Raw genomic sequence first — 140,994 nt, 5'->3', positions numbered from 1 at the left:
AGTTGCACCAATCACATCGGTGTATCTGATATAGGTGGGCCAGAGGCGAGCTAAACAGATGACGACAGCGCTGCAACGTCAAAGTCATTAGTAAACATTGTAAGATGGCTATGGATGAACACAGGGGCGCCTTATAGGGGGGAAAAGTTAGGACAATTCCAAGGGCCCATGACTGACAGGGGCCCCAAAAATAGGTAAAAACTAATATAAAATTATTAAACCATCATCATTCAGTATATATATTTCAAATATAATAATAAAATGAATGATCGCTTTGTTTTTACTTGTTTTTGGCAGTAAAAGTTAAATATCCCCATTGACCAAAAAGTAAACATCCATATTGACCGACCACCCCCCTGTATCTGCATGAAATGGTTTGGTCCTGCCGTAGCGCACTCAGACTCTCCATAAGACTCAGTGACGGTGTTTAGTTGCAGTCAGTAGATGCTCCAGAACTACAGTGATCACAATGTTGCCAAGTAAAGTTAAATCAAAATCTGGTTTTCAAAAAAGGAAAGAGAGAAAAGAGAGAGAGGAAAGACAAAGTAAAGGGTGTCAAACTGTAACCCAGTTTTTCTCCAAGAAAGGTGGGTAGCCTATAGACTGTGCCCCTCCCTGTCCCAGTGAAGAAGGTGAGCAACATTGTGTTCAATGACAGTTAGCATCATTGCAGGGAGTCTGTGGGGATTTCTCTGTCTCTCTTGCTCTTTTTACCATTACAAAAAAGAAAATGAAATATTTATTAATGACAGAAATTCAAACACATTAATAACAATTATTTTCTCACATAATGATCATTATGAAATAAAATAAAACAAAAACAACCTACTGTCTGTACTGGATCCTGGACAGTTGGAAACAGTGAGTAGCTTACCTGAGCCTGCATAAGATACAGACAATATTAACTGTATTGAACTACAAGAAGCAAGACAGTTGCAAGCCTTTAATTAGAGTTATGTAAAGCTTTAGATGGGACAGTTAGGTCCTAGAGATGTGGTGACAACACCTGCGCAGAGGGGGCCCAATTTGATTTTTTGTCATGGGGCCCAAAATTCCTGGCGGCGCCCCTGGATAAACACCAGCTGTTTGAAATGGCTTTGGCCAGTACAATGAACGACTTAGACTTGGCTTTTTATCTAAAAGAGGATCAAAAGACAACGCTCAAATTGTTCCTTTGCAAGAAGGACGTTTTTGCTGTTTTGCCGACCGGCAAGAGTTTAATCTACTAGTTAGCTACGCTGGTAGCTAAGTGTATGGGGCTTAGCGAAAACCCACTGGTGGTTGTTGTGATTGGTCGTAGTGTTATCCAATTGCGCGCAGTGACATTTTCAAATGCATACTTGGTGCCGCCCCTCTTCTTTCAAATCTTTCGGATTTGTGTCTGGATTTCCAGGCTAAGTAAATGCTGTCTTCTTGGCCAAACCTCTACTAAAAAGGTGCTTATTATAACCTCACTGAGACTTTTATTTTTTTAAATGAAGGAAAAGAGGAGGAAGTGCAATGAGCCCATAATTCCTGGATACGCCCCTGGAACAATTTTGTGGTTCTGCAGTCAAAAACAATTGTAGGCTAATTCATCTAACACATCAATCATTCGAAAATCTCATTTAACATAAAAAATTTTAATGGCGTAAAACACCCCTTCGTTATCATTTTCAGTGATCGCCCATCTCCCATCCATCCATCACTCAACGTGCGGTCCCAGGTGTGGTGACGATAACAACGCGGAAGTGTGTTGTCAACAGCGCAGGGAGCCGCTGGAGTGAACTGTCCTCAGTCAGGCACGATGTCCAACAACGACGATATCCGATACTGTCAGCGATTCTCCTACATTTTCCTCAAATTAATCCTGTTCAGTTATGCCATCATCTGGTGGGTGAGTAACGGCATGATTATCGTTTGTTAAAGAGGAGCGCGTAGCTGTGTTTGCACAGATATTACGGCTTGAAGAGACGGACAGACCGAGAGACTGGGTGTGTGTGTGTGTGTGTGTGTGTGTGTGTGTGTGTGTGTGTGTGTGTGTGTGTGTGTGTGTGTGTGTGTGTGTGTGTGTGTGTGTGTGTGTGTGTGTGTGTGTTTCAGTTTCAGTTGGGGTGCCATGTGTTCTGCTCCATAGAAAGAAATATGACTATTGCGAGAAAATGATCAACATTGGATTCCCTTTTCAAATTGCAGCGTTCAGTTTTGTGATCTACAGTTCTGAAGCGACAGGTGCCTGTGGAGTAATGTTCTACTTTGATAAGCGTCTGTCTGCTATAATGTGGCCACACCCTCCTCCGTCCACCTTTACCTTGCCCTTACCTGCCTGATCCGTACTGAGTAAACACAACGAGAGAGCAGATAAAGAGAATAAAGAAAGAGGAACAATACATTCAGGCTTTGTTTCTGGGATATCACAGGCTATTTGTGAACAGTCTGTCGTGTCCTACTGTGGTCAGACATGAGTCATCTGTGGGCCACCAGATGACAGATCAGCAACAAATGTTTCAGTGAATGTAAGAAAGCTAAATGACAGCATTACATTGCTCTAAATGACAGAGGTCCAGTAATTGTAGCCTATTGTTCAGATATCTTACCAACAACATAATCTGCACGGAGGCATCAAGTTAGTATTTCAGGCATATTCAGCAAAGTTTTCATATATTTATGACGGAACATAAACACATGAGTCTTGAATATTTTGTTAACATTTGAAGCGGTTTTAAACAAGGAAGTCAACACAACAAGAATAACAATACAATAACTATGATTGAATCTAAGTGCAGTTACACTCGCATGAGGTGTATATGTGTGTTTTAATCTGCCAGCCAGTGTCAGGCTTTTTCCGAGTAAAGCGAATGAATAAATACATAAAATAAGTTGGGTAATGGGGAAAAGGGAGGAAAGAAAATAGAAAGGGGATGGCATAGCAAGTGAATGGCTCCTTGCTCCTGGTAATATTCTTCTTAAATCATTTGATAGTTCTGCACTGTAATCTCAGAACATGGTGGGAGTATACTGTAGGCCTATATGCAAACATATTATTATTTTCTATATGATTTCATGTGACAAATAAATTGATTGAGTACTCCAGAATAGTGTAATAGTTTAATGGTGTTTGATAAATTTATGAAAACAATTTTTTTTTTTAATGGAAAATAAAAACTGCTGTTGAAAGACACCCATCAACTGATTTAGGTTGATCACTGTCTTTTAGTCTATATCGACAACGTTTCATTTACGGGATTGTTCTGGTGCTGCTCCCTTCATGCACGTGTTCCACCAAAACAAGTTTCTTCCCGAGTTTGCAGAGGCACCGTACCTGCGTCCAGCGCTTAGCGTTGCCCAAGACAATTGTGATTGGTTTAAAGCAATGCAAGAGTAGATATTGCCTAAATGAAGGTTAAGTGACCGAAAGCCTGGCTATATCTTTATTTGCATCTGAAGTAGTGTTGGGTAGATTTACGGTTTCGCAAGTCCAGCCCATTGTACGAGGCTAAACCGGTTTAAATACATGCCAACCGGTTGAACAGGCATTTGTCACTATGACACCTTCTGGCAAGTTAAAAAGTATCCAACATTAGCAACCTGTGCCGACACCATCACGGCGCTAAATCCAACTTGTATTGCAAGAAGTGTTGAGAAGTTGTGTTGCTAGTTTAACTATTTTTCAATAGTGTAGCTGTTTTCTGAATTAAACAGCTTATTAGTAGCAAAAATAAAACAATTCATTCATTCATTGAGTAGCTTAGCTCTTTTATTGATCAAGTAGTGCGGTAGTGTTCACACAAGCTACATTTCCCCGAGAATTCTGAAGTGCAGCGGAGCTTTTGTGCTGCGGTCTGAAATAAAACTGAGGATCACTGATGCCACCACCAAACACAGACGTGTATGTCATGTACATCCATTATATAAAAAATAGCTTCAATAGGCCTACTGTTGTCATGTTGCTGTAGCCTAGCTTGCTACATTTATTTGGGGGCTAACATTTGCTTCAGTGTAGTGAAGCTTTATTTAATGTAGAATAACTGGTAGCTTAGCTCTCTACACTTTCCAAGTAGCCTGCTTAAAGGTACAATATGCAACTTTTCTGCATTAAAATGTCTAAAAACGACCATACCTATGTTATATATGTTTTTGAGTTGTGTAGTTACACTATCCAAAATGTTTCCATCAAATGGCAAACCCTGAGAAATCTGTTATTTTATTTTCAGACACGTCACGTTTCAATTAGTCTCCCGTCAGTGGTGTCATAACCTTTCACCATCTAGTTACTCGTAACTTCCGTCAAAACACGGGCACCCAGATGCTACGTTCGAGAGTAATTGTAAATCATACAATGTCACAGAAAAAAATACTGGTAACACTGCTTTTTCTGGCAAAATGCATCATTTTTTGATTAATTACATGCCACTTTGCAACACAGTAATACAGCAGAAACCTTATTTATTGATACATATCAATATTAATCCAGCTTAATGTTACTACAATGTATGTGCCGGTTGACAAGTAGCTAACATTAATGCTAGCTAATGCTTGGTGGATAACATCATAGGGTTACAACATCGTTCAACACGCTCATTAAGTTATTAGTAGTATGATTGTTTTGACCATGGATAAAAGCAGCACTGCGCTAACCCACGAATAAGTTCACTAGTAACGTTAACGTTAGCTGTATAGATTGACGATTAATCTAATGCTAATTTAGCCAGCTAGCACACTCCGGTCTGCCTGCCTCACTCCCCCAGCACAAAGAGACATAATTCGGGATGATAGCTGACAACACAGCCGGGACATGTAGCAATAGCTAGTTACCGTTAGCCCCAGCCGGTGCCGGGCGCTAACGGCAGTTTAATGAAGCGTCGGGAAAACAGAGAATAGCAGACCCAGGCATCCTAGTCACAACATCGGCCATCCATAATGTTAGCTATCGGTGTCTGTACCGAAATTCTCCCCCCTTCGTGTTTAGCTGTCTTTACAGTTAGCTAGCTAGCTACGTCTCCGGTGTTTGTACCGAAAATCTCCTCCCTGCCGAATTTCTCCCCCCTTCGCGTTTAGCTGTCTTTACAGTTAGCTAGCTAAATTAACCCGACAACAGGTGGGTTAAGCACCAAAACGAATAGTTAAGATAACAGAAGGGAAGAGATCTGGCAGCTGGGACATGTTCTCATGCTGCTGACAACAGCAATCGAACATGCTCGCCATCGCAGAGATTCCCCCTGCAATCCCCTCCCACACCCGTCTCTCAGCCTCGTTGAGTAGCTAGCTAGCGTTACAACAAACCCCGTCCGCCCGGTAAAATCCAAAAGGTGACATTGGCATGTGAAATATACTGTGATAGTGTGGTAAAACCTGCTAACGTTAGCCACTAATGTTAGCTTGCCGGCTCACTAGCTAACTGGTCAGCCAGCTACCAATATAGATTGAATCAAGAAAAACGTAATTATGTTGGGGAAACTGCAGCTATTTTATTAGCATGACATGAATAAACGTTACTAAACGTAACGTGAATAAACTTGAATGGGTAAACTCGTCCGTGAACAGATGCATTATAATCAACAATAGTGTTTAGCAATAAAAACTCCCATAATTCCACGCAACTTCCCTAAGTCATCAAACGTCTGTGTTTACAATCCATTGTTTTGGTTGAGAGACCCCTAGTGGCAGAAAGTTACATATTGTACGTTTAACACTGGTAATAAGCAACATGACAACGTGATTAACGTAGCCTATTATGTTTGTTTATAAATGCACAAACTAAGGGAGTCGCTAGTGTCTGATAGGCTAAGTGGCTTTAATTGATATTTTGTATAATGTATCAAATGACAATGTGAAAGGGGTCGCTCATAGGGATGAACCTACAAAGAATTATCACGCTCCCCTTTGCTTTATAGAGCTTTATAGTGAGTTTTGGCTTCATTGTTTAGCTGTATAACCTGCATCTTTACTGTTTTGGTTCACTCTCACTGCTCTCATAGTTTCATTACAGTCGCAGCAGGCAGCTGTTTTCAGCAAAAAAACTAAAAATCCACTGTACACTTCCTGGTCAGCATTAAACAGCAGGCAGTTGCAGTTAGAGACTAGCTAGTGAACATAGTGGAGCATTTAGCAGCTCAAGAGCCAGATATTTCCCTCAGGAGATGGTAGACCAAAAAGAGAGTGACTATAGGACTTGCATTCATCAGGCAGACATAAGCATAACTCACAAATAAATGATAATGTTGCTCGTGTAATTGCTGGAAGTGTAAAGAAGCAAATGTCTGTTGTCATATCAACTTAAAAATGACAATATTGCATTGTTGTGTTCACAACTTAAGTAAATCGTGTTGGTAATGGAGACCCTTTGCAGCCTAACAGTCACACATCATAGAAAGAAATAATTTTAAGTGGTTTAGGGCTTATATATGTTTTAAGATGCCACGATTTGTCCAAACAAGGGTGAAATGCCTTAAAATTTATAATTTACTTGCATCAGTTTATTTTTTGAAGGCAGTAACTTAAAGCCATATACTTTGTGGTGATGACACTTGTTTCAACAAATGTCTTGAAAGTACTTTATAACTGAAACAAGATACTCCAATGGCTTACACTATGTCAGTTTTATTTAAAAAATAAAGGTTTTTGTGTGACATAGCCCAACTCTGCAGCTGCTCCCTCTCATAGACAATATGACAGATTGTATATTTATGCAGACAGATGGCTGACTGACATAACACTTGATGTACAAAGAAAATCACTTCTTTCTTTCTTCTGTGAGACATTTCTGAAACATTTATTCATGGAGAGAGAAAGTGGGATGGTGAGGCAGAGGGAGTCAGTAATGGGTTTATTATGAAGAATGAATGCTGCCTTGATAGTAGGCCTGCACGATTCGGGGAAAAATATGAATCACGATTTTTTAGCTTAGAATTGATATCACGATTCTCTGCCACGATTTTGTTTCTCACGAAGTGTAATGTTTATTGCACACATGAACCATGACAAAACAAAACAAATTGGTAGTACCAAACATAGATTTTTTTTGGCACCTATAGCACATTGCGCATCACCACAAGCCTGTAAACATAGAGGCTTCAATGAATAAAGAAAATAAAGCATATACTGGCCATTTAAGTACAGTAAGCTACCAAAAATAGTGACATGTAGCACATTGAACTAAATATGGCCCTGATACAGGCTCTATCTGAACTCCTTGAACATGTCTTTACATAATTAAAACATGTCAATCAACATGCTGCAACTACAGCTTCAGTCGCTAGGGAAATGGACAATGCCAATTTAAATACAGTATCAAAAACAGAATGATTTCTTAGCACACTCTTTAACTGCTTGCGTAACGATTAATCGTGCAGGCCTAAAACAGTCATATTTAATTTGCTCCTATAGCTTGGTGATTCAGTCATGTTAAAGTGACCACATGCTGTCTCTGAGGAATGTGGTTTATCTCCGCGTGCTACAGTCAAGAATAAAGAGCCGCTTGGTTCATATTGTCGCATCCTGCAGTAAAACGTTGACAGTAGCAGATGTTCACACACACAGTGTTTTTATTAAAATTAGCCCCAACTGTTTTGTGCCATAATATTTCATAAATCAGGTGTGTGGGAGTAATTTAAACATATTTTTTATTGACTGCATGCTGTTCCCAGTCTTGTAATTAAGTGATGGAAACAACTAAAGCTGATACAACAGGCAGCTTTATTGACAGCAGTGGCCATGTTCTCTGGTAGTGATTTATTGGTACCTTTGTGTCGCCCATACACGTTCCAGTGGCATGTTTCCAACCTTAGACCTTTGCTTTCTCATAAATTAACTAATCTTTCAAACTACTTTAAAAAGGAAGCTGTAAGAGTATAATTGTCTCTCACTGTGTTGCTTTCAGATTTTTATTAAATCCTCTTTTTTATTGAAAATGACCTGTTGTTCACACTGATTCAGTGTCCCGCAGGACAGGATGTCCATGTGCTAGAAACTAGCTGCTGAGGCTGCAAACAGCCACGTAAAATAGTTATGTTGGAGGAACAATGTACAGATATTTCCTGCTCAATGTGGAAAATAAGTTGTACAAGGAAAATGACTTAAAGTGCCCATATTATGAAAAAATCACTTTTTCTGGGATTTGGGGTGTTATGTTGTGTCTCTGGTGCTTCCACACACATACAAACTTTGAAAAAAATCCATCCATGCTGTTTAGAGTGAGATACGGTTCCTGAATGTGTCCTGCCTTCAGGCTCTGGGTGAGCTCTTCAAAATCGGCATGGCTTGTGACGTCACAAGCCGAAACGAGCAGGCTAACCGCAACCATTAGCTCGTAGCGTTAGCGTTAGCATGCTAATGCTAATGCTAACGCTAATGCTAACGCTAGCATGCTACCTTGTTCTCAATAGCAAAGCACTGCTACAACACACACAAGTTCACCATAATCTACAAAAGAACTACTTACATGTGCGCCCTCATTTAGAAGTCTCCCAGCTAATCCTGCCTTGTAACTGATCGAAGTTGTAGAAACAGCCTTTCTTTTACTGTCTATGGAGCTAGCTAGCTGACATGATCTACATCTGAGCTACTGCGCATGTGCAAGTGCAATCAAAGATAGTACAGAAGAAGAAGAAGAAAAGAGGTCTCACTCTGTAGCTAAAACAGAGACCAGCTGAAAAGAGGATCTGCAGCAGTGAGAGAGAGCGGTGCAGTACAACAAAAATATGGTGTTTTTTGAAAATTAGACCATGTAAACCTATTCTGGTACAACCTTAAAATACAATTATGAACCTGAAAATGAGCATAATATGGGTGCTTTAATCTAATCCAGCGTTACTGTATACTGTATGTAGACTAAAACAAAAACTAACCCAAACCAAAAAGCAATAACCAAAGCATGTAAGGTGATTATTCCAAAGGTCTACTGCCTCTGAAAGGTATTCTGAGATGTTGTTATAACAATGTGTGTAGTGACATAATGCAGTGCATTTAGTAGGCATGCAGAGCAGAGTTAGTAAGCAATGTATCATAGGTTTTAATCAGTCACATTTAAAGATGAAGCTATTATTTTTGATTACTAGAACATAATTGGAGTGCTGTAAAACCATTTTGTCAGCAGTTATGATTACCATCTGTAATTTGTCATAAATTGCTTTCATGTCAGTTGATTTTTAAACCTAATTAATGTAGAATTTGAATACACAACTGTTATCCCAAGTTGTTGTTCCTGTAGGTTTATTTCACCGCAGTCTGCTATATGAAGTTATGTGCTTTTCTTAAATTGTATCTACCCAGTAAGGGTTGACGGAGCACACTTTATGGCTCATACTGATACACACTAAAACACGTGCACATATTGGGACTTCGTAGTTTAACCCAGGACTTTTGACCACTTGTATATGCACTGTAAATTCTGACTTTGTGCCTTACTGACTGAACAACAACTGTTTACTGGTGTTATATGTCTATCAAGTAAAAATATCCCTGTGTGCTTCATGTAAAAATCACAAGGTTTAATTGTCATCAGAATAGTCTAAAGTCCAAGACACATTGGTGTCCTACGAATCAGAATCAGAAAAGGATTTATTGCCAAGTAACACAAGGAATTTGCCTTGGTGGATGGTGCATACATAAACATATTAAAAAGAAATAAACAATAAATGTAAAATGTTAAAGAAACAATTACATAAATAAAAGCTGCAAGCAGTGATCGCACTCTGTGCACGTCGGGGGTGCCGGCAGCTCCCAGTCGACGTGGTCGTGTATTTCCATGACCGTCGGACACTGCACGCATGACTTAAAATTAATTCCCTCCATTCCCTCTTAAGGCTTTCCTGAACACTTTTAAGGTGGATCTGGTAAACCCATTAGGTAGAGGACATCAAAGTGTAACGACTGTAACTTCCTGTTGCCAGTAGGTGGAGCTATAATTATACCTCAATATTGACATGTAGATGTCTTCAAGCCAGGACCCTTATACAGCCTGAGCAATTTAGAACAGACTGGACAATGTACAGTTTAGTTACTAACCCCTTGCTGTTTCATGGCGAAGCATGAAAACCAATGCTATGTCCCACCCACAACTTTTGGCGTGCACTAAAAAGCTTCGCAATGTAGCTTCGCCATGGTCTTTAGATCATACTCACCAATTTTGAAGTCAATCGGATAAAATCGGATTGAAGCGGGCCTCCTGTTGGGTTTATGGGGTGGGTCCAATAGGCTTTTTTGTATGTCTGGATAAGCTACATATGCCTACCAAATTTCCTGCCTCTACATGAGAGTTAAAGGAGGGGGCTTTAACTTTGAAAACTGATAGGGGGTGCTATCGAGCCAATTTGCCATGCCCAAACCAGAGACCTGCAGCCAGAGATTGCAATTTTCACAGTGCTGGGGTGACCCAGGGCTGTGTCCTTTCCATATTATTTTCTGTGTAAACTCACACCAGTGTTGTGTGTCTTATTAGGCTGTATGGTGTCAGTAGCAGACGTTTCATACTCTCAAGCTCTACAGTCTCACAGACAGGCCAATGCTTAGGGAGGTCAGTTTTTGTTGAGATATTTCAGTCTGGACCAAAGTAAAGCAATGACCAACAGACAGATCGACATTGCATCCATGGAGCCATGCCAATAGTGTGGCTAAAAATGATGGCTTTCTAATGTTCCTTTACAGTTTGAATATCTGGTAAATCTGTTAAACAAGGTATCTTCAAATTGAAGTTGATTCTTCTTCAGATTAGTTTGTGTGAAATTGTAAAGCAGCAGACAACTGATGCCCTGAGGTCACAGTCCTGCAGTGAGTCATTGTATAAGTGCATTTTTTGTCCCATGTCTGCAGCTTGTAGCTTGCATGGTTTCAGAGTTTCATCTGAGTTTCAGCACTGCACTGTATGGCCTGACATGAGTTAGTCAAGCACACTTATAGCACTGTGAAATTGTTTTAGCAGAGTGAAATAGGTTATACAACTTAACCTAAGACTAATGCCCTGATATTGTCACTAAGTGATCTTTGGCTAAGTGCATGCTGATAAACAGAGAACTGCCCATGTTATTATATTACCTCAGCTATTTAAAGTAAGATTTGTTTACTCTGTAAAGATGATTACTCATGATCATCTTTACAAAGAAATTTTGAGTTGCTCTAAGGCTCTCTCTATGGCTCTAAGTGCCCCCCTCTCTCCTCTTGACTGAAGAAGTTAGTACAGGGTGGGCGTGCGACCAGCCAGCAGCGAGATACCATAACAGACAGCAAGCAGAGACATGTAAGGAAAAGCCATATTGGTGGATTCTAAACAGTGCTTCAACCTTCAGAACTCACAGATGACTACTAATGTAAAAACACTCCTTTTCTTTCCTTCCTCCTCCTCTTTTTCACTGACATGTCTATCTTAATTTGGAAAGGCTGAAGATAAATCATGGGGAGGCAGACAGCAATTAGCAACAATCCTGTCAAAGAGTGAGATGTTTGCAGTCGCAATGCTGTAATCTAAACTGTGTGTGTGTGTGTGTGTGTGTGTGTGTGTGTGTGTGTGTGTGTGTGTCTGTGTCTCTGTCTGTCTGTGGAGCAAAGTCTTCTTTGCTTCAGAGACTGAATTAAAAAGGTTAACTCCACCTTTTAACTGTTTTCCGTTGAATGACTGCTGGTGTGTAGTATGAAGACAACTCGGATGTATGTTACTGTATAGTTCCTTCTGTTTTTGTAATTTGCAAATGTTAGCATGCTAAGATGGTAAACATTACACCTGCTCAACATATTAGCATTGTCTTTGTGATGTTAACATTTGGCTAAAAAACGGTTAGTCTTGTTAAAAACCTCATTATGGTTGTGCTCAGGTTTACCTTTGAATAAAGTGGTTTAGATAATCAGACGCCTGCAAAACTGTCAGCTTGTTTACAGCCAATCTGACTACTCATGCCTGAACTGCCCGTGTCTAGCCATTTCCACATATTCACTCTGGACAATGTCTTGAGTTTCCCTTATACACATGCAGCACACAACAGGATATTCTCCATGTCAGACGCATTCTCACTTACTGGAAATATTCTGTTTGGTTGAGGCGAGGGGTGGTGCCTGGGTAGAGCTTGCAGAAGGCAAGTCTCTCCAGTTCAGGCGCGCGGGAACCTATTTTTGACCAGGGTTGCTGAATAACAAAATAAAGGATGTCTGACGATTTCTCTCCCCCAGGAAATGTTTCGGATTTTGACAGCTAAATACGTCATTTTAGCGCAGTGTGTGGGTGAGAGTGAGAAGTTTTAGAAAAGTCCTGGGCAGCCACAAATTCCACTGTTCCACAATTATGCGACAGCACTCGCCACTCCGACTCTACTGCGCGCACCCTAACATCACAGAAGCGCAATTGACATCATTAGCCTGTTTCAGTATATAGCTAAGGTATACTTTTCTGATCGTCAAAACCACACCAGAGATGTTTGGCTTGAAAATATATGCTAATAATCAGGCTGCAATGACCTCGCCAACAATTTCCTAACTTGTGCCTTCTCCACAGCAAATGTGTCCTAACCACGTCACAGCGGTTTTTGTTACATAAAACATATGCAATGAAAACAGTCGTACTTACAGGCATTGCTCTCACAGGGAACGGAATTATCTTTAAAGCAACTTATTCTTTTTGCAGAATAACCAGAGTTTCAGGAGACACTAAACCAGCGTGTAAACCATAGTTCTTTTCCACACATGAACAGGAAGTAAGCTGAATATATTCCCGTATTTCAGGATAATTACCAATCATGCCCAGTAGATGGCACTCTAACACAACAAATGACACAAGAAACGGTTTATCATTCATTCTCATCTCAGGTGAAAAGACCGTTGAAAAGTTTCTGTCCCGAACCTCCTTCCAGGATAACTGAAGTTGCTTGGCTGACAGGGCTTTTCGAATCCTTCTGTAAAGTTGTCGTTAGATGCTTTGATGGTGCTGCTAACGTTAGCCGAGTTGCTTGCTAACGTTATTTCAGACTCGGGCTCTTCAGCTGCCCCAACAGAGTTTGCCTCGGCAGTGGACGAGGAAACATCAACTGTAACATCTACAGATGAAATCTTGCTAATTTTAGCCGCATTACTATGCCGGAAGAAAAAATCTTGTATCCTTTTCTGCGACATATTCTTCTCTACAACTAACGTTCCAGTCAACTAGCCTCAGCCTGCTCTCTCTCAGCGAGTCACGTCACTTGACTCACTTTCACTTTGACCTCTATAGCAGCTATAACAGTTAATTTTTAGTAGGCTATATTCAAACCTAGCCATAACCCTTTTTTGCTATTTGCCTCATTATTTGATATACAAAAATATAAATAATGTCAGACAGCAAATTAGTAATTATTTAAAAAATATAAAATCCAGCTCCTGCCAGCAGGGGTGCTGCAGCACCCACAGCACCCCCCTTCCCGCACGCTTGCTCCAGTTAGACATTTTCATTGCCGTCTTTATCTAAATCACACTTCTTCACCCTCTGATGTTTATTTTCTTCGTCATTAGAAACGTCATTAATAAGCCCACTCTCTCACCGTGAATACTCCGCACAATAAGTGGCTCTATTCACACAAATGTGTGAATAGAGCTGTTGCCCCTTTGGTCCTATTTGATCTCAGCAATTACTTGCATAAAATGTTATCATAACTGTTAGAAATAGTGGCCTGAACAAAACTAAAACCCAAGGTGTAATAAACCACAGTTTTCGTTTATAGAAAGTGTATTTTCCTCATGTCATGTGTGTTAGTGTATTGTGTTTAGCAGCTTCCATGAATATATAGATTTGTCATTGTACAGTGCTTGAAAGGCGAATGTTGTTAGTTTTAGACTCTCTTGACCCTCCCTGGATACATGAATAAAAAAAAAATTTAAGTCATTATATGCCATTGGTTTGTGGCCAGTTACTGCTTCAGCTGCCTGATCACATTACAGTCCTACATTTACTCATGTGCCATTTGGCTGAAATTGAATCTGTGTAAATGGCCTTTTTAATTTTAGATTTACCCGGAGCTCATTTTAGGGACAGGCTTGGTCATTTAAATTTGTTGTCGTGTATTGAGTGTGTTCATTTTCTACTTCAATTTACAGTATACATTAACAGGGAGAAGAAAAAGCTGCTGCAATCTGCTTCACCAGAATTTTTCTTTTTGCCTTCACGCCTCCTTTTAAGATTATGAATGAGAATAGTAACACAGTCATCTTTAGGAGACTTGAGTGTGAGTGCAAGGCCTGTTTATAGTTCACAAACGATTTGTCCTTGCATTTCAGCAGACTGCCTGTCACTGTTAACTGCTATGATGCTGATGGATGTACTGTTTTATCAGTTATCAGTCAGTTATTGAAATTAATCAACAAAGCTCATCCAAAATATTCATTCTGTCTTTAGTAAAAGTAATTCTACTTAAAACTGTTCACTGCGAGGTGTTTTGATTATCCTGACTAACTGGGGCATTGTTTACAGTGCTGAGAGCACCACAAATTAAAAACACCTCTATTGTTTTGGGTTGGCAGCCAAATTATCATACACGGATATTTCATACAACCAAAACTATCTCCATGCTAGATAATATTAGAGCCTAGGGGGAAAATATTTTTTTGTTTTCTTTGTAATTTGGGTGAACTGACCCTTTTAAGTTTTGCTTCACCCTCATAATATACTGTAGTAGTGACAGTTGCTGTCGCAGATTGCATAATTAGTTGCTTCCAGGTGTTAATTTAATGCAGAGTGTAGATGCAGCTTTGATGTATGTTAATGTGACAATAAGATGGGGAAAGGAAGGCACAAAACACTGGACTGGATAGTTGCAAATTATTTTGAATGAAGAATCACGCTTCTGTTTCAATCAGCTGTTTCTCTGTCGTGCGGTGAGCTCTGGTCTGTATGAACTCGTCAGTGTGAAACAATTATTACATTTGCCAGATGGTGGTCCTTAAATTAAATGAAATTATTTACTATAATGTAATTAAACTGACCTTTTGAGGAAGGATCAAATTAACCATTTTAATTTCTATGTAAATGCGCGCTGATGTGATATATCCTTCAGTTAGTAGAGTGGTATGTTGCTGCTCTGTTGTGGTTTAGAAGTTTTCAGTTTTTGTAAGTTTTTAGTTGTGGGCTCAAACTGAATATCTCACCATGCAGCCAAGGCTTATTAAAGCATACCAGCACTCTTATCAAAGTTAGACCTTAATGGTCAGTCACTTGTGGCTGACCTGTTTACATATGCTTGAGAGTAAAGCCTGCAATTAGCATCCATTAGCAGCTATACAGTACTTGTCGAGACTACTTTTATGTCTGTAGCATAATACCAAATTAGGCAGTTGATCGAGGTGCACTGCTATTTAAACACCAGAAGCCATGCCACCATCATTATACTGTTGGGATCATTTTACTGTATAGTTAGGTTGTGAAAGATCTCAGTTTTCAAAACATTCATCTACGTTTTTCTAATTATATGTATCCCCATTTAATTGGAGGTTTGTTGACCTTTTCTCAAAACCTCTAAATTGTTCTTTCTAGTTTTGTTGAAAAAAGAAATTGTGATTCCATTTGAGCACAGAAGAAGAGGCAGTTCCTACCTGTGATGATATTGTTAAAGTGATTATTGACTACTGATAGTGTTTTGATGATGGTGATGTTCCATCCTGTTCATTCAGTGACCCTGACGTTTCTGAAATATTGATGATAGGAAACCATGATCACCATAATTCTCTTTTTTATAAATGGATGGATGCAATGAAAGCCTTAAACAGAAGGATTAAAATCACAAAGACTGCTGAAGAGTAATGTACCCGTACCCAGACAAATGGATAGAGCTGAAGATCTTTGCCCGACAGGACCCGACAGGACCCGACGGGACACGACGGGTTCGGTCTTAATTTCTATCATGTTACACAGGCTCGGGCCGGGCTCGGGTTTGTGCTCCGGGTTGCGCAGTAAATGAGCGGTCAGGTGAAGCGTTTCGAATAGCGTGAAAATGGATGCTGAGGAGGTGAAACGGAGACTGGCTTCTGGAGGACTTATTTTATTTCTTTGCTCCAACTTCCAAGTGGCCTATAGCCTACGTTAGTCATGAATAAATGATGTTAAAAAATGTATAAATGACTCATTCTTGACAGAAGACAAAAGAGTTGTGTGCGTGCGGCGCAGTCTCTTTTTTCTTTCTCTCCCTTTTCCGCCGAGTGGTGCGTGTGCCCGCTCACGGTGTAAAGCGAGTGTCCGCGCTATTTTCCGACATGCACTCTAATCACTGCTGATAGACGGCCTTTTGTACAGTCGGGCTGTAAACGGGTTCAGGCTTTTAAAAACCTGTCAATCAAAATGTACTTGTCGGGCTCGGGCCTTGTCGGGCCGAACTTTTAAGGCCCGATTACAGCTCTACGCACTGATTGTTCCCAGTACATTCACTGTATCGCAAACTAAAGTGCTTTAAAGAACCTAATTTAAGAAAGCGGAATTACAATTCCAACACTGAATCATCTGTTACTGCAGTCCACTCCATTCTGGTGAAAATGCAGATTATAATTAGAATCTTATCAGGCTGTATGGTGTCATAAGCAGACGTGTTATACTCTCGAGACTAGAGAGTCCTACGGACAGGCCGGTGTTTTTATATTTATTTATCCAGGTAAGTCAATTGATTGAGAACAAATTCTTATTTGCAACGACGACCTGTCACATTCACATTACACATTCGTACCTGGAAGCTGCCCATTACAACCACAGTCTGATCTGCTGGCCACTGGAGCAGTTGGGGTTAAGGACCTTGCTCAAGGGCACCTCAGTGGTGGTAACTTTTCCCCTTGGCCTACCCAGATTGTAACCTGCCGGTCTGGGGATTGAACCAGCGACCTCCGGGTCCCAAGCTCGCTTCTTTGACCTTTTAGGCCACCACTGCCAATGCTTAGGGAGGTCACTTTTTGAGTTTAGTAGTAGTAGTAGATTTTGTCCACTGATATTAAACAAGAGTCATGCTAGCTGCTCTGTGAGGCTGCATTTGGGCACAGAAGCTACAGTAAATGCTAAAGTCAGCACACTTACAATGCTTACAATGACAAAGCTAACATGCTGATGCTAAGCAGATGTAATGCTTACCATTCTCACCATATTAGTTTAGTGTGTTAGCTAACATTTGCTTATTAGCGCAAAACTCAAAGTACCGCTGATGCTGATGGGAATGTTATTAGTTTATGTACTTTGAATGTCTGTATAAAATTTCATGGCAATCCATCTAATAATGTTTGAGATATTTCAGTCTGAAGTAAAGACTGAAATGTCTCAAACATTGGCAATGACAGTCAGTTGATCCATCACCTCGGTTCAGACTCTGAACCGAGGTGATGCCAGTCGGCATCATTGCCAATCTTACAGCCACATGGCTAGCATGGCTAAAAACATGAGTAGTTTGAATGGGAATCTACAAGCAAAATAAAAAGTATAAACTGCAGTGTTAACATCTTTTTGATCACATTTGTACATATGATATATGTTAAAACCTGATGAACCCATTACGCTCCCTTGCCGATGATTCCTTTACACTGAGGGGTGGCTGTGAACGTGACATCTAATTGAGGAAATCATGAAGCTTTGGCTTTTCTTTTTTTAGTCATATTTTAAAGTGCCCATATTATGAAAAAATCACTTTTTCTGGGATTTGGGGTGTTATGTTGTGTCTCTGGTGCTTCCACACACATACAAACTTTGAAAAAAATCCATCCATGCTGTTTAGAGTGAGATACGGTTTCTGAATGTGTCCTGCCTTCAGTCTCTGGGTGAGCTGTTCAAAATCGGCACGGCTTGTGACGTCACAAGCCGAAACGAGCAGGCTAACCGCAACCATTAGCTCGCAGCGTTAGCATGCTAACGCTAATGCTAACGCTAGCATGCTAACGCTAGCATGCTACCTCGTTCTCAGTAGCAAAGCAGTGCTACAACACACACAAGTTCACCATAATCTACAAAAGAACTACTTACATGTGCGCCCTCATTTAGAAATCTCCCAGCTAATCCTGCCTTGTAACTGACCGAAGTTGTAGAAACAGCCTTTCTTTTACTGTCTATGGAGCTAGCTAGCTGACATGATCTACATCTGAGCTACTGGGCATGTGCAAGTGCAATCAAAGATAGTACAGAAGAAGAAGAAAAGAGGTCTCACTCTGTAGCTAAAACAGAGACCAGGTGAAAAGAGGATCTGCAGCAGTGAGAGAGAGCACTGCAGTACAACAAAAATATGGTGTTTTTTGAAAATTAAACCATGTAAACCTATTCTGGTACAACCTTAAAATACAATTATGAACCTGAAAATGAGCATAATATGGCTGCTTTAAAGCTGCTGAAATTTAGGGCTGAACGATTAATTGCATTTGCGATAATATCGCAATATGTTAAAACGCGATTTCCTAATCGCAAAGGCTGCGATTTGGTCACATGACTCGCGAGAGCAAATCAGTCTGCACTCCGCAGAGAAAGCATCAACTTAGCACGCTAACGCTACACTGTACCTTGAACTGATTTCTGTCATTCAAACAACTCTGAGTTGTAGTTTAAAACTTTTACAGCCATTTTAATAAAATGAAGGGTTTTATTCTGGTTCGAGTCCATACGTGCAGTTAATGGATACAGACACGCAGAACTGAAGGCTCGGTTGGCAACTAGCTCTGATTAGCGGTTAGCTCCGGTTAGCGGTTAGCTCCGTTATAAAGATATGGAGTGGAGGAGCTGCCACTGAGAGGGGTAACAACCAGACTCTGATAAATGACGTTCGGGGAGCTTTCACAGCAGCGTGGCCGCGGTGTTTCAACGGTTTTATTAGTATAGTTAATCCCACGGCAAGAACACCAGCAACTAGCTAACGCAACGATAGCCTCTCTGAACAAGTGCACACGGCAGCACGCAACTTCCCGAGGGGGAGGGGCTGGAGGCAGCTCCTCTGTGCACTGTAAAAAAAAAAATACACGTGTGTGTGTGTGTGTGTGTGTGTGTGTGTGTGTGTGTGTGTGTGTGTGTGTGTGTGTATATACTATAATTTTACTTTTTTAACTGTCTAGTGTGTAATTGTGTGTTGTTCATACTATAAAATGATTTATTGTTTGTCTTTGTTGAATAATAGAGAAGACAAAGCTAAGGGAGTTTTTCCTTGCCACTGTCGCAATAGCTACTGCTAATGCTTGCTCTTGAGGCAACCACTGTAATAGTTGGGGCTTCGTAAAGTACAGAGTTTGGTCTAGACCTACTCTATCTGTAAAGTGTCTCGAGATAACTCTTGTTATGATTTGATACTATAAATAAAATTGAAATTGAAAGCTTAAAAAAATAATCGAATCGAAATCGCAATATTTGGGAAAAATTGGGGTTATTTTCAAAAATCGTTCAGCCCTACTGAAATTATATGAATTCAGACACCTGCTTGTTTCCCATCAAGATCAAGCTGATGACTTACCCGTCCTTACTTCTTCTCATTGTGTTTCCAGTTGATAGGCGGCTTTATCCTGGCCATTGGTATCTATGCTGAGGTGGAGAGACAACGCTTCAAGACACTGGAGGGAGTGTTTTTGGCCCCAGCTATAATCCTGATCGTTCTGGGAATCCTTATGTTTATTGTTTCGCTCATTGGAGTCTTGGGATCACTGAGGGATAATCTAACCCTACTGAAAGTGGTGAGTGGTAATGTATCTTTTTTAAACAACAAAGTGGCTGCTGGGATGCTTAGAATACAGTATGTCTGTAAATGTTGTATTTCTTCTTTGTTTTTGTTTTTAAAATGACACACTTTAAGAACAATGCATGCTTTCACTGTTCATTTTCTTATTCATAAAGCAGCATTAGTTATGAACCAGTGTGTTAATATTTAACTTCATGTGTACCAATAAATACCTTTTGAAAAAACACCTGTGGAAAAAAATAAACACACATACAGTATAACACAGGGCTTGTCTGTTGTGTCTCACAATGAATTGGTATTAACGTCACATGGACCTCTCAGAAGTCTCATGCTAATGCATGTTCCTGCAATGTATATGAAGGTTGTGTGTGAGGGGGTTCTGTGTGTTCTGTCATGTTCCCGTAGTTTCTCATGCATTTCTAACCAGCAGAGATGTTAGACCATAAGTCTGACTATCAGTGACATTCCATACTCTGGGCATTGAAGCATTTGCTTTTCTTTTACGCTACAACAGGGAAGCAAAAAAAGGTGGGTGAAGAAATCAAGACGGACTGTAAGAGCCAATTAGTGCTCTTGGTATAAATAGGAACCAATCTTTGGTTCCTCAGGTGCAACCGGGAAGCACATATAGTTTTTGACCACACGAATATCTCATGGAAATAAATTGAACCAATGGTGTTAACTGCAAATATGACTTGGACTTTCATTGATCAAAAAGGTAAAAAGTGCGTCAGTTACTCTACCCGTAGAAGAGCACCTCAGGGGCTTAAAGCTTGGGTTTAGCCTCTACACGGACAGTACTGCAAATACAGGAACTTAATGACTCCAGTTGTTGCGGGATGCAGAAAAACAAGCGACCTCTTATGACCTCAAAATGAAGTACATCGCAGGATTAGGAATGTTTGAAAGTGTGATATGCCTGTGACACAAGTAGTCTTATAGAATGCAGTATATTTAGAAAAGTAGACTGCAGACATTTGTGCCTGAGGTGTTGACTTGTCGCTGTCCTAATGAGAAAAGCCAGCAGTGGAAGGACTTAATGCACACCATAACTGCGCTTCTATGTAAAAACATCGTATGCATCCCAATTGTTAAGAGATATAGTTTTGAGGCAGTGGTAGAAACCCTACATTTTTATATTTATTTTTTTTATAATAATATGTTTTAAAGATAAATATTGAAATTTGAAGTGAATAATGTGTAAGTGTATAATGGCTCTTCCTCTCTGTTGTGTGTTTGGTCACAGTTCATGTACACCCTGTCTCTGTGTCTGATCCTGGAGCTGCTGGGAGGAATAATGGCGCTAATGTTTCGCAACCAGGTGAGCTGTCCAAGGTGTTGATCAATAACTTGACCGTTAGAAACACACACATAACAACCAAAGCTTTATGTAGCAGTAAACTGATGTTGACATACTGTTTATCGTGAGGAAATATTACAAACCAAGAAAAATGAATCTGATTAATAATGTATAGTTTGGTTCTTGGTTGGTCTCAGCTCTGCTCTCGCAACACTGCATGTCTTTTTTAACTGCACAAGGTAGTGTGAATGAATAAACCATGACCACCTACATTACACTTAGTGGAAAATACCATGATTTAATGGGATGGAGTAAATTAAAGTAAATGTATGTCATAATTCTCTTTTTTCAAAGCTGACCGTCACCAAATGGCATATTTTAGACAAATGATGAACCAAACCATGCATGTTAATAAGTTGATTTACTTCAGTGACACAGTGAAATCTTATTCTCTCATATTTCTAGTCAGGAAATGCACAGAGACAGTATAATCAGAACTGATCTGTTCAAAGAGTAGATAGAATTATCATTTGAATGATATCAGTATGCAGATGAAACGTTCTGCTTTCCTGACCTGTATTTGTGTTTCTGTATCTTTCTTCCCTCTCACGTCAAATATCTCTCTCCTAAACCTTTTCTTGCATCCTTTTTGTTTCTCCCATTGTCTTACTTATTATCTCTGTCTTCAGTTTTTGATCTAATTTCCCTCCCTGCAATAAAACACAATAATGTTCCCGTGCATACTAACGCAGCATGATCGGGTTTTGTTATGCAGTGGTGACTGTACGAGCAGCTTTGTCGCGTTGCGACTATGAACATTGCTTTGTGGGGAAAAAAAAGACTAACGTGACCTAGAGAGACCCGAAATAATTACCTTTTTTGTAATGGAGTAAGGGTTGTAGTAATTTTATTTTTCATGCAAAGCAAACAGTGTTATAGACTCAAACTTACTGTCCATATACTTTAAATGTGTTGACCAAAATTCTCAAATCATCATTTCAGTATTATATGTTAATCATCAGCTACTATAAATATTAATCAGAGTTGGTAAGCACATGACAAATACTAACTGTGCCTACAATATGCTGACCTTTAGTAGATTCTCTATAGGAGTGAGATCAGGTATTTATATCTTGTCATGATCCTCTAACAAAGATAACTGCTTTAAATTTGCATCCAAACAAATAGGAGAGCCACTGTACCCTTCATCATCATGGTTGCTGCTAAACTTTCTTATCAGATATGTGCCTGCTGTAGCAGGAATTAGTGCATTGTGGAATAACAACTCATCGTGCACTTTGTCTTGTTTTGCCTTTGCATTTGTGTGATTCTATAGAAACATAAATAAAAATTAGTCAAATTTGTCTTTTTAAAAAAAAAAAAAAAAGTTTTGTCTTCATCTTATTTACATGAAGATCATGGTACAGCTGACGATGCATTAAAGTGCCTCATACTATTTTTGTATTATTATATATTATATAATATATATTATATAATATTTTTATGTGTATATACATATATAAGGGTTTCATCATTAGATGGTCATTAGATTTTACACAGAAAAATCACACCTTGATAAGTGAGATAGTGCTAATGTAGTAATGTGACCATGAGCCATGATTAAAGCACCTAATGGGTATGATTATAACAGTCTTCTGAGATGTCATTTATGAAAACTGTCATTTATGAATATCTTAATTTGGCTCTTTGGGGAAAAGCTTGAGTATCAGTCTGTCTCTTCTCCTCTTATATGCTTTCATCTCATTTACATGACTTTTACATTAAACATAATAATGGCCTGCCTTAGAATAACTTTTTTCAATAATATTGTGTGGTGCTTTTCAATGTTTATGCCTGTTATTCAAAAGAGAATCTCAATTATCAAAATAATGATTTCAGTGTGTTAATGGAAAATACAATAAAACTGAGCTTCTAATACAGTGTCACATCTTTTTCTGTCGTCTCATTTACATTGAGATGAAAAAGATATGGCAGTGCATTTTATAAGAATAAGTGAGCCTATAGTGGGTTCTTTAATAATGGTCCAGTGTTTTCTGTCTCAAAGGAAAACGCTTCAGTAGACTAACTCCAAGTCTATAAATCTGCTCATTGTAATGTGGTTTAAATGTGACGGTCCTCCCCCTATAGATTCACTGTGAAGACCTGATATGTTCAGGGGAGGAAGAAAAGAAATTAAATGAAAGGCTCAGTCCCTTTTAATCTCTGTGACTCTCATGAGAGGAGCCAATTCAAGTCTTTATTAACTGTGGTTAAAAGAGAGAAATGACGGAGCATCGACAGGCCTGAATGGGGTAAAAAGCCCAATTATTTGTTGCCCCCACCTCTAATGAAGTATAATTAAGACTAATATATCCTGAACAAATAGTAAAGTGAAGTGAAATTAGTGGAAAAAAATGATTAGTTCTAGTTTCCGGACAGACTAAAGCATTAACCTAGTGAGACCCTGTTACACCAGATTGTGACTGACAGATGTGAGCTGTCAAAGGGTCATATTTTAATATTCCAGTTCAGTGGACCAGTCACCTTGACGAATCAGAGCATTTCCTCCACAGAGCTGCATGTCTAACACACTGATTGTAGATCAGCTGTGTCGTGGAAACAACATAAACGTGGTAACATGACATCCTTTATCCCATTAACACACACAAAGTGTTTCAACTCTGTCTGTTTTCTCTCCCCCTTACAGACATTGGATTTACTGAACAAGAACATCCGAAAAGGCATAGTGAACTACTATGATGACCTGGACTTCAAAAACATCATGGACTTTGTACAGAAGAAGGTAAGCTCACAGTATGTCACTCCTTGTTTTCTGTCATTTGAACCTTCCAGTTGAACACGTGACAGGATTAAAAGGTCCCTATGAGCTTTTCAAAGAATTCATACTGCAATGCACTTGCTCAGCTTTACGAGGCTCAAGTCAGGATTTTAAGTGACTTTGGATAATCACAGCAAGTTGTGTCCAGAATAATCAGAGAACTGTGCAGAGCCATCACGCTGCACCTGCTCTCAGAATGCATAATGCTGCCGTACACACAGCCTGAAGCTTAAGATCTCATTACCAACTTTTTATCGAGCGCAAGGGAATGCAGTGTCTGGGGGCAGCAGACTGATCACACAATAAAATGAAGAAGCAGACTGCACCAAACCACTGATTAACAGAAGAGAAAAGACAAACGATCTCTCAGTCTGCAGGCTACATGCCACATGCTATTAGGGATTGTGCCGAGTGACCAGCACCAGTGCTAGTCGGGCAGGATTGTGTCTTGATGTTGTGTTGAAGGGTAATTTGGTGGTTTAGCAAGCACCTTCCTCAGTTCAAATCCCTTCACAGTGGAACTGGTCAGCTTTTAATAAATGACTTGAATTCAAAAGTCTAAACTTCCAGGCATTTGTAGACTAGCAGCTTTAACAGGCGAGTTTCCCCTGATGTTCACTATGCCAAGGCAGTCCAATTCTACCATTTATATCAATTTCTTAGTATGATCAATGGGGTCATGCATGAACACACTATCTGTCAAAGTTATAACAGTTCTCAATTGTTTCACATGAAAGATTTCTGTATTTGTGTTTTTGTCTCTTCCCATTGGTTTGAAGGACGGAACTCAGTTGGAAAAAGGGGATGTCACGTACTCCTCTGCACCAATCAGGATGTAGCAATATTTAAATCTAAATGTGATAATAGGTTGTTGGCTTTTTCCCAGGCTACTGTCAATCAAATCTGATCAAAGTGACACAGTCCTTCACAGTTTTTTGGCGTTAATCTCTTAAAGCGGCTGTAATCGTTATTTTTATAACAATGTATTGAATGGCAATATGAAAACAATGTGACAATGTGAGAAGGGTCCCTTATAGTGATGAACCTACAAGTTTTATAGTTTCAGCTCATTGTTTTGCTGGCCGAACTGTTTTGGTTTACTCTTGCCGCACTCATAGCATAATTTTTTTTTGCAGCAGGCAGCTGTTATCAGCAAAAAAACTCCTAAAACCCACTGTACACTACCTGCTTATAACCTACTAGCAGACAGTCAAAGTTAGAGACTAGCTTGCCTTCTGGCTCAGCTCTCTTTTCGTCATAACGGTGCGAAAAAGTGAATGTAATACTGCCCCCGCTGCACCGATTCTCCCACGAATCTCCTGCTCCATTGTCCCCTCACTCGTGAACAAGACCCCAAGGTACTTGGACAAGGACTCCTTCCCTACCTGGAGTAGGCACTCTATCAGTTTCCTGCTGAGAACCATGGCCTCAGATATAGAGGTGCTGATCCTCATCCCAGCCGCTTCACACTCGGCTGCGAAACCGATCCAGTGAGTGCTGAAGGTCACAGGCCAATGATGCCATCAGGACCAGATCATCTGCAAAAAGCAGCGATGAGATCCCCAGCCCACCGAACTGCAACCCCTCTCCACCCTGACTACGCCTCGTTGTCCTGTCCATTAATATCACAAAAAGGATTGGTGACAAAGCACAGCCCTGGCAGAGGCCAACCCTCACCTGAAACAAGTCCGACTTACTGCCGAGAACCCAGACACAGCTCTCACTTTGGTCATACAGAGATTGGACCCCCTCACCCCATACTCCCGCAGCACCTCCCACAGTATCTCCCAGAGGACCCGGTTATACGCCTTCTCCAGATCTACAAAACACATGTAGACCAGATGGGCATACTCCCAGGTTCCCTCCAGTATCCTTGCAAGAGTGAAGAGCTGGTCCGTTGTTCCACGACCAGGACGGAATCTACATTGTTACATTCAATCTGAGGTTCGACTATCGGCCGAACCCTCCTTTCCAGCACCTTGACGTAGACTTTACCAGGGAGGCTGAGAAGTGTGATAACCCTGTAATTGGAACACACCCTCTGGTCCCCCTTTTTGAACAGGGGAATCACCACCCCGGTCTGCCACTCCTTAGGCACTGTCCCAGACTTCCACGCAGTGTTGAAGAGGCGTGCCATCCAAGACAACCCCTCCACACCCAGAGCTTTTAGCATTTCTGGACGGATCTCATCAATCCCCGGGGCTTTGCCACTGTGGAGTTAACTACCTCAGCGACATCCAACAAGGAAATTGACGACAATGACCCATCATCCTCCAGCTCTGCCTCTAACATAGAGGATGTGTTAGTTGGATTTAGGAGTTCCTCAAAAGAGCTCCTTACACCACCCTATGTCCTCCTCAGTTGAGGTCAACAGCGTCCCATCCTTACTGTACACAGCTTGGATGGTTTCCCGCTTCCCCCCTCCTTAGGTGGTGGAAAGGAAATTTATTTTGAATAGGGCAAATAAGAACTTACAACGAAAAGTTGGGCCGATGGGTGCTGTGGAAATCAAAAACAGAATATAACAAAAGGAGATCCTCAAAAGGAAGACTATTAATACAACTATATTAAACAAATGGAGAAACAAAAATCCTCTCTAACTAAGGTACTTGGTAAAACAAAAACACAATACTCACAGCTAGGGCTGAACGATGAATTGCATTTGCGATAATATCGCGATATGTTAAAATGTGATTTCCTAATCGCAAAGGCTGCGATTTGGTCACATGACTCGCGAGAGCAAATCAGTCTGCACTCCGCAGAGAAAGCATCAACTTAGCACGCTAACGCTACGTCGTACCTTGAGCAGATTTCTGTCATTCAAACAACTCTGAGTTGTAGTTTAAAACTTTTACAGCCATTTTAATAAAATGAAGGGTTTTATTCGGGCTCGAGTCCATACATGCAGTTAATGAATACAGGCACACAGAACTGAAGGCTCGGTTAGCAACGATTAGCTCTGATTAGCGGTTAGCTCCGGTTAGCAGTTAGCTAGCTCCGTTATAAAGATATGAGTGGAGGAGCTGCCACTGAGAGGGGTAACAAGCAGACTGATAAATGACGTTCGGGGAGCTTTCACAGCAGCGTGGCCGCGGAATTTCAACAGTTTTATTAGTACAGTTAATCCCACGGCAAGAACACCAGCAACTAGCTAACGCAACGATAGCCTCTCTGAACAAGTGCACACGGCAGCACGCAACTTCCCGAGGGGGAGGGGCTGGAGGCAGCTCCTCTCTGTGCACTGTAAAAAAAAATACACTGGTGTGTGTGTGTGTGTGTGTGTGTGTGTATACATATACTATATTTTTACTTATTTAACTGTCTAGTGTGTAATTGTGTGTTGTTCATACTATAAAATGATTTATTGTTTGTCTTTCTTGAATAATACAGAAGACAAAGAGCTTAAAAAAATAATCGAATCGCAATATTTGGGAAAAAAATCGCAATTAGATTATTTTCAAAAATCGTTCAGCCCTACTCACAGCACCCCTGAACCTAATGAGACTATACAAGACAAACCTGTTAAATAGTCAAAAGTCAAAAGCTGCAATCAATCGGGCTATTTAAGCTGGAGGCAGACTTCATTGACACCCCTCGATTGGCCGGTCAGTGGTGGCATGCCGCACCAATCAGCTTCCTCCTCCAGGAACTGGGCGGGACTTCCCTTGTCCATCCAATCCAGAGCAAGGGATGGCACAGCCTGCTTTGCATCTCACAAATAAAACACTCAGTTAAACACACACCAGCCTTAACAGTTTAGAGAGACTTTGTGCCATCTGTGTCAATCGTTTCAGTGCTGCCAAGAATAGTGGTTGCTGGAGAGATATAAAAAAAATTGCACTTGAGCAGTTAATGTTTAAGTCAAAAAATCACTTTGCCATATTTATTTTGGCATGCGTTCCAGTCAACATTCTCATCAGCTTTGGCAAACTTGTAGTAGTTTATTACAAAAAACATCATTTTTTGGCATTCATCAAATCTGTGGACAAGTTATGTGTTGAAACTACCTAGACTGGTAAGCTGGGCATGCACTGTATAGTTTGAGCCTGTCTCTGACCCGATTTTTGGTGGTTTACTGGTAGAAAAAGGTCAGGATTGTGTAAAATCTACTTTTTCCGGTTCAGATAGATTAGATAACTTCAGTAAAGCTTTTTGCTTTGGGTTTTTTTTCCGGCCTGAGTGGGTTTTAAAGGAAAAAAGACAGCTCCCCACATAACTGCAGAAAGATTCAGCTACAGAAATCAGCAACTCAGAAAGACGGAGTCGAGGTTCTGGTATGCAGCTCTCCAGTGTTTCTTACCAATATAAAATAGTTTGATGTAGAATAATACATAAACAATAAATGATAAGTTTGCCAAAACTGTTTTGAAAAGCTTTTTTATGGTAACCTTGAATCATGCATGGAAGATCTATCTCAACATCACTGCATGGATGCCATGTAATAATGAAGGCAGGGAGCACATGATGGGCGGACTTCTGTCTTACGACCCACACTTTAAGCAGTCAGCTGGCCAATTAGCCACTAAGTTAGTCACTCAGTCAGCCACTCTGCCAGTGAACAGCCGGTCATCAGTCAGTTAGGCAGTTGGCAACAAAATCAGTCACTCCATACTCAGAGACATGACTGACTCTCCCAGTCCCTCTGAAGAAATCATCCAACAGATGAAAAGACCACAGGAAAAAAATGGAAAAAAATAAGAGAAAATTGTAAAGAAAGTCTGTGTGTCACCAGCAGAGCCAGACAGACATAGATGAAGATGAAGGAAAAAGCATGACATTTGATTAGTGTTGTATTGTACTATAACTTTAGTAAACAAAATGTTGTGTAATCCAGTCATAAATCTGAAAGGACAGTCTCTGTAGTCTCTTCCCTCGTCTCCTGCCGTCTCATTGGTGTTGACGTGTTTTGAGAGATTGGTCCTTCAGGTTTCTCCCGTGAGGTTACAAAGCCCGCTGAATTGAACTCAACATCAATCTTCCCAAAGATAGGATTTACTGCAGGACTGTGGGATTGAATTATGCTGTACAGTGGCTCCTACTGCACTAAAACCATAACTCTGTGAATTGTAATATTGCTGGACTTATACACAACACTTGCTGACATTATAATCACATCATAATTGCTTTGCCTTCCTGTGACCCTCGTTCCGGACCTGACCCAGTGCTTGATAAACGGCGCTCTGTGGAGTCATGCCAACGAGAAAAGGGAGTAACTTCCTGGCCCACTGGCATCATGTCAGCATACTGATCACAGGGCCTGGCAAAGAGCAGCTTCATACTTATTCATTTATTCGTCCTCTCTCTTTATCTCGTGTCTCGTCCTCTCTTTCTGTCTGGCTCTTTGTCCTATTTGCTCTCTCTCTCTTACGGTCTTCCTGACTCGCCTTCTGCCTCCCAATCAAATATCTGTCTCTGTAAATGACTACAAAGCAGAGCTAATAGTGCGGCTTTGGGGTTTTTCTGCCAGTGTTTACTCTCCAAGGCAGTTGTGGAGCCCTTGTCTCTGCAGTGGAAGTATAAATCTAATAGAAACTGAATGGGGAGCATAACAGGATTGTTGTACTGTTTTGTGAGTGCCATCAATTGGAGCAGTGAATCTTTTAAATTAAAATATAGAAAAGCATTTGGTCTGTGATGGTTGTCATATCTATCTTATGAATAGTCTTTTCACACATATTTTGACCTGTCAAACACAAGTGTAACTAATAACCTTAATAACAGCTGCATCCTATTAATGCTATTTGGGAGTGGTGGCCTAGAGGTTAAAGACCAGGAGGTCGCGGTTCAATCCCCAGACCGACAGGATAAAATCTGGGTGGGGGAAAGTGAAAGAGCAGCACTTGTCCCTCCCTCATTACCACCACTGAGGTGCCCTTGAGCAAGGCCCTTAACCCCAACCGCTTCAGTGGAGCTGCTCAGTGGCCAGCAGATCAGACTGTGGTTGTACTGGGCAGCTTCCAGGTATGAATGTGTAACTGTGTGACAGGTCGTCGTTGCAAATGAGAATTTGTTCTCAATCGACTTACCTGAATAAATAAAATAAAATACACCTGTGCTTCGGCTGCTATGATAAGGTTATTAGGTTATATTTTGATGGTAATTAAATGAACATTTACTGCAGGGTGGTCACCTAAACAGCATTCAAACCATGCAACACTCAGTTAAACTCTGACAATGAAGTTGTTTGAAGCAGCGTTTAGTCAATGTGACCCAAAAGCTCTCTGCCAAAACCAATAATACTCAACGTCCTTTAGATAGCTTATCAAAGCTTGTTTATTTTTCCTGTGAAGTAATAATATTTCCTTTTCTCCAGGGTTTGTCAGTAATGGCTGAAATAGAGGGCAATACAAAAACAATTGGTTGGTGTCACATTATTTTGTGCAAGTATGAATTTGTTAATTTCATCTGCAAGTGTTATTGTATCAGGAGCAAACGCTTCAGTCTGTGAGGCTGCTGCTTTCAGACGTTGGCTGAGAGTGTAGGATAGGTAGCAGAGGCCTTTCAGTAGAAAAATGTACGCAAGTATGAATTCTTTTTTTTTTTTTTTATAATAATAATTCATTTCTGATGTGAGTGAAAGGACAAATGGGGCTTTAGGTTCCTTGAATTGCAATGATCTTGATTTGTTGTTTGCATGTAATCTGGAAAACTGTACTTTGGATGTATTTTTGTTTCTGTTGTCCAAATTAGGTTTTTAATTGCTTGTTTGTCATGTACGTTTGTGATTGATTTGCCACATGTATTTGTTTCAGAGATTATTTAATTAATTAATATTGTACTATATTATAGTATCATAATATTGATTTTAACCATATCGCCCAGCCCTACCACCTCTTGTACACTAGACACCGACATAAAACAGACTCATAATTACAAGCAAAGTGTTGTTAATTATGGCTCATTTCATCCCAAAATGTTACTGCCATTATACCAGCACAGCATAAACATGTTGTTTATCAAGTTGTTTATTTCTTTTTATCTTTCCCTCATCCCTGCGTCCCTTCTCTCTATCTCCTATTGTCTTTAAATATCCTCTTCCATCTCTCTGTGTCTTTTTGACTTTTCTCCTCCTTCCAATTTCTGCACTTGTCTCTACTCCGCCATCTTTCACGTCTCTGGCAGTTTAAGTGTTGTGGAGGTCAAGAGTATTCAGACTGGTCGGTCAACATGTACCACAACTGCTCTGCCCCTGGTCCATTGGCCTGTGGTGTCCCTTATACCTGCTGCATTACTACTAAGGTAGGTATAACTATTACCCTTTATAAGTATTATCACTACTACAACACCGCATTACATTACAGCAACTAGGACTGTCACCTGTTGCATTACAGCTTTTTCATCGTTCCTGGCTCTTTTTCTTTTCTAATGGGTCTGTGAAGCCATGAACACTCGGCTCAGTTTGTATGTCATTATAGGAATAGCTGTAATAGTGTGGAGTTGCATTTAAAATAAATCTCATCATCCTTATGATGGTGATTACGCCTTTGCCATGCCAGACACACTCACAGGCAATTTCCTCCCACACAAAACAATGTGCTCCCTTTAATTAATACACCTACACTCTCCAGAGTTTACAGGGAAAGGGAACAAACAAAACTCACCCAGCTCACTACTGTTAACTGTAGATAAAGTCTGCCAATGTGATATTGTTACTGTAGTATTTTCAGTGTACGAGTTATAGAATAATGAACTAATAATTGATTGATTCTCAGTTAAAAGATGTTCTGCTATAACAGGAGCCACTGCCACTTTGGTTTATCATCTCATCATGTAATTATATTGTTCTCATAATAGAGATATTGTGGTTCACAGATGGATTATAAATGAGTAAATTAAATTTGACGTACGTTAAGTGAAGGATGAGAAAGACTGACGAAACACACCACCATGTGTGCCAGAGACGACACATGGTACTATTGCCCTTGAAACAGGCTCGTCTTGGCTAGCAAACAAGAAATCCACAGATTTAGAGATTTATTTATAATACTCCTTTCTTGGAAGTATGTAGTACCAGGTTCCCATAACAGCCAGAGACAGCACGTCTTTCTTGAAAATCTATAGGAATACATTATAATATATAACAAAGTACATTATTAAGTTGGAAATTATGGTCATGTTGCCATTTCCCTGCACTCCATTCTTTAAAATGTTCTCCATTGGTGAAAATGTACGATGGATAGAAGCGTCTTTCTTGTCCATCAATTGTGTAATCAATCTTAACGGCTCATATCATTTCATCCATATTTAGATAATATATGATGTCCATATTTAGGTTCACATCAATGCTGTTTTCTACTTTATAATATTTGTAATTATTTTTGTAATTGCAGGCCTGTAAGTTCAAATTAACACAAAGCAGCAATTAACTCCACTTGATCAAACATTGTGTTACTTCTCAGGTGTAAGAGTTGAAAGTTTTTCCCACCTTGAAATGTATGGAGCAGAGACAACAGCGCCTGCAGTCAAACTCACAACTGGACACTGATTCCAGATTTTGCCATTTTAGTTACATTATGATATATCATAGAACACAGTATTACATTCAGTCACTTTGCATTATCATGGGCAAAAAATGGTGACAGTGTGGAATTGTGAGTTACCCTCCCATTCCTACTACTGTCATCATAATACTGTAGTAATGTATTAAAAATTCTAAAATAAATTTGATTAATAAAGCCAATACAATGTGTATAATGACTTAAATAGGGTGATCATTCCTCCCTTCTCTTCTTTATCTGCGAGACGGCCACAGGAGGTTGGCAGTTTGTGTCGTCTCATTTGAATATATGAATAAATTTAAATATTTTGAATATGGGAAAACCACAAGTCATAAGGCACACACACACACACACACACACACACATTACAGCTGAGCTTTCAACGGTCAACAGTATTGTGGTCAGTGTCAAGCTCAATGTCACACACACATTTCTTTGGTGTCTTCAGCAGTCTTGTGGTTCAGGACTGTCATATGTGTGTGCATGGGAGAGGCAGTTATAATGTGTGTCATTGTGTGCATTTCCCTGGCAGTCTATTTGACGTTTTCACCACATTAACCCTGCTTTCTTCTGTCTGCTGTTGATTCCCTTTTGAGGCTGAAAGCTGTTCACAGGCTTCTGTCAGTCTCCCACATACTATTCTACCTCTTAACATGATCTGTTCTCTCTGCTTTCTCCCCTCCAGCCTAATGAAGTGGCCAACACTATGTGTGGGTACAAGGTGTTGGAAAAAACGGTAAGGCCTCAAAGTCTGACATTACTGAATTAAGAAAAGACTGATTTCTCATTAGATTTCAGCTCCCCTCCTTTAATGTCAGTTTGAAATATTAAGTGCATTTTAATTGCCAGACAATTATAATTTTAAAGTGGCATTTTCAGACAGTTGTTCCAAACTATTAGACGGTTGCTGTGTATTTAGTCTATATCCTTCCACGTTCCACTTCCGGGATTGCTCCAGTGCCGCAGGAAATTCCGCCAGATGCATTTATTTTCGCCGATGTCCGTTTCCTTCCACTTTCTTTGTGTTGGAATTTTAAACTCCGGCTGTGGTTGACTGCTCCTCAGATCTCTGCAGGGTAAATTGAGACAGCATGGGATCATGCAAATCGAGACTACTGTGCATTAAACACAGTGAGTGAAGAGAGATCAGGCCCAACAGGTCCAGGATGTTGCTGGGACTTGATCATTTTTAGTTATTTTATAAATTAAAACATGAATAATAAATATTTATTTGTTGAATGATGTGCTGCTGGTATTACATATTTCACTAAACTAGTAAAACAACTAAGTAACCAATTCCTTGACTGTAACTGAAACTAATGCTACAGTAACAAGCAATTTCTGTCTTGCAGCGTTTGGACTTGATTGAAGCGATCCATATCAGAGGCTGCACTGATGCTTTCTTCATCTGGCTGATGGACAACTATAAGATTATGGCTGGACTGCTATTAGGGATCCTTCTGCCTCAGGTACACACACACACACACACACACACACACACACACACACACACACACACCCCTTATGTATGAGGAAGGGTGGTCTGTTGCAGTGGTGTAGTCTAATGTATTGTAGTGGGTATACTGTACTGTATGTATGATATATGGCCAGAATCTGCCTCTGGGGGAGGGGGGATATCATAGTGGAGGGTCTGGGTGTCCTCCCCCAGGGAAGTTTTGAGCATCAAAAACTATTTGGATACACTTTTATGCACCAATTTACGGTGGAAATATCTTTATTGTGAAAAAGAAAAACACAGATGACAAATATAATGGAAAGTATGTTGTTGCATGTCATTGGGCATTTTTAAATGGGTATATGGAAATCCTGGAGCTTTCTTAGTGGGTATACTGCGTATACTTGCGTATCACATAGACTACACCACTGGTCTGTTGGTGTTTGATTCAAACCTAAATTAGATTCAACTCAGGTTCAACATCACCAACACGTTTAGATTTTACTTGAGTTCCGATTCACCGTTTAGTTCAAAGTATTCTGGTGGATCTGTCGTACCGGTAGGTCTGATTAATGAAGGAAGCGTAAAACAACTTTCATAAATCATCAAAGATTTTTCTTTCCATTTTTGGTCTTTCATTAATGGACAGTATTATAGTCAGGGAGAACAGAAGTCTTTTGTCCTTCAGCAGTAAAACACCTGCTGACAGACAGGTGATTAACTCTGCCTTCGTCATCAGTAACTGACATCGCTTCAGATGAAGCTTCAGAGAAAAGACATCTCATTTTTCTAAAAGCAATTCCTCTCCTTGCATCTTTTTCTCGTGTCTAACGTGGGAGGGATTAAAAAGACAAGGAAAAGATGCAAGTGAGGAAAACGAGGAGACTTGTGTGAAGCGCCCATGGTGACCTCCCTTCCTATACTTAGCTTCTCTCTCTCTTTTTGTCTCCAGTTCTTTGGTGTGATAGTCAGCTGGCTATACATCACTCGTGTTGAAGATGCCATCAGTGAGTACGGTAACTACATGGACCTACTGGACTCAAGCGCAGATGAAAGAGAAACCAAGAAGCAGGGCCGCATGGGCAAATGGTTTAGGTGTATGCCAGAGATCGACTGAAAAACAAAAAGCAGCAAAAGGACTGCAGCCACCGTGGGAGCCTTTGAACTGCAGGTTTACTACATGCTCACTCTGCTGTGGAGAAAAAAATGTGTTGATGTTTTTTCATGTTTGTTTTTGGGAAGAAGGCATTATTCAGCAACCAGATTATTGAGAGTTTGATATTCAAGTGTCAGTTCCTTTTTCAGTTTAACTGTAAACTTACTGCATGTATATAACACAAAAAATGTTTGCAGGGCTCACTGTGGTGTTAACTATTAATTACCGCGTTAACATACAGTTACTAATGCATGAGTGGGAAAAAAGAGCTCATTTAGATATAGCTGGTGCTTTTAGCTGCATTGTGCCCAAAAGAGTCTCAGGGATAAACTCAAAAACCAATTGAACCACTTTTGCTTCTGATTTTATAATATGACATTTATTTCATAATACACAACCACAATTTACAGCACTGACCTTTTTCTTACTTTTTATACCTGTGTTTGTGCTACAAATTAAAGCATTGCTCGGCTCTTTTATACAACCACTGGTGAAGCAGGTCCTTTCATCCAACCACTACCATTTCCAATATCTCCAATGCAAGCTATTGTAGGCTAAGACACCATTTCTGTCATCTGAAAGCAGGACGTGTTCGCCTTATTTGTATAAAGACTTGAGGTTTGAGACTGTAGAATAAGTCTTTATACAGTACCCTGCACATCTACTTATGACCACAAGTGCTCACTGAACTTGTATGATGTGTCCAGCACAACAAGGGATGTTTGTATTGCTCACATTTTCTTCATCAAAGCCTTAACTTTGACTCTTCAAAAAACATGTCCTGGTCATCTTCAGTCAACTTACTGGTATAATGAGAAAAAATAAAAGCTGACCTGACACAGAGTTTGCTTCAGATGATCAGTTTTATGTTGATTTAAAGCAACACCAAAGATTCTTTTGTACCTTAAAATAATGTTTCCAAAATCATTTCAGTGGTTCATCAACTCGTAACAGGGTGAACGGAACTTCTGCATTTGCTTTGCGGCTATAACCGCACTATGCAAGCGAGCAATCCCGGAAGTGTAACGTCAAGGATATAGACTACCACTGCCATAACAAAAGGATATCTCAGGATTATTAAGTACAGCAACCCTGTCTCCTATAGCTTTACATACTTCTAAATTGCAATCTGTGAGACACACAATTTATTTTTTGTCAACATGACATAAAAAAAGGATAAAGTGGCAAAATGTTCACACAGAACGTACCTCTAGTTACAAAACCTTGTGACTTGAAGCACAAGCTATGACGTGTGTCAAAGTCCTATGTTTTGTGTGCGCTCTATCCACCCATACCACCTCCCTGCAACTTATACATGTCATACCACACTTGAAACAATGTTGCCATTGAACATAATCCAGGTAGCAATTAAAGGAGAATTCCAGTCAACTTCAACACGTAGCTCTGTTGTTTGGAAATTTGGAGTGCTGGCAGTAGCAAAAAAAACCCGAAAACAATCGGTGCTGCCTACACCGTGTTATCCCCCTGCTAGCGTTAGCACCCAACAGGCTTAAACAGGGCAAGTTTTAAACATGTTTTAAGCCTCTAAACATGCTCGAAATGTCATAACAAGTGCCTACCCATGTGTAGTGATTCCTTCCGAGGGAACACAGCGAATCTGACTGCAGTAGATGTGACAGAAAGGCATAAAAATTGTGTTAATGCAGACAGTGCACATACCTCTGTTTATTTCCTGTTTTCGGGTCAAGTCCACACTAGTCGATTGTCGAACTCATACAATCCAATATTCCAGTCAAATTTGCTGTGTTCCCTCGGAAGGAATCACTGCACATGGGTAGGCACTTGTAATGACATTTCGAGCATGTTTAGAGGCTAAAAACACGTTTAAAACTTGCCGTGTTTAAGCCTGTTGGGTGCTAACGCTAGCAGGGGGATAACACAGTGTAGGCAGCACCGATTGTTTTAGTTTTTCTTGCTACTGACAGCACTCCAAATTTCCAAACAACAGAGCTACGTGTTGAAATCGACCGAAATTCTCCTTTAAGTTTCTAAACAGATTTGGCTAAATTAATTCGAAGTATAATTTATAGGAGACAGGGTTGCGTATACAAATATTAATGCATATTCAAATTGGTTAGCTAGAGCATCCTAAAACATATAATCCAGTGTGTGTTTTTTTGTTTTATTCATATGCGCTTGTTATGACGTGCATGAAAAATGTGAATTTAATGTGCTACTGAACTTCGTTTGGTTTGATGTGAAGTTGGAAACTGAGACCAAATAGGTAATCTTTAATAATTAAGTAATTTAAATCTCCCTTCTTTGTGTCTTTTTGTGACTTCACTAATGATATTCGTATATACTGTACTGTACTTACATCACTGCTAAAACATGTTTGCAAGCATTTCAAATTGGTTCTTTTCGGTCTCATTACTTCTATTCAACAGGACTTACCAAAGGTTTCCACGTTGGCCTTGTTTGCACTGGAGGGTCAGATAAAGATTGCCAGGACTTTATCCTCATTAGTATGGTCACAAATCAGTGCCAAATATCTAATAATGCAGAATAAGTTAATTCAGCTCATGTTCATTTTGCTGCAGAAAATAATTTGATTTGATTTTTACCTTACTAACATGTTGTGTTGTTCTTAACCTGGATTTGTTTTGTTAAGCCTCGATTAGAAAAGAGTCTTTTCTTGTTTCAGCTCGGTCACTACTTGACTGTAACTTGTGAAGCTATTGGCTGGTGGGTTGAAGGTAAAGGTGTATATAATCAGTTAGCTGATTGTTTATTTAACATGTGCTGCCTACTGCTGCATCCATAAATCAAATTTGCAGGATTTTTGAGGCATCTCTATTAATGTTACAGTTTTTTTTAGTCGCTATGGTACCATAATCTATAGCATGGTGCAGTTTTCAAAACTCTAATCACAAGACTCCTAACTGATCATACTTGTAAATCATTAAATCTTGCATTCAAAGCAACTCATTTGGCTTGTAAACATCTTTCACTACAAGACCAATGTTTCAACCACTAAGTTTCTGGTGAAATCCAACAAGTACATTTGTTAAGTGAAGTCACCTAAACATATCATAGTGCAATTCTTTCAGTTAAGTTATTGTAACAATCACTTAGTCCAAGGCCAAATAAGGTAAGATACATGTTTCAAAATTACCCTTTAAAGTGCTAAAGATGATCTGTTTGCTTCACTGTTTTCACATTACAGTAGGCAAAAATGTAACTGTACTTTACCCATCATATTCAACAACAAGCTATTTGTATTTCCTATCCCATAATCGCAAGTGTGATCAATGAAGACATCTTCCCCAATCAGCGATGCAACAAACTTTTACTGTATTGCAACATCACTGTAGGGTTTGTCTAATCAAATACTGTAAAAACACTAACGGAACTGAAAGAAAATTGTTAACTGTAAATACTGCCTCAGGTTTTCTGTAGTACACACTACATTACGCTAATCTGCATCAATTCGGTCTTCTGGATTTGGCCATAAGTACTCGTCCACATCACAATGTATGTTTTCATAGTTCACACACCTTGGGAAAAATCTTCTTGAATGTCGACTCCAAGTCTGAAATTGGTCAGCAGTAGTGTCATCACAAGCCTCATCCACACTATTGTATTGTAAACACTGTAATCATTGCAGTGGTCCTTTGTGGCCCTGATGGTTTGAGCACTATAAGTTATCAACACTAGGTTGTGGGTTGAAATCCCACCAAGGTCACATAAAAATCTCACGCCTAAGGGTGGTGATTCTCAAGTTTTGCATCATACTATAATAGGCAAAAAACAACCATACATACAGTATGTTAGGCAAATGTTTCATTGACTATCAGTTATGAACAATGAGCATAGTGTTAGTAAAACGTATTTTAGTGAGAAGAAAATCCTATCCAAAGTTTTGCATGTACTTTGTATGACCGTAGTGTATTTCAGTGTGAAACTGGTCTTTCTAGATGTTTTTTGTACACAGTCAATGTCAGATGTACTTAGAGTTGTGAAAAGAGGTACTTTTTGATGATCTGTTGGTTTATTTGTACTTAAGGTAGTGAGATATTACCCCGTACTTGTGAGAATAGTACCATAGCGTCAGAAAAAACTGTAATAAACAGGTAACAGGTCAGGTTCAACATACAGTAACATACAACAGCTTTATGCTGGTCAAACAGCACTGAGAAGAAAATATCTGAGTTTTATGACATAATGGATTTGGAAGTAAAGACTTATTTTTTGGTTTCCACCCAGGTCACTTCATTTGTCTGACTCATTACATCAGACATATCGAATGGTTAAAAGTACCATCTTGACTAATAAACGTGCTGGTCAGTCCAGATTATCAAGGGAAATGGCAGTATAAAACTATCAGCAATTCTTCTTTCTTACTAAAATGTATTGACCCGACTCTGAAAGAAAATATAACTGTTCTTTACATTTTATTGCCTTTTTTTGTCATTAACGTTTGTGAAGTCTGATCATACTGTATAATACTTGTAACCAAAGAAAGTCCATACAGTAATGTGTACAGCATGGAAGATGTTTTTTAAACATGTCAGATATGACAAAGAATATTGCAGAGTGTGATGACCTTTCTGTAACTATCACTACAGTCTACAATCACAGGACTTACACAACACAGTTAAAGTGCCAATGTTGTCGCTTTAAAGGAATAAGCCAGATGTATATCCAAAGTTGTATTATTAGTTTCACATTTGCGAGGACATTCACCACCTTTATGTATGCCATCTACTGTATGCATATAGTTCGTCATGTGCTATATAGAGGTGCATACATTCAATATGTCTGTGGCCTTACTGGGAATTGCATCACCGGTTTTTAATTGTTTAATGCATTGTCAGTTCACTGATTTGCACAAACCACATTTATTGAAAGAAGTATGTTGTCAAGTTGTTTTGCCTGGTTTGGGGTGGAAAATAAAATTATTTAATACTGTTCTGTTGTTTACCTTTTGAGTTGACTAGCACTGAACAGATCTTCTGTAAACGGATATTTGGGGATTGGGGGGCTGTTAAATAAATGATGGCCTATACAGTATCACACTGTGTATTTTCCAGGGCAGGCTTCACCCTGAGTCACAAGCACTGTCTAAATCTTTTATGTAAAAGTACGAAAATTTGTATGTGAAAGGTCAACGTATAAATATAATATAGATGTAAAAAAGTGCAGACCCTGTTAGAGGACATCTTAGAATTATTTCTACTAATATCTTTTAAACTCAGCATATTAGTTTAATCAAAAGTAGTGACATTCAAATTCCGGTGTTACAAACGGTCACTATTGCTTGGATCTGAAACTTTAAATGTCAAAGAACTGCATACTACATAAGCAGTAATAAGTATTATATAATATTTAGCACATTTAACTTGGTTGACAGTTCAGCATAACAATTCAGAAAATGCTAATAATATCTCAGAAATATGCACAGGATAAATATACTGTGCTTTTAGATTATTATTTTTTTTTTTTACCTTTTATAGTTTACAGATGTTAAATGTAACCAGTGTACTCCTCCTGCAGAACAAACACACATTGCATTATGAATAAAACAAAATATGCAAATAAACAATGTACTCTAGACACTATAAATTAGAACAAAATGTCATTCTTACTTCACATTGAAAACATAAATGAATAGATGTTTAACCAGCATGTTCAATTATCAATCCACTATGCGAATGATAATTTGACCATTCAGGGTTTTAAAAATGTGAAATGAATGAAGTTGCTGATTTAAACTTTCACTTGAATTAAGGAAGGATTATGCTTCAATAGGATTCCTTTAGAAAAATTGCCATACAAAACATTTTCTTCTCATACACAGGCATTATCTGAGACAGAGTGGTTTAGTGTTTATCTGTTGAATTTTCTTTCTTCCCGTTACTCCTGCTGCTTTGAAGACTTCCTGCTGGATGGCACCTATTAATATTTTACTCCTACCATCACCACGGAGGAGGAAATCATTTTCCTACATCACCAACAAGGACGGAAGTTGTGAATGGTCTGGGAGGAGTGGTCATGTTGCTCTGCTCCACCAACGCACATCTTAAAATAACTTGTTTGGTTTCTTTCCATTGCTCTCATTCTCTCTACAACCAGAGAAAATTCATTTTTATTATTAATACCCCCAGTCTCAGACTCAGAAAAGTGAGATTTCCATGTCCATTTCCATTTTTTTCTTATAAAGCAGGTCGAGGGGCCAGATAAATACTGTAAAAGTATCAAAACGCCCAAACCACAGAGAAATGCACACAACCCGTATTCAGAAACTGTGCCTTTAAACAAGCGGTCAGGCCAGCATGGTTGTGATGTCACAACTATACTATATATAGGGCACTGTGCTCATGTTGTGGTTTTGATGTACCATGTGTCTAAGTGAAAAGTTGATCACATCATAAGCTACATCTTGTATCAGATATCCTAATAAACTGCTATATGACATATACAGTGTGTCATGTGCAGGCATTGTTGTCACGGAAGTCACAAGATTCACCTGTGAATAGTGTGATCATGTAGCTGAACATGTGAGAGCAATGTTTGCATGAGATGTACAGAACCAGAACCGTAAATACATTTGACACCATTCTGAAATCTTACAATATTTATTATTTTTAATTTAATTTAATTATTTTTATTATTAATATTTATCCAACATTGCCACATTACACCATCACCCAAGTTACATATTTCTAGTGTGTTGCATCTCATAAATCAACATCCAAAACCTCCTATTTCACGTGTGCGTGCGTGCGTGCGTGTCCGTGTGTGCGTGCGTGTCCGTGCGTGCATGTGTGAGATTACACACACCTCTGCATTCACTGCAGTATGGACAGTCACTGACCTTGCTGATAGGTTTGTGTCCCTTTCACGCTCTCCTGTGAGAGACTTTGAGTTGATCTGTGTGTCCGTCGGTCATCTCTGCCAGACTCACTCTCAATCTGTCTATCCTTTGACTTTCACTTCCCCTCTTCAGCTGTTCACTCTGAACCACATGAGCAGACGGATGTACAGACAGCAGAGGAGAGTCAGGGGTGTGCTATGTCCTATGACTGTGTGGTTCACAAGAGGACAGATGGAACTGCTTTAATTCAGGTTTGTCCTGGTATCTGTTCCATTGTCTATTTTGATATAATGTTTATAATCCTATAGTTTTCAATGTCAGTGGAGATTGTTTATAGTGAAGACAACATCAGAGGCTCTGTAACTCTGTATCTATTTTGTGACTGAAAGGATATCCATCCACTGTGGTTTAGCTAGGACCAACAGGTTAAATCCTACAGTGACCAACAGGATAAATACTACGGTGAAATTTAAATCAAAGGTCCGTCCAGCCATAACACACTGACACAGAGGCATAAATCCACCTTAAGTTTGCTGACTTGTCAGGGACAGTTTACTAGATTCCAATCCACCGGCTTTAAGCTACAAAGCAGTTCTTCTCTGTAGGCTGTTGTCTTTTATCTTGTGCGCCTTCCTGAGCCAAAAGTAGTTTTTTAGTGTAAGTTGCAGCCAGAGCTTGCATTGTCCTATTAGTCCACAGTTGAGTAACTGATTTTATTTAATTCTCTTAAACTGAACACTTATCTCATAGAAAAGTGCTGAAAGCAAAGAGTACATCAGCAGAAATCATTCAAATAAACAAACTAATGTCCCATTAGAGGCAACTTCAAAATCTTAGCTTTTTCTCAGATCAGCAGCAACTTTGAGTCTGGAGAGGGCATCGAGGGCTGCTCTTACCAATGTCATCTGCGCAGCTCCTGCAGTGTTATTTATCATCACTGTCAAACTTTAACCCAACATACAGAAACCAGAACTGTCACACAAGCTATGTTTTCTACTTTTCTGGGAACAATTGAATCCACCAAGCTCTCTCACACACACACACACACACACACACACACACACACACACACACACACACACACACACACACACACACACACACATACATTCAACCTCTACTAATGGACTGCTTGCATAAAGTTAATGGTCCTAGCATAACTACAAAATTGTTAAAACATGCTGTGGTTGACAATGCCAATAAAGTCAATTGAAATCAGAGCCAGTGGAGTGGAAGTGAAGCACTATGCACAATATTTGACACATATTTGACGAAATCGAGCATAAGCTCAGTAGTTTCAGGACACGGTGAAATGAGCAAAAACACTCAGTAATTTCACATTTCAGTAACTGCAATATGATGTAAAGCTGCAAAATGATGACGGTTACAGCTTTGATTAAATGTTTGATGTTTTTTCAGTGTGTAAATGTGTTTAGAATCATCATTTAATGCAATAATATAAACACAATTTGGCAACCATTTATTGTCATAAGTAAACATAGCAAAATCTATTAAAATGCATGATGTGCAATATTACTCACTGAAAAAATGACATGAATATAGTTTTACTCTTCACAAATGTAAATTAAACTTTTCCCAAAGACACTGCATGTCACGGTTTCAGCAGGAGGACCCAAATGCAAGACTCTTTCAGGCAGATGTGCAGAACAAACACGCTTTATTTTGACTCTACAACTTACAAACTCACAACTACAATCCTACAAATGAACAGGGGCCTGTTTCACAAAACCAAGATAAGAGATTAAGCCGGGATTTATCAGTTATCCTGGATGAATTTAGCCTTGACTCGGTTTCACGAAAGTGGAGGCACATAAATCACCATGGAGATTTATTCTGTGCAGCTAGCCTGCTCCCGACCAGGCTAACAGCCAGGATTTATTAATCCTGGAGCCTTTTCTGATCACCCAGCAGTGGTTTTACCCTATTGTTATCAGCCTGGATTAAAATACAACAGGTGCATATTGCTGTTCATTTAAGTACTGTTATTATTTAAAGTTGTGACAATTTTTGTTTTTTATAATTATTCATGTGACAGTCATTGTTACTGTTATATTGCTGTATGAAGACTGCTGTTCATATTGTTGTTAGAAGTATGATTAATATATTATGACAGTTGTTGAGATAATTAGAAAAGCCTGATAAAATTTCAAATGTGTTTTAAAGAAGCCTGTAACTAAGTGCAATACATACAACGCTGTACATTTCTATAGTTGACTAATGCACCTTGAATTATTTTAGTTGATTAATTTTTTTTAAATTCTTTAACAATAAAGGATCATGTTTGTTCCACTTCCATGTGCATTGTATTTGGCATTCTTAGCACACAAAGTGTGTTGTCCAGTAAACTGGGACTATAATTTGGGAGGATTGTACAATTTAAAGAACATATCCTAATTGTACAATCCTCCCAAATTATAGTCTTAGTTCACTGGACCAGTAACTATCTAGTGATGGCTACTGTACATTCATGTAACAACAGGGGGAGGACACCCCAATGGTTTTTGACCTTATATTTTGCTGGGGGGGGGAATAACTGATGAATATACTCTGTTCTATTCATGTTTACAGTGTGCATGGAATTTATCACTTAATTATCTTTATAGTTTCTAGATTTTAGAGTCACATTTCTTCAGTGTCTTTATTTTCTATGTCCATATATACAAGGGAGCAAGGCATATAATATGTAGAGAAGGAAACTCGTCCTCTATAAAAAATAAAAAATAACAAACACGAGAAAAAGCATGGCAGATAATAGCGGACCGACTGAATGATAGTCTAAAAATATACATTGATGAACTACTGCTCTTAACTGAAACCATTCAATGAGTCACTTGTCAGCTGCAAAAATGAACAGTTGTACACTTTGCATTAAAAGCGAGCAGTGGAAGTTAATATGACTTAGGAAATGTATATTTTAGCCCATGAGGGAGAGGGAGGAACAGAGTGAAAGAGATATTTACGCATCATACTCTAGCGTTGTAGAAAATTGATCTTCATGGTAAATTTCCTGAGTAACATTATCTTCTGCTTACTTTTAAGGAAAAGAGTACAACTGTTAATTTGTGCAAATGATTAGTAGACTAATCCTTGAATGGTATGATTATGACGGTTTCAGTTCAGAGCAGTGGTCAGTTAATGTATATTTTTAGGCTACTTACACATTCAGTCGGTCCGTGATCGTCTGCCACTCTTTCTCTCGCTGTTTCATTACAGCAGCCGTGTTTCTTTTCTTTTTATACAAATAATGTGTTTCACGTCATCATACTTCCACAAGAAGCTGCTGCTCACTCTGTATAAAGTATGAACAATGCGTATTCTCCATTTTGGCATCAGTAAATCTGTGATCGACCTCGCGGTCTTTTGAGGAAAGCCGTGGACGCGCATCTATCTGAATTACTTCAGCCTGGCTCAACCTAGTCGCTCCTCCTCAGCCTGGCTTGGCCTTCGTGAAACGCACCAAGCCAGGCTGCACAGATTAGACTAGGTCAAGCCTCGCTTTATCAGTTATCCTGGATGTATATATTCTGCTTTTGTGAAACAGGCCCCTGGACTCTCACAGGAACAAACAGAGAGATGAACCGACAAGAGACAAAGGCACAGAGGGGTGTAGAAATACACAGACCAATCAACAGAAAGACAGAGGATTGGACAAGACAGTAACGAGGAACAGGTGAGAGCAGAAACGGAGGGAAACTAACAAGACAGGAAGTGCAGACCATATAAGGGGATGGGCGGCGACAAAGACACATGACAGACAGGTAACCACAGAGCACAGGGAAAACAGCAACAAGCACAAATCACAACACAATACACAAAATGGCCACAAGAGTGGCACAAAGGCAGTCAGTCACAGCAGGATCCTGACACTGCATTTGGTTGCCTGCCTACCAACAAAACCAACCCCTTCTTAAATCTGAGCCAAGTCACTCATGTGCATTAAAATTCCATTTAACTGCTTTAAAATATATAACATAGATAATGGGTTGTTTGCTATTAGCTTGTGCCTGATAAGTTTAATCAGAGAGCTAATGAGGACATAGAAGAACACTAGATATTTTTCTAATTAATTTAATCAAGGACAAAATTGAACTGGTAAGAGAAAACCTGTTCAAGACTAGTGGATCTATCACACTGCAATTCACCATTCACAACTAGAGTTTTGTGCACTCTATAATATTGTTCTTGTAGGAAATCAGAAATCATGGATAATTTAATCAATTAATCCATTTTTGTCTAAACATGTTTTCTCTAAATATATATTCTCTTTACCAACTTTGTAGACACAAACACACACACACTCACTCACTCACACACACACACACACACACACACACACACACACACACACTGACAATGTGTCACTGTGTCCAATAATGCGTAGGAGGGTGCTGGTCATTTATTAGTCTGATAGATAGCCCAGTGTATGCGCTGGTGCTAACATTTAATTCAATTCAATTTTATTTAACAAGAGTTATCTCGAGACACTTTACAGATAGAGTAGGTATAGACCACACTGTAGTTTACGAAGCCCCAACTATTACAGTGGTTGCCTCAAGAGCAAGCATTAGCAGTAGCTATTGCGACAGTGGCAAGGAAAAACTCCCTTTTTTGTTAGGAAGAAACCTCGGACAGACCCAGACTCTTGGTAGGCGGTGTCTGACGGCACCAGTTGGGGGAGTGGTGAATGGTGGCAATAATAGTCATAATAAAGATAGTGGAACAGTGACCACAATGGTAGTCGTAGTAGTTCATGTCATAGTAGGGCACAGCAGGGCGTTATGGGGTGTAGTGTGGCACAGCAGCCTGGGTGGACGCGGTTGGACGCAGCAGGACGCAGTCGGACACTGCGGGGAATCGCAGAGCGTAGCAGGGTGTAGTAGGTCCATAGCGACAGCTGCACCCAAGACCCCGGTCTAGGTGCCACCCTATTCCAAGGCGATATTCTGGGTGAAGAAGAAACGTAGGGACTCCGGGGAGAAATCTCCCCAGAGCTAGGTTAGTAACAAGCATTTCTGGGACTAAGATGCACACAAAAGGAGACAAGTGAAAAGAGAGATTAGAGAGCAGCTCATTGTGTCCTTGGAAGGAAGGAAGTTCCTCAGCAGCAGTCAGGAGTTATAATAGCATAACTAAGAGAGGCAGGCTAAAGAGAGGGGCCAGACCGGGCTCGTACTCTCCCCTGCCGGAACGGGCTGTACTTCCTGCCTCCCTCTACTCTACTACGCTGCAAATCCTCACTCCCTTACTATAAGCTTTATCAAAAATGATGGTTTTCAGTTTATTCTTAAATGTGGCGACGGTGTCAGCCCCCCGAACCCAAATTGGGAGCTGGTTCCACAGGAGAGGAGCCTGGTAGCTGAAGGCTCTGGCTCCCATCCTACTTTTAGAGACTCTAGGAACCACAAGTAACTCTGCATTCTGGGAGCGCAGTGCTCTAGTGGGACAATAAGGTACTATGAGCTTTTCTAGATATGATGGTGCTTGACCATTTAGTGCTTTGTAGGTCAGGAGAAGGATTTTAAATTCAATCCTGGATTTTTTTTTTTTTATTTAGCTGTGCACAACATGACAATATAAGCTAATCAGTTAGTGTGGACAGCAGCAGGAATGTCGATGGAGAGGTGTGTCTTTAGAGCCACGTGGCTTTTCACAGACCTACAGAGTGGAACTATAATTGGCTCATGATGCTACTTGTTTCTCAAAGATCAGCTCACCACATGCATGTATTCATACCACATTAGAACCATGTCTATAGTGGCCATACTCCACATCCATATACTCCTCTCATTGTGACTGCATAGAAATTAGATTTTTATTAATTGGAGCAGACCAAGCAGATACATTGTTTTGAATGTATCAACCAAATGACCACACCATGACAACCAACATTATGTGAGACTCATTTTTTTGTCTGGTAATCTGATCTGATCTGACGCTGGCATTAACACTGATGACAACACTCAATAAACTAACAACAGAAATAGAATGAGTCTGAAAAGCAGCAACGAACACAACATCCTCTGTGTGAACCACAAAAGCACAAGAAAGATGTAATCAAAGATGCAATCATCCAGATGACATGAAACAAATTTTCCCACAGTAGCAAATAGCTGCTTTTACTTACTGTAATATGTAATTATGAAGTCGACACTTATCTAGTCTCCAATCTGTAATGTCTGTACATCATCTCTGTTTCTCCTGTGAACACAGTAATTAAAGATCATGCAGTTAGGAAACTGAAATTTAGTTTTATAGGTCTGGATTCAGGCAGTTTTCTGGTCAGTCCCCAAAGAGTGTATTTTTTTGTAATGAAATTGGGCCCTAGGTGACAAACTGTATTTACTCTGTTTGGGTTCCAAGTTGGAAAAGAACAAGGCCAATGAGCTTGAAAATGAAAAGGTAAGCTAGAGAAACCATGGACAGAATCTAAAAGATTGATTATACACAATTGCACCAAACTTCATGACAATCCATATCCTAGTTCTGGAGGCATTTAACTTAAAAGCTAAAAATGTGAACCTCATGGTAGCACTAGAGGAAAAAGCCATATGGCATCATCCTCTGGGCACCATTCGCCTGTACAAAATAGCATGGTAATCCATCCAATATTTGTTGAGATATTTCAGTCTGGACCAAAGTGGTGGACCAAGCAACAGACTTCCGTTAGCGTGGCTAAAAGAAAACCACATTTCACATAACAGAATGCACGTTTACATTTCACACCACAAATTTACATACGAAATAAATACTGATCACTGTGAGCTGAAAGAGTATTTATAGGTATTACCATCAGATATTTTTAGCTTGCTTTGTCTTGTTTTGAGACCTAAAAGTGCACTTTTAGCCTACATTCTCCACCAGCAGAGTTATACTAGAAAGGAGGAGTTCTGATGGCAGGAGGATGTAGAATAATTGTGCCTATAGTTCTGTAGATATACGAAACCAAAAAGAGAAACAGTTGAACAGGGTCAGGGTAGTGAAATGTGGGATTTATTACACCATGTATGTTCATTTTACACAAATGTTTGACAGTCAATCAAACTCTTTAACACAGGCAGTACTGTTCATCTAACTTGTTATAGTTTTTTGTTTTATCCATTTGTTTTATGAAATGTTACTGTGCTTTGAACTTCTGGGCCACGATAGTTAATGCCTCCTATGCCTGCTCGAGTACTGCAGTTGCCTCTTTGACTTCTGCTACTTTTTAATTTACAAGTTGATCTAAAAATCTCTCACACACCATCTCACTGGTGTAATATACTTGAGGAGAAATATTGCGTTGATATGACTGCAAAGGCAAAATTGTTGTCTCTGAGGTCATAGCAAAACAGTACATAACTAATGTCCTCAAAAGAAAAATAGAATAATTACCAGTGTATTTCCTCTTTTAGCCTTTTGTCTGCAATACAAAGTAGCAACAAAGGTTACTACTAGTTAGCGAGCAAGCAGAGAATTGGAAATAGCTCAAAGTAATGGATGAGTGGTAGAAACATACAGCTTTTGATCTATGTTTTGCAAATCTACATAGTGTGGAGTGACTTAAGTTCATGCAATTTATGCACCAAAGTGTTATAATAATAATATAATTATTAATAATAATTCCATAATAGAAAATAAACTTGAACGTGTAAAGGTGGAACTGCAGTGTGAGAATCTGACATGTTGCCAGCCCAAACCAACAGAGTCCAGTCTTTTATTTATTTTTTTATTTAACCTTTATTTAACCAGGTAAGCCGTTGAGAACAGGTTCTCATTTTCAACAGCGACCTTTCCAAGAAAACCATACGCGTGCAAGACAACATACAGTTTCACATACAATACAATACAAGAATACAGAATACAATAGGCTACATAAGGTACAGAAAAAGTACAGAATAAGTAGGCATTACAAAGCCCGGCGCAAAGTGAGGTGTAACTAAGTCGATGGATATGCGAAACGCGATAAACATAAATAGACAGTCTGTATCACTGCTGAGATGTAGTAAAGAGTCAAAAATACAGTAAGTGCAAATTGTGGTCTATATAGTGATAGAGATCAGTTTTAACACAATATATGTGAATAGACAGTCTATATAAATGCTGAAATGTAGTGAAGAGTCAGTATATAGTTAGTACAAGTTGTGGTATAGTAAGTGATGTAAATCAGTAATAACACAGTAAAACATGAATAGACAGTTATGAAGATGCTCAGTGTAGTAAAGAGTCAATATACAGTTAGTGCAAATAGACAGTCTATATAAATGCTGAGATGTATTAGAGAGTCAATTAGTGCAGAGTGTGGTCTAGATAGTGATGTAGATCAGATATACATGAATAGGCAGACTATATAAATGCTGAAATGTATTAAACAGTCAGTATACAGTTGGTGCAGGTTGTGGTCTAGATGGTGAAGTAGATCAGTAGATGTACAAAAAATGTATGACAACAAAGGCATGGAGAATGGTTGAGCATGCCAGGGCAGATGAATAGTGCGAAAGAGCGTAAACAGATATGAACGTGGATATGAAAGCAGTGCAGATGAAGATGTACATCTGTGCAACACGATATCTGACTGTAGGCAGTACACTGTTGAGCATGGAAGTGTGTGCTGTGGTGTCTGAATATTCCTGTGGGTGTGTTGTCATGCTGTATGTGTGCACTGAGTTGTGTGTTTCAAATGTGCATGGGCTCCTTTTGTAATATAGGCTTGTGGGATGACATTCTAATCAACTCATTATTCATAATTAATTCCTACCCTCTGCCTTACATACCAACGTGTGCTCACACACACAAACACACACACACACACACACACACACACACAGCTGAATAGGTGTCACTGCGCAGGAGGGCCCCCTGACTCTGCTCTGCACTGAGCCTGTTTTCATTCCATCATTGCGTTTCTGGCTGATCACACTTAAATCTGCATATGTGAGGTGCTTTCACCTGTGTTTAAATGTAAGGTTAATTAAACTTGGTCTTATCCTGAGGTGAAATGAAGTCCACTTCCTCATATATATATATATATATATATATATATATATATATATATATATATATATATATATATATATATATATATATATATATATATATATATATATAGACTTTATATATTGGACATTTTACATGCACCTTCTAGTACATCATAGACCTGTTTCACATACCACATTTGACATGTAACAGTAGTAAAAGCACAGGTGTAAATAATAACAAAAAATGATGGTTGAATTCCATGTAGCTGCTTCAGTTTCAGGGTCCTGGTACTGTGCATGCTGGCTCACTGTCACACTGGCATGACTTACTGGGACACTTGAATAGAACAGAGCCATCATTAATGTTATTAAGCTGCAAGCTGACTATGAAGAGAGACGTGCAATCTAGTCGTTGAAAGACTTGACTGAGTGCTTAATGAGCGACACATGACTGTGTGAATTAAATAGCTTGATCATTAATATGTAGGAAGAGATGGAAAGGTCAATAGAGTCAGCCATTCGGGTGCTTTGTTAAATGTATGTTACTAATGACTCTACCAAAGACTAATCTGTCCTCTGTCCCTTTCTCACTTTTCTTTCTTTAATTCTCTAAATTTGGCTTTGACCTTTGTAAGAAGGGGTGGTGAGGCAGGGAAACATCCAGGGCTTGTAACAAAGATATATACAGTATATATGTATATAAATATTTCTTATATTTTATATCATACTTGTTGTCCATGTCTTTATTGGACCGTGGGTCGGAGAGAAATGTATTTACAATTGCTCTGTATGTCTGGCACATATTGCAGAATTGACAATAAAGTTGACTTGACTTGATGAAACAGTTCAAACAAGGGAAACGAGTGAATGACTCAGCCAAGTGACGTAAATATGCAGAAGACACCAGAGTTTACTGATTGTCATTTCTTCACCCCTCACAGGGCTGCAGCTTTTGGATAAATGCATCATGGAGGATCACAGCCAGCTCGTGGCAGAGACTCATCCTGCTGCTCCCACTATTTGACGAGATAACAATGACAAGATAGATAGAGTTTAAGCAGCAGTGAACTGACAGCTCAGCAAATGTATATCAATAGATTCCCAATGCACAACAGGGGTCAAGTCAAACTCAGATGTGGGCACTGGATGAAGAGTGGAGTCAAACTCTACATTAGCACTGTGACTTTTGCAAGCTACATGTTAGAATCAAAGTTAGAATTTGATTGTGTCAAACTATGATCTTGTTTTTCATTCTCTTTGTATTACACTCCAAAAGGCAAATAGATATGACTACAGTGTGGGTGTTTTTATTAAAGCCATGGAAAAGACAATGAGCATTTCTTTTAAATCTTCATTAAATAATTGGGCTAATTTGGATCATTTGAGACAAAGTATTACATCATACACTATGTACTATAAACTAATCTCTATTGCATACTGTTTTGCAGTTAGAAATGAATAATAAGGGTAGCTGGTAGCTCACCTGGTAGAGAAGTGCCCATATGCAGAGGCTCAGTCCTCAATGTAGCGGCTCAGGGTTCAAGTCCGACCTGCGGCCATTTGCTGCATGTCTTCCCCCTCTCTCTCTCCCCCCTTTCCTGTCAACAGCTGTCCTGTCTATTAAAGGCTAAAATGGCCAAAAAATTATCTAAAAAAAAAAAAAGAATAATTAAACAAAAAATTAAAAAAGATTATTTAAAAAAAGGAGCTTTTTAGTTTTACTTGTACAAAACTTGGTAAATTGACTAGACCTGTGTCTTTTTTGGAGTAACACTACTCTTTTACAGTTTTGTAATAGCATGAACTGATACTAGATGTGGTACAGTCATATTTGTACTAAGTTTTGGAGAACTGATACACTGTGGTACAACGAGAGAACAATTACAGCTCTTTGACAAACATCTAATATACTGTAGCTGTCCAGAAGAAAATGACCACGGCTGAATCACGTTTTAGGAGGGTGCCAGCTGCTATCAGGGGCAGAATAATTGAGGAAGCTCTGATATGTAATCAAACTCCTGAACAGAACTGAAAGAAATCTGATAAACCAGTCCTTAGTATGTGGTATCCCTGAATATCGCCCATGATTCTCTAAAGTGCAGAGTGAGGATGATTAAAAACTTGAATGGCTATAAATGACACTAGAATGTGTTCTTATTGTGTTAACAACAATACAATCAACTTAAGATTAAGAAGCATGGAAGTAAATAAAATCCTTATGTCAATGCTCTGCATGTATGATTGACATCTGGACCTACAGGGGGACAGAGAGGCAATGTAAATACTAAAATTGCTCTGTAACAGCAGTTTACATGTTATGTCGCAGTGTATTGGTCGTGGTGGTATTGCAGAGAGTTATTGTTTTAGTAGACCTACTTTATTTTTGTTTGAAACAGGGTCTCTGTCCCAAAATCATACAGACAACACTATTAATTTTATATTACGTATTCATTTCTATTTCCCAAAAGTTTACATACATTAGCTAAAAGACGATGGAACACTGAAGTACTATCTTCTTCATTTTTAGTCTGTCTGAAAACTCTTTTGTACGTGTTTATACCAGTTCACAGTAAAGTGTAAACACAAGGCCACAGTGTCAGGATGTGCACATACCAAGAGTGCCACCTGTGAGCATAGCCACTTTAAAAGCTTCATTTTACTCTTCTATTTTTTCCATTTGACTAGCAGCTGAAGACACAGACCAGATGCCAAAAGTCTATATTGCTGTGGATGGACGCACATGTAAAGTTTACATGATATCTGTTCTGGTGTGTGTGTGTGTGTGTGTGTGTGTGTGTGTGTGTGTGTGTGTGTGTGTGTGTGTGTGTGTGTGTGTGTGTGTGTGTGTGTGTGGGCCCCCCACTGGTATGTTATTGTCTGACCACACACTGAAACAGAGGACTTTAATCCTCACGTCTAAACTAACAATACCATGAATGGTATCTCTTGTATTTTTCAAATGCCTGGCTGGGACCCAAAGTAACAAGCTAACAGAGAAGAAAATGGTAAACAAAGTTCTATAAATAGAATAAAATAAAATATGATATGTAATAATGATAAAGTAAGGAAGGATAAAATGCCTGTTACAAAGTGTCAGTTAACCTATCCTACCTTGGTTTACATCTCATGGAGTTATTCATAATGATAACAATGTTGGCATTTTAAAGTGTCAAATTGTCTAGTGTCTCAGAAAGTTGACCCTAAACTTTTCTCACACGGTAGACTATGTTTTGTGAGTTTCACTGACAGACTGCAGGTGGATATCTGCTGCCATCTGCTGGTCAGCAACTGCAAATCTGGTTTATTCTAGCCAAGGCAGGCCATGAGGCAGGCAGGTAGGCATTTTACTGTAGGTGTAGGTAGGTGGTTTTACATAATAAAACAGTCAATCCAAACAGTAAATTTGTTCCTGTTTTAGTCTTTTAAGCTTTTTACATTAAACTGCAACATGAAATTCAACATAACATATTAACTGGCTGATACCACTGCTAAAATAAATGGACTACAAATGTTACATCAGATAATTGGTTGAAATTGTTCAATCCTCTGGTGTTGTTTTGTTTCATGGCCAGTTGGTGGAAGCAAAGCTCTATCATGGACTGGGTCCATTGTGCAAGTGTGTGCCTTAGTTTGTCAGCCACCTGTGTTGCCATGTCCGTTAATTATGTTTGTGTGTATGGATTGTTTGAATTGTTATCTTTACAGGCAGTTTCCTTGGGCATGTTTAGCACATTTTTGTGTAAAAAACAATGTCCACTTCACTGTCTGCTACTTTCCTACTGCATAAAACACATCGATTGGCCCACTCTATTAGTTACAAATGTAGGTGTTAATAGAAATAGCCTAATTGTCAGCCTATGTACCAATACATGTGAAGTCCATCTTCATCAAGTGCTTCATCAGCTTTATTTTAAACCCGTATTATTCCAAAGACAGAAGATGGGGAGTGAGTCTGGCTAACACAAATAATTGTTTAAGGAATCATCTGAGATTGCTTGTTTCTCTCGCGATATGTGGCAACCCAAGTGAGCAGCCAGTCTTCTGTCAGCCCGTGAGGAGGATCCAGGGAACAGTCAGACAGACTGGTGGTCTTCTGTCATCAGCGGAAATGTTCAAAACAGAGAAACTAAAAGCTTTGGTCAATGAGCGACTGAAAGCCGCCGCTGAGGACATATTCAGCATCTTTGAAACAACTATTAAAGACTATGAGGAGATAGTTTTTCGTTCAAAACAGGAGGTCGACCAACAACGAAGAAGGCTGGCCGGGTGGAAAGGTAAGTTACGTTGACGGCAGGTTAACTTTAGCCTCTGAGCAGCGCTGACACTGGGAGGTCTTTACTCCTGTTAAATCAGAAAGAATTGCGTTTGTTAAGATGTACTGGAACCAGCTGGGCCACTCTAAATACTTGTTAGGAGACAGCAAGTAGCGCCATTTTGCATCCCTGAAGGGAGGAGGGGGATGCAAAATGGCTGTCACTGGCAAAATGTGCCAAACGATGGTTTTGTTGGTACCTTGGTAGGGACTATAGGCAACAGGACATGGCTCCCAAAGCCTTTTCACCTCTTACCGTCCTCTCATACCTCACTTCCACCTCTCTCCTGTCAAACAGTTTGGAGAAGAAAGAGGGATGAGTGGAGTTGAAAAGGCAAACAAAAGCCATTGGGAACAGTTTATTTGCTATCTATTATCAAATAGAGATCTTTTTTTATTACGACTATATGATTATATGTGATTCTGTCCTAAATCCATAATATCCCTCATAAGTGCCTAAATGAGATTAGTAGTACACAATATTTTGCCTGTGATGCTATCTTGTTTATTTATAATTAATGGTGGCTATATGGTAATGTCACATTAATAGTCATTTCAGATTGTGTTAAAGGCCCCATGGCATGAACATTTCACTTTATGAGTTTTTTTTAACATTAATATGAGTCCCCCCAGCCTGCCTATGGTCCCCCAGTGGCTAGAAATGGTGATAGGTGTAAACCGAGCCCTGGGTATCCTGCTCTGCCTTTGAGAAAAGGAAAGCTCAGATGGGCCGATCTGGAATCTCCTCCTTATGAGGTCATAAGGAGGAAGGTTACCTCCCCTTTCTCTGCTTTGCCCACTCAGAGAATTTGGCATGGCAGTTGGTCAAGGCCACACCCCCACCCTCCACCTTTCTCCTCCACAAAGCTACAGACACAGAAATGGCACATCCTAAGGAAAGCTCATTGTGGCTGTAATTCTGCACCAAGGCTTAATTTCGGGAAAGAGACTTCAGATACAGTATTAGGCCTATATAAAAGCACCTACTAGCCACGAACCAACACAGAGGCGATTTTATTACCTTTATCATCTCCCCCACAGCATTAAAAACATGATGAAGCGTGACCCCAAAACTTGTACTTAAATTGTGCATATCGTAATACAAACTGTTGTAACAAAATGAGTGCTGTAATGAAGCTGACTTGTTTGATATGCATTGCATTTGTAAGTCGATCTACATTGTTTATTTTTGTTTTTATAAACTTTTGTTTGCAAGGAGATCATCACAAAGCATACCCTTTCATTTCGTAAACAGGAAGCCATTAAAATATAAGCACCATTGCATGTGTTGTCTTGTGGAAAGAAAGACTGTAGTTATACTGCTGTTGTTTACATCTATTCATGAGCAGACTACCCATCATAACATACCCATGCAAAATTCTGAGATTTGTATATGCTGGGACACATTTTAATGCCTGCCTTCTCTCGCTCTCTGCTAAATATTTGCAAATCGAAATATTTGATGAAACTAAGGCTTACATTTCTTTTCTCATGTGTGATACTGTGCAGCCCCCCTGCAGCTCTCTGTCCAGGAAGAGGAGGCTCCCTCTGAGCAGTATCACTGTGAGAAGAAGACTGACCTGTGTGAGGATGACCAGGAGCCCCCGCAGATTAAAGAAGAGCAGGAGGAGGAACTGTGGACCACTCAGGCAGGGGAAAAGCAGCAAGAAGAGGTTGATACCAAAGACGCAATGTTCAATATAATTTATGTGCAAAGGAATGATGGCGATAGAAGACAGTTCCCACATCGAAACCAAGAAGCTGAAAATAAAGAAGACAATTTGCCCAGCAGATCATGTGAACAGTTGAAATCAGAACCTGATGAAGAAGGCTGTGGTGCATCAGAGCCAACCAGTGACTGTCAGATGAGTGAAGTTAGTGACTGTGAATGGAGAGACAGTGGAGGATTTCACTCAGGTGTAAACAGGAAGAAACCACAGCAAGCTGGTGAGACAGCAGACAGGCCGTACACCTGCAGCATATGCAACAAGAATTTCAGAATTAAATCCATTCTGACTCGCCACATGAAGACACACACAGGAGAGAAACCTTACAGTTGCGGTGTTTGCGGTAAAAGTTTCATCCAGCGCTCATATCTGCAGACTCACATGAACTCTCACTCCGGACAGAAACCGTACACGTGTAGTTTCTGTGGCAGAGGGTTCACACAAGTTGGAAACATGAACGCCCACATTCGAATCCACACGGGAGAGAAGCCTCACATCTGTACTGACTGTGGAAAAAGTTTTAGAGAGAAAGCGGATCTCATTAAGCACACAATAATTCACACTGGTGAGAAACCTTACATTTGCATTGTATGTAATATGAAATTCAGTGCTCAGTCTAATTTAACACGCCACATTAAGACTCATTCAGGGGAGAGGCCATATAGTTGCACTGCTTGTGGAAAAAGATTCATTCGGCGCTCCCATTTAATTATTCATATGAAGACTCACGCAGAGAATCTCTAGACTGGTGAAATTATTATATTCGCTCCGTTATTTATTTGATAAATTCCTAGGTAGAATGGACAAAGCAAATGTATAAAATAAAACCCCATTTTTTCTATGAGTTGTTGCTATATAGTTTTGCTGTATTATACTCAGCAAGTTGTAATAGTGTATGTTTCTCCTGGTGACATTAAATAAAGCAAGGGGGCATTATTATGTCCTCAAAAATCATCACGAGTCATTCTTCTTGTATTTTTTTCTCCAGCGATGACCTTTCTAGTATTCAAGAATGAAATATTTTCGTTATTGTCAACAAATCCTATAAAAAGAGCACAACAAAACTGTTTTTGTTTCTCAATACTTGCCCACCCTGTCTGTAGCTTTCCAATGATAAAAGCACCGGAGGGTGTGATAGCTGTTCAACTGCAAATCATATGACTCACACATTAGTTAGTTATCGTCGTATCAAAGTCCACATTAAAGACAGATAGTGAGCTTGAACTTCCTACCAGAACTCTGGAATCTGAGCGGGACACTTGAAACTTCCCCTTTGTGGCAATAAATAAATATTTCATGGGAGCATAACTTGAATGCAAACTCTATTTCTCAGCCTGATAAATGTTCTTCTGTTCTGCACCTAGTTTTATCAGATGGATGTGAGTGCTTTAGTAACTTTTCCAGGAAAAGGCTGACCTACCTACAGCATGTGAGATACAAGTTTTCTTTTCTTTTTTAACATAAAACAAAGACCCCAGACGTGTTCACATAAATGGCAACCTGCCTGAGAAAATAGGGTAAGTAAACACTGCATTTTAATCCTTAATGGCACAACACGTACTGATATGAAGAAGCAATAACTACCTAAAGCTTATCATGCTGTAGTAGCATTACTCCTCTGCTGCAATACTAATTTCTCTGGGTGTGGCTGTTTAAGTATGTTTGGTTTATTCTCTTTTCTGTATACTCTGCTCATTTCTGGATATATTAACTGATGTGATAGCAAATAGTTGCTATTTGGTAAAACCTAAAGAAAAAAATAACTGTTGGTGAGCCTCACTTTAGGTTTTATATACTGTGTAATCACTGGCCAAACTGATTGTGCAATATTTTACAGGCTGTAGATGAAAGTATGCACTTGAAAAAAGGCAAATGAGGTCTTAGTTGAGGGAAGACTGTATAAAATAGGTTGAGTCTTAGAAATTAAAAAAACTAGGTAGACTCAGCTGCAAATTATTTTGGATATCATGCCTCAAAGATGAGATGTTGACATGACGACTGTAGGAGAGAGCTGATCGGTGTGGCAAATTTGAGGTCAGTGAGAAATATTTCACTGTCAGTAGCGCTATTATGGTGCAGAATGCATTTCCTGACATAGTTAAGGGCCACCGGACCCCTGAGAGTTCAGCTGTGCTGCTAACAAACACAAAGCCGCCGTAGTGGTTCACCCCTCCAGGATGATACCGCCTCTTTTTGGTTTTGGGTGGTACCTGAGTTTCATCAGTATTAAAACAATAGCTCTTTAAATATGTAGTATATCATCTTCATCAGATGTAGCATCTAATTTTAGATACGTAGAGGCCACATCAAGGTGCACTGATGTATCGGCACAGAAAAACAAAAAGGTATCAAAGGCATTACTGCATCATTACATTTTCTGACTAATACAAAAACATATTTAGTGGCTTTGATGGAATAATATTTAATAACTGCTTTTCCCAATTGACAAATAGGGATACAAACTATCCCTTAAACATTATTTCTTGGAAAACGTTGATAGATCTTTCTCCAACAAGAGGTAGAGAGGAATTCTTTTTTAAATTATTCTTATCCACTTACTTGTTTTTTTCTGTAGCTATTAGCAACACCTACCATTCCCACCTTCATCAGCATGCTCAATATCACTGATACGACTTTGTTGTCCTTAAAAAAGAAATTAATATTGTTCCACATAGAATATAGGAACTATTAAGTACCACGGCTAAGTGTACAACTTATTTTTTCAGTTAACGTTTATTCCTGCTGAGTTTTTATTTTATTTTGTCACTGTTGGAGAGAAAAAAAAAAAAAGTTTTAGCGGAAATGCACTTGATGTCATTTCCGTTGCGCGAAGCTGAAACTTTGGCGCCCCAGACTTTTAAACATCCTGAAAACACTGGAGAGACATCGGGAACATCAAGAAGACAAACATTGAACCAGTCCGGTAGTTTTCACGGCAAAGTAACGTTAGTTAATAACCTCCTGGTTGTGAAGATGCAAAGTCGTTCAAAGCAAAATAAGCTCTCTTTGGATGGCTGGTGTCGGTGAGGTTAGCCTTCCGTTGACAACGCCGTTGGTCTGTTAGCTAAAAAGATATCCAGCTCATTTACCTCTAGTAGACAAGCTGGCTGTCGGGAAGAAACGCACATAAATACATACACCTGCCTGTGGTTTAATCAGAGTCGCCATGATCCGAAGCAAACTGAAGAAAACCAAGGTAAGTTCAGAAGGGTTAGCTGGCGGTTTTTCTATGACGAGAACATTTGGAGGATTAGTACCGAACCAGCCTCTAGTGCGGCGGTTACATGTGTAACTTGTCTTCGTTTATTATGTTTGCAGTCTCTTATTAGCTCAGCTGTGTCTCTGTCTGGTTTGATTGATTTCTATTGATCCCTCTAGTGCAGCCATCTTTTTTTTCTTTTTCTGGTCAACAGACACACACACACTTTATTCATCTCGAGGGGAATTTTAGGCATCCAGTAGCTTAGACAACCATAACACAACAAACACACATATATCTCTCATACATAAAATCACTCACAGAAATGTAAAGACTTATACAAATCACTCACAGAAATAAGCTCAGCTGTGTCTCTGTCTGGTTTGATTGATTTCTATTGATCCCTCTAGTGCAGCCATCTTTTTTTCTGGTCAACAATGTAGGTTATCTGAAACAAAAACACCTTATTCATACACAGACAACGATACGTTTTACATAAGTGACTTTTTAAATGGCATATCAGATAAATATGTAACTTTTTGGGCCTGTGTTGCCAATCTGTATTGTCTAAATGAACATTGAGTTATTGCTGTTACCAGGAGTTTATTACTGACGCATGCTTGGTTGTTGATGACTTGATGTGAAGTGTTTGTGGGTGATGATACTTTCTACATTCGGAAAAAAGATGCTCTGCTTTGCTGGAAGGCAAACAAAACAGTAAAATGCTGGTAATTGTTTGCTTTGTGCTTTGTGTCAGGCACCCGGGGGCCAGAAGAACATCTCATCCTTCTTTTCCTCTCAAAATCACCACAAGGTATATTGTATTTATTTTCTTTTAGTTAGTTGTTTCTCTCTTTGCTGCCTTCTCTTTTTGTCTTTTTTTTCTTCAAGTCTTGACAGGACTTTCAAAACCTTATCTTGATATTATTACTTAATAAGGTTGTCATGATACCATAATTTTAAACTTTGGTAGCTAGATAGGTAGGTACTTTATTGATCCCCAAGGGGAAATTCGAGGTCCCAGTAGCTTCAGACATCACACACAACATTCACATACATCACAAACAAGATGATAAAAAAGGAAATCCACATGAATAGCATGGACAATACAATAAAAAATACTAAATAAAATTAAAAATCTACATGAATGTACTAAGGGATGTATAAGCATGAGATGCTTGCAGTGACAGGGCAGGAACTGACCCTGTGATTCAGTATGAGAGTGTGTGTCATGGTGGTAGTGCAAATAGGTCCAATAGTGCAAGGATAAAGTCTAGGACCAGCATTAAATATGGACAATATAAGAGAATAATGTAAACATATTTATATAAAAAATGATATTAAAAACATATAATATAAAAACTATAGTAGTGCAAGGATAAAGTTAAAAAAAGACAGCATTAAATATGGGCATTAAGCATTTAGCATTAAATATGGTCATTTTAAGGGAATAAAGTAGACAGTAGGATAAAACACAAATAAACAGTCAATATTAGAGGTTTGAAGTAGTAGTGTTACAGCCATTGTTCAAGTATTAAGATACAATACTAGTATAAAACAAGATACTTGAAACCACGGCTAAAAGGGAGAAAAAAGTCCTAGGCACACAAAATAGGATAATTCTTTTATTAACGACCTGCACACATTGCTGGTACAGAAAAAGTTTGGTTAAGGATCAGTTGATTTTCTTCCCTGTTTCATCTGTGGAGCCTGCCTTTCATTGAAATCTGATTTTTGTATAGCCTCTGTACTTTTCATACTATCAAAATGTTTAACTAACGGAGATTTTATATTGTTTTAAACTTAGCCTTATTACTTAATGCCATTATGAGAATTTGGAGAGGTAATTATTAGTAATGTGCATATAGTAGTCAAATATATAGAGGCATATACATTCAAAGAATGCTAGCACTTAACTGCAAATTGCTATAATACAGCCTTTAAGAGCAGGAAAAGACAACATCTATAACCACATTAGGTTTAAAAAAATCACAGACAATTAATAGAATATAAATATGGTATCTACTACATCTACTTTCTGTGTGTTTTGTTGTTTGTTTTTCCAGCACATTCTTCTTTACTCTTGAACTCATTACACGCCTCTTGAAGTTGCTTTTGTCAAGGATGTTACTTTCTTGCTCATTTTATTATTAAACACATTTATTTGTATAAATGTATTTTATCTTATGTATATTGTTTTCTATTATTTCCCTGCTTGTCTCTCTGTTTAACGTTTTCAGTTTTTATGTACTTTTAATTTTGCTTCTTTTTCTAATCTCTTGTAATGCACTATTGCATTTCTCACTGATTTTCATAAGCAATGAACCACTAATAATTTTAAGGTTATATATTAAAATACTCATGTGACTGTGTTGCTCTTAGGACTTGTCATCTTCCACAAAATTGCCTGTCACTGGCACTGCACTAGCCAGGACTGAACCTAAGATCATAGATGGTGAAACCTCGACATTCGGACCCTATTCCCCCTTAAAGAGGAGTATCCTTGGGGACCTTGAAAACCTCCTGCCCTCCTCACCAGATCTTCTCCTCTCTGTGCCTGAGACCCCCATCAGTCAGATCAGGCTTGCTTCATCTTCTTCCTCCAGAAATGCAGATCGACGGAGCCCCCAGCCCAGCAGAGAGGTGGTGAGCCTGGAGAAGCTTTGCCAATTGTCTCCCATCTGTCGTAGTCCCCGCTCCAAAGGGCAGAGTGCACGGAGGCTTATGACTGAGGAGGGAGGGAAAACCAAGAGGGAAGAAGGATGTTCTGGCTCCGTAAAAAGACTCATCAGCCCTCCTCAAGAGTCTCACAAGGCCAAGAGACCAAGAAATGCCAATCCACCGGCCCAAAGAACTGCGCTCAGCCCTACAGGTAGCAATCTGAAAGTAACAAGGCCTTTGATTGGCCCTTTAAAGACACCTCATTTCTCCAGTGACCAGTCTGAGAAGTCAGAGGGTCACACCAGAGGTACTGAAGTAGTCTTTAATGAAAACAACTCTTTTGGGGAACAGAGAAGACATAAGAGAGATGAAGAGGAGGAAGATTCTGGTTTTACTGTGATAACAGAGCAGAAAGCAACAGGGGACAAAGCCAATGGAAACCCACACACTTGTCTGGATAAGGATACCCACACTCTTACTGCTCACATGCACAAACCTAGTGTTCAAGCTATCACACCTACAACACAGAGAAGTGCAAAGGAGGGAGAGATTGACCTTATCAAGTTAGGAGCTACAAGCACAACAGTGACATCGAATGGAGATGGAGACAATTTGACATCATCGGATCAGGGGCGAGCTGGAGGTACACAGAGTTGGAGTTTTGATTGCCACCTACTACATGTTTTGTATATAAAACTGCATGTTGTTGATCAAATAGTACACTATTTTTGTCTACGATGAAAAAGAAGGGGTGTTGCAGAATTCTCTGAACCCCGCTTAAACACATCTGCAACAGTTCAAAAGGGTTTCTCTTTAGTATCTGTGTGATGATATTTGGTTAAAAACATGGAATGCAGCATTCAAGACTAGGAAAAGATACATTTTAAAGTGCCCATATTGTGAAAAAATCACTTTTTCTGGGATTTGGGGTGTTATTTTGTGTCTCTGGTGCTTCCACACACATACAAACTTTGAAAAAAATCCACCCATGCTGTTTAGAGTGAGATACGGTTTCTGAATGTGTCCTGCCTTCAGTCTCTGGGTGAGCTGTTCAAAATCAGCACGGCTTGTGACGTCACAAGCCGAAACGAGCAGGCTAACCGCAACCATTAGCTCGTAGCGTTAGCGTTAGCATGCTAACGCTAGCATGCCACCTCGTTCTCAATAGCAAAGCACTGCTACAACACACACAAGTTCACCATAATCTACAAAAGAACTACTTACATGTGCGCCCTCATTTAGAAGTCTCCCAGCTAATCCTGCCTTGTAACTGACTGAAGTTGTAGAAACAGCCTTTCTTTTACTGTCTATGGAGCTAGCTAGCTGACATGATCTACATCTGAGCTACTGCACATGTGCAGTGCAATCAAAGATAGTACAGAAGAAGAAGAAGAAAAAGAAAAGAGGTCTCACTCTGTAGCTAAAACAGAGACCAGGTGAAAAGAGGATCTGCAGCAGTGAGAGAGAGCGGTGCAGTACAACAAAAATATGGTGTTTTTTGAAAATTAAACCATGTAAACCTATTCTGGTACAACCTTAAAATACAATTATGAACCTGAAAATGAGCATAATATGGCTGCTTTAAGCTATTTCACAATAATAATAAAAAATCCAGATGATTGAGTATTATAATATAAAATATATAAAATATATATTATATCATAATATCAATCTATTAATACAGTATACATGCAGCTGTAATTCACAACCATTTCTTTGAATGTAGTTTTTTTCCCCCTGCTAACTTGTTTACTTATTGTGCTACTTTTTCGCACAAAAGAAAATACAGGAATGGCATCAGTGGATGACACGTTGGACGAGAGCTGGTTTGCGGAGCAGATGGATCATAATGAGGGTCTTGTCACAGAGGACAAATCCAAAAAACCCCGGTGAGAAACCCATGAACACACACTGGCTTGGATAACGTTGCTGTGGTTAGGTGACGATAAATTTGCTCATGTCAATAATAAAGGCATAAAAATGAAGCAGAAGTAAGAGCACATGACACATGGGGAGTATATGGGAGTTCAAGCAATTGACTTGGTGACCAGTAAGCTGCTGAAAGGGTTCCATCTCACTGTGTCAGTTCATCCCTTTGTGGGCTGATAGTAGCCTCATGTTGAAGTAAGTTTGTGACTGGAAAGTTGCCAATGACACAAAGATCTATATGTTTATTCTTCCAGGTTTTTAAATTCATTAAGATGTTTAGAAATGATGCATGGCGGAAAGGCAGATGATTGGAAAAAAAAAGAAGTGTATACACTATATGTAGTATACATGATATATGTACTCTCTGTTCGTACAGTAAGGTGCCAGACCATGTGATCCTTTCTGGAGGCCTAAACAACCGCTACTGGGTTTTAGATGTGGGGGAGAGGCCTGGCCATAAAACACTCACCATCTCGTGCTCCAAATCTCTACATCCAACTGAGACGTGTCTGCTGAAAGATGGATGGTAACTCCTTGTATTAAGGTCTTCTGTAATTCAGTTCCTCAATTTCATCATAATGTTCAGCGCCTTTTTCCCTACAATGCCCAGATCCAGCCCGCAGTAGCACTGACTTTTCAACTTCAATATGTACAGTCTTCATTATGTGTATGTCTCAGTTTTTATGTGTCTAAAATGATCATTCCTTGGGTATTTCCAGGGAGATGACGCCTGTTTGTCATGGTGATGTGGTGCATCTAGAGGGCCGCTCTGATGCTGGATCCTGGGTAGTGGACAGGGAGCAGGGCTTCCTGGTTTTACTACCTGATAGCCTTATCTCAGGTACCAGCATCTCTAGCTCCATTCGTTGCATGAGGCGTGCAGTACTCGGAGACATGTTCAAGGTAAAAGGCTTTTCTAATACAATTCATTGTTCAGTTCAGTTTTTTATGTTGATTGATTATTGTGTCTGTTTCCTAAACTTCCTAGTGTATCTGGAAGTGGACAGTACACTTACATACACAATAACACAATGCTATACGCTTAACAATTTCCTGTTCTTTCTGTGCGTCGTGATGCAGAGTTTTGACGGTGGCTCCAAGCAAATGCTAAACGGCACCATGGTCCATGAGGTCTTCCAGAGAGCAGCTACAGCCAAAGATTTTTCTCTGGAAACACTGTCTAAGTTGGCTAACCAAGCCCTGTGCAGTCCTCAGTACCTGGGAGACATGTAAGTGGTTAGATTATACCCTACGGGGTGCTGCAGGCCTTTTCATGTTTGTAATGATACTATTCGCAGTTGTTCCTAACTGAGCACTTGAATCACGCAAATAAACGGCAGAGATGCACTGAACATTTATCTGTGAATGTGTCCTGTAGATTTAATTTAATGTGTTGCATGTGATGTATCACGTTTTTCACACCTGGCTTCTTTCGTTACATTTGTGTTTTGCCCATTTGTCTTTAGGTACAGTTTGGGTGTAAGCCAGGAAGAGATGAAGCAGGAACTGCATGACTATCTGCCCTCACTGGAACATTGGGCAAAGGAATACCTCAGCTCCCCAACACCAAAAGCCATCAGCCTCAAAATGTACACACACACACACACACACACAGAGCAACAGATTTGCTAACAGAACTTCATTAGCGCTGCCAGAGTCAACTTGTTTTGTATCCATATCTTGCATAAATCAGTGTAATGAATATCAAAAGCATAATTAACTAAAACCAGTGTGAATAAGGTTTTGTCACTTTAAAAAGTTCTTTATATGTCTGTCTCTGTCTCAATGACCTCACCCCCAGCAACAGCAAAGCTCGGACCAGATGTCAGGACTTGGCAACTGTTGTCACGGTAGCAGAGCTGGCAGATATAGAAGAGAATGTGTGGTCACCGAGATTTGGTCTAAAGGGGAAAATCGATGTGACGGCGCGGGTTCGAATCCAAAGACCACGAAGCGGTAGTCACAATACCCCGGAAGAGAGGACTGTCCCCCTGGAGCTGAAAACTGGGAAGGAGTCAAACTCGATAGAGCATCGCAGTCAGGTTGGTGGGCGGACAGACACTTGTAGACTGGTGTGGTTAGGTTAAAAGGCAGCTTTACACTGATATGCGCACATTTAAGCAGGTCGACTGACTCACTCAACTATGGTTTCAAGATGTCCATATACCATTGTTTTTCTGTGTGTAGGTGATTCTTTACACTCTGATGAGCTTGGAGAGATACAATTCTGAAGCTGGCTTCCTGCTTTACCTCAAGACTGGCAACCTGCATCCTGTAGTGGCCAGCCACATGGACAGCAGAGGTACAGTATACCCACATTAGAGTCCGGATCGGGCCGAATTTTTCTGTCCGAGCCCGGCCCACGTCCGACAGAGCCGTGACCGAACCCAGCCCGAGCCCGACGGGCATTAACAAATTTGTGTTCGCGCCCGACCCGAGCCCGACACAGTTAAATTCTCTTTTTTTTTTCTCATACTAATGACACATGTACGTTTGTTTGTGTGGAAAGCTTTTATTAAGCAACTGTAGGAAGGCATTCGGAAATGTCAACAGATGAGCGCATCAGCGCACACGGGGCAACAAGCGCACGTTAATAAGCTGTTTAATTTAAAATGTTCAATGTGTTAACCTTTCCTGATTGCTTTGTTTCCGACCGTGGTCAGAAAATCAGGGGGGAGTCGTTACCTCCATGGCCGAAGTTATAAAATGAATAACGTTTAGGTTAAAATCCCGTTTCTGGTGAGCAAATGAATGAACTTGGCTTTCAGTCTGGGGTTCATCTCGGACACCGCACACGCTGTGTACAACAAACTTATTCCACCAACTCTGCTCGGTCGCATCTACACGCCTGCTTCCTCTTTCTCTATCTCTCTTCTGCCCACTTTACACACACACTGAGCTCTCTTAAAGGAGCCACTGCACCATTTTACAACGAATGCCATATCGCGCTGATGTGACCGAGCCCGACCCGAACCCGTCCATAATTTCTAAATATCTGTCCAAACCCAGCCCGGCCCGTCGGGTACTGTCGGTCTCGGTTTGGGTATCCATGCCTTAACCCACATGGGCTTAACCAACATGCTCAACACCAGTTTTGAACAATTGTATCAAAACGTTATTTTATATAGATAGATAGGTGGACTTTATTAATCCCAAACTGGGAAATTACTCAAATAATTGTAAAATCTTATATAAATGTAATATTCTTTTTTTTTTTTTTTTTACACACACACACACACACACACACACACACACACACACACACAGTCAGAGTCCAGAGAGACAGAGTCCCCTTTTAACTAAATTGTGTGTGCTTGAACCACAACACCATGGTACAGTAAACACTCTTTTACAGCAGCATGTCCTGCATCAGCTTAATTGCTAAACTCTGTTTTATCTCAGAGCTGCTGAAGCTGAGGAACACCTTGGTTCATCACATTCACAACTGTGTGGAGAAAGAGGCGAAGCGGAGCCGTTTGTCTAGACTTCCTGAAATCGTGACAGACAGACAAACCTGCCAGTATTGTCCTCAGAAGAGAAACTGTGCTTTATATGAGAGGTAGACTTTATAAACTTATTTATCAGCCATGGAAATGTCAAGCATTATACATTTTATTAAACTTATCTTAAAGTCAGCCTATGCCAGTTTATACAATCCACTATTATTGTAGAGTATTGAGATGGTGAGTTTAATTAGTAGTTAAATGGTCTCATTAAGCTCTCCGTCTTTTTTTTTTCACCACTTCCTCGCTTACCGCCCCTCTTTCTCTTTCTCAACACCTGTCCTCATCCTTCCTCCAGGGTGGTCGATGGTAGCGCTGCAGACGTCCGCGAGGATGTTGTGCGTGACTTCCTAGAGCAGGAGACAGGTCACCTGATCCCACCACATCTAAGCTATTTTTCCCATTGGCTGCTGCTCTGCTGCCTAGAGGCTGCCAGCATGGAGGCCAAGAATGGCCGAAAGCGTGTGTGGCTTCAGACTGCTGAGGAGAGGTAAAAAGCTGGTCTCTCAAATTTACACTCCCAGCAAAGTCAAATCCAATATTGTATACAAACACTTGTTTATAAAACTGTTTATACTGTACAAAACGCTTAATGCACAGTATTTGCTTACTCTGAACTGTGATTCTAGTGAGAAGAATGGGAGCTGCGTGGGGAATGTGCAGCTCAGTGGCCCAGTGACCGTGCAGTCTGAAGGGGTTTTTCTCCATCGTTTCCAGCGAAGCAGTGTGGTGCCACAGAAGGGTTTGGCCAGCAGTGGTTTGGCCAGCGGGGATCGCATTGTTGTTAGTGACCAGGAAGGTCGCCTGGTTGGTTTGGCAACAGGGTACCTGTCTGAGGTCAGCATGACATCGATCAGCTGCACTCTGGACAGGTGAGAAGGAACCCGCATATACCTACCTGCCGGCTGAAGTATTTCAACCAAAGGACGACTACAGGACTGTGAATTGTTTTGGACTTCTCTTTCATCAGCTGCTCAGTTGAATTTACACCTGTTTTGTCGTTTAATATGTTTTATAGAGACCTGTCTAAGTTCAGTGGTGTATTGTTTCGATTGGACGGTGATGAAGGTGTGATTGGCCTCAGCACTCACCTCACCAATCTCTCCAGGCTGATGGAAAACTGCCAGGACAGGTAGGTACAGTAAAATGAAATGCAATAATGCAAAGTTATGACGGCTGTGTGTGTGTGTGTGTGTGTGTGTGTGTGTGTGTGTGTGTGTGTGTGTGTGTGTGTGTGTGTGTGTGTGTGTGTGTGTGTGTGTGTGTAAAGGCAAAACCAACATATCCCTAAGAATTAACTAGGTTACAGTTAAAACAATAGTCTCACAGATTTCATTTTTTCCGCAGTGATCGCCTGAGGGAGCTGGTTGTTGATCTTCGTCCTCCAGAGTTTATTTCCAACCTCAGTTCTGTTCTGCCAAGAGAGGCCAAGGACACGGTGGCCAACATCCTCAAAGGTGACGAAGCTACTCTGCTCTGTTCTTCTACTCTGCCTGTCTCATTTACTTTCTTTTGTCCTTTCCATTATTCAATTGTGTTCTACTTCCCATTACTGTGGGGGACAATGCTATGCTATAGATAAGCAACTTAAAATTGGAAGACATGATATGCACTTCCCTAGAAATGTTGCTCAGTTGCTGGAGTTAAAGTTTTGTTTCAAGTGTGCGTGTGTTGTGTGCGTGTGTTGTGTGCGTGTAGGTCTCAACAAACCACAGAAGCAGGCCATGAAGAAGGTGTTGTTATCTAAAGACTACACACTGATTGTTGGGATGCCAGGCACAGGCAAAACCACAACCATCTGCACCCTGGTAAACTCCCAACCATAATCTATAAACTTCACCTTGCCTGAACCAGAAATCAACATGATCTACTCCCTAGTGAGACCACAACGTTAACCCTTCTTGCTCTTGGTCTTATCCTCACTTTTTCTTTCAGGTTCGCATCCTTCACGCATGTGGGTTCAGTGTGTTGCTGACCAGCTACACCCACTCTGCTGTTGACAACATCCTGCTGAAGCTAAAGCGCTTCAGGGTTGGGTTTCTGCGTCTTGGGCAGGGGCAGAAGGTGCGCTATATTTTGACGTCTGTTATTCAGTGTGAACTACAGTACAGAAAATAAGTCTACACTTCCCACATTTGTTTTATAACAGTTAATATAAACATTTTGTAGATAAACGGTATCTGCTGTTTACAAAAAACTATTCCATTCTTTCATATGGTAATTTGCATTAAATCATAAATCATCATTAAATATAATTAAAGTTGTACAGTAATATGTCAAAATAGTCATATTTGGGGGATGCATTAATCTGTATTTTTTATTTTTTTTAATCAGCCGTTCAACCAAAAAATTTACATTTTAAAAACTCAAGTCTTGTTGTGTCCTCTCCGGCTTGCTCTGATTTCTTTCTTGTTTTCTGCCTCCCTCTCCAGGTTCATCCAGACATCCTGCCTTACACAGAGGAAAGTGCGAGGAAGAAGGGAGTTCATAGTCTGTCAGAGTTGGAGCAGCTTTATAACAAGGAGGTGAAGAGTTACTTTGTCATAATTGCAACAACGTTGACTGATTTATCTCAATGTTTGTCCTGCATCAAGACATGTCACGTGTTGATATTGTACCTTACAACAACATTACATTTAAATAAAACAAGTAAATGTATTACCATTCGATACCGATCCTCTCTCTGTCTAGCTGGTAGTGGCAACCACCTGTATGGGCATCAAGCATCCCATTTTCACACGTCGCCGGTTTGATTTCTGCATCGTAGATGAAGCTTCACAGATCAGCCAGCCTATCTGTCTGGGACCCCTGTTCTATGCCAAGAGGTTTGTCCTGGTTGGAGATCACCAACAGCTGCCACCAATAGTACAAAATCAGGAGGCAAGGTAAAAATGGCCTTAACGTGTGTGTGTGTGTGTGTGTGTGTGTGTGTGTGTGAAAAGAGAAGAAAAAAACTATTGCCTTAGGTACATTTATTGTAGTTATTTGTCTTCATATGGGTGAAATGGGACCGTTTTCACATTAAGTTATGGTGAAGGTCAAGTTTCAGTATGTAGGGAATGTGACGGGGTAATTAATGCAAAGTTAAGATAATGTCAACAGAAATATCTCTTTCTTTCTCCAGGTCACTTGGGATGGACGAAAGTCTATTTAAGCGACTAGAGCTCCATAGTGGAGCAGTGGTCCAACTCAATGTACAGTACCGGATGAATAGGTACACCTACATACACAGACAACACTGTATGCTTCAGTAATTTTGTCTCGTTTATTATGAGCTCAAATGGCATTTTCACTCTTAACTGCTAACAATACGATGGCACAAACTTGTGCACAAACATTATTATCTGTAATGAATAAAATCTGAATTTGCTTTGATCTTAAAGAGAAACTGTTATTTCCGCGCTGTCTGGCTTTAGCATTGCAGAGAAAACTTATTCTATTCACATGGCAACTACAAAACAGTATGGCAAAAGTCATTAGGACAAACAGATGATTCCCACTCTATCATAAACAGTGTGTGCTCTGTGTTTTTAGGCAGATAATGTCTCTCAGTAACTCCCTGATGTATGAGGGCCGGCTGGAGTGTGGATCAGAGAGGACAGCCACAGCCCTGCTCACTCTGCCCTTTGTGCTCTCTGTCCAGTCGGAGCTTAGTTCCTACTCTAAGACTCATCCACAGCACGACCTGGCTTGGATACAGCCCACGTTGTTGCCCAGCAACCCTGTTTGCTTCCTAGATTGCTCCACGGTTGGTAAAATATTCAGTGCACGTCAAGCAGTAGTTTTTGATGTTGTGTTGAGGTAGAACTGAGTCAAGAGAGAAGATGTTGATATTTGACTGGAAAATGTATATTCTCAATGAAGGGGGCTGGTTAACTTCAGTTTAGTTCTGTTAGTTGTTTGTGAGTTTGGATGTCCTTTAAAAATGTTTTACTAGCCACATTTTTAGCGTAGATGATTGATACAGGCTTTATTAGGTCTGCTTTCTGGTAAAAGATCAAGGAATTAAGTCAGCTGCTTCCACTGTTGAAGAAAGTGATTTATGTGAAATACGATTGTTTTTCATATGGCTGTTGTTGTGAGTAAGACAATGGAGATGTGCTGGTCAACATCTTGTTTCTCTCCACTGCTTCCTTTAGGTGCCAGCACTAGAGTCTGTGGAGCAGGGGGGCGTAAGCAATCCCACCGAGGCTGCTCTCATACACAAGATCCTTTCACTGCTGATAAAGGTACATCAGTTGCCCAAATGATCCTCAAGTAAATATGGCAAAATGCAGTGGGGTTTTTAAAGTCCTTGCTTAATTCTTAGGTAATGACACGGTTTTTTTTTTAAAGTGAATAAAAGTGGAAAAAAATAGAGAAATAATCAGCATAGCTAGTTGTTGTACTAACACTGGCTTATTTTATTTTCTTCAGGCAGGGTGTAAGCCCAGTGATATAGGTGTTATCGCCCCCTACAGACAGCAGTTAAAGAGTATCTCTGCTCTGCTGCAGTCCTCTGCTTTCACCGGTGTGGAGGTGAATACAGTGGACAGATACCAAGGACGGGACAAAAGTCTGATCATTTTTTCTTTTGTGAGGAGCACTACAGACGAAGGAAACGTAAGTGTTTCTCTATTACAATCTCCCTTTCATTTTCTCTACTGTGCCTCAATCTCTGCATTGGTGAACATGCAAATCAACAGGTGAGTGGGAACCTGACCTGATTCTCTGCTCTTTCTCCTTTCGTAGTTGGGAGAGCTGTTGAAGGACTGGCGTCGCCTGAACGTAGCCATTACCAGGGCTAAACACAAGCTGCTGATGGTGGGCTCTACCAAAACGCTACGACGCTACGCTCCTGTGGAGAAACTACTCAACCATCTCCAGGAAGAGAACATGATATCCTTTAATTACATCATACATTACTGTTTGATGGGAGTACCGTTAGCATTAATGCTAGTCATTTGTTGCAAAATCTGGTGTTAGTAAACAGTTCTGTACAGCAGAATTAAGCTTTACATGTTATGGAAATTTGAAGTGTGTTGAACAGCAAGTCGTTGAGGCTACAAGACTGCTTCTATGCAGTTTTTGTTGTTTCTTTTCTATGTATTTCTATGTGTTTCTAAAGTTTTTTTTCCTGAACTCTTACATCACATTATCCAGCTCCCGCCAGCTGCCCACGAGGCCTTACCAAGCATGTCCCTTTGAAAGAAGTCTTTGAAGCCATGGTGGTGTTTCCAGTGTCAGAGTGGAGCAGCCAGTGGCTCTGGATCACCTCAATAGGGCACAGATTGAATGCCAATCTGCAAACACACTGAATGATCTGGAGGCTGTGATCAGTTGACAACAATTTAAAACCTAGCCGTTGCTGTCCTGTCCATCTTTGGAAAAGAAAATCAACTAAAAGTATCCCAGGGGTTAAAGTACGACTTGGAACAGCGTTCCAGTAAACTAATTTAATTGGCAGTGTTTCCCGTTGTAACTGGAAATACAGATTACAATAATCAACACACTAGGAATGACACCTGAGGAACGTGTAGCATTTTGAGCGGACACTGTCTCTGATCTGCACCACACTAGTTAAACAAGTTTTATATTAGAATGACTTTAAATTAGTCTTTATTATACAAAGCTCTTGGAAACAGACGTTGCGTTGTTGTAAAAAAATTAAATATTAAATGAACCATTCAGCATCTTTTCGTATTGCCACATCTTTTGCGTTTTTGGGCTTTTCATACTGAAACAAGTGGAGTAGAGCGGCCTCAAAAACGTAATCACCAGACTGAACCTCAACAAGCTTAGCTGCTGGATTATGGTACCATGTGTCAAACCTCAACTAGGACTCTACTGATACACTGACAATATTTTAGACTTGACTGTTGGTACTTTCTCTAAGCATTTACACACACACAACACACAAAGTCATTCCTATGTGAATATGGAGACCATACCGAGTTATTTAAAGTTTGTTTTTGTCTCAGCTGCAACAGTCAGATAAGCTCAGAAATGTCTGTCAACTGAACTGCAGTTGAACTGTAGGATGAAAAATCTTGAACTATAAACAGAAAAGTGATGCTACAACACAGTTAAAACAACAGAATTATTTGTAGTCCTAAATTACTAAATCAATATTTTTCCATATCAAACCTCAAGTACATGTTGTATAAAGGATGAGGTGATGGCTGTAGTGTGTACTGTAATCTCTTATTTTGTGGATCAACTATACATCACTGAACTTCATACGTACTTGATGAGTAATATGGCATCGACAGTACTTGGTTTTAATCTGTGAATGGACTACACCGGCCTACAACAGTAAAGAAATGGAAACAACATACTGGTATATACATAAAGTTATAGTGTCTGTAACACAAAAAGCTCAAACAAAACCAAGTATTTGAGTCAATTCCTTTGCATACAACAGAATACAAGCAAACCTAAAGCTGTACGGAGACAGAATGATTACAAAGGAAACTACTTGGTATCATGAGAACCAGTTAAAACTCTAGGAATTTGTAGGAAACCACAATTATTGAACTGTGATAATTTAACTAATGATTTAGTTTTTCATTACTGTGATTAGAGCAGGTTGTATAACGTCACAAAGCTAACGGTGATTCCACCTTTGATCTGTTTGACCTCCAACACAACCTCTAATTATTCATGTATTGTCTCTGTATTTAGTTTTTAATTTTTTATGTGATTTTTGCGTCAGTTTTGTGAATAAATAATACAAATGCTATCAAAGCTTGAGATGTTCTTTCCATCCTGTAGTATGTTAGCATGCTGAGTGATGTTTCAATATTAGATTGACCAGTCTGGACAATAATCCGTTTGTCTTTTTATTTAAACCATCTCTAACCATCCGTAATGACTGTCCTATCATCCCCAACCCTTTAGGTTACATGTGGCTATAGTGTGATTGTTCCCTGCAGGACAGTGACAGCCTGTCCAGATATGTAGATTCTTCCGTCGTCTCTCACTTCTAGTTCCAGCTCCCCGCCTCGACTGGAGCACTGGTAAGCTACACACGGGATAATATGAGTGTCAGTATGGTTCAGCTCAGTAGTAATGAACTGTTTATAGTCAGAAAATGACACCTGTTATCAAGTTAATGACACATTGGTTGTAAAAGACTGTAAAAATTGCACTGGGACAAGTTGCTGATCAAATGTTAATGTGGAGTTAGTTCAATTAATTACCCAGCATTTTCTTCTTTCCTAGTTTCTTAGACCAGTAGCTACCCAGGACAGTGTGGGCAGAACCTGCAGGGACACAAAAGGCATAAGAAATATGCCTTTACCAACTATACTGCGTGGGTGCTAGACATCTGACATTGTACATTGCACGATTTTGTATTTTTGCCAGTACTTGCTGCTTGTATAGAAATGTGTAGGATTACTTAATTATCAGAAAGTACTTTTTTGCAACATAATATTACACACACTATAACCCAACAAAGACTGTCTGTCTGTGTTAGTAGGGCTAGTAGAAGTAGTCTACCAGTGACGGGATCCTCAGGGATGCCATTCCATGGAGCAAAGAATCTGGAGTAGAAGTCGTATCCTGGCTGGCAGTCTGGGGATCCTATTGGCAGAAAAAGGACAATTTGATTAACATGTCATTTGTTGGCTAATAGGCAAAAACCTCCGATGGGCATTTAAATGCAACATATAGACACACAAATAAAGTCTAACTAATAAAGGTTTTAGCATTGCAATGTATTACTTAAAAGACTCTGCATGTCTTAACTTTGGTACCACTGTAAATTTGAAATTACTGCATGTGGTCCGGCCCAACAAGTCATAAAACTGTCCAACAATATCCCCCTGGTCTAACCAAAGGAAATCATTGTTTAGCTCCTGTTACCTTTCATGGTGATGATTACTCCTTTGACTCTTCCACTCGTCTCACTGCTCTGAAGAGCAACAGGGTCAACTTTCAGACTGGTTAGCACTGACCTGCAGAAAAGACGCATGCAGCACATAAGCAGGGTCACAAACAAACATGGTGAGACACAAGTGAGAGATTTAGGAGACACTGCCCGTTTGTGAAGATGAATGACTATTATACTGTGTACGTGCGTGTGCATATGTGCGTTTTGATTGTAACCTGTCACAGCTGTCAGCCAGTCGAACCAGCAGTTTCTTCGTGTTGGAGCTCAGATATACATCCTGGATCGGGTGGTTTCCAACCGCAGCCTGTATCCCACATGCAGAAGCAGAGACACAGTTAATCATCCACACACAAACACAGGAATGCAATCGCACTGACATACTACTACACATATAGACAGTGAAGCAGGAGTGTACTGTAAAACATGGTGTCTTGCTGACAGGTGTCTTACTAACCTTGATGATGTCTCTGAACTCATTGGCATCCTGAAAAAACAAATTTTAGAAAACAAACCGTTAGAATAGCATTGTGTTGTCTTTTCAAATACTTTGCAAAGTTACTAAACAACTTTCTTTTGGAAAACCTTGCAATGCTAATGCAGAATGTTTGAGTTCTGCTAATCCAGCTACAGCTGAATCTTAACATTATTTCATGTTTTTTGAGACATAATTGAACCTGTAATTGTATTATCCTTGTATTTATCTGACCACATACTGTACCTCCTGGGTTGGTGGGTTGAGAGGAAAGTCCATGATGTACCCTTCCCCCTGCTGGGTGACAGCCAGATCTCCACTCCTGGTCTCAAACACCAGTTTGGGATTCTCATTCTCTAACGTGAATATATATACACATAGCACATTATGCTCACAGGCTAGCTGATGAACTTGGTTTACTGACAGATGTGGGTTCGTTGGCTAACAATACTTTGCTCTTTCTTGTATTTAGCTGCACTGTGTATTTACATGGAACAGCGTTACAATATGGACAGCTTTGTTATTGTCAGGTAAATCATTACAAAAGTATTTCAAAATGCCTCCCAGTTAAACTTTATGGATTTCTGTGTTTGTCTTTTCTTTAGTTCCAAAGCAAGCCAATGCATTAACTGGATTTTAACTGGAAATAACCTTGATATGCTGTTCATGTCTGTGTGTTTGTTTTGTAACTTACGCTTATACTTGAACAGCACTGCTGCAGAAGCCAGAGTGGCATGACCACACAGATTCACTTCATTGGTTGGTGTAAACCATCGAAGTCGGAACCTTGATCCTTTTAATCACATTGTCAGAAAGGTGCTTTAACACACATAGAACTTTAACATGAAGCCTACACATAATCATCCACAGAGTCTACCATTTAACACAACAAATTATCTAAAACATTGAGGGAATAAATTATTTGCTTAAAATTTAGCACAATTTCACCCTATAAAGGGAAGTTTGTACATATCCACCAATGAATTTAATGTATTGAATCAAGGAATGTATACATGAAGATGTGTATAGTGATGTGTATATCTATATGTTTCTGTGTGCTGGCTGTGAAAACAAATATCCCTCTGGGAAAATTAATCTAAAAACAAATCTACTTGAGGTGCATATACAGTATGACGTTAATTAAAGTCTGAGACCTATTGGAGTTCTACTATGGTTACGTATGGTTACTTTAGTGGAAATATTTACCTTCATTCAAGAGATTTTTAAGCTGTGCGTAAATGAAACTGGCATTCCTTTCTGTGCAGTTGTAGGCTACCAGTTGTGAAACTGAGTAACTACATGCTGCATTTTTAACTGACCGCTCATTGCATTGTTCTTCCCATTTCCAACAATGCAAGTCTTAGCTGTGTTGTTGCCTGTCAGACTGCTGAGGACAGGTGTTTTGAACACAAAGAAGAAAAGTGAGCTCAGTAACATGCACAGAGGTTCACAGTTGTGTCTTTTTATCTGCAACCAAAATGTCTTAAACAATGTCTGACTTGTCATTCTACCTTTGTTCCTTATAGCCACTTAGTTTTCTGCAATGATTAACATGTATATTATGACTTTATCAAAACAACTGCTTAAGTTAGTGGTATATCAATGTAATCCATTAATCTGTTTGTTTCTCATCAGTGTGCCTGGATTTTCCAAACAGATCCTAAACAGTGAAGGCATAATTGTTAAGTGAGAGTTGTCCATACTTGCAATTAAAATCTGCACTTTCCTCTGAAGGTAAAATTGTTTGTGCTTTTATTATTCCATGAGTTCTTTATTGCTTGCAACAGCCTCAATAACGAGGTTGTACATTGGGCAAGGATTGTTTGAAACACTGGGGTAATTATTGTAATGAAATGCTAACCTGTCCCAGACTGGTGCATTTCTGTTGAATGCATCTGACAAGAAACTGATAGGTATGATCAATAATAAATTATGTAATGGTAATATATGATTTGATATTACCTGTGGTAAAATTGTCAGAGGGATTGATCCTGGTGATGAAAGCTGTTTCTGACAGGTTCATCTCTGCTGCTATCCTCTGGTACAAATAATCACTCAGTTCCTTTTAAAACACAAATATTTTTTTGTGACACTGAGAAATGCACATACATGGATAGATTTAAAAAAAAAAAAAAAACATTAACTATATTTTACAACAAATTGTGTAATTATGTAACCTATTATGAACAACTAAAACTTGTGAACTTTGCTGACTGAAAATGTCCAATTGATCAATAAATGTTACAAGGAGCAGTCGTGATCCTTGAACAAACCAAATACACAATTTTAAGTGTCTTTTACTCACATGCATAAGTGGACAAATAGCCGCAGGGTTTCCCTTGAACGGTAAATTTGTGAAGGCGTCTAGAGTAAATACTGGAATCTCCATTATGATTAGACGAAATATGAAAATGGCTTGAAACTAAAACAGTCACAGTTAGGACGGTGAAGTTTTACACAGTCGACCCGCTGCTGTTGATGGACTTTATACCCCGTCTGTTTGGTTTCAGCAGACGCCCCTCAGTGTCACCTCTGGTTGCCAGATTTTCAACCTATGTTTCCAGAGGCATGACTATAGTGTTTAGACACTTTGTCTAGTGTCGGAACTCAGAAACGAGTTCGTTATTGTCATGTAGGCTAATAGACCTATAATCTCTGCTCACTCATAGGCTACAAACATTTAATGAATTAACTGCGGTCATAACAGTTCAAATGTGCCTTTCGATGGAAAAAAAATCTAGCCTACTTTTTGGGGGATACGTTTTCCTTACAATGTATGATTTATGCTTTTGTAGATTATCATACCTAAATAATCAGCATGCTGATCTTAGTTTTTTTCACAGTGCAGGCACTATACTGTTTAGCATCCACAGTGTGCATGCCTGCCTGAGTGCAACAAGAGGTATCAATAAATGAATTGCTGAACAGGCATAAAAAATGTAAATACATTCCATTACTCCCTCGGGGTTTATAAACGCACACAGCCTGTTAACAAGCAATCTTGATAGAACTTTAAGAAATAACATAACCCCTCTTCCTATAACACTTTTATTTTGTATTAATAATAATATCAATACTATTAATAGCAATGTATATATATATATATATATTATATATACACACACACACACACACACACACACACACACACACGCACACACACACACGCACACACACACACACACACACACACACGCACACACACACACACACACACACACACACACACACACACACACACACACACACTTTTAACTTGTCAAAGTCTCGCGACAACATACCTGATCGGGTTTGCTGATAAGGTTAGTGACACCTGAGAGGCTCGGGACAGGAGCAGGAGACCGGGGACGGGAGGCAACTGTGAGATAATTTCATCGTTTTCAGACGTTTGTCACTGACGTCTGACATATTTTGGTCTGGGGATATATTTTGATGACCACTGACATCGTACGCCCTCTGCCCTGTACGTTTGACCGCTGTCGGTGTCCTACAGTTAACGTTAGCCTTAGCTGTTAACGTTAGCCCTTAGCTGTTAGCCTTAACGTTAGCTGTAAAGGAAATTTCACCGCCGCACGGTAACTCGCCGCCTCCAGTCATTTGAATGAGGGCAAGGCGGCAGAGGGAAAGCGGTTTTGATCACGGCTGTAGGGGTATGAAGCGGTTGCCGCCCACGTTAACGCGCACATATTTTGCTATACTTGCCATACCCAGAGCTTACCGTGCAGAACTTTTGACGGTAACCGACGGGCGGCAGGAACCACTTTAAAAAAAAAAAACGCTTTCTTTTTGGGGAACGATCTTGCAGGTAGGCGATTGCTCCGCTGTGGTGTGAAACCAGCTTGCTAACGTTAATGTTATCAAGCTAACATTAGCCAGTCAGCCTGACAGCAGAGGAACATTTGCATCATTAGAGAACCCAGAATCCAGGCTGTCAAATATTATCCTGTGGCGACCTTCAAAGAAGTAACTTTACTACAGAATAAATAACGTCATGTTAGGATATGTTTGGAAAGGTCTTAGTAAGTTGAACCGTGGTTAGCGTTACGTTAGCTAGCAAGGCTCTTGGTTTTACACTTTGAGACAGTTGGAAGGAGGAAGTAATAAAGGTTAGTTTAACTGTTGTGACAGCCACAGTTACGAGTTTTAATGGTGCTAAATGAATAGATTTCCTACCGGGTATTTGTTATTGCATACTGTTTATAATTCCGGGTACACCGTTTTTGTCTCTGGTAATTGTTTAGTTTTATACAGATTACAAACTTGTTTAATACACCAGTTTCCTACAGAAAGGGTGTTGTGCAATGCATTATTACACTGAGGATATCTGTAAATTATATGCACATATTTCACAGGTGAATACTTCTGTTCTGGTTATAATGTACTGTACGCATAGAAGTAGAAGCAACATGTGGCTGTAATAATCTATAAAGACATTTTAAAGTAGTTTGTTTAAAGTATTTATTTATTAAAGCAATCTGCGCAGATAATACTCAGAATTGTACTGTCCTTAATTTAGACCTTGCGCCCAGGGACTCCACACACTGAGGATTGTTAGGAGGTCAGCGGATACTGGAAGCACAGCGTTATTTAATGATGACTGTGTGACCTGGTCTTTTCCAAGTGTCTGTATTTAATAAAAGTATTATTGACACAGTAATGTAATGTGTTGCTGCTATGTTGTGTTCTCTTTGGCAGTGAGGATGTCTTTGAATGAAGAGGGTTATGTGGTTCGGATCAGAGGACTACCCTGGTCCTGCACGCAGGAAGAGGTTGCCAGTTTTTTCTCTGGTGAGAAAACACACACACACACACACACACACACACACACACACACACACACGTCTTTACAGCTTGAGGCATGAACAGTGTGATTGAATGACAATTGAGTGACAATAAACACAACTATTTTCCTTTGTGACTTAAGGGCTGCACTGCAAAACCAGTCTGCTCAGCTATGCAATTGAAATCTGCTACAAAACTTTTTTTTCATTGTTTGCATAAGTGGAATCTAACTCGCCTCATAGACATTTTATATGTGACTGTCCAAGAGTCTTCTGTCTCTCCTACAACCTGTCTTGTTACTACGCACAGAAACGACATGGGTTTCCCAACCTCATCTTAATGTTTCAAATTTCACACGACTCCAGCCGTTAGAAAGCAGTCAAGATCTCAAGTGGATCAGATAATGGCATATTGTTAGATTCTATTTGCTTGAGCTCCAAATGGCTCAATTTAGATTGGATCTAGTTGTACCCTTTATTCTGATTTTTTTTTCTTTATGACAGGAAATGTTTGTGTAGGCAGCCTTTTAAGGAAATCTCAATCGATGTTACTTATTTACAGACTGTGACATCGTTGGGAAAGTAAACGGAGTGTGCTTTACCTACTCCAAAGAAGGACGTCCTAGTGGAGAGGCTTTTATTGAGCTGAAAATGTCTGAGGATTTCAAGAATGCCCTTGCCAAGGACCGTAAATACATGGGACACCGATACATAGAGGGTAAGCAATATAACAAATCACGACAGACTAATGGACCAGTGGGTGTTTACCTGTGTCGACTTTGTCTTTGAATAATTGCTGCATTATATGACATTACTGATAAAACACAGTCAAAACGCAACATACTCTTTTGTTTACTCTGTCTGTCACCTATATTGAATTCCCCATACAAATATACATTTCCGTGTGCATGTGTGTGTGCGTGTGTGCGTGTGCGTGTGCGTGTGTGTGTGTGTGTGTGTGTGTGTGTGTGTGTGTGTGTGTGTGTGTGTGTGTGTGTGTGTGTGTGTGTGTGTGTGTGTGTGTGTGTGTGTGTGTGTGTGTGTGTGTGTGTGCGTGCGTGCGTGCGTGCGTGCGCGCGTGTGTGTGTGTGTGTGAAGCTTTAAACCAAACTAATGAAACAATTGTAATTTTCTAAGTTTAATTGTCCTTTCAGATCTTGACATTGACATGTTTGTGTGCGTGTGTATGTCTGAATCAGTGTTCAAGTCGAACCGTAGTGAGATGGACTGGGTACTTAAACGTAGCGGCCCTGCTGACTATGACAGCTGCAGCGGCTCCATGTTGCGACTTAGAGGCCTTCCCTTTGGCTGCAGCAAGGAGGAGATTGTTCAGTTTTTCTCAGGTACATAAACTTTTGTAACTATTATTGAATTGTACTGCTATTACACCATTTATGTTAATCTGAGGAATAGTTTTTACAGACACGCTGTAGTTTTGTAATTTTCTTGACTGTAAAACACCACAGTGTAAGGGTGCTGACAGAACTGCAGCTAGCTTTTAAATTGTGCGAAAGAGCATCTTAGCATGCAGTGCAAGACAATCAAATGAGACAAAACCACTAAAAGCTCTGCATACATTTCACTTATCTCTTGGGTAATATTTATGCGTTCAGAGAGGGGGCGGAAGCGCCGCGAAACGCTGCCTGACAGACAGCTCTATGTGTGATTAGAAAAGATTAGAGGAGTAGAATCGCTTCTTGACTGCCGCAGAGAAATGCACTTTGCGGTGCTCTGTGGCGTTTCGCGGTGCTTCCGCCTCCGGTCTATTGCCCGGCTCGATCTGCTCTGTGCAACGTGCTAGGGCTCCATCAAAAATAGACACGGCATGTATTTTTAGCGGAGCAGAGCGGATAGCCCCTTCTGGGACGCTTCTAAAACGCTGGTGGAATCACAAGCATTGTCTAGAGTGGCTGCAATCAGCTGCGCCCGGTGAAATCCAATAAGTCTAGTTTAAGCAAGTATAAAACGTGCAACAAATTGAAATAGCTATTATTCAGATATTAATAATATGATATGATTCAATCAGGATTTATAGTGCCTTAACTATGGAATCTGTGTTATTTAGCCTATTATTTCTGTTTTATTTTTTCATCATCATTTTCTGTTTTAAAGCCATATTTTCTTGTGGATGTTTACATTAAAACTGTTAAAGTGGCTTAAAGAGATCATCACTATCTCTCTGGTAGCATTATGCACATATATAACAATCAAAAATATGGTAATAACATTTTAGATATAATCTAATGATGCTTAAAATGTATTACTGCAGCGCCAAAAGGCGCTGTGAAATCTTTTGGGTGCACCTAAATGAAAAAGTTAGGCGCACCAGTGCAACCAATGTAGAAAGTTAGTCTGGAGCCCTGCTTCATTAAATAAGGCCAAGAAATAGTTGTAATTAAAAGTCTAAGAACATGTCTACTATCACTTTCTTACATTGTTCCAAGTCTAAAGGCCCAGGTAGAATATAAAGCCACAATATGTAGAATTTCTATCTGACTATAGCGTCTTTAACATTATTCTGGTGGCTAGTTCATATTTGTACAAAAGTGGAACAACGGCCAACTTTACATTTACAAGCTCTTTTTTTAAAGAGTACCATGGAATTAGGAAATGTGACTTTGATTGTATCACGACAAATTCAAATTACGGCTAACTGCACTTTGAACAGTGCTTTCCACTTTACTGATCAAACCAGAACTACACACCACGACATAAGGATACGAAAAAACACTAACATTCAAAGTACATTTTCAGATTTGCCAACACTTTTTTCACATTTTGCATTTCTCTCATATTATAAAGTGGTATTAATTTGACTTATATTGACTTATAGTCAGTCAACATGTCTGTGTGTCATGGCCCAAAGGCCTAATGTACTATATGTATGTATGTATGTTTGTTCTTGTAGTATAGTCATACTGTGTTTACCAATTTGTCCTTGCTATGAAATGTTAGTATGCCTCATATCATGTTAGTGTAAAACTAACAATTTATTTAGCATGCATATTCTATATGACGTTACTATCATGCCTCCTAAAGGGGGTTCAAAGATAGACTGGGCTAGTTTGGCTGAGAGGAGACAGTCCCATGACGCTGATCTGGGGTCAGTATTGTGATTATGCTCACTGGTAGCCTTTATCTAAGATAATCAACACTTGAGAATTATTATGGGACAGTGTGGATCAACACTAATAATTAATGATGTTGAACTAAATTCAGTTAAGTGTAAGAACCTTTTTGGTATGCGTCCACTTTAATTTTATAGCTGCTGACTCCAGGCCAGTATTTGTTTAATCGCCTTGCTGGGCCCCTTGTGTAAATACATTTCACACATTCATTCAGAGGTCCCTTTTTTAATGCAGTCTTATCAGATACTACAGCTGATATTTATTAATCCTGAAAGCTCCAGTGATGCAGTGGGTGTTGTTCTTTCTATTCTACACATCTATCAGTCTACCTACCGACCTATGTATTTATGTGTGCTTGGGTTGAAGGGTTGAGAATCGTGCCAAATGGGATTACTCTGCCAGTGGACTACCAGGGGAGGAGCACAGGGGAAGCCTTCGTGCAGTTTGCCTCAAAGGAGATAGCAGAAAAGGCTCTGGGGAAACACAAGGAAAGAATAGGGCACAGGTGGGACAGAGGGGAAAGGGATGGGCTGGACTGGGTTGGGCTTCTATTGCAGTATTAATGGTATGGGTTCTGTTATGGTTGAATGATAAGCATGGGTTGGTGTGCTAGAATAATTATGGTAAACAATAATAACATGGGTAAATTAATTGGGTGGATCATGTTTATTAAAATGATAAGGGGATGGGTTTGAATGGGTTTATGTATTGTAACAATGGTGACATGTTGAATAATGAGATGAAAGCTCTAATCTGTAAATTTAAGGTGGTGTGAGTATTTTATGCCATAGACAGTTTTGCTGTTGGTCGTCTAAGACCTGGGAGATCTATTTATTTGTATTAGAGCAACATTTTGGTACATTGGATCATTTTATTGACACTTCATTCATATCGTTTTATACATGTATTTTACAGATAATTTACTGTAGATGAGGGGATTAGGGTTAGTCAAGGCAGCCTCTACCATTAAAGCATCTCTTTTGGCATTTCTTGATCATTAAAATGATCAATACAACACATAAAAGCCCTGTAAGGATTTTCTTTACTGTAAGTAACAAGTGGAGGTTGGCATAGAACATCCTTTACTACAGCCCTTATCCCAGCTAATAATGAGATTTTGTTGAGGTTGTTCAGTCTTTCAGACACTCAGCTCCAGGTTAAAACTACTTAGACCACTATTTAGAATATTTGTTTTTTGTGTGTTTATCTTTTCTCTCTGTATATCATATGTATGTATGTGGCTTGAGCTAAGCCATTTCTATGCCTTAACCCTCTCCTCTGCCCCGATCCACCCCAATGGCCTCTTATATTGCAGGTATATAGAGATTTTTAAGAGCAGTCGCAATGAGATCAAAGCCTACTACGAGCTGCCCCGGCGGGGGATGGGAGGCCAGAGACCGGGGCCCTACGATAGACCCATGATGGGGGCACCCAGGGGAGGGTTTTTTGGGCCCGGGCCTGGCCGCGGTGGGGCTCTGATGGACACCATGAGGGGTGGAGGAGGCTATGGAGGAGGTAAGCAGAGTTCTGTATTTCTGTATAAAGGAATATTTGTGGCTGCAAAAGTGTAATTGGTCTGTGTAGATTAGGCTTGTTGTTAGGTTTTGTCATCTGTCTTGTGGAGCCGTTGGTGATGTGGATGAATGAGCCCTGCTTCAATTGTGTTATGTTTGTGTCCAGGTTACGGTGACTTTGACAGCTACAATGGCTTCAACAACTACTGTTTTGGCAACGGCATGTTTGATGAGCGAGTGAGAGGCGAAAGGGTAGCAAGAGGTAAAGTCCAAAAATGTTTTACCATCTAGAGTCTGCCATTCAGAAATACATGTTTGTAAGCCTCAATTTATAAAAAGTTTGGCATCCCTGCCAAAAGGCTAAAATGGCTTCCAGTAATTTTTTTTTTTTTTTACATTTTTTCTCTTTCAAATGAATGACAGTTTGGCACAAATCTAAAACAAAAAACATTTTAAGTTTTATATTGATTATGTGAATAAATAGAATTAGGATTGTTGTAAATTAAATTAAAGCAGCATATTTTGATCTTCTTGGCTTGTAGTCTCTCATAGGAGGCTATATAAATACTTCACACATTTAACAAGACACATTAATAACCTAAACACACATACAGTATGTTTTTCTTCTAATATGTTGTTTTTCTTATTATCATTAAAGATGCACTATGAGTTCCTGCATGGTTTCAGCGCAATTTAATTTTTTTCTCAAATCGTAGGCATCTCTCCTTGATCCGCTAGCTGCCTGCCCCACTGGAGGCACAGGCTGTGCACCAAAATACAAGAAACACGTTCCAGGCAATCACCGACAAGATGGTTGGGGGAGGGTGTGGGGGTTAGTGACAGTTAGTCAGTTAGTCATGACCGTTACAGAAACATGGGGGGAGGAGCGAGCTTGAATTTACTTGGAACGTCAACACAAGTAACGTCATGCGGGAACGCATAGTGCACCTTTAAGTAAATGAAAAGTTTGCATGTATCAGATTACTTCTCTTTTCTACATCAATAAAGGTTGGATTGGTAATCTGTGGATGCATTTGTGTTTTGGCTCAGGGATAGGAGGCCACAGTTACGGTGGTCAAAATGATGTTTGTTCAGGCCTCCACGGCGGTCATTTTGTCCATATGAGGGGTTTACCTTTCCGTGCCACAGAGGGAGACATCGCTAAAGTAAGAACACAAACACACACACACACACACACTGAGGCCAGTTCATTTTATTATTTTTCTTGAAGATTTTTTCAAACAATATGCAGAGCATCTTCAGGTCTTGAAAAGTCTTTAAAAGCACTGAATTCAGTTTCCTCAAAGCCATTCCAAAAGCCTTACATTTAACTAACAGAAGTCATAGATTTTTTTTTCCGTTTACTGCTTTACGCAGTGATGTTAGTTATAAAATGTTTTTGTATCAGATTGCGGGCTGTCAGGAGAGGTTGTACACTTACAGTGGCATTATTGTGACAGTGGATTGTGCTGCTGGAGGCTGTTCAATCCTTTTTTGTGAAGTTTCAGTTAGCTCCATCAGATCCGTAGCAAACACTGTCACTACTGCTAGCTGCAGCAGCTACGAAGCTTATCCAAGTGTTGATTTTAGCAAAATCTTTCATCAAAACATTCAATCATTTTGAATTGGTGAATCCACCCATACATTTTCTGCCGCGTATCTGTAAGGCTGTTAATGTTGTGTTCATACTGTATAATGGTGTTGGTTAGGAAGCCCAATAAGCTACTACATTTAAATAAATGCTGAATGTTGATAGTCATGAAAAAAGCTTGTTGGCATTATCTGTATCTGCCTGCTCATGTATGTATGTATCTGTGTTAATGTCTTTCTTTGTTGGTGTAGTTCTTCTCTCCTTTGAATCCCCTGAGGGTCCACGTTGATGTGGCTCCCAACGGGAAGTCGACTGGAGAAGCAGATGTGGAGTTTCGCTCCCATGAAGACGCTGTGGCAGCCATGTCTAAAGACAAGAACCACATGCGTATGTCCTCCTGTTTTCTTCTTCGGCTTGTCTTTGTCTTTTGTTGGTTCGTGTTAACACCTTTCTTCACGCTACATAAGAGAATCAGCTATAGCTATAGCAGAACCAGAATAATAGCATAAATCAACAAGCTCAACAGATAAGCTGCCAGGGTTTTAGATGGTTTACTGAGTGGGGCAGGATTTAATGTTGGAATTTCTTTTTAAAGAGCATTATGAAAATATAATCCTGGTATTTCTCATGACATTATTTGAGATATTTCAGATTGTACTTAAACTTGGACATAAAGCAGGTGAATTTAATTTACATTAAAGAGTAGAAGAAACACAAGTTCTTCAATATGAATGACGGAATGATGTTTTCTCCACAGAGCATCGCTATATTGAGCTGTTTCTTAACTCAACAGCTAGTGGAGCAGCTGAAATGAGTGAGTTTTCCTTATCTTTTATGATAAATAAAGTATGAATAAAAGTTGGGTGTTAGTTCTTTTATTTTAATTGTTTAACTCACACTAACCATGTTTCCATCCACACGTTTTGATGCGAATTAAGTAATAGCGAATGAAAAATGCCTTATGGAAACAGTAAAATTTGAAAGGTTTGTACGTTCGATCTCATTGGATTTTCTCTTAATCGGTAAACGGCTTATGCGATAAACACTGATGCAAACGTTATTTGCAGAATAAATAATGAATTGCGATTTACGTTTTTAGGTCATTTTATGGTTGTAACCCGCCATAAAACGAAGAAGTTGTTTTAGGTCATTTCTGCCACGGATTTCCGCTTTCTTTGCAGACATGGCGGGTGTCAACAAAGACCGATAAGTGGACGAATGAGGACACGAGAGACTTTAATTTAATTTAATTAACGGGCGAACTTTAACAGCTATATGTCGCTATCAGCTGGCACATAAGCACTATTACAACTTGTGCAATATTAATCATTTGTAGGTAGACGGTGTGATCCATTTTGGCGAGCAAAACTTTGTTCGCAAATGTTAGTTTGAATGTTGTGTGATTTAGTGTGAAAATGAATGGAAACAACTTAAAATGTCACAAATATATTCAATATACCAATTTGACCACAAAACGGCATGTGACGTCATTACGCACAGGTTTGTATTTGCTTTAAAGCCCTTGGATGGAAACACACTTTCACCGACTTTATTCGCGTGAATGTTTTTAGCGAACTTCAGATAATTCGATTGACAAGTGGATGGAAACAGCTGTAGTCATTATGGTCATAAGAAATGACTTCATCCTTTTTACACTGATCTATCTTTTCAAAACCATCTCAGGTCGTGGCGGCGGCGGTTACTATGGTAACTCAGGAGGGGGCGGAGGCTCACGGAGCAGCGGGCTGCGAGGTTCATACTGATGATGTCATCCCACGCTTCCAATCCATCCTGGCGTTTGTCTGGCGTCTCTTCAGGCCACATTCACTCGATTACTTTTTCTAAGCAGAAGAGCTGATCTGAAGTCGTTTGTTTCGTAACAGCCGTTCTTTTTATGGTGGTTGTACTAAAATCTTATTTCAGATACTAGAACAGATCAGATATGACCTCAACAAGCACTATTATTATACCATTCCTAAACGCATATGAAGACGCATATGTTTCTTACATTTTTAAAACAATTGGTTATAGTAATAGTTTTTCATGATTTACATGAAAAGTAAGCTTTTTTTTAAAAAAAATCAAACACCATTTATTTTGCCAGAGTTTTGAATGGCATTGAAAGGGATGCACTTTAATTTGTCTTGTTTCACATCCCACTGTTGGCAGGAGATGTTAGTCAGTGCAGAGGAGACAGAATTTCATAGAACACAGATGAACAGCTGAGGGATTTAATAAGTAGAAAAGGATAATTTTGAGCATGGTTACTTTGAATCTGATCAGTTGATGTAAACTTTGCTTTGGATTGGTTGACGGGCTGGGGTGAATGATGCTCTTTAGTAGGTGGAGCAGTGAGAAGCAACGTCAAAACATTCCAAGAATCTCTAAGTAAGAAATTCTGATTTGAAAAAAAAAAAGTTTATAAAATCTTTGTTTATTCTGGTTTAAACTTATTTTCAGCAGTACATTTGACCAAGCTGTAATATACTAATTCAAACTGGATTTCAGATCAGCTTTTCTGGTTTGAAAAGTTTGACAAATGTGAGCCATTGTGTTTTTTATGAATGTTTTCACAGTTCATTACAGAATTTAAAACTAAGTTGAATATATATTCCACTCTCAAAGAGTGAGAGTGAAATAAAGTCTCTATATTTGAGCTGTACATTTTGCCTAATAAATTTTATATTTAATTATTTCTTTCTCCCTGACTCTAGCATCACTTTTGAAGAGGTATTTGTGTTAAGGTTGTGAATACATCTGAATTAAAAAATATAATAAACGAATCCTCTGCTTATGAGGTGTGTAATGAAGAAACAAGTTAGTGGATTTCAGTGGAACACAGGAAAAAGGCCGAACAGTGCAACAGGAGTAAATGTTCACAGAAGACATTTCAATCATGTACATTAAAATGACAGTAAACAACATGTACAAACGATTGTATCGTGATTTAATCAGAAACTGCTACACAGTCAAGGCAACACACTGTTGGCAATAGAGTTAATATTAAACTGGCAGGATTTAGTAAGCTAAAGGGCCACAGTGATTATCAACAATATGTACATACAGTGGTATCAACACTGTACAAGTCCCATTGAAAGCTGGGATTTATAAGAGTGAAACTGTACAAAAGGTTTAGGCCTGGGTGCAATTCAGAAACATTTGCCTATAGTACTTAATGATGTTATGATAAATTGGTGAGTTTGTTTTAAATATTTGAAAACCATACTGAAATGAACCCAGGCCTGTTTTGTCTCTTCATGGGAATGAATACTTCCAGTTCTTAAAAAGTCACAGGTTGTAAACGTGTTTAGGTACAAAACCAGAGTGTGCAGCAGAACCCATGACTAAAGACTACTTTACAGTCATCAGCATTAGTTTAACAACACAAATACAAAAATGGTTTAGAGTTTCAAACTTTCCCTCTCAGGAATGGAGCAGCAGTAAAGTGTGGTCCTTCTATAACGTCTCCATCTGCACAGATTACAACTAACTTCAAGTGAACAGGGAAAAGCTCAAATTAGTTCCCTGGACTTTTGAAAATAAAAATGAATGCGCAAAAAACAAATCAAATATAAATACTCTGAAATTCATCTATATTACACGTAATATAGGATTGGCAAGTGTTCAAACATACTTTGTGGCTATGGTGTCAGAAGTGTGTAACACTCACACTCTGTTCACTAAGTAGTCAGTGAAGTGGTCGTGTTGTGAGCTAGCTGTCAGTGGTTCATCAACTAAAGAGCCAGTTGGTCTGATTTCAATCTGTCGCCAGAGATCACAATGTCATCTGTTGCTCTTCTTGGTCCTTAAAGCAGCATCCACTGCATTAGTGTCTCAAACAAACAGTGAAATGTGTCTTTAATCTAAACTGCTTGCTTGGCTAGTATAGGCTAGTGTTGCTACTTTTAAATATTTTAGATTTTCTCTACAGAAACCCGCTCTAGAAATCTAGGGCTCATTTTGGCAACATGAGAAGCACAAGTAAGTAATATTCACTGCATTTACACAGGCACAAACAGGGCCAATGTTGTTAAAAAAAACCAACTTTCAGTTCCTTTGAAAGCCACAGCCCCATGAGGAACTAGTCTGGTCATAATGTCAGCAGAGAAAACCTGCTTGAAGCTGGGAACGTTCCTGGAATTAGTTTGTAGAAAGGTCTTTATCACAAAATATATTCCCATGTTGCTCCTGTGAAACGACTGCAATTAAAACGGTTCTGATCTTTTCACAGCAAACTAAACAAATGTATCCAGTTTATATTTCAGTTTAGTGTGTAGTAAAGTTGGACTTACCCTGCCACGTTGACCTAGTCTTTTGTGCCTGTGTAAATAGTGCTTTATGTTTGTGTTAATGTCACTCCACCTCAAAAGAGGGTGTTTTGCAGTCTGACTCACTTACAAGGCCACGATACTGTGTGAATAAATTATATAAAATTTCATCTGTTTGGCTATACACTTAATGTATACAGTTTGATGCTTGATACATACATTATAATGATGCATTACTGCATAAGACTGAAGGTTGGTTGAGGATCTGCATTTAGCTGCAGCAGTGCTCATCACAGTCAGTGCCGTTTCACTTTCAGTTCATAGTAAAGTGGTTCCTCCTTTCATGGCAGAGCTCTGTCCTCAGACAGTTCTGTTTTGCATGACTCTCTGTCAAAGGTCATTAATATCTAAATGTACTGTAGATGATTTAATCTGTATAACTGATGTATTTTTAGGATAGATAATGATTGTTTATGATATTAAAGCACACCAAAGATTCTCACTCCTTCGATTTCAATGTAAGACATGTCAGCCTATGTTGTAGTGGGCGATTGCCTCCTGATTACATGAGATGTTTTAATGTATACTGCGAAGCATCTGCAAAGAACGTAGTGACGTCAAACAAAGACGGGTTACAATGATGCAGGAGCCCCTCATTTTATCTATGAGGGACCTATTCAACCTGTAAATGAAGACAAATGTCTTTGCTTATGCACACGGTCCATTTCTAGCAGCAAACTGTGTGTTGAGAGAAGTTGGGAGATGGTTCTTACAGAGGACCGGAGGGTGCTGATTCGGATCTCTGATTGTTTGAAGCAGTCACGACAGCAGTGTGGGGCTCCTTCACGTTGGATTGGAGGAGCATCGCTGGAGGAGGAGGGCGTGGCAGGTGTCACAGACTCGGACTGGTTTCGGTGAGGCGGGCAGAGGGAGCTCATTGTCAGAGCAGCTGTTACAGAAAATCTCCCCACAGTTCCTACAGTGGTGCTGAAGACACAGAGAGAACCACAATAACTATTCATTGTTGTGTTGGGCTTATGGGTGCAAATTAGCTTTTAAGAGGACCAAATGTCTTGTTGAGTTTCTGCAAGTTGTCTCTTCAGCCATGGTGGTGGTCAATGCTGACACTAACTATAAGTTATCTTCTGATTTTTTTTTTCATATAAAATGGAAAAAAAAGGAATTCCCACATGTGAGATGATAATGGAAATTTGTATGTTTTATATTTTTATTATATATATATATATATTATATTTATATTTTTCTGTATGTATTGTTTATTTTATATTCATGTTTAATATGTTTGTTTTGTGTGTTTATGCATGCACATTTCGCCAAGGCGAATTCCACATAAGTGTACTTATAACCTTTTCTGATTCTGATTGATGGAATGGAAGTTTTTTGTGTGAATGTTGATTCCGCAGAATTCACTGTATTGTTACTGTTATTTTTGACAGTTATCTTTGACTTTTTTATAACTGTTTTCGACATACTATATTATGACTTTTTCAACATACTATACTATGATTATTTTTTGACATACTATACTTTGGCATTTTTATCACTTTTTCAAAATACTATACTATGACTTTCACTTTTTTTTGACATACTATACTATGACTTTTTTTTTTTTTTTTCTTGATACTATGACTTTTTGATGGCTTTTTTCAACATTTTCTATTTGGTATCAGAGTGGCTCAGTGGTTAACACCACTCCAAATAGCATCAGCAAGTAGAAACTGCAGGCTCAGACCCAGGTTCGATTCACAGTATGACTTTTTTCAACAAACTATACTTTGACTTTTTTCGACATACTATACTATGACTTTTTTATCACTTTTTTCAATTTACTATACAATGACTTTTTTCGACATACTATGTCTTTTTCATGAATTTTTCCTACAAACTATACTATTACTTTTTTCGACATACCTATACTATGACTTTTCTTTTAAAAAAAAACTCAAAATATTCCAATTTTGTATATATATATATACAAAATTGTATATACATTATTATTCAACATTTCAATGAACTTCATACTAATTAAAACCATTCCCACTATTCCAACTATTATCACTACTTCACCTTCTTCTTACGCAATTATGCCAGCAATCCAGTTTAGCTTTGACAATTTAGCTTTTCAGCATTTACATTTCAAGTATTTTCTGCAGGAAAAGCATTTTCTAGTCATATAACTTGACATTTATTTATGCAAAAAGGATGTGGATTACCAAATTCCTCACCAACATATCAGAGGCATAGACTCAAAGGTATTTCAATCATCATGATTATTATGTGCGCCACAAGTGACTGTTTCTGGATCAAATAAAATGATCCCAGTGCTATTTCTGACCATGTCTAGATTGGATGTGGGAACACACAGGATTGGAAAATCTCCATTTCCTATTTGTGGTCATTTGTGGTTGACTGACCTTTCGTCTTGAGATGGAGAACTCTTTCTCACACAGCTTGCAGTGGCTGGCTTCTTTGTCCTTCAACCAAACCTGACCCCCCTGCAACAACACAACACAGTAAATCTCTCTTTTACTCTAACTTTACATTATATACAGTATATTACAGAACAGCACAACACACCTTACAACTCCAAATCAGCAGAACAAGATTTTTTTCTGATTTCTCTCTGCTCTTTTACTAATATCTTATCTAACTTACCATCTTATGGCATTTTTCCATTACATGGTTCCTGCTCGACTCGCCTCGACTCTACTCGCCCCGACGCACTGTGCGTCCGTTTTCCATTGCCGATTTTAGTACCGCCTCAGCGTGGCTGGTCGTCATAGCGGCGCCGGAGTAAACTGCCGTGACCTAACGCGACACACACACAGAACGTCGAAGGTGTGTTGTTGCCACAGCCAGAAGACACATTTTGTTTCAAATGAAGCTGGATGCAACAAAAAAAACCCAGCTGGTTAAACTATTTAAAAATGGCGGGTTTGTTCAGGACACCCCCCTCTGTTGTTTTCACGTCACCTTTTGGTATCGGCTCAGCTCGCTTGGAACCTCGACTGAGGTGGTACTAAAAAAAGTACCTGTTAGCAGGTACCAGGTACTTTTTTTCGTAATGGAAAACCAAAAAAGGCGAGTAGAGTCGAGGCGAGTCGAGCAGGTACCATGTAATGGAAAAACGCCATTAGTGATGGAGAGGGTTTAGATTAAATACATTTTTTCCTATTTTATTTTACCTGAAGAGCTTTGTTGGCTTCTTTGATGTCCGCAATCTTCAGTTTGGATCTGATAACAAGAAATACAGAAAAACGGAAATAAATTATTTAAAAAACCAGTAAACAATATTAGCAAGAGGTTCTCTTTTTTGTTTCATTCAGGAAAGCTTGTTTGGCTTCCTAAAGAACTGTAAACTTTACTTCTTTGCAAGAATGTAAATTACATGGGATTTGTTGTAAATTAGCTAAAACCTGCAAAGCTCTGGTATGGTCCTCTATGATCTGAAGAATTACATTTTTTTTTTTTTACCTGAAATTTATATGATGATGAACACAACAACTTAACTCCTATTAGAACACATGTTTTTTTTAAAGGCTATTTTTTCCTCTAAAAGACACAACATAACATACGATCTTAAAATCTTACTGAGGACATTACATTTGGGGTTAGAACATTTAACTATCTGTAAAGACAGCTTGATTATGGTGCAGACATGATTAATTAAAGCATACATACTCGCTCAGTTTGGAGCCTAGTTCCTCGAGAGCTTGTTCTTGGTCCTCACAGACGGTCTTCAGCTGAATGTTTTCATCCTGGAGACGATGGAACTCCTGGGGAAAATAAACGCACAAAACAACAGAGGACATACATCAGATCAAATTAGATCATATTCTGCAAATGCTGAGTCACACAAAGTTATGCGCGTGTAATAAATCCTACTATACAATATCACATAAATGGTACATTACTTTATCTCCTTTTTACCTTCTTTAGTCCGTTGATCTGCAGCGCCTCTGTGCTGAGCTGAGCCACCGTATCCCTCTCTCTGCCTAGATCATTTTGTAACGTCTGCCTCCACTCCCTCTCTATCTTCAGGTCCGTCTCCAGCTGCTGGCTACAGGAGCACCACGAACATGCATATACAACACCAATAACAAGAATAAAGATAACGAGACAGAGATAGGGATATAATGAGTAACAAATTATATTAGGGCACGCTGGTTTGTATAATGTTTGTTTTAATTGTGATCTATTGGTCCTAGGTACATGAATTAGGGCTATGACAGTTCCAGTTCAAGGAAGAAAAGCTTTATCACCAACAGCTGGCTTACCATGCTACACAGTTTATGGTGTATTTACTATGTTGTGTCTCTCTCTGAGCACCACAGATTCTGTAGATTAAGTGTTCATGAACGTGTGCGCATGAGTCAAACAATCAGTCCATCTTTGGAGGCGTTTTGCTTACAGTTGCTTTTCTCTGTGTTCGATCTGCCGCTGCAGGCTGTCGGCCTTGTTGGCAAAGTCCAACTTGAAGCGTCTGGTTCCCTCCTCGGCTGAGGTGCGGTGCTTCTCTGCCTCCTGTAATCTGCACCATTATAACCAGGGACACACTCAGGACCATGGAGAGAAAAAACTGGGGGGGGGGTGTATGGAGGGAGAAGGAGTAAATAAACGAGGAAGACGGGAAGGAGGATGAGGGTAAGGAGGGAGATTAGGGTCTGAGGTTTCTGGATGGAACCAAGAAGGAGAGATGGCTGAGGATAAATGAAGAAGGTTGGGGTGAAGGATGGCGTTGTAATTTTCTCTGTTACAGCACCAGAGAGGTAACTCAGACAGAGTGCAACCAGGGATGCAGAGTCGTAATGAGGGGTACAGAACAGTAAGGAATACAAAGGGGTGATGAGTCCAAATAAAGACGCTTGATGAAACAATGGGGGGGAAAGGCCTTAAAGCAACTAAATGAAAAAAAAAAAGAAGAGGATAGCTAACTAAATGCATTATCTTAATGCTCTCTCACAGAGTGTTCTTTTTCAATGCTACTTTATATATTCACAGCATTTGGAGTCTAAAAAATATGCCAATTTTATTATTTTTCACTTCACTCACTTCATTGCATAGGGAGGAACCTTTCGTGGCGTGTTTTCGGGTTTGGGATTTTGGTTTCAGGATTTTAATAATTTGTATGTCTCAGACACTTGGACAATGAGGAGGACATTCCCACAACACCCTGACTCACAGCAACTGTTGATTTAGAGCTGGATTACGCCTTAAAAGCACATGTTCCTATGTCTACATGTTATTAACAGCACTCTGAAGGTAGCCAAAAACTCAAACCACAACCAACACTTTCAAAACATCCAACTTTATTGGTCATGGTGGTAAAAGACAGTAGTTTTGAGTTTGAATCAGTTGTACTGAGTATTTATTCATCTACAAATTGAGAGGAGTTACAGTACTATGAACATGGAGTTAGAATAGGTAGAATGATTACTTCCTGATCTATCACAAAAGTCAATAAATATGCCAAGACGAGACACAACAACACATTCATGTTCCCTTGAGAGAGGCTCCAGAGGTTTACAGCTGTGTATCTACAATACTTTACACTTGGCTCAATTCTGTCTGTTCTGCAGAAACAAAGCACAGGAATTGAGCTAAAGCTGCTGGTCCCACTGAGCAGTATACATCTGCAAAACTTGACTCAACCTTACAATTTTCAGTTTAGGTAAATCTATGCAGGAAGGAGACGGGCTGCGTCTGAAATAACTCCCTTTTTACTGCAGAGTACACTTTATTTACCCTCTGCTATTTTAAATTGTGTCTGAAGTCTGAGTGTGAAATACACTGTCCTTTATATAGCGGCCTCAAAAAATCCAACAATGGAAGGAAAAAAGTAGCATCCATGACATACAGACTACTTTCTACTAACAATCCCACAATGCAAGTTGTTACATTTTATAACGTCACCTGTCAGTGATGATGCAAAAATGACAATGGTTCATTAGTGTCTGAAATCCTAATTTACTGCTAACTATGGAGTAAACTACTGCGTGTGTATTATAAAGAGAGGATTGATTTCAGACACAGCGAGGGTCATCTCAGCCAGTCAGAAGCAGGTCAGGAGGTGCAACACATGCAGAGCAAACTGGCAATAAATTAAAAGCAGGAGGCTGCACATGCAAACTCCTGTCCGACTAAACATCTGTAGTGAACACTACTGACTGACTGTGATTAAAATCCAGGCAGCTGTAGACACAGCTGTTTATGTTGTATGGTAGTTGTCATGTTCCTGCTCATGCTTTAGAGCTAAACAGTTTCGGCTGCAATGAGGTAAAAAAGACAGCCAAGCACAGAATCACAAGTTACTCAACAACTTCTGCAGAGCCAACATGGACACCGCTACGGGACAGTACGGAACTTATTACAGGGGAGTTCAGAAACACATTTTTTTCCTTTATGCTGAGGGGACGGCAGTCTAAACTTTTTGGGAGAGTGGTGGAAGTGTCTTTAGTCACCGAATGTTATCTCTCCAGAGAGCATGTAGTTTGTCACATCACTTTATTCTGCATCTTAACAGAAAGCAGAACTGTAGTAAATTAAAATGTGTCAAAAAAATATTAAAGTGTCATATTGTATGACAGCTTTTGGTTCAACGGCTGAAATATTCGCTAATCAGGACACATCATTTTGATATGTTTGCCATACTTTTGACAAATGCTCCCTCCACATCTACTGTGCAATTTGGTAGCTGTGTGAAAAGTATTACCCCGTTAACATATTAAGGGAGTACACCATCTTGCATTATTTGTGCAATTTCACTGCTTCACTATCTTTATTATGACTATTATTGCCACCATTCACCACTCCCCCAACTGGTGCCGTCAGACACCGCCTACCAAGAGTCTGGGTCTGTCCGAGGTTTCTTCCTAACAAAAAAAGGGAGTTTTTCCTCGCCACTGTCGCTATAGCTACTGCTAATGCTTGCTCTTGAGGCAACCACTGTAATAGTTGGGGCTTCGTAAAGTACAGAGTTTGGTCTAGACCTACTCTATCTGTAAAGTGTCTCGAGATATCTCTTGTTATGATTTGATACTATAAATAAAATTGAATTGAATTGAATTGAATTTTAGTTATTAATGGCAAAATTAATTAGATTAATCAAATATTACTAGATTTTGTGGCGAGGGTGTATCCATTTTCTCATGATCAAGGGAGGGGTCCAAAGAAATGATTAATAACGCTAATCGGTGGCTCTAGGCGTTGCCAGAAAAAAGTAGTTGTGATACGAGCGGGAATGTCCACTATACTCATTCTAACTCGACGTGAACAACAACAACAACAACAACAACAACAACAACGACGACCCTATGATTACATCTCAGAGTCAACTGTCTTACTGTCAGTGTTACTGCATATAAACTGACTACTGGAGACGGAGAATGTGTAGCATTTGTATGTGTGAGTGTGTACATGCCTGAGCATGTGAGTGAATAGATAAAGTAGTGTATGATTAATTCAAAGTATAACTGATGTAATATTCAGACAGTTATCTGACCAGGACATTCAGAGGAAACCCGTTCAGCACAAACCCAGCAAAGTTGTCTGAGGAGGATTTAACTAAAGATCACCAAACGTGTTGCATTGGCCTCTATGAATCCCAGCCGACGATGAGGTTTCAGTAACTAAAGGACCAAACCAGGAATTCCAGTTCCACCTGATTCTGTGGCTGCTATCAGGCCTTTAAACCATCTGAATATTGTGTGCAAAAAAACACAAGTTAAATCTGTTTATTCATTCAGTCATAAGCAATTGTGTGTCTGCATGTGTGGTGCATGTGCATGTTTGTCCTCAGAAGGAAATGTCCTTGACTAGCTTGTACTGGTGCTCTGTGTCTGTGCTGGCACACTTAACAAATGACATAGCAAGCGTTCTGGTCTGACTTAGCAGATCCTTATCACTGCACAGAGGCACAGGGATAAAATCAAGAAAAACAATGAAACATGGTTTCAAGGGAGCAAAACGCATGGACGGATGATTGGATGGATGGTTAAAAGAGACGAACAGAAGGGAGGAAAGGAGGGAATAAAGTAAGAAAGGAAGGAAGAAAGGATGTCAATACATCAGTATTCTGTGGCATTCAGTGGCCCCGGTTACAATAAACACTTTAAGTGACTTTTAACATCACAAGCACAGCAGTAAGAGTAAATAAAAGGCATTAAAACACAGACATCTGATTTCAGACTGCCACTGTCATCAGATTTCTTCAGTCTTGATATATTTACCTCCACAGTAAGCTAATGAGTAATGAAAAAAGGTGGGAAGGAGAAATACGGAAAGGTAATGTGGACGGATAGATGAATATACAGTAACTAGATCAGACAAAAAGTGTAGTGTTTTGGGTGCAGTGTGCACAGAAGTATACTATCGACATGAGCGACGTAAGCCTGATGTCTCTTAGGTAGACACCATGTTAAATTCTGAGGGGGAGGTTTATCTATCTTAACTTTTTCATTCGATTTCCACCTACAACAACACAAAACTCCCACTGAAAATAACAAATGTAACTGGGGTCTGTGTCCTTCCAGCATACTGCCCATACACCTTTAGAGCAGCAAAAAACATTCACAACAAATCACAAATAGGATGGAACAGATTTAAACCAATGGGAAAGGGGAGGGGAGGGATGGACTGTGTTGCCTGGTAGACAATGAGGTGAGGAGGGATCATAAGGCACCAATGAACCAGCAGGTCTCATGATGACTAATATGGAATTAAGGAGCATTATACAATGTGGTGCACTGGAGACCAAGAGGACTGCAGGGTTTCCCTAAGGAAATAGTTTGGCAAATCCTGACGTATCTCATCTTGTAATCAGTTAAGTTAGCAGGTGATGGCCTAAACAATAGCATTCAATACACAGTATGGCATTTGCTGTATGAAATTGTAATTCTGCTCTTTTCTCCTGAAGGTTAATGTTTCATTTCATAGACATGTTAAATGTGTATGATGTTTTGATGTAAGTGGAGGTTGTCTTTATTTCAGGTGCCCTGAAACCCTGCATTGGTACAGCGACTTCAAGCTTATTTTTTGGTAATTTTTAGTAAAATTAAATAAAATTGAATCTCTAGGGCATGTAAAAGCTTTGTATCGCAAATTTAAGCAACTTTTGTACGAAGAACAAAACTTGGATAATGCAAAAATCACACTTAAAACATGACATGTTTCTTGTTTCCCAAAATGTTTGACATTCACTGGACAATAGCAATGTGCTATTTTAATTCAACTTTTGACAGTGTGTTTATGCTGAATAAATTTAACATGCAAACACTTTTTAATGTATCCATTTGCCATTTCATGAAAAGGTTGTGGGCCGCCTTCACTAACATAAAAATGAATTAATACAGTACACCTAATAAATAAAACCGTATACATCTTCAGGGCAAAGAGAAAATGGAGCTACTTCACATAACAAAGACCATGTATTTGATGGTTGTTAAGACTGCCATCTAGTAACCAATTACATCACAAAAGTGGGACTCAGCTCAACCGATGACAAAGACTTATCAATCCCATCACATAGGTAATCACGTAATGTCAGGTAAAACCCTGATCATATCACTTCCTTTTATAAGGTTTTGTACTGTGGAACATTTTGTTTGCAGGACACACAGAAGAGAAATAAGCCAGTTTGGAGGAGACAAGGATTACAACCTCCTAACCAACTGCCTACGAGAAACCCCGAAACAGTGATGAGGAAGCAGACTCAATTTTTCCCATGTTTTCCCCCAGTTCTCTTCCACATAGCTTCAAACTACACCATGCAGAACTATTAATAACTATGCTATGAGCTTTTTAGTAATCAATAAAAACGACATCATTATCTGGTCTAGAAAAATTACGTTTGGCAACTGTGGACTGGGAACTAGTTCTTTGTTTGTGATTCCTTATTTTATTTTAGTTCAATGTTAAGAGTCAAAGCTGTTAAAAGGGTCTCAGGGACGTCAAACTTACTTTGCTAAAGTAGGATTATGGATGTTTTGGTAAAGCAAAGAAAGACTGTAGTTCAAAGGTTTTAACAGAACAGCAGAGAAGATTGAAGGAGGGACTGAGGCGACACATGGGACAAAGTCATTTTCCTGTTTTGATTAGTGCGTGCTCCTTTACAGGCAGCGTAGCTTACCTTTGCTCCAGCTGCTTCATGGTGGCAGTGATCTGATTGGTCTTCTCCTCCAGACGAGTGATCACGTCGTTCTTCTTCTTCATCTCCTCATCAGATGACTAACAAATGAGAATGAGTCATAAGTAATAATTACAGTATGTGTGCTGTGTATGATTAGAGAACAAGTACAACCAGGTGAGGATGTGCGTGTTTGTACCTGCATCTTCTGGTACATCTCTACATTGATAACTTTGACTTCATCCAGTTGATGTCTCAGTCCGATCAGTGTGTCCTGTTAATGAAAAACAAAGACTTGTGTTCGGATCCTGTGTTGACTGTCCTGGTCACGCTGTCATATGACTGTTTCTAGTTTCCTGCAGCAGTTCCACTGTAATTTAGCATGCTCTTCTTTCATTACATTTTCATTCATCCTTTCATTCAGTCATGTTTTTTATGTGTGTATCTATTCATCCTCTCAAATGATTTATTCACTGGGGGTCTGTACAAAATTAAACTCAATACTACATACATACATAGTAAAAAAATTACTGGACATTTTTGGAGCTTAGTCATATTCTAGGGGTGGGGGAAAGAATCGATACAGCATAGTATCGCAATATTTTCCGTGGAAATACTATATCGATACACAGAGGCCAAGTATCGGTCTATTATTATATATGTGTTGGTCAGTTTGTCTGCTTGACAATCCCATTTTGCAGCAATAAAATGTAAACGAGACGAACAAACAGAGAAATGTATCTTTTTAGATAAAACAGATGTTGACAAAGTTTCCTTTTGGGGACATAATTTGAAATTGGGAAAAAGGTAATAAATTGCAATATATCGCAGAATATTGCAATATGTTTAAAATCGCAATAGTATCGTATCATGACATAAGTATGTGATGATATCGTATCGTGAGGCCTCTGGTGATTCCCACCCCTATCATATTCATGTGTAAATATATTTAGGGCAAACTGTACAGTATGTCACGATGCATGATACAAATATTCCCATGTCACATGGCCCCATGGTCTTGTTGCGACAATGATGGTGCTGACCATACTCTCCAGTCTGACAGCAGATTCACCTCATGTTGTTTTTAATGATCCCAGCAGCCTCCTTACAAAGCTGTGGTGATGATGCTGCTGCCATGGCAGCTACTGTATGTCACAGCTTGGTTACAAATGTCAGCTGGTGGTGTTTATGTAGCAGAGTTCACATGTTGGTGGTGAAAGGCCCGACGCTGGCAGGGCTGCCAGAGAGAAACGGGTACAGGAGCTGGCAAGATGTTACTGCTCCATGTGAGCAATTACAGTCTGGTGCTAGATTTTTAGTTTGTGCCTCTATCATGTGCTCTCTATCTCATTGTGATAAAATTATGTCTGAAGAGCAAACCACGTCGTTCTTCGGATCATTGTTTTACTATTTGAGTCTGATATATATCTCAAATATTACTGATTGAACTTTTTTATATCATTTTCTGGTGTTTGCATTGATTAAATCTCACCATTGACAAATCCCATTATATGCAAGTCATACGTTAATCCATGTCTCTTTGTACATTGTTTAATCTTCTCGTCTTGTGATTTTTCTATCTGCATTTGTGTATTCATTGTAAGTCATTCTGGATAATATTGAATACAATTAAATGTCTTTTATTTTAAAGTCTTTTCTTCTGTGTACATTTGTTCTACTTTCAGCTCGAGATATTTTGTAAATAAATCAGTGCGCAAAAAGGAAGACAGAGTGCTTACCTGTTTTTCATGAATATCTTTTTCCAGAAGTTTCATGGCCATCTCCATTTCCTGTTTCATCGACACCTGGACTAACAGCTCAGTTTCCACATCCTTAACGTAAACCACATACATGTATATAATCTGTTATTATGCTGTTAGCTAGTATATTTTACAGATTGTATACACACACACAAGCAGTCAGAGTCTGACCTGTCTGAGCTGACACTCCTCCTTCAGTTGCCTTTGAGCCTCGCTGTACATCTCATCCAAACCCTGACGTGACTGTTTGTATGTATCTCTCTCCACTGACGCATCACCTTGGGTTACCTAAATAAATAACATCAATGGGATGAACATGTCAGCCATATCATGCAAAAATTTGGAGTCAGAACTGGTAATAATTGTTGGAACATTTAGGGCTAGATCTACAGTTTTGGCTAAAGCGAAAACCAAATCAATGTTTCCTTGTGTTTTAAGACAGCAATATATTTTTGGGTTTGTGCATGTGTGACTGTGTACCTCTAAATGTTGTTGTGTCTTCATCAGAATAAGGCTGTTTTCACTCCTCAGCTGCTGGTTTTCTTCCTGTAGTTTGATGATGTTGTTCTTGGCTATGGCTAACTGCACACACAAACGTGGACATGTAAGACACCGAATAATTCAGTTGGTCACCAAGAACAGTTTAACAATATTGCTTACACTGACGATGTGATTTCATCTAAACCTATTAGGCTAAATTATCATATCAGATTCTTAGGGCGTTTTCACACAGTTTGTCTGCTTTGGTCCGAATCAGTTGGTGAGTTAGTAAACTTGGAGCAATTTGCCCTCGGTCGGTTTGGTTTGCTTTGGTTTGGTTTGGTTTCACACCGGGAAAAATCCAATCGTACCAAAATGCGTCATTACAAATCAGCCAAGAACGTCCAGCCCTCTTATTGGTCGGATATGTCTGGGGGCGGGAGCAAGAAAGTATATACAGGAAGAAGGTCCTGCGTTCTGGTCTAGTGGTCAAACCAGCTCATTTCATTAAAATTATCACATTGTTTCGCAAGAGACGTTACTACATCTGCTCTGGTCACCGAGACTTCGCTCTGCCGGCGTCTGTCTCCAATTTTAGCGGCAGCTGGTTTGACCACGGAGATACGAGTGACGGACGGCAAGCTTAACTGCAGTCTATTTCTGTGATAGAAACACTGCAAGCTGCTACAGTTTGATGCTCTGCTGCATCGCAGATCGCTAAACACACCTGACTACAGAAGACATTAGCTCAGACTTGCGGAGTACATATAGTTGGTGCGGTTCGAGTACGGATCACGTTCTCACCACAACCGAACACGAACCGCTCCAGAGTCCGATTGAAAGTGTACCGAGACCACCTCTTCAAGCAGGTCTCGGTACACTTGTTTGGTCCGCTTTTGGTGCGCACCAGAATTTGATTGCCACGTTCTCACCTGCCTAAACGAACCGCACCAGCGGGGCAAACGAACTCTAGTTCGATTCAACCGAACTAAAGGCTGTCGGTGTGAAAACGCCCTAAGATTACTTAACATGTAACAGACAAAGCCGGTAGATCCAGTCATGATGTAGAGACGTGCAGGTTAAAGTGCTGACTTTCACCTTTAGTTTAAATCCAATACACAGATATTTTGAGTGTGGGTCTCACCTCCTCTATGAGTTTAGAGTTGGACTTCTCTAGAGAGTCCACTCTGCCCTGAAGACCATGAACTGTGGAGCTAGAGATACAAACACAGAAAGTATAATCAACTAATGTTCATTTTGAGTATCACTGATTTCAACTAATGTTCATTTTGAGTATCACTGATTTCATCATGCCAACATTTTCTCAGGCTATCAGAATGGGATTGTAGTAGCTGTGTTACAATTCAGAACTGATGTGGTAAAATGTGTAACTTAAACAGAGGTTTTCCTTATTTTGATTAGATACAGCACAATGGAGAACAACTGTGACCTGTGAGAGCTGTCATGTTTTTAGGTTTAATGGCATTCACAGGTTTAGAGGACTGAAGTGTCTCATCACAGACTTGAATTTGACCTTTAATAGCCCTATAATTAGCTCTTTAAAAGGTGCACTATGAGTTCCTGCATGGTTTCAGCGCAATTTCATTTTTGTCTCAAATCGTAGGCATCTCTCCTTGATCCGCTAGCTGCCTGCCCCCTGAACACACTGTGAAAAAGCCCGGTCAGAGGCACAGGCTGTATGATTTGAGACAAAAATGAAATTGCGCTGAAACCATGCAGGAACTCATAGTGCACCTTTAACATATACCTGTAAACTAGTCGCTTTTTGGCGAAAATCGCCGTTTTGAATGGGAAAATGTCATCCACGTGAATCGTGTAGATCCGAAGAGTTTTTATTTGGGTCCGAGACCCGGTGCTAATACGGCACCGGTGCCTTAACGACCGTTATCTACCGGACCGAATAGCAACGCGGATTTCGGTGCCTTATTTAGGTGCCACTTAAATAGAGATGTGTCACCTTTTTCAGCCCTTCTGAGTTTGCAGGTATGTTAACAGCTGCAAAACTATAATTCCATTTAAGACAGCAGATCAATCCATCTAAATTTAGATGAGATACTGGGTTTGTAAGAAAAAGAAAAAACTGAAAGAGGAAGCGTGACTGACAGTTTGTGCTTTAATGAGTCTGTCTGTAGGAACAGATGGACAGAGTTGCACTTCTGAAACAACCAGACTGCTTCAAACTGAAACGGACTGAATGCTGGATCTATTTGAACGTGCAATCTGTCTTCTGCCTTTGATTCATGTATTATAACAATGCTCAAACATCAGACAATCAACAGATGTAAAACAAAATTGTGAGCTAGAAATCAGGTAGAATGACTGCCTGTCTCAATCAGCCACTGTTCAGGTACAAAAAATACACAGAATTTCCTTGAACTTCCTTGAAGTTCATAAAACCATCATCTCCAGGAATTCTGTGAAAGTCACTGTTTCCAATAAAACACTATTCTTTATTCTTGTATTTGTCTTACTTGAGTTGTCGGTTCAGTTCCTCGACGTAGTTCTTCTGATCCAAGATGGATGCTATCTGGCTATTCCTGTTGCACCGGAAACAGATATAAAACAGAGCTCTGCATCACATTTGGGGGGCCTAAGAGACCCAGCGTATTAAATACAGTGGAGAGACAATAAAAGATCATACCTCTCTTCACTCCTGTAATCATCAATGTCATTCTTCAAGTACATGGAGAAGTCGATCACCCCAACCTCAAATAAGACAATAAATAAACTAGCATCACTCAAAAGGAAGCCTATTCTGAAAAGAAATGATTGCACAGACACAGATTTGATGAGATGAGTCATGCCTTAAGTAGTTGCAAGCCACCAGAACATCCACAAGAATTAAGGATGTTTACAATTATGTGTTTAATTAAAACTCACACAAGACAAATAAAATGCTTAGTGTAAAAGTGATAGTATGCAGTTAATATCCAATGCATTTACTAATAGAAGAAATTACCACAGTCCACCATTAAGTTACAGTCTAAAGAAACCTTCAAGTGTCAATACACCATTAAAAAGCAGCAGAGCTGGAACATAGTAGTTTAAACACTTAGTCAGTTGACAGAAAAATAAATAATCAGCAACTATTTTGATAACCGATATTGTTTAAAAAAATAAATAAAAATTAAGCAAAAGTAATGAAAAAAATAATTTGGTTCCAGCCTCTCAAATGTGAGGATTTCGTGCTGTGCTTTGTTTTATGTTATAATTGTAAACTGATATCTTTGCTAAACTGATTGCTTCACTATTTGTTGACATTGTATAGTCTAATGACTGAAAAAATAATCGCCTAATTATTGATGAATCAATAATGAAAATAATCGTTAGTTGCAGCCTTTGAAAGTAGAAACCAAATATGTTTTTATCTTGAATGAATTTTATCATCTTGGCTTCAGGAATGGAATCAGACCTCATTTACAACTGCCATTAAATGTACAATCTGTGTGTGGTACTCTGTGTCACTTTGGGATCAGAAAACACACAGGATCTAAAACAACATCAAACCATTCCAGATCACTTCATGTTACAAGTATCTCGGCCAAGTTCAGTCAGGTGTGAACACAGTCTGAACAGGGTGTATGCATTAGTGAGAAAAGGTGTTTGCACTCAGGACAAAGTCACCACTCACGGAGTAGAAACATGACACCACAGCGTCTGCTCTCCATCTGCCTGATACCAAGATAACGTGACAAAACATTTCTTGTCTTATTTTTTGTTGACATAAGACATACATTTATTTTCTGCTTATTATGCTGCAAGCAGAAAATTAGATCAGATTATAGAGAGAACAGAAAGGAGAGTAGAACGCATACCAGCTGTACACCGGCTGTAATGCAGGCTGAGGCAGGTCACCAGATGTTTTTTATACCCACACTAGACAACTCAATGTCTGGTGCAAATGTGTTTTTTTCAGTCAAATGGTCTAAATATTAGGCTCTTTAACGCAGATTTTACGCAATATTGCTGTAAACAAGATCCGCCGTTATGCCGGTTTTGCTATTTTCACACTGAACCAAAGAATGGCGGCATAATTCCACCTGACCCAATTGTGTGATTTTAGATAGCATTCTGCAATTCCGGATGCAAAAGTGGCATATCCTGTAACACAACACAGACGACGTCTAGTGTGTGTGTGTGTGTGTGTGTGTGTGTGTTGCAGAATGCTATCTAAAATCACACAATTGGGTCAGGTGGAATTATGCCGCCATTCTTTGGTTCAGTGTGAAAATAGCAAAACCGGCATAACGGCGGATCTTGTTTACAGCAATATTGCGTAAAATCTGTGTGTGTGTGTGTTCCAACATGCCGGCTGTCCCTTTTACACAGACGTTGACTCAGCTCTACCTCAGCTGCCAACCTAACAGCGGAATAACTCTGTCCCCCATTCCGTGTTCGTACCTTTTATACAAAACAGAGAGGCGGAATAACGGTGCAACAAATCCGGGCTTGAACAGGCTGTGTGAAAGGGGCTACTGTCGCAGAGCAGTGGTTACCTGAGAGTCCAGGTCCTCGCCTTTGACACACAGGTTGGCATCGATGACATTCAGGCCCACCAGCAGGCCCACTATCACGGCTCCCTCCTCCTCCAGCATCAGGGCTGAATTCTCATAGAAATCACTGTGGAGGAAGATACAAGAGATTCTCAAACACTTAAGGGAGATCTGTTAAAAGAAAAAAGGGAGGGGCTTTATTTTTTGTAACATTTTAGCTTTGTAGTGTTATTACTGTGGATGTGAAATACCTTTGGTGTAAGTACAAGGCAAGCTGTAATTTTTTATTCAAATTATTTTCAGGGAATTAAGAGCAATGTTAACTGCTGGATTTGTGCACAGGAATCTCATTAATTGCTGAATATTATTTATTAATTTAAATATTATTAGTATTATAAATTAATTTTTTAATAAATATATATATATATATATATATATATATATATATATATATATAAAAATTAATTTTTTTTTTATAAAAAACATATTTCGTTATCTGAATTTTTTTTTGTTAATAATAAATATCTAGAAAATCGCCCTAAATCAAGAATTGTTTGGATTTAGTGTTCGTAGTTATATTAGTTATTTAAAATTAAATGTACCTGTTGCTATATGTGTGTGTACCTGAGCAGGTCTTTTCTGGTGATGAGGAGTCGTAGGTAGTCGGCCAGCCGTTTCTGCATGAGAGCCAGACGCAACCAAGCTCTGGCCCTGCCTAATGGAGTCCTGGAAAAACACACACCACACACCACATACACACACCACTTAGATTATAGTTTTGAAGATCTAAGGCCAGTGGTGCTGGACATTGTTATATTGATATTTGGCTTCATCTTGTTTTATTGTTTGGATCTAATTAGGTTCTTTTATGTGATGTGTTTATTGCAGTTTATATTTAACATGGGCTCATCTAATTAACTGTTCCCTCTTTTCAAGACTTCAATCTGACTAGACAACCATGTTTGATTTTGCGTCTGTGTAATCTCACTGACTAAAACTGTGTTTTTAATGCGTAACATTATTCTAGAGAAAAAAAAGTTTGCACTGTCCTAGTTGGTGTTGCAAAACACGCTGCTCTGCTACATCTCCGTTGGTCTGACTCAGCACCACGAAAGGAAACACACTCTGTTCTCCATCTAAAACAACACAACTGTTCCCCATTTTGCTGGATCCGATGAGATCTGAATATTACTTGATTTTAGGCTAGAAGCTCTGGTATGTAGTGACTGATAACTGAATAACAAAGAAAAGCAAGACATGGAAATCATGTGCATGAATGAGAAAACAAACAAAAATGCTGATTACACAATAAGCCAGACACTGGCAGCAAATATACTACTGCACCATTGCTGATCTATTGGCAAAAACTGACAGTATAATGACTACTTCAAACTCAGTTTTAACTCTGAGTCTGACTTAATTTGGAAAATGTGTCTAGACAAAAGAATAATAAAGACATAGACAAATAGGGAGAAGTGAGGCAGCAGGGAGAGGTATTTCCCTGCTCTGGCTCACGTCACATTCTATTGTTCCTGGTATACGTTAATGGCGTTTTTCCATTACATGGTACCTGCTCGACTTGCCTCTACTCTACTCTACTTTTTAGGTTTTCCATTACGAAAAAAAGTACCTGGTACCTGCTAACAGGTACTTTTTTTAGTACCACCTCAGTCGAGGTTCCAAGCGAGCTGAGCCGATACCAAAAGGTGACGTGAAAGCGACAGAGGGGGGTGTCCTGAACAAACCCGCCATTTTTAAATAGTTTAGCCAGCTGGGGTTTTTTTGCTGCATCCAGCTTCATTTGAAACAAAATGTGTCTTCTGGCTGTGGCAACAACACACCTTCGACGTTTTGTGTGTGTGTCGCATTAGGTCACGGCAGTTTACTCCGGCGCCGCTATGACGACCAGCCATGCTGAGGCGGTACTAAAATCGGCAATGGAAAACGGACGCACAGTGCGTCAAGTCGAGGCGAGTAGAGTCGAAGTGAGTCGAGCAGGTACCATGTAATGGAAAAGCGCCATAAGTGTGTTGTTGTGTTGTGGCTCATGTTCCTCCAGCATGATGTTAGGTTAAGTTGTACGTGAGCACAGGTGTGCATACATAAATGTACTCCTTACTTAAGTCCAGGCAGGTCTCGTACAGAGGCGGAGATCTCTGCTGCTTCAGGACACAGTTTCTCCACCAGCTCCAGAGGACCCCACAGAGACTTGTTAAAGCCCAGAAAGGACTTCTTCACTGTACACAAGAGAGAAAGAGATTATGAAACACTATGAAAATCTAAGAATGATGTATTTTATGTGGGAGGCAAACATAAACACAATTGCGCATTGCATTTAAATAAGTTGGGAGGTTCCTCTTACCTCTGAGGCCATGTTTAAGGCAGTGCTCCATGACAACAAAGAACTGCTGGAGGGGTGGGTAGTCAGAGTCCAGAGTTCGTCCGAAGCTCAGAGCCGACTCGATCAGCCCTTTAATACTCAGCTTGGCCATGTTCAGCAGGTTGGCTCGCTCCATGGCCATGGGGTCTCGCACAGCTGCAGGACAAAAGCCACACACAAACACTTAACTTAAAATATGCTTAAAATACTCCCGTCAGGATTTAAAGGATGGTCACACAATGTCTACCAATGATCATTATCTCTACATGGTATAAACATATACTTTTTTTTTATTATACAGAAAAGTTGACTGAAATTGATGTTGACTCGATAACATTATTCAAATTAGTGATGTGTAATCATTTGGTCATCATAAGAATACTATGTGGAGTTTAATTTGGGTACAGTGGGTTAATTTGTAGAGTGTAAAACAATTGCAATTCAAATGTTTTACAGTGACAATACAACTGCAGCATAATAAAAAACACAGTATTTAACAGAACATCAATACATTATTCCTTTATTTACATATAGAATGCATATACAAATGAACTGCTCAGAAGGGCTTATGACTATCCAACCCAGTTATTATACCTTGCAGACATATTCAGGAAACTAAGTAGGATTGTAGGGTTTTTATCTGAGGGATACAACTGAGTCAGCCAGGTTAATGTCTTACAACTTGTCATTACCAGAAACATGCTCACTAGGGATGTACAGTAAATGTTACCTAAGTGGTTTGAAGGCAGAATCCACCCTAAAAACAGAATGCTCATTTGCATTTCTGTGTCAGGTCAGTGCAGCCACACAAATCATCAGATTAAAAAGTATTTAAAAAAAAAAAAAAAAACAAGTGGAAGAAGAGTCCACCCTAACAGATCAGAATGTATATACGCGAACAAAAGTATAATCACTCTTTCAAACCTGAAAATTATTATTTAGCTTGGAAATGTTTTTTTAGACACAAAAATACATGGTATTAAACATTTCCATTATAGACAAACTCCAAAACCTGAGACTATAACCTCCCACGGAGCTATGCTTTTAAATGATCTACACATAGACCCCTGGGTTAATGTGTAGCCAAACACCAGAGCAGGTCAGAATAATGTCAGGTGAAAAAGTGCACAGATGTTGCTTAGCAATGTAAAAGAGCTTTAATTGCCCCTGCAGGTTGGCCCAGAGGCAGAGATGCTGACAAATCAACAGATGATTTCTTGGAAGCAGCGAGACTTGTGCCCTTAAGCGGTGAGCCCTGAGGATATGAGGAAAAAACAGTAACCCTTTGACTGCCTGTCTCACCATGTGACTTCTACTAAAGTGCTTCAATCGTTGATATTTAAAAAAAAAAAAAAAAAAGCTAAAACACTAACGTGTCTGGATGTTTAAGTGGTGATTTAAGTTTTAGTGCAATTAATGGAGATTTAAAATTGTCCTTAAAAGGTCATTCTCCTAAATTAATTTCCAGTGTTCGGGTTAAAAGAAAAGAAAAACAAACAGTCGAACAATCAGGAAGTCTTGTTGCACTGAATGCCTGAAAAGACTGTTTAGTTGTTTCAAATTATTTTATACATAACTCAAATACACATCTGTATGGACACTTGAAATGTGTCACAAACTAAATATAGTTGTGAGTGTGTGGAGACTACTGACAGAGACACTGGCTGATGGGCACACTAAAATCTGCTAAAACAAGAGAAAATGTGCTCGACAGAAAATTAGGCAGCAAATATTATGAACCAATTTAATAGTATGATTCACTTGTCAAGCAAAATGCCAGGTTCCACCTTCCTAAATGTGATTATTTGCTGCTTTTCTGTGTTTATGTAATGGGGTTTTGGACTGTAAGTCAGACCAAACAAGATATCAATCACTGGAAAATTGTGATAGACATTTTACAGACAAATTAATTGATTAAACGAGAAAATAATCATATTCTACAAAGTTACTGACCTTGTAGTACTGTCAAGGCAGCAGCAATATATATATAACACACAATCCACAAACAGTTCATGCACTAAGCATGGCAATAACCCCCCAAGGAAAAAAGAAAGACAGAATTTTTTTTTCTTCCATTTGCACCAGAGCAGCATGTGATGCTTTGGGCAGTTAAGTTGTGCACAGCTCCAGTATCACTGCTAACACTAACGAATGAGGACGTACCATCAAAGCATGAGAACAGCACTGATCTATGAAAAATCAATTGGCCACACACACAGGGTGATGATGAGGTAATGTAAGATATGAAAGAGAAAGGAGGAGATGTACTAGCTAGGATTGTCACACTGGTACATCTGCACACCAGCTGGAACTATTAACTGTGCTCCATCAGCAGCTGACTGAATGATTGATTGTTCCTGAAGACATGAGGACTGCTTTGTGTAAAGAGACTGATAAGCACAGTCAGGTTAGGTCACATTTCCTCATGTGTCCCTAAAACAATCAGTTACTGAGTGTCTTCAGACTGAGTTATTATAACCAGACACTCCCTTCATAAGCCTCACGACCCCTAACGCTGATAATACTCTACCTTGCACTGTCCAGTCCCCGGGCAGAGACGTCCTGTGCTCCGACACTTTGGGCAGGACGTGAATGCTTCCTGAAATGGTCTCGGATGCTTTCCTGGCCAACGCGAAGATAGGAGCCTGCCATCGCCCGTCTCCTCCACCACCACCACCGACTCCTCCTCTCATCGTGCTGCTACTGTTAGCTTTATCCCCAACACCAGATTTCTCCTCCTGCAGCCTCAAAATCCCAAACACCTGAACTTTCTCCTTGCTGCTGTCCGCTTCAGACAGAGCCAGGTCGTGCTCTGCGGGTGATGCCATGTTCATGTACCTCTGAAATTATTATAGCTGGTGCTGGTCGGCACGAAAACAGCCAAATTCATACGGTTTGCTAACCGTTGGCGAACTAGCTCTGATGTACAATTCACTCGGCGACCATTATGACAACCGTAGCATAAAAATACCTGTGATAGCACCGGCCAAAGCAATGACAGGTCTGGCTAAAATTAACAATCAATCGTCGTAACGTTACCGGACTGTAAACTGTAGGCGTCGGTCTACATGGTGAACGTTGGCAACGGCGGCGACAGCGCGGACAGCTGCTGCTTGGGATACAAGTTTATTCCGTACATCATGGTGTTGTAGAGATTTGTTTACAGCCAGCAGACCTAACCGACAGTTGGCTTCTGATAGTCCCGCTGCACCCTCCGGAGGGGCGGTGTCAACAGGCTCACAAGACACACAAAAGGCAGCACTACGTAATGATTTCAGTAGCTGCTGCGTTGTAGACGTGCCGCCCCCTGCTGCTGGAAGTGAGAACTGCATGGCTGCGGTTAGAGGATGATACTGTGTGTCTTGGAGACAAGTGGGCCCAGACAGCAAAGATATGTGAATAAAAATAGAAAGTCCAGCATTGAATAGATGTAGCTCCCTCTAAGGTCGGTAATGTTTCTGCAAGGGTGGAATGTAACTAATACATTTACTTTACATTCATTTGAGGTATTTCTTTGTACTTTACTTGAGTGCTTCCATTAATATTGTAGGTACTTTACTTATTTTGACAATTATAGTTAGGCTACTTAACCCTACATAGCCTATAAAACATATGATGAGCTTATAAAATATGATACGTTGTTATAGATTGAAATTAACAAACAGTAGCCTATGAAATAGTTAATTATCTCCACCTCAACAACTAAAACGGTGAAAATGCTACTTTCATATTAAAGTTACTATATGTAACTTTGAAATGTTTCTGAAACTGTGTAATTTTTCATCTGATGATCATAAATGACCTCTAACAGCAAACGAGACTAACAGTGAAAAGAATGCTATTTTTATATAGTTTTTATTATAGTCTTTGTCCGGGTTGATTTTTCCCATGAAGTCCTAAAATGATTTATGGCAGGTAGACGGCGCTACAGAGCACACATTCTGAAGGGTCACAGATTTCGGCGTAACACCAGAAAAGCCAGCTGTGTTTTTGTATCCAGCCAGGTAAAAGGTAGCAGATTTCTTCATATAAGCCTAATTGTATTTTAGTTTTATTTTATAAGTTATCTGTTGTAGGCCTAGTTATGGCTGATACTGGGGCAGGACCATCACAGAAAAAAAGGAAATTAAATGAAGAACATCTAAAAGCTAAAAAGGAAAGTGACAGGCAACGGGCGAAACCAAGTCAATCTCGGTGGGACTTTCAACAGAAATACGGGATTGTAAATGATTCAAAAACGTCCCCGAATTGGCCCTCAGGTATGTTCAATGTCTATTTCATTCATAAAATAACTTTACAATGCGGGATGTGGTTGGACACCAGTAGCCTTCCATTTAGCGCTCGGTTTTTATTTAGGCTATTTTCAGTCCGTGTTTGTGTTGGCCTACTATTTTCTTTTCCCTTGTCCCCCTGTAAAGAGTCCTTGGGTTTCATGTAATACGCTATATAAGTTATTACTACAACAAACTGTTAATGCTTTGGCTCGTGACGCAGTGACAGTGATAGCCGGTTTAGCTTAGATACATCCAAAGTAGGCTAAGTTACTGTATGCAACGATGCATCTGTAATGTATTCTCTTATTGTAAATGAATGATTTTCTGGTTGAGCAAAATACTAATTGCGACTATACCTCCCCGTAACGCTAACTCAGTAATCTACGGTGGGCAATACAGCACCGTAAAGACAAGACCTTTACGACAGCAGGTGTGGTAAAAACACTACCGCTTTTGTCCAAAGCGGCCGCTAGAATCAACACAAACTGAAAGTTACATATAGCCACTTTAATAAAAAATATATAATTGTCTAACAGTCACAGGGTGCATATTTTGCTCTGCGTAGGCTACTTTTACTCTTGATACTTTAAGTACGTTTCCCTATTAATATTTATGCACTTTTATCTGAGAAAAGGATCTGAATACTTCCTCCACCACTGTATGTTTGGTCATTTTGGTAATAACATTCAACTTAGTAATAATATTTTATGGCAAAAACCTATTACATATGTTTTTCAAGTCTAAAATTTTAGGCAAAATGTCTTTATCTTTATTTTTAAATACATTAATAATAAATACCAAATACAGATAATATAATTAAACAGTTACATTAATGAATAGCATTTTGTGATTTCTTTAAATTAAATTAATTTATTAAAAATAAAGTTTAATTGGTGGCTTGTCCATAATTTCTTATGTGGGTGGGGTTCTGCTGGGGGAATTTGGACACATGGTGATCTCAGTGTTTCCAACGTGTAGTATGTTGAACCCACAGAGGAAATTCCTTTAATAGCAATGCAAAACAGAATTCAGTAGAATTTAGAAGCACAACAGTGGAAACAATAAACACCCACACAGGCACCAGTAAAGATGAGGAAGAAGTACATGAAGAGAGTCAGGCTGAGTCGGCATTTGGAAACCTGTTTGTATGGCTGCAACTAATTATTATTTCCATTATCAGTTATCAAAATCAATCTGTTGATTATGTCCTTGATTATTTGGCTTATTATTTTAGCCTATAAAATGTCAGAATTGTGAAAAAAGCCCATCATCATTTCCCAAAGGTCAAGTTGACATCTTTAAATGCTGGATGTGTCTGATCAGCAGTCTAAAATCCAAAGATATTCAGTTTACTATCAGGACTAAGACAACAAGCCAATATTTACATTTGTCAAAGCTGGAACCAGGAAAATGTGTGGGGTTTTTTTGTGTTTGAAAATGGTTTGAAAATGGTATTAGTATAAAGAACTTAGCAACACATGAATAATTCACAACAATTCACAACCTTTAAAGCTTGTCAGTCTATAAAGGCTGCCTCACTGTCTTGATTTGTTGGCGACTTGTTTAAATGTAAAAGTCAGCTGATCCTGATCACCTGTAGGACTTCAGTGCCCCGGCAGAACTAGGATGATGCTTCATTTAATCATATGCACGCTTAATTAACTTTCGCTGACATTAGGCCTATGGATACCTTAAATTATAAGTGTTAGGGTCAGAGTGAAAACAATTAAAATTGGATTTTTTTTGCTTTAATGTATTACAATAGACATGAGTGAACTGCAGACAGGATAGATGCTTTGTTTCAGTGCAGTGATATGAACACTGATCGGTATGGAACTGTTGTTCAAGTCATTACAGAACATTGTATGAGACCAGATTGCAGTAGGAGTTGACAGGAGTTATCATCATATAATAGATAGGGTTATTAATTCAAATAACACAAATAACCTACCCTGGCTGTAGGCTAACCGCTCCATACTCTCACTATGAGTGATGCCCCAGCGGTGGAGACTCTGAGGGGAGTACATGGTGAGTGGTACTCTCCTCTGCCCACTGTCTTGTTGTAAAAAGGATAGTAAATCAAGCAGATCCCTGAGTCCTGAAGTGGCTCCCTCTGGTCTGTTTCCTGTTACGCTGCTGCGGCACTTTCAAGTTTATTTGGATTTTTCTGATTCCCTGGAACCAGATGACCCTCAAATTTGGTGTTTTCCAGTTTGGTCACAGTCTCAGGATGTGCTGGGCTTCTGCTAAGATGCGCAAGACAGCCTAGAGAAAAACAGTGGAGACAGAATAAGATCTTAGAAGCAAGAAGATTAGAGAAGAGTGTATCAAAAAAATCCAGGGAATACAAATGCTTTTGCTATAATTGCTCCTGTCTGGTGTAGCCTACACAAAACAATGATAACTCCAAACATTACATTGCACAACCCAACTTTGTTAACTGTCCAAACATCCCTAGCTGGGCACAAGCCAGGTACAGGTGTAGCCGCTGGCCCAGCAGGATGCACACAATATTGAGATGGACAAGAATTGCTGTTTTGAAAAACAACTAACCATTTGCATTTTAAGCCTGGTTCCAGGCATATAATTAAAGAATAAGATAAACAAAATGGCTATTCAGTCTGATTATCAGGCTACTATATTGCCCCAAAATGTACTTGTGTAATTAGACTCAATGATTAGTTGCATCTTTGCCTCCCATTTATCCTCACTGATTCAAACAAACACTGTAAACACATACACCACAGGATGAGACCTTTCACTGTCATAAACAATATATGCCAAAAAGTTCTTCCCGCTAAACTTAAAATCTTAAATCTTGATTTAATGCAAAAATTGTATAGTCACTACCAAAATTGACATTATAAAACAGAATATAGAAGGAGGAGGTTTTACCTTTTCTTCGAGTGGTAGCTTATGAGGAATGCATCCAGTGGGCCTCCACCTTACCATGATGTAAGAGGGGGGCGGTAAAAGCCTGCGACCTCACCAACTGACGAATGCTAGCTCCATTACAACACACAGCAAGAGAAACTGTCGTAGCATGGAAGCTACAGTAAACTGCATTACAAGGACCACTGGTGTCTTTCCCTTTTTTGTTGTTTCCTCTTGTTCTGCCTCTCTTACTCTGCTTGCCATACTCTCTCTCTCTCTCTCTCTCTCTCTCTCTCTCTCTCTCTCTCTCTCTCTCTCTCTCTCTCTCTGTAATAGCTGAGGGCTGACCACGGATCATATGACTGGTCTCTTGCTCCCCTCAGCTGACTCTATACTGCCTGTGTTCATTCACTAAATGGCTGCATTTAGCAGAGAATTCATAATTCAGGCCGCTGTTGCCTTGATGTTGATGTCCATTTGTTTTGTTTTTTGTTTTATTCTCCTATACCTGTTTTCTGCCTCACACGTAATTTCTCTGTATCTTTATATCCCCTGTTTTTTTTTTACTCCCTGTTTGCTGCCCTATCTACATCACAAGTTTCACCATCTAAAAAAATGTGTAAGCCTCTTAATCTTTTTGTTTGCATGTGCTTTTGTGAGACTGTTCATACATTTTCTGCCTGTTTGTGAGTACCTTTAACACTGTGTCACATGTAAGAATTCACCAATAGGGACAACAACAATTATGTTATGCTATAAGCATTTGGGCTTAAATGGTTTTTTTTATGTAATGCAATCGATTTAATATTTTCATCAAGATGCAAGAGAAAAAAGCATAACAATGTCAATATCTTGAATTCACAATCTGCATGCTTGCAGCCTGCATGGCAGTTTTTTTTTCTGCACATCAAAAGTACACATGACAGTCTCTTTTTCAGTTTCTCATTTTTACATCTCTCTCCTGCCGCCCTGCATCCACTTTCCTCCTTCACTCTCTCCTCTCCCATCATCTCCGAACCACACCTTAACAAACACTACTTCCAGGGTGGTATGTTTGTACCATATGACCATGTTCATCACTGTAGGAACACCCTTCCACATGACAGACAGCCGGACCAACAAATCAATAGCCTTTAGTGGTACCCATTTCCACCAATAGGAGGAAGAGATGCTGTTTTGTCATAACAGCAAGCCTTTCATTCTGCAGCAGTGCTGGAGTGGTGCTACACTCACAGATTCCAATACTGTGATTTATTAATATCATTTTGATTCGCAGAAAACAAGAAACAGTGAGTATACTGTCCTAGAATAGCAGAAGAGATACTGTAATTATACCAACTATATGTTTCACACCATCGTCCCTTATGAACATGTACATATGTTATCATGCGATTATTGCATCTCACCTCAGGCAGTAGAAAGCAGAGACTTGATCCTTATTTCTGCAGCTTGTCAGCACTCAGTAGTCTGGTCCCAAAAAGGATAAGTCTATGCTCTGATCCAGTATATGGAGTGTGAGGCAATGACTCTGTGGAAACTGTTCAAGATGGGCTTGATTCCTCGACTTCCTGGCAGAATGTACATTCCAAGCTTCAGGGTGTCAATCCCAGGCCAGTTGTGGCAGCTACAGGCAGCAGTGAGTGGCTCCTAGATGTCCCATGATGGACACTTCAGATGGTACCATTACTGCCACAGAGATGATGAACAGATGAAGGGTTGTCTTCTTAATATGTTATTTTACATATTCTTTCAAAACACACTATCTATCTATCTTATTTAATCAAATCTAGAGGTGCTGCAAGGCTGTTAAATCAAAATGAGCTTCTACAGGTCTGAAGCAGTAAGCCGGAACATCACTCTGGAGACATCACCAACAGAAACCACAACCATCACCCCACACAGCACCCAATGACAATAGAGCAGGAAGCCAGGGAGAGGGGGTGGGGTGTGGGAGTAACACAGCAAAGAGGGGAGAGGTAGTCCAGAAGAGGCATGTAGAGGGATATATACAGTGAGGAGGAGAGGAGAGAGAGGGGCACTGACTTGTACTCCTAAATACACCCCACCTACACATTAGCATAATACACTGCTCATATGAATGGGATACATGAAAATATGAATGAAAACATGCACATTTTGGTGAACAGTGCTTTCTGCAATAGAGGAGGGTCAAGACTGCTGTTACCAACCAATCCCTGAACAGAAAGGGAGGTCCTTGTTGAGACAGACCAGAGATTTGTGTGTGTGTGTGTGTGTGTGTGTGTGTGTGTGTGTGTGTGTGTGTGTGTGTGTAAGTGAATGACTTTGCAGCTAAGAGAATGAAATACCGGTAGTATCACTGCAGCTGGAACATACTCTCAGTGAAATAAGATAATGCTTATTCTGCTAATGCTTTCCTATAAACCAACACAAAGAAAGATCAGCAAAATTGTATTGAGTATTGTACACTTGGGTAGATGATAAGAAATACAATAAATGCAATAAAATATGTACCATCATATATAATTGTAAAGTTCGCACTATTATAAAATATATATATAAATATATAAAAAAATAAAATGTGTTTCTAAATTGAAAAACTAGCAGGTTATGATTAGTTTTAAGAATTTTGGACATAGGGCGACCATTCGTGTACATCTGGATTACAGACTGTCTCTATTGTAAAACACCAACACATTTTAGTAGCAACTACCTTTAGATTTGATTACAGAGTGCCTTTTTGAAATCTATAAACTAGCAAAAATAACAGGAAGCGAAAAACTGTTTTTCCAAATCAAGAAAATATTTATTTGTAAAAAAAAAATATATATACAGTAGAAATGACTTATTTCAGAAAGAGAAAGGAGATATATTTACGTAGCGTCAGAGAGCTCTGTCTTATCTACAAATATAATTTGAAGACACTGACGACTGTTTATTAACTTTCACCATTTGTAGCTACAAGGTTAAATAATTTGCAGTTATTTCAAAATGTCTGGAATTTATTTTGTTATTATATATATGGTAATATGAGCTGGTACTGTTTAACAGGATTTACCTGTGTAAGTAGTTGTAATATTGTGTAATTGTGGCATTTGTGTGTTTTGTCTGTAGATATTTTCAAAAGAAAAGTTAATCAGCAATGGGTCGAAACTAATTTTCAGATTTTTCATCACTCTGAGTTACCAGGTTAACATATGCACATGGGCTGTTGTATTTGATTTTATTAGATTTTACTGCACACATGTACCTAATTTGTTCACTTATTTAATTTATTAACTAGTAACAAAAGGGTGGCTCCATCGCCTACATTCAAAATGAGAGATCTTTTTCTGTTCTCTGATTTCAAACCAATGGATTAAGCTTTTGATACACGGACAACTCTGACAACACTGAATTATAGACATCTACATATTGATATTTTTAATAGCAGTGGCGATCCAAAAATAAATATTAAAGTTATAACGGTTAAAAAAAATCTGTTTACAGGATTGAATGCTTGAATAATCATAATTATTCCAAAATCAACTAACACTGATCATACAATTTGTATTGCCTTTTAATGAGTCCTTTAGTCCTCAAACTCTGCAGCATAAAGCACTTGCTGGAATTTCATCCGTACCTCCATTCTTTTTTTAATGGTAAGCCTCTTCAGTGAAGGCAGAAGGCTGAGCAGAAACAGTTCATCTTCATCTCTGAGGTTGGTCAGGGCATCTGCAGAGCTTATGTCAGTTTCTGTGGTGGTTTGCCTTTTACGTTTAAGAGAGACTCCCATCTCCTGATGATTGTTTGGACAGGACTCCACAAGAGAAAAGCTAGTACTAACAACAGGCAGGGGACATTGTTGCTCCTTCTCATCTTTATCTCGCTCTTTCTCCACGTCCTCGCCACTTACAGCTACCTGTGTGGCATGTCAACAACAAATAGTAGCATTACTGGTTAACACAGACAACAAGCTTCAAATTTATTTTGGCAATCACAGCCATACATATATAAAAGTCCCTTATACAACCTATACCTCCTCCTGGGAACAAAACAGAATTCCAGGATTTCTACTTTTTGTAAGTCTACAGATAAAAAGAAACTATTTAAAATATAAAAAATGAATACATTTTAAAAAAATAAGCAATTTTGTATTATTTTGTATTTCCTACAATTCAGTAGGGCCGGACTGATTAATTCATTTAAAAAAAAAAAAAGAATATCGGACAACATAAAAAAAAAAAGTATCAATATCTCTTTCAGCCTCAAAAATCCGATATCCATCCCCTTTTTTTTATTTTGTTATTTTGGCAAAAAATATTTTGTTTACCTAAAGTATTTTGCTCTTCTGCTTTGATACACACAATTAGTCAATGGCACTGCAGTCAGCTTTTACTTTTTTTTTGCTGTGTCCCGACTAAATTGGTTGTTGATCTCTGTATGTCTTTTATTTGTGCATATAAAAAAAGAAGAAATACAGTATACAATAACATTAAAAAAGCACATTAAAAAAAGAACAGGTGGGATGGAAAAAAATCCCTAAAGGTTTGTAAAAGAAACCCTAACATTAAAATAAAAAAAGACAGCTGACATGCTTGCCACCAATTTACAAATTAACATAAATATTTTTAAAATATCTAAAGAAAAGATTATAAATTCCAGACAAGGGGTAGCCTACTGCAGATTATAATCAACAAATAAATAACTAAAAAACAGTTACTACAATAACATATTTGCACTGTGTTGTACTCCATCAAGAGAAGTTTTTTTTATTTTATTTTTAACTCAAGATTATCGGTTTTCCACGATGTGCTTTTATTTTGAAAAGTAAACCCGGATATTCTGAGAGGCAGACGTCATATGTAGCTAATGCTGCGTTCATAGACATCGGAAAAACATTTTTCCGAGTGAAAACGTCGCCATTCACGTCCCTTCCTGTGGGTATCAGAGGTGGGAAACTCAGGCCAGATTTTGCTACACGTTGTTGACAACTGACGTTTGATGTAGGCGACTTTGGTTCACTTAACATATTTCAATGACAATAAACTGTTTATTGTGGACAAATGCCTCTGCCAAGAAACATAACATGTTTCAAATTATTCATAAATAGGCCCATGTATAAAAAAAAACAACACCTTATCCGTGGTTGTCCTGCAGATAACACAAACAAACACCTGTCCATGTGCTGTTTCTATGCTCGTATAAGAAAACAGCAGCAAATCTTTTGTTATTGTGGCCTCCATGTTTTCACACAGCTGCTCTAGGCTACGGCCAACCGTTGTATTGGTGGCAGTCATGCAACAAGTTGTTATGCCAAACGCCAATATAACAGAAGGAGAAGAACACGCATTCCCGACCGCAAAATTACGAATCCCACTATGGCCACGCCAAGACCCGCCCTACGAAGCAGCTCCATTGGTTGGGGTTAGGCATTTGACCTCGAGTGGTTAGGGTTAGGGGATTGGTCAGGGGATAGAACCTGTACATGTAGGCACGGACGCCTGGCCAATAGTAGTGTGTGAATGCTATTGAAGGGCGGGTCTTGGCGTGGCCATAGTAGGATTCGTAACATCGCTTCCCGACCATGTGAACGCTGGCAGTCGGAAAAACAACGTAATCACGGGGGCGGTCCCTGATATTCCCAGGTGGCATGAACGCAGCATAACTCAGTCATGAACTCAGTGCGGTCGGTCTCTCTCTGGATATTGTCATGCGATTAGTTTGTACAAAAATCAATTTAGTTTGCGTTAGGGATACAGGTATAAATCCATATTATATATAGATAAGATTAGAGCAGAGTGTAAATATGATTATTACAGCCTATTGTTAGCAGTGGTGGTGGCTATGTCTCCATAGGCCCAAGTAAAAAAAAAAGAAAAAAAAAGACGTGAATACATTTTCAATCAACGGATGACAGACACAAACCTCGTCGGTCTCTCCCTTGCCAGTTTCTACTCTGGGTTTGACGTAGGCGCTGAGCCAGGCTAGCTGGTGGTACAGCACCGGGACGGGCCTCTCCACCAGGTTCTCGTCGCCTGTCAGCAGAGGGAAGCTTCTCTTGGCCATTCGCTTCTTCGCCTTACAGAACTTGTCGCGTAGATTTTTCCATTTCAATTTCACCTCCTCCTCCGACTTTCCCATGTCGTCTGCGATGTCTCTCCACGACAAATGCCCCTTCAGATTGTCTTTGTAGTCCCGCCGTGATTGGTCATATAAATTCGGGTGTTCACGTATCAAGTCCGCTAGCTTCTTCTCAATAGTATTCATTTTATTTTCTGTTTATTTACTTCATCGCGAAGTCCTTTCGTCGGCAGACAACGATTGAGGTTCGTTCTCCTGGCAGAAGGAAGTGCGAAGATCCATTAATTCAAAATAAAAGTTTTGCCATTGACGTATTGTTTTTGACAGGCTATCATTGAATACAATACATTAAAATAAAGAAACATGATTTTACATATATCACATTGTCTTATATTAAATTAGAATAGATAGAGCTTCCATTTACCTACAGAACCAAACATGGTGATACAGTGCCACAGTTGGCTTTATAGCCCCAAATGGAAAATGCAAACGTACAAATCACACACAGAAACAACTTGAAAGCATGTCTGTTAACCATTTGAACTCATGTAATTAACAATAAATTATTGCATACTTGTTCTACCTGTCCTATGTGAACGGTCGGCATTTAATCAGTCTGCGCTGCCTGTTTGAAAATGTTCACATTTAAAGTAATATCAGAATCTATATGTCAAGGTAGTCGTAAGAATTAGAAGCATCAATCCAAAAATTCTAGACCTATGTATCCTAGCACTGACTTTTATTCCAGAGTGCACTGTGCTTCCTGCCTGCCTGCACTAGATGGCGTATTTGCTCTTTTCTTTTCTTTTCTACTCTACTCAGTCTTTTATTTTCACTGTGTTGACTCAGTGAACAGTTCAATAAACCCAGATCTGGGGTAGCTTTAAGGACACACAATACTGTCATAGACATAAAAATAATTTTAATGTGCTTCTCCTTTGAAGACACTTTAAAGGGACTAGAAATCATGTGGCTAAGTGTGTTGGGTTGTCATTGTCCATAATGTTTTGAGATTATAGTATTTTATTCTTTCTTTTCCTCGCTATGTGTGTCTTTTTGGTTTAAAAATATTTTTTATCTATGCTACTGAAACATAGTAGTGGTAAGAAAACGCCAGAAGTGCTGGTTATGGTATAAACTTCATAATTAACATAATTGCTATCAGGTGGTAGATGGCTTTTTAAGTGCATGTTTTGTATATATAAAGAAAATATCCTTGGAAAATCCAATTGTTCGCCATAACATCATAATAAATCATTTGGTGTGCAATTTTCTGGTTTATTCTATGTGTAAGCTGCTGTCAAGAGTGTCCCTCTCTCATGAAAAATATAAATGGAATTGCTTTGATGTCATTACTTATTTTATGTAGATTTATATTTGTGTTGTTTATTTGTGTACTCTTATTTGTATTTAGATATTTATGCAGTCCCTTACACTGAGGTCTGGATCGTTCGGTTTGGGATAACACTTAATTATCAAAGGCCACAATTTAAATGAAGGCTAATTTAAATAGTTTTTAAATGGTAACCACATGAAGACTCCAGGCAGGTGTGATGAATACTCCCATCCCAACATCAAATTTCATTTACATCTGAAGGCCACAAGGAAGAGTCGTGACAGATCAAACATCGTCTCTGTTGGAGGCAGTCTAAGTGTCACCTGGAAGTCCTCATGTGAGACAGTACAGATTACAGGGACAGCACAATGGATAACACCAATTATGAGGACATCAGCTATTATCACAGGGATGTTACAAGTGATGGCACACCCAGTCACAGTGACAATTACAGTACAACTGACTAGACTACTTACACAAGGTCCACATGAGAGGGCAACCTGTTATTATTGGGATCCAGAAAGTCAAGACACCTTCATTTAAAGAGAAAACACAAATTATATAGACAGCACAAGTGATGGTTAACAGTTGTATTCCATTTGGTCTGATAAACATGGAAAGTTATTGTTGCTGACTGAGACAACTCGAACAGTCGCATATCAAATACACATGAAGCTTCATCATGGCTTACCTTTTACAGGCTTTATGGGTCTTGGGAGATCTCTGTTGATGTATTTATATTTGTTTGATCTATTTTAATGCAGTGTGTTGCCATGTCCTACAAAATGACAGCTCTTTAACTGCTGGGTTCACAAGAATTTTAAGAAATAAAAATGGAATGATGATTGTGGAGAAGAGGTTTAAGAACCCAGCAATAATAGGTCACAAAACCTTTATTGGAAAATGTGGAAAAACACAGGGAGAATAAAAGATTGGAACATTCTCCAAAAGGAGTTGAACAGTGAAACTCCAGAGACCACACCAGTCTGGCTTTCAGACAAAGGAACATCTAAATAAATAAATAAATAAATAATTTGCACTAATGTGCTTTTCCTCTTTGATTGAGATTTTTGGCATATCAGGCAACTAATCCCACTAATGCATTAACATTTTCAGCAGTCCAGAGCATCTCCCTCCTGCAGTGATTGTTGCAGACTGCCTGTCAGCAGGCAGTAACCACAAGAGAGCAGTGGAGCCTTTATCTTTCTTCATGCGCTGCAGCAGCAAGTTTTCCACTTCTAAGAGCTCATCAGAAAACCCAATAACCGCAAATGAAAGATGCATGATTTCTGTTTGTCAGGTGAATAGATAAAATACCAGTTTGCGAAAAATATACTGCTGTCCAGCCAGTTAAAAATACTTGGAAAAGTTGGCTCCACACAGCAACAAGCTTTGACTATGAACTATCATGCACATTTTGCTAACGTGTGTGCAAACTAGAGGGAGTCACAGGGACTCAACAAAATAGTCTGGCACACTATCGGGCAGCACACCAGTGGAGTTAACAGTAATGGTGACACTTTCAGAATATAGGGATAAATGTTAACAAGCCAATTTTGTTTTATAGAATTCTAATCTCATTATAGAAATCTACAATATGTGTGCTGTTTGTGATGTTTTTCACAATCATAATCTGATAATCACTTTGTAAAATTTGATACAGAAGAGACACCTTCTTTCTGCAGATTGTGCTGTAGCAAGGAGTCCGTTTCATTTGTCTGTAACATTTTAGCATCTGCCAAGTACAGTATAAACCAGTCTGCCATTGATCTACTGCAGTGACTGAGTGTTGGGTACCTTGTTCTACAGTGTTTTGATGACAGTTGTTGTGTTTCGGCCACTTTTGCTACCAGGCGGTACAGGAATTTGAACCGCTGACCCTCTGGTCATGAGGTCACTTCTGCAACCATTTGGCTACTGTCCTCCACAAATGTTTATATTGTGTATGTCCTCTATTTCCTGCCAATGTATTTTGTTGCACGTTGAACCTGTACAACTCAAAATAAAGTTGCTATTGAGATTATAATAACAGAACTGTACCTGTATTTATTAGGCGTGCCATAAATATGACAAAAATGAATGGTTTGGGGTTCTTAATAATAATGTGTGTGTCTGTCTGCTGTGTTATCTGACCTGTGGGTGACTCAACGTCCCAAATTGTCTCCACAAACTCACTCTCTTTCTCAGCCACATACACACACACAGCAGTGTGAGTGACATAGTTATCTTCAGAGGAAAGGAGGAGGGAGAACAGAGCAAGATACACAGCCTAAAAACAGACACCAGGCAGGTAGTCATAGATAAATCTGTGTGTCAATGGTAGTATCTGAGACAAGCTGAGCCAGCTAATGAGCCAGATAATGTAGTGTATAGTAGTGGAGCCAAAATCTTTGAACGGGAAGTTTAATTGACACAGTTGGAAGATCTAAAAGAGAATTGGCAATCTCATGGCTTCTAAGGTTCTGCGTTGTCAAAGAAACTCATTTTATCATTCTTGTCTAGACCTGATAATCCTCAGACCTTAATATCTGGTGATGGGAAAGACATTTTCCATCCCAAGTCATCCTCTGGTATCTGAGCGTCTTTGTGTGTGTGTGTGTGTGTGTGTGTGTGTGTGTGTGTGTGTGTGTGTGTGTTGTCGCAGTGCAGCTCTTTCCCAGACCAGTGATAAGTGCCACCTCAGTGGGGGCTTTGACACCTGGGCTGGTGTAAAGGGGGGTTGGGGGACGTGAGAAGTCTGGGGTTCACACCTCATTGACGATAGGAGATGATCCTGTAACTAACCTCCTAATACACACAGACACTCGTACTAGAAATCCATGTTGCACATTAAAGGAACGTACCGGATTAATGCCAATCATTTTCCAGATTACATCATACATTTTCTGATCTGCAGCAACTAGTTTCCATTCATTGGTGATACGTTACAGAAACCTTTATTCCACTTTATTGTATTATTATTGTATTTCTATTGTATTTATTATACCTTCATTGTATTTCCATAGAAATGCAGTTGTGAGCAGGGACTGTTTTTAAAAAACTTTGTAGTGAAGCATTCATCAAAGTTCCACCATTTGAACTCTGCAGACCGCCAAAAAGTGTTGCTCAAACTATGTTGTTGACGAAAATCAAACTTGGAGGACAAACCGAAACAAATATTAATCATGTTTATATTGTTGTTTTATTTAAAGGATAATGTGTGTAAATGTGATCCTTTCTTGCATTAAAAAGGTTGCTATTTGACTACACTCACCTATCTTGGATGTCAGTGTCCTTGAATGCACTGGCAAAGAAACAGCCCTGCTTGCAACTGCATCACCATGCCATGATAGTGTAACTTTTACAAATAAATAAATAAAACAAATAAACAGGACAATGGAATACCCAGTTCAAACATAATAAGTTGATTTTCTTACTGAGCAAACTAAATGGAAACTAATGGCTGCCTGGAAGGTAAGAAATCAGTCTGAAACTCATGACAGGCTCTGGAAAATGTTTGCACTCACGTAAATTACATGAGATAACCACAGGAATTATCTTTTCACTGTCATGACAGACATTATATTTGTCAAACTGGATTCCTGCTCTGGAAATGTGACCTTTTCTCACAAACATGCCGACATGTTCAATGGTTGTTTTACAGTAGTGTAAAAAATGTGCCCGTGTTTTCAATGGAGTGGTTTATAGTCGCATTGTTTTACTGAAATCTTTCTGTTGGAAAAGGTTTGATCATCACACACATGCTCACTGAGATAGCTAATGGCAGCATCATCACAGTAGGACATGCCACTGTGTGCACCAGTTAAGAGTTGATGTTCTTCAGGTTCTCTAAAGCTAAATGACAAGGCTCCAAAGTGCCAGTGTATCAATCCTGTACTGGCTGCCTCTCTCTCTCTCTCTCTCTCTCTCTCTCTCTCACACGCACACGCGCACATGCATGCATGCACACACACACACACACACACACACACACACACACACACACACACACACACACACACACACACACACACACACACACACACACACACACACACTTCTGTTCATTTTGATGGATACATCCTAAAAAGAGGTTGGGACTCATTTGTACTATTTAAGGCTTTTGTGATTTTCTTCTTGAGCCTTCCTATGTATCATACTCATGTTCTGGATTTGCATACAGTGTGCCGCTTTCCCTCTATCACGTTTGAGCTCTGCTAATTTTGTTACCTCTTACATCAATGATCACTTATATCTTGTGTCAGTACAGCAGAACTCACAATGAATTTCTCCATGACATAGTTCTTTCTATTTCGGACATCAAGTAAATGACAAGAAACGAGTGATTTGGCTATAGTGACATTCAAAATGAATGTTTGCAGAAAGAGGTTGAGGAAATAGAAAGAGCTTACTGAAATGCTCTACTTCTGTGAGTGATAAACAGCAGCTAAATGTGGACTGAAGACTAAAATGATGCATTTTCAAAATTGCCAGCTTGATTTGGACACAGCCATAAAAGATAACTGTGTGACAGGACGAAGAGAAGGTGGTCGAGTGTGTGTGTGTTTGTCAGTCCCATGTTAAAGGGAAGTGTCTGTGCTTATCAAAGAGCACGATGAGGTGACATGTACCTGCTGAAGAGCTATCAGCTTTTTTACTGTGCTGTTACCCCCAACCACACAGAAACAATGTGTGTGTATGTGTGTGTGTGTGTGTGTGTGTGTGTGTGTGTGTGTGTGTGTGTGTGTGTGTGTGTGTGTGTGCGTGTGGCTGAGAGAGAGAGTTTGTGGAGACGATTTGGGACATTGAGACCGGCAGTTATCAGACCCTGCAGAAATATGTTTCCATATTAAACATTTATTTGGATTTGATGTTGTCTTCTGTTGTCTTTGTCCACAGGTTGACAGCAGGTTTAATCTCACCCATCAAATGGAAGTAGTCTGCAGTGTTTTGGGGTTGGTTTGCTGTATTTTTGGTTTTCTTCCATAAATGTGTGCAAGTTTTAGTATATCACCATGTTTGCCTTTTATTTTGGGTAACTTACACGTGGCGTCTGCTCTCACCATGGCTGGAAGAGCCTGGGATGGGTGCCATAATTTAAACCTAAAGTATAGAGTGTTGTAGTAGCAGCAAAAAACACATAACACCGTCGTGCAGAAAAAGTTACGTCCTTCAACACACAGACAAAGACTGTTGGCATCGGTTTTTCATTAGTCATTGCATGTTTCTATATTTAATTTATGTGAGATAATATATCTCACACACAAACACACACACAACCAGCCTATGTGCAATCGGAAATGATGTATGTATTTATTTGCATATACAGCGGGCAAGTGAGATCCGATCACAAGTAGTCACTCAAGAGGCATGTAGAGACACATTCTAATGCCAGGTGTGGACCAACGTACTAGAGCTATCTACTTGTGATCGGATCACTCAGGGCGGATTTTAAAACCAGGTGGAAACATTTATTATTTATGATTTTTAAACCAGCCTTAATGTTGTCTTCTAAAGCTGCCCATGTGTCTAGTTGGAAAAAGATGACCTGGTAATAACTGGGATGCACCTCGAAAATGTTGACATCCTCTCTCTCATCTCTCAGTTTTTTCACTGTGATCAAAGAGTTTCCAGTCAGGCATTTACAGCCATGCCTTGTGATTTACAGAGAGGAAGACGCCACCGTGGTGTGACAGACTTTAAAAGGTCAGTTAAACTGCTGCTTTTCCATTTTGTCTCTCCGACAACGGTGCATTTTCAAAGTAGATTTTGGAGGCAACTGTGATGACTAATTAAGATTATGCTTGTCATGTTTTGTGGCTTGTTTCATTGAGCGCTGTGTTCACTTCACAACAGCTGGCTTGCATTGCTGCCATTTGGACTGACTGGCAACATAAATACGACAGCACTGTTAAGACATGATGGATTCTCTCTGAAATAATTAACAGACACATTTTAAACTTACTTTGAAAATATATAAGACAGAGAAAGGAGAGTTGTATAGACGGCTAAACTGAGCAGTGCACGCCTTTTACTGAGTCATTCCTGTTGGATAGAAAATCACCTGTTGCTCACAGTATGGCACAAACAGGATGGAACCCAGTCATATGCTACCATATAGCATAGTTGCAAATACTGTATTTCTAAGTTAAAAAGAAATTATAACAGCAGAGAAAGCACCCAAGTAGCAAAGAGCACCATGAATAAAACAATGACAAAGTAGCAAAATTATGTAACAACAGTTCTTTGTCACCTGTTGAAGAAGACGTTCTGTTGAGAAGCTGCAGATCAAAGCACATTTCTGAAGTAATCATCCCACAGAAGGATGAGCGGCCCTGCATTGAGGATTTCCCTGTCATCCTGACCTTTGACCATGACCCCCTACCCACCTCCCAAACCTGTCTGCTTGTTAACCTGGCCGTCATGCTTGTGACCCATCAGCACTTCAGAGGAAGTCCCAACACAAAGTCATCTGTGGAGGGTTAAACCGTTACCGAGAGGAAGAGAGTGAGAGAGAACAATATGAATGAGAATGAGGGAAAGGAAGAAAGAGAAGCACAGACTCAAAGTGTCATGATTCATGCATTAACACAGGAATGCCATTGAGAAGTGGAACAGGCACGGTGGTGGTGGTGGGGGGGGGGGGGGGGGAGGACAGCATGAACATGCAACTGATGATCTAGTTAAAGGGAGAATCCACAGCAAAACAAATCCATGTGTCCAGCTGTTTATCCTCTGATCTTGTAGAGCTCCGAAAAATAAAACTGAATATTTCTATACTGCAGTACGTCAACTATACTACAAATACTAATAAAGTTAAAATTCAATACTGAAAACATTCATCACTAGAGTGTTTTCACACCTCACAATTCAAATGTGGACGGAGTCTCATGAATTTTTGAAAAATATCAGTTTATGGGCACCATGACATTATTATTTTTTTTGTTTGGATCCAATGTTAACCATCGATGACTGCAGTAATTCACTTGTGGAAACTGAAGTTCATGTTATGTTCTGCTACAGTAGCCTACAGTTGAGAACATTTTTGGATGCAGCACTGTATTCATTGACTAGTGATGCTTTACAGTGGTGGAATATTTCATGAAGTACAATTCAGACATTTACTGTAGCAGTCACTGGACCAAAAAAACAAAACCAAAAAAACTGTTAACTGTTTAATTTTAAACTATTTTGATATACTGGTGCTTATGGGTATTTCCATTTGTTGGACTTGATATTTCTATGATATTTTAAAAAGTGCATTTAATCATTTATCTAAAATGTTGTGAGTTACAACACTGACATAATATCCCCTCTAAAGTTGATATTTGCACATCCAGCAGATCCGGACCAACAACATTATCATTTCTTTGGAGTCGTATTTGCATCCATCTGGCAAATATGTGTTCAATATTCACTCTCTTTTAACTCTGTTTGTGGTCTTTAACAACTCCTGAGGGAAATATATGGCTCTTTAGCTGCTAAATGCTCCACTGTGTTCACCAGCTAGTCGCTAACTGTGTCAGTCTGCTGTTTGTTGCTGAGCAGTTAGCGTACAGTGGGTTGTAAGAGCTTTTGTGCTGAAAACAGCTGCCTGCTGCGGCCAAAATCGATGCTATAACAGAGGTGAGAGTGAGCCAAAATAGAGAAGTTGCGGCCCAGAAATCCGAATCAATGACGCTTGAGGATGCTTTGTGGGATCCATTATATCCATTTATATAAAACATTAATTATAGCAGCTCTAACGCTCTCTAAGAGCCTGTTCTTCAATAAATATTCTTCAGTTTGTTACTTGAGCACATTTCCTGCTAATACTGCTATAAGGTAACTGTAAGTAAAATGTTAAATTGGAGACCTAATATTAGATACTAAGTTAAAGATCTGAGTTATTTTTCAACCATTGTCAAAAAATACTGGTGGGTATACTCATTTACATGCTGTATATTGTGGATTACACAATAGCAAAAACCCACAGACATCTGTGTAGATGACTGTCTCACAGTAAGAGACAAAACAATAGATTTTTTTTGTATCATTAGGGTGAACACAAAATAGCTGCAGATGGAAGCAGACACACACACACACACACACACACACACACACACACACACACACACACAAACACACACACTGCACGCACACTGTGGCTCGCTGTTTAAAGAATTTCACAAAAACAATGTAAGCACAGGTAGAACTGCTGACCTAAATGTGTGTGTGTAAAGAATTAGGACTGCAATGTGTGTGTTCTGCACTGTGTGTGTGTGTGTGTGTGTGTGTGTGTGTGTGTGTGTGTGTGTGTGTGTGTGTGTGTGTGTGTGCATGCGTGCGTGCGGTTTTTATGGATGTGAAACCAACAATATACTAACAGACAGACAGGTACACAGACAAAATTCCTTTCTTGACCTTCTTGACGTGGATAATGAATTATCTAAACCTTTGTGCTCTAACCAGAACTAAAGACTTATATTTATTGTTGTAGGGAGGAAAGATGGATGTCTCTGCATAGTTGTCAGGAAAGTACAATTGCACTAAATTCCACAAAACCCCACACAGATATGCTTGATAAAGACATAAAAGACAAAAAAAGAAAAGAGAGAAAGTGGTAAGACTGATGTCTCACATGTAGAGACAAAAAAAGAAATAAACAACAGTCAGAAAGTGGTCTGAGGCTACAAGAGTTTGCAGCTAAAACGCTCACTAACACACAAAACCAGATGTGCTACACACTGTAGTTTGCACGCTTATATACAGAATGCAGAGAGATGTCTTGGCTAACCATAACTAGTTGACAATACTGTGGTCAGTAACGCTGAATGTTTTCTATGATTCAATTGTTTTTGTACAATATTATAACCCCTGCATACACAGAGATACATGCTTTTCTGTATCTGTCAACCAAGATAGGCATTAAACATGTCTTAGATTTTAAACATATTTTTGTTGTTGATGTGTGACACTGCAAATTCAGTCTTTCTCTAAGTCTTTAGTCTCATAAATCATGAAACAGTGGTCTCTTGTCTTGGGATGAGCAATACGTGGCATGGCTATTCTCAAAGAAAACAAATCAGCATTAATACTAATAACAACAAAAGTATTACTTATGGAAAATGTAACAGTATATTCAAGGCATGTCTGTTAGTGGAGACAGTGGTGAGAGACCAACAAAATGAGAAAGAATTTAGATGGTTGATATTAAACCAAGATCACAATTTGGGCTCAAACACAAAACACCACAACATGGAATGAGTCTCAGCTGCCAAACAACCAGGACACTGCAGTTAGTCCCATACTGTTGTATTAGAGAGGGATCCCTGTGTGTGTTTGTCTGTCTGTACTACACATTGACATTTCAAGTAAACTGTTAACTTGAAATGTCTTCTACTGTCTTCTTTACACACACAGTTTTTAATGCTTTTATACAGGTATGTCTGTCAAACATCTCCCGGCATTAAAAATAAAAAAAAGCCTGTAACTGACAAGATGTACAGTACCTGAGCTACATATTATTCCACCATGACCTTGATATATTAAACATGAATTACGCTGATCATCTTATGTTCATCTACTGAGCTGATGTATGTACCATCCATCAATTTACGTGGTCTTAATATCCAGAGTTGCTGTGTTGCCATTAATGTATCTACAGACACACACACATATACACACACACACACACACACACACACACACACACACACACACACACACACACACACACACACACACACACACACACACACACACAGATGCCATTATGACAACCCAAATTCTGTTTCAAATTCTGAGTTTACCGTCATGTGTCAGAAAATCAATGTCAGTTTTGCCCTGCAAGAAAACTAGCACCAGGGGCCCGACATTGGGGCAGCAGGTTCAAATTAAAACACGTCTAATGTTTTACTGTTTTACTGAAACTCTGCAGAAAAAAGTCAGTCTTCACCAGAAAAAAAGTCTTTAAAACGATACTGTTATTTAGGATTATTTGGTTTGCTTATTAGGTTACTTTTGTGAAGTTTGTTTTGGTGGATGTTAAAATGGAACAGCATTAGTCCCCTAATTGTTTGGTTTACAAACCCCTATGTTTAAGATTAAAGGTATGTGATTCAGTTCAGAATTTTGTGAAGGCATTGTGATGTGTTTGTATAGCTACAGGGCACTTTGTTGGACACTTGTGATGAGCCTTGATGCTCATTTTGATTTTAACATTTTGATCACTGTACCTCATTTCCTGCTGACCACACTACTCTCTTTTTAGTATTCCTACAGAAGCAAATAGATTTTTTTTTTTTTTTTGAAGATTATTTTTTGGGGCTTTTCCCTTTATTAGATAGTGGATAGACAGGAAAGTGGGGGGAGAGAGAGAGGGGATGACACGCAGCAAAGGGCTGCAGGTCGGATCCGAACCCGGGCCGCTGCAAAGGACTCAGCCTACATGGGGCACACGCTCTACTGGGTGAGCTAGAGCCCGCCCCAGAAGCAAATAGATTTGAGGTGGGTATTGATTTCATGCATTTGGATATCATTCATAAGAGCTCGGACACTATAATGCACCAATTAGTTTTGCCATGTGACTATTAAAACACCAATTCACTTTTTTCTAGACCTTTTCTCACCCTTAAATTGCTAATCCTGGAAGGATTCAAGGTTTCTGGGTGGGGGATTGGATCTGGCAGGATGGGTGGCAGTGGTTGGAGGTGTAGGTCATTGTTCATCGTAGTATGTTTGGGCGACAGCTCTTTGGGAAAGACTACACGTTTAAATTGAGGGAATGTGAAACACTTTGTTTTTATGTTGCCTTATTGTTTTGTCTTTGAGTTGGTTTTGGTACATTTACTTTTTGTGTTTCAGATGTTAAAGGATGTGACGCTTCATCCATTGTCTCAGAGGCTGTCCTTGGAAAACTCAGTAGACAGTTATAAGATAAGATAAGCCTTTATTGTCTCCTATAGGAGAACATACAATGAACATACAGTAAACATATATAAAACATAAGCATACATTATCTCATCCAAATGCGTTCAATAAACATCCGATAAACCTCACACAAGACCCCCCTACCTTTCCCCACACTCAGAGAAGAAAGAGTGACATAGGATGGTCTATTCCTATTAGTCACCCGGGCTCTTGGGCTATTTAACTTGGCCCATGTGTATCCTCCTGCCTCTCTGTTCCAACATCCACCCTGCATCACTTGCACCTTCAACATGTCCACAGCACATCACCCTCACATCCATGCACTGCTTTCATTGCTGAACTATTCACTATGCTATTGTTTGTTTTGTGTTAACCTTAGTTACATGAATTACAAATGTTTTAAGTAAATCTATGGTGTAGACTCAATCCTTGTCACGGGAGAGCTACACATTACAGAACACACACACACACACACACACACACACACACACACACACACACACACACACACACACACACACAAAAGAAGTGGGGGATCCCAGGAGAGTTTTTTTTGAGTAGATGGGCTGACATATGGCCAGCAGACCACTGCACTGGGTGGAGCTCTGTGTGTGTGTGTGTGTGTGTGTGTGTGTGTGTGTGTGTGTGTGTGTGTGTGTGTGTGTGTGTGTGTGTGTGAGGGTGGGGTTGCTGCTGAATGCTCTGACTGAGGGTGCAGATGAATAGACCAGTGGTTAGAGACAGTTGAAACTCAATATTCATTTTCAATATTGCCCTGCTGCTGTTTGTGTGTGTGTGTGTGTGTGTGTGTGTGTGTGTGTGTGTGTGTAAAATTCATTTTAATTACATATGAATGAATATATATGAATATTCTTAATTTCCAACATCCCATATATTGTTATTAATCTTTTCAAGTATCTAAAAAGGTTCAAACGACGATATTTTGTTTCTGAAGCTTATTTCGGACCAACATGACCAAAAAAACAAAACAAACGAAAACTAAACAAAAACCTTTCTTCACGTGAAAATCTAACGACCAACTGCTTTTAGCACAAACAAATAACTACAAAACAATTCCAGTTCCCCCAGTTGTATCTTTTGTCTCCTTACCTCTCTCCCTTAAAACCTTGAAAACTGCTTATATAGCCATCTATGTCGATTAAATTATACAATGTTTTCTTCCTAGTGTGTAAATGGTCTGGCTGGGTTAGTAGGTCTCATGGTGACAATGTCCTCAAACAGCTACAGTATAAAAAAAAACAGTGTGAACGTGGAGAGCAAAGGAGAAATGGGATAATGTAGGAGCAGGTCGTCTTGGAGGGTCAACCTCATTTCATCAACATGTGGGAATTCCTCCACTCTGCCAGTCAATTCCTAAACATAAACACATACAAACACCCACACACACACACACACACACACACACACACACAGAGCCATGGGTTGTTCAACAGGCTATTTGACTGAATGGCCTATCGCCATGGTTACAGCAGCACTCCATCAGTCCATTCAAGGAACAGATGGCCGATGTGCAACAGGAGGCATATGTTTCAATGAACACACACACACACACACACACACACACACACACACACACACACACACACACACACACACACACACACACACACACACACACACAAGCATGGATGCGCCCCCGCTCAGAGGGAGGGTATTGAACAACCAGCAGCATATGTTCCACTAGTCAGAGAGCATTCATTCAAGGACAGACAGAGAGAGAGGAGAGGAGGAGGGGGCTGTGGAGGGGAGAGATGGAGATGCACGATTGGCATAAGAGCAAGGGAGGGATGGGTGGAGGTGGAAAGAGATAAATAAGGATGAGAGACAGGAGGGAGGGAGCTGATTGGAGGAGAAGAAGGAGGGTGGGACAGAGATCTCCGACTCACCACTGGAACCGTACACACTGGCTCTGTGAGCTGATGTTGACATGGTGGTGAAGAGAGAGTCCACACCTTGGTCTTTTGCTGTTGAGTAAAAGCCTCAAAGCACAAAGGTCGGCTAGGATTTTTGCAATACAATACAATAATAAACGGTGAATTATTTACTTGGTTTATACTGAGATTTTATTTCAAGGAAATTCCTGTTTTTCATTATTGTTTGTGTCAATTCGTGTAGTCATTCCTAGGAAACTTCCAAGGAAATGATTAGGAAAGTATGGACCCAGACAAAAAAGGGTTAGCCAACCTTGCAGGTTTTTTATTTCATTGTCCATTCAAGGAGCAAATTCAAACTAATTACTTTAGTCTTCACTCGATAGCAGCTGTGTCTCTAGAGGCCAAATTGCTCTTTCTGTATAAATCCAACCTGGCTGATCAATCCCACCATGACATAATCAGAAACAGCTTCCTGTTTACACGCTCCAGCACTCCCATCACAAGAAAATAATAATAATAATAATTGAGCTGCAATGAGCACTTGTCACCAACAGTTTATTGCAGTGAGTATAGTACTGTACATTTTATAAGTCTATTTTAAAGGTAAAGTTCAACATTTTGGGATTATACACTCAGCCATAGTGTTTCTTGACAAACAACAGTTTATCATGGTACTACTGTGGATGTCTCTCCTGGTTGCCCGGCAACCTCACTGTGACGACAATGAAGTTACTGCAGCCAGCTGTTGTTTGTATAGTTGAAGCACAAAACTCCCTCTCATCTTTTTGTATGGATTAAACACATTATATGACATGTAAATGAGTGTGCTGGTAGGCAGATTTTGTTTAATTTTGGACAGCATGTAGCTGTTTTCCCCTGTTTCCAGTCTTTATGCTAAGCTAAGGTAGAAGCCGCTTGACTCTAGCTCCATTCGCAAAGAAGTATTTTACTGCAGGAGAGAGGGTCTTTTCATAACACTGGACTCTTTGCAGTAAAAAACAACAACATTTTTGATGTATACGGAAGTACAGTCTGTAGTTCAAGGGCCAGCAGCAAACCTCCAAGTGATGTTTCGCATTAAATAAATCACTTAAGATGGTGGGAAGTTTACCATAGTTCATTTACACATACTACCAACACATTATACATTACACATTATATGATACAATGTTGGTTGAATATCGGCAAATTATTCCTTTAATGCACAGATGTGAGAGAAGAGATCAAACAAGAGAAACACCCAACACATTTTAGGTTGATAAAACTCAGTGAAGTTTCTGTTATCTGCTCTCTCTTCATAGTTTGTTTGCTCAGTTTTCTCTCCTTTTCCGTTACCTCCTCTCCCTCTGTCCAATTCCACTACATTAGACATCAGGCAGCAGTCTAGAGTGTGCTAGTTTTACTTCTCTCTCTCTCTCTCTCTCTCTCTCTCACACACACACACACACACACACACACACACACACACACACACACACACAAGGCAAGTCTGGGAGTTGTTCCCTCTGTGTTTTGGCCTCAGCAGAAATCAGTTTATATTTATAGACACTGCTGTAAATACAGAAGGGTTATATTTGGTCACTATGGCTCGGTGTATTTTTGGATGCCTGTGTCACTTTGGTGCATGCCTCTGTAAAATCAACAAAAAAAATTAAATATGATATGAATAACAGCCATTTCTGTCGCCAACATTCTTTCTCACACACACACACACACACACACACACACACACACACACACACACACACACACACACACACACACACACACACACACAGTATTTCTAAATGTGTTTAGTTTTCCTCTGTGATCCTGAAGCTCACCCTGTATCTAAGAACGAGAAAACACCAATTGGGAGGTTTTTACATAACAACACTTTAATCTGAAGGTACTTGTTAACTTACAAGAACATATGTTATTCACCATATAATAATAACAACAATTACCCTGTATAACAAGCTGGTTTGATGGCAGGTTGCTGTGTGTTAACAAGTGGTGTTGTGGTTGAGGTAAATTGATGTCTCCTCTCACATTTTCTTCCAAAATACTGTAATCGGATGCTTCTCAGAATTAGAACAAACAAGGGAGCAGCATTCATCTTACTTTACTTATTGACAACCATTTGCTAATTAGCACAGAACAAAAAGTACAACTGAGGCTGATGGGAATGTCCCTTTTTTCACCTATTTGGTTATAAATACATGTTTAAAAACAGTGTGTGTGACCGGGATAGGACACAGGATGGGGAATGCAGTACATATACAGTATACAGTGTGCAGAACGAGCATCCAGTTTACTTTTCTAGCACATGCACAGTCGGTGCGCTTGTAATGCAGACAGTCCACAGCCACACAGATCCGGAAACCATGAATTGGCCTTGAGATGAAAAGCTAAAGTTATTACAATTTATCCTGAGGGGAACATAAATGTCCGAACCAAATGTCATGGCAATGCATCCAATAGTTGTTGAGACATTTAGTTAAAACCACAAATGTAAACCTCATGGGTGAAGTCAGGGGATCACCCAAGTCAGTAGGACTTTGACTTTAATCAGAGCACACCATTATACTTATCAGATAGAGGCTGGATACTATCATAAACACCTCTGCAGTGGTGGAATATAACTAAGTATATTTACTCAAATACACATTTGAGGTACTTTACTTGATTCTTTTCATGCCACTTTCTACTTCTACTCCGCTACATTTCAGGGGAAAATATTGTTTTATTATTATTTTACACCACTACATTAAAGCTTTAGTTACTAGTTACTTTACAAAT

General features: G+C 39.5%; 7 protein-coding genes and 1 long non-coding RNA gene across 18 annotated transcripts; 4 read left to right on the top strand and 4 right to left on the bottom strand.

The window, feature by feature from the left end:
* Positions 1–1,575: 1,575 nt before the first annotated feature.
* On the top strand, positions 1,576–35,691 carry tspan15 (tetraspanin 15). Its single transcript, XM_031314422.2, has 8 exons — positions 1,576–1,876; positions 19,411–19,596; positions 20,848–20,922; positions 23,609–23,704; positions 30,863–30,979; positions 32,924–32,974; positions 33,591–33,707; positions 34,647–35,691. The coding sequence occupies exons 1-8, from the start codon at positions 1,787–1,789 to the stop codon at positions 34,809–34,811; spliced, it is 897 nt and encodes a 298-aa protein (XP_031170282.1). The 5' UTR covers positions 1,576–1,786; the 3' UTR covers positions 34,812–35,691.
* Positions 35,692–38,855: 3,164 nt separating this feature from the next.
* LOC118494706 lies at positions 38,856–39,293 on the bottom strand. Its single transcript, XR_004896856.1, has 2 exons — positions 39,193–39,293; positions 38,856–39,018 (listed from the first exon to the last, which is right to left on the bottom strand). It is a non-coding gene; the product is annotated as an uncharacterized LOC118494706 (long non-coding RNA).
* A 15,312-nt stretch (positions 39,294–54,605) lies between these two features.
* LOC116060710 (zinc finger protein 664-like) lies at positions 54,606–57,660 on the top strand. Its single transcript, XM_031314438.2, has 3 exons — positions 54,606–54,937; positions 56,485–56,703; positions 56,755–57,660. The coding sequence occupies exons 1-3, from the start codon at positions 54,772–54,774 to the stop codon at positions 57,444–57,446; spliced, it is 1,077 nt and encodes a 358-aa protein (XP_031170298.1). The 5' UTR covers positions 54,606–54,771; the 3' UTR covers positions 57,447–57,660.
* Positions 57,661–58,199: 539 nt separating this feature from the next.
* dna2 (DNA replication helicase/nuclease 2) lies at positions 58,200–74,715 on the top strand. 4 transcript variants are annotated; one of them, XM_035999396.1, is made up of 25 exons: positions 58,200–58,219; positions 60,659–60,715; positions 62,284–63,205; positions 64,343–64,451; positions 64,868–65,017; positions 65,211–65,394; positions 65,572–65,720; positions 65,958–66,080; positions 66,293–66,533; positions 66,679–66,793; positions 67,894–68,050; positions 68,293–68,484; positions 68,624–68,866; positions 69,013–69,126; positions 69,342–69,451; positions 69,693–69,802; positions 69,930–70,058; positions 70,427–70,519; positions 70,686–70,879; positions 71,119–71,208; positions 71,529–71,742; positions 72,134–72,223; positions 72,411–72,596; positions 72,726–72,872; positions 73,128–74,715. In XM_035999396.1, exons 3-25 carry the CDS (start codon positions 62,626–62,628, stop codon positions 73,179–73,181), a joined length of 3,774 nt encoding a protein of 1,257 aa, XP_035855289.1. In that variant the 5' UTR covers positions 58,200–58,219; positions 60,659–60,715; positions 62,284–62,625; the 3' UTR covers positions 73,182–74,715. The 4 variants fall into 4 exon arrangements, with proteins under 4 accessions (XP_035855289.1, XP_035855288.1, XP_031170230.1 ...); XM_035999395.1 differs by lacking the exon at positions 58,200–58,219 and adding an exon at positions 59,502–59,898 and having other exon boundaries at positions 64,352–64,451; XM_031314370.2 differs by lacking the exon at positions 58,200–58,219 and adding an exon at positions 59,502–59,898 and having other exon boundaries at positions 66,299–66,533.
* Positions 74,186–79,869, bottom strand: LOC116060667 (phenazine biosynthesis-like domain-containing protein 1). Of its 2 annotated transcripts, none has more exons than XM_035999400.1 (10): positions 79,624–79,869; positions 78,305–78,404; positions 77,037–77,135; positions 76,589–76,698; positions 76,325–76,354; positions 76,086–76,174; positions 75,843–75,934; positions 75,477–75,560; positions 75,176–75,238; positions 74,186–74,997 (listed from the first exon to the last, which is right to left on the bottom strand). In XM_035999400.1, the coding sequence occupies exons 2-10, from the start codon at positions 78,363–78,365 to the stop codon at positions 74,885–74,887; spliced, it is 741 nt and encodes a 246-aa protein (XP_035855293.1). In that variant the 5' UTR covers positions 78,366–78,404; positions 79,624–79,869; the 3' UTR covers positions 74,186–74,884. The 2 variants fall into 2 exon arrangements, with proteins under 2 accessions (XP_035855293.1, XP_031170239.1); XM_031314379.2 differs by lacking the exon at positions 79,624–79,869 and adding an exon at positions 78,648–79,055.
* Positions 79,599–90,047, top strand: hnrnph3 (heterogeneous nuclear ribonucleoprotein H3 (2H9)). 4 transcript variants are annotated; one of them, XM_035999398.1, is made up of 12 exons: positions 79,868–79,954; positions 80,111–80,147; positions 81,038–81,130; positions 81,686–81,841; positions 82,323–82,466; positions 84,618–84,756; positions 85,567–85,766; positions 85,932–86,027; positions 86,816–86,931; positions 87,608–87,743; positions 88,114–88,170; positions 89,040–89,761. In XM_035999398.1, exons 3-12 carry the CDS (start codon positions 81,043–81,045, stop codon positions 89,117–89,119), a joined length of 1,212 nt encoding a protein of 403 aa, XP_035855291.1. In that variant the 5' UTR covers positions 79,868–79,954; positions 80,111–80,147; positions 81,038–81,042; the 3' UTR covers positions 89,120–89,761. The 4 variants fall into 4 exon arrangements, with proteins under 4 accessions (XP_031170236.1, XP_035855292.1, XP_035855291.1 ...); XM_031314376.2 differs by lacking the exons at positions 79,868–79,954; positions 80,111–80,147 and adding an exon at positions 79,599–79,702 and having other exon boundaries at positions 89,040–90,047; XM_035999399.1 differs by lacking the exons at positions 79,868–79,954; positions 80,111–80,147 and adding an exon at positions 79,611–79,696 and having other exon boundaries at positions 89,040–90,047.
* Positions 90,048–90,225: 178 nt separating this feature from the next.
* rufy2 (RUN and FYVE domain containing 2) lies at positions 90,226–119,953 on the bottom strand. 4 transcript variants are annotated; one of them, XM_031314372.2, is made up of 20 exons: positions 119,457–119,953; positions 117,128–117,441; positions 110,885–111,058; positions 110,642–110,759; positions 109,147–109,248; positions 108,526–108,649; positions 106,671–106,735; positions 106,501–106,566; positions 105,153–105,222; positions 104,009–104,110; positions 103,700–103,816; positions 103,508–103,600; positions 101,968–102,042; positions 101,772–101,869; positions 96,057–96,176; positions 95,576–95,705; positions 95,327–95,421; positions 94,831–94,879; positions 94,060–94,140; positions 90,226–92,611 (listed from the first exon to the last, which is right to left on the bottom strand). In XM_031314372.2, exons 2-20 carry the CDS (start codon positions 117,201–117,203, stop codon positions 92,468–92,470), a joined length of 1,899 nt encoding a protein of 632 aa, XP_031170232.1. In that variant the 5' UTR covers positions 117,204–117,441; positions 119,457–119,953; the 3' UTR covers positions 90,226–92,467. The 4 variants fall into 4 exon arrangements, with proteins under 4 accessions (XP_031170232.1, XP_031170233.1, XP_031170231.1 ...); XM_031314373.2 differs by lacking the exon at positions 119,457–119,953 and adding an exon at positions 118,072–118,338; XM_031314371.2 differs by lacking the exons at positions 117,128–117,441; positions 119,457–119,953 and adding an exon at positions 113,433–114,190.
* Positions 119,954–121,430: 1,477 nt separating this feature from the next.
* LOC116060713 lies at positions 121,431–124,376 on the bottom strand. Its single transcript, XM_035999394.1, has 2 exons — positions 123,937–124,376; positions 121,431–121,930 (listed from the first exon to the last, which is right to left on the bottom strand). Exons 1-2 carry the CDS (start codon positions 124,276–124,278, stop codon positions 121,601–121,603), a joined length of 672 nt encoding a protein of 223 aa, XP_035855287.1. The 5' UTR covers positions 124,279–124,376; the 3' UTR covers positions 121,431–121,600.
* Between the last annotated feature and the right edge of the window lie 16,618 nt (positions 124,377–140,994).

This window comes from Sander lucioperca, chromosome 3 (genome assembly GCF_008315115.2).
Source record: "Sander lucioperca isolate FBNREF2018 chromosome 3, SLUC_FBN_1.2, whole genome shotgun sequence".
In the NCBI taxonomy this organism is placed as follows: Eukaryota; Metazoa; Chordata; class Actinopteri; order Perciformes; family Percidae; genus Sander; species Sander lucioperca.
Note: the sequence above shows the minus strand (reverse complement) of the source record. Positions and strands in the feature narration are given on the sequence as shown.

Excerpts from the sequence above, each read along its gene's own strand:
- tspan15 (XM_031314422.2), top strand. The coding sequence starts at position 1,787 with ATGTCCAACAACGACGATATCCGATACTGTCAGCGATTCTCCTACATT. Across the intron at positions 32,975-33,590 it reads ACAAGGTGTTGGAAAAAACG|CGTTTGGACTTGATTGAAGC; the intron begins GTAAGGCCTCAA and ends TCTGTCTTGCAG. Across the intron at positions 33,708-34,646 it reads TAGGGATCCTTCTGCCTCAG|TTCTTTGGTGTGATAGTCAG; the intron begins GTACACACACAC and ends TTTTGTCTCCAG.
- LOC116060710 (XM_031314438.2), top strand. The coding sequence starts at position 54,772 with ATGTTCAAAACAGAGAAACTAAAAGCTTTGGTCAATGAGCGACTGAAA. Across the intron at positions 54,938-56,484 it reads AAGGCTGGCCGGGTGGAAAG|CCCCCCTGCAGCTCTCTGTC; the intron begins GTAAGTTACGTT and ends GATACTGTGCAG. Across the intron at positions 56,704-56,754 it reads TGTGCAAAGGAATGATGGCG|ATTTGCCCAGCAGATCATGT; the intron begins ATAGAAGACAGT and ends ATAAAGAAGACA.
- dna2 (XM_031314369.2), top strand. The coding sequence starts at position 59,869 with ATGATCCGAAGCAAACTGAAGAAAACCAAG. Across the intron at positions 59,899-60,658 it reads GCAAACTGAAGAAAACCAAG|GCACCCGGGGGCCAGAAGAA; the intron begins GTAAGTTCAGAA and ends GCTTTGTGTCAG. Across the intron at positions 66,081-66,292 it reads AAAGCCATCAGCCTCAAAAT|CAACAGCAAAGCTCGGACCA; the intron begins GTACACACACAC and ends CCTCACCCCCAG.
- LOC116060667 (XM_031314379.2), bottom strand. The coding sequence starts at position 78,731 with ATGGAGATTCCAGTATTTACTCTAGACGCCTTCACAAATTTACCGTTC. Across the intron at positions 76,699-77,036 it reads AGTGCTGTTCAAGTATAAGC|AGAATGAGAATCCCAAACTG; the intron begins GTAAGTTACAAA and ends TATTCACGTTAG. Across the intron at positions 75,935-76,085 it reads CTGGCTGACAGCTGTGACAG|GTCAGTGCTAACCAGTCTGA; the intron begins GTTACAATCAAA and ends TCTTTTCTGCAG.
- hnrnph3 (XM_031314376.2), top strand. The coding sequence starts at position 81,043 with ATGTCTTTGAATGAAGAGGGTTATGTGGTTCGGATCAGAGGACTACCC. Across the intron at positions 84,757-85,566 it reads AAGGAAAGAATAGGGCACAG|GTATATAGAGATTTTTAAGA; the intron begins GTGGGACAGAGG and ends CTTATATTGCAG. Across the intron at positions 86,028-86,815 it reads AGGCGAAAGGGTAGCAAGAG|GGATAGGAGGCCACAGTTAC; the intron begins GTAAAGTCCAAA and ends GTTTTGGCTCAG.
- rufy2 (XM_031314371.2), bottom strand. The coding sequence starts at position 113,736 with ATGAACATGGCATCACCCGCAGAGCACGACCTGGCTCTGTCTGAAGCG. Across the intron at positions 106,736-108,525 it reads GCGAGGACCTGGACTCTCAG|GTTGGGGTGATCGACTTCTC; the intron begins GTAACCACTGCT and ends GTCTTATTTGAG. Across the intron at positions 105,223-106,500 it reads GAACTGAACCGACAACTCAA|CTCCACAGTTCATGGTCTTC; the intron begins GTAAGACAAATA and ends TTGTATCTCTAG.
- LOC116060713 (XM_035999394.1), bottom strand. The coding sequence starts at position 124,278 with ATGAATACTATTGAGAAGAAGCTAGCGGACTTGATACGTGAACACCCG. Across the intron at positions 121,931-123,936 it reads GCAAGGGAGAGACCGACGAG|GTAGCTGTAAGTGGCGAGGA; the intron begins GTTTGTGTCTGT and ends CATGCCACACAG.